Here is a 112,182-nt window from a genome sequence, read left to right as displayed (position 1 = left end):
TCAGTGCTCCTGTCTGGTGCCACCCGCCTCCCTCTCCTCCTCAAGTGCTTTCTCTTTGGTACTGCCAGGCGTATTTTATAGAAATTGCGGTTTAATTGCTGCATTTTAAAGCAATTGAAAGGACACTGGGGCGCCCCGCCGTGCAGACATGTCCTTTCAAAAGGGGATAACATGATGCTTGCTGTGACATCTTTGTCACGCGGATGGTGCGACCTTTTGAACCCTTTGTATGCGTTTTGTGCCCAACAAGAAATAAGTGAAAAAGTCCTTTGAGTACTTATAGCTCGTTGTGGCACGTTGTCGGGGGGGGGGGGGGGGGGGGCCTTCGATCACCCCCACCAGGCTCTCTCTCTGCCAGAGTCCAAGAAAAACTTTACAAAGTTTATCTTTTCTTAGTTTTATTTCTAGTTTTACTTACTTTTATTTTGAATTGGAATTTTAAGGTCCATTTGTGGGGGATTTTGTGCTTCATTGATTCATTGATTGATTGTTTTATTGATGATGATTGATTTGATTGGGCTTAAAAACACTACAAAATGGCTGAGGAAATTAATGTAAAAGGTTTCGTTTGCAGTTCCGTGCTGCAAAGTTGCACGATTTTACGCTTGCAACATTGCAGCCGAATAGTTCTTTGGCGGGGGCATTAAAAGCAAAATCGTTCGATGCAAATGCCAGCCATGGCGCCCCCTTTGCTGCCCCCTTTGCTGCCCCCATTGAATGGCAATTTTCCGTGCAGTTTCATTTGATTCTGCAACTGCCTCTCGAACTGTTTTTACGATGGGGCAGAAGGGGAGCTGAAACGTCCATAAAACTCAAACGAATGCACACAAATCGCAAATCATTTATCATAAAAGCGCATCATCGTTGCCATTTGCTCCATTTTGATCCGCACTCTTCGTGGCAGCCATAAAGGGAGCCCCCCTCCCCCCCCCCCATGCTGCAACTTACCTGCTAGATTGAAGGAGCGACGAGGCAAGGCCAGGCTGCAAGCTGCAAGAAAGAAGGAACAACACGGCAATGAGACACAAATTAAAAACGAGACACATTCGCTCTGATTATGGACAGACACAAGATTGCGGCAGGAGGAGAAAGCCGTCAGGCGACTGCCGAATTAATTACCAACTCAAAATGCCTGACACAAACCGAAAGTGGAAATTAATTATTTCCCTATTAGTTGAAGCATCGATTTTGCGGTTGCCACTGCCACTGCCGCCACCGTTGCATGCTGCCGGTCTCCACTCGATGACAGATTGGCAGTTATACATTCAGCCTAAATGCTGTATTGGTTAACGCCCGTTGAGAGCCTTGTCGGTTATGAACAGCACTCAATGGCCCCAGTCCCCCCCCAGTCTCCCAACTGCTTTCCCATTAATGGCAATAACCTGCAAAGCTGCTATGCAGATGATAGGCAAGTGAGGGGAAAAGCTCAGGCGTGGGCCCGATCACATTTCACTCTTCACATTTCACATTTCACTTCCTTCAAACAAACAGTAGGGATCGCATGGCACTTCCTTCTTCGAGCAGAGGGCCCCCAGAGCAGGCCGTCGAGAGGGGGGTTGGTCTCCCCATCGACTGGCCGAGTGTCAGTTGACTTAATTTACGATTTAATGCCGTAAAAAACAAATCGGTAAAGAGGCTAGATTTATATAAGATTAAGTAACTGGTAATTTGAGTGCGAGTTTAAGTGCAAGCAGCGGGGCACAGAGCCATTTCCCAGGCAATGAGTGCCACAAAAAACCGCGTGGAAATTTATCAAACCAGCCACTAATTTATATATATTTTCGATTTGAAAGAGAGAGGGACTTCCATCAATTAAAGACTTGGAAAGTGTTGATTGTTGAAGCGAAACCTCTTTCCAGGGGGGGGTGTGGGGGGAGGGTATTGGGGCAGTGAACGGAAACATTGCCAGGGAAAACTCTGTTGGCTGCCTCAAGTGGCAGCAGCATCGTTGGGGATCTATGCGGGCGGCTCTGCTGCCCCGAGGCACTGCAAATGTTGTTCAACAACAACCTGCAACAGCAGCAACAGTAGCAACAAGCTGCAACAAGCTGCAACAATCTGCTTTGCTGATTGACGTCGAATGTTGTGGTTTCGGTTAGGATATTTGGTACCAAAATACCATCAGCAATCCCTCACAATGAAGATGATGCTGGGTATGCCACCTCGATGAGATGAGGTGGCAGAGGTTTCTGGGTGTCCTGCAACTTAGTTTTGAGTTTGTTTCGCAGGGGGAACTTTCCTGTCGGCCTTCCTTCCAATGGATTAAAGGATGGGCCACAATTCAAATTTATTCTCCGAACTAATGAGTTCTCTGGGGTTCTGCCTGTGACAGAGTGTCGAGGCAAAGACATTTCAAATCAATCACTTTGATAAATATTTTTTAATGCAAAAAACTCTTGAATAAATCTACAAATAAAAACGCAAAAATCTTTATTTCGTTTGGACTTTTGAATACAAATATTTATAGCAAACAAAAATTAATTAATTAATAAAATGAACGAAAATTAAACTCAAATTCCGATTCCAGTTGATTGGCAATACCTTTTTCTGTTGTTAAGTTTTTTATTTTCTGTCCTGCACTTCTGCACTTCGTCCTGTGGGCCCAAGACCCGCGCTGCACACAAAAAGCGAAGCTGCTCACGCACTGCAAAGTCCACCACGGGGAAAGGTCAGTTTTTCCGCTTTTTGGATTCTCGGATTTGTCACACACTGTTTTGGGATCGATTTTTGGGCTTGCTGCCACTGATCGCACTGGCTGGAGGCTGGAGGCACGCGCGCGCAACTGAAACGCGAGCAAGGATAACGGCGGCAGCAGGAAGCCGGGCAGAGGCGAGAACTAACGGCAAACTAGGGGCAGACCCGTGTTGTGGCTGGACGACGACTAGAACCGCACGGAGACGCAGTCGGCTGGAGACTGAAGGAGCAGGCGGCAGAAGCAGCGCTGGCAGGCGTGAGGCACTTGCGGCACTTGCAGTCGGTTGCAGTAGATGCGCTTCTTGGGCGGAAGGCGAATGCGGATTGTGGCATACGGCTGCCACGGCCTAGAACGGAAGCGGCAGCGCCAGCGGCAGCGCCAGCAATAGTTGCACTCGACGCTGGCAGCGCTGCTGCCGCCGCTGCCACTGCAGTTGCACTCAAAGGCGGCTGGAGCCGAGTGTGCCGCTTGGTTCTGGCTCAAGAAGCCGAAGCTGCATCGGCCACCACCGCACGAAGCTGCAGAAGCCGAATCGACTTCGGCCTCGCCTGCAGTTAATGAGGCGAAAAGGAACACACAAAGCCCGAAAGCAGCCAGAGTAAAAAGAGAACGACAACAAGAGCACAAACAAAAGCCATTCTATGGCCAGAATGTTAGCAGCAGCTGTTAACTGCCGCTGCAGCAGATCATGTTAACAGTGAGTGGCGGAGGCAGGAAATGCACAGCGCCAGAGCCAAAGAGAAACACTCAAAGTGCGATAGAAACGGTGCATGAGAAAGGCAATTGAAAGTGAAATGCTATGGTGAGAGGCAATGCCAGATGGCTCTCTTGCGGTAGCCGCATGCTAGGCTCTAGTGAGTGAGAATTTAGAGCCGTTCAGCTGCCAATTTCAAGTTGTATTTAGATGGGGTAAGGCGCTCTCTTGAATGCAGGAGATCGAGTGGGAGACCCCACTCGACTCGACTTCCCTTTGTCTTTATTTCGTTTACCTTTTTCTGCAATATTTTGGTGTCATTGCAAGAGTCAACACATTTAACACGGTTTTAATAGTTTCCATTGTTTGCTTGTATCCAATATTGACCGATTCCGGCTGTAGATATGGCCGTATGTTGTTACCATATGTTGTTTACCTCGGCGAAGCAGCCACGACAAGGCACTCAAAGCCAGCTCTTATGAAACCACTCGCCACCGGCAAAGGCAAAGCTCTCCATTGAAAGCGCTCTCTTAGAGGGGAAATAGAGGCTATGTTAAGGGCTGCTCTCTGTTAAGAGCTGCTCTATGTTAAGCGCTGCTCTCTGTTAATAGCTGATGTCTGTTTAGCGCTGCTCTATGTTAAGAGCTGCTCTCTGTTAAGAGCTGCTCTCTGTATGAACTGCTCTCTGTTAAGAGCTGCTCTCTGTTAATAACTGCTCTCTGTTAAGAACTGCTCTCTGTTAAGAGCTGAGTGAAAATCGTTTGAGTCGTGAATAGCTGCCAGTGTTCCCAGTATTTCTTCTCATTTTTTTTTGCCTGGGGAAATAAAATGCCATTTTGAGTATTTCTGCCATTTGCCTTTTTACGCGAGTGGAAATTCTCTTCTCATTTATTATAAACATTGGCTATTTAACTAGACATCGCCTAATTAAGGGAATTTTCCCAAAGAAAAGCTTGCCTTTAGGTTAAACTTTTAAGGATTTTCTTCTTAATTGTATATCCTTTGAACTTTTTTGGCTTTTTAGGCTTATTTTCTTTGGCTTCTCATAGAAAAAACCAGATATGGTGAGAGGGGGAGGGGAGGTGGAAAGTATCTGCTGTTCGGTGAAGTTGAAAATAGTTTCCTTCCGCTGCGACCGCAGCATTTTCCACAGGCACTTGTTCATTTTCATTCTCATTTTCAGCTGCCACTGAATTTGCATAGCCATTTAAATATTAATTTCAAATTGTCTAAGGATTTCCACTCCCCCCCCTGAACCACCGAATAGGTCCGGTGTGTGGATGGGGCAACAAACAAATTAATGGTCCTGCAGCTCAACCGCATTTTGCGGTTGAGTCTCCACCTCTCCACCTCTCTCTCTCTCTCTCACTGTCTCTCCTTCTCTACACTGCTGTGGCTGCTTCTTGTTCTTCTGGTGTTGATAAGCAATTTGTTTCTGTGTAGAGCTGAAAAATGCAATGCTCTTAGCCCCCAACAAATATTCTTAATGAAGAGCGGCCACGTGGCTCACAAAACAACGGAAAAGATAATTGAGCGTCGTGTTTATTAACCCCTTGCTCTCAGGACCAAAAACCCCACTACACCTGCAGCTGCCTTAAGCCGCTCGGAAATTGTTGCATACCTCTGGGGGCGGCAATGGGGCAGCAGCACAGGCAATAGAAATAGATGCACTCGCACAGATGACAGAGGTGGCTGCAAAGGCAGTGCCACAGCCTTGACGGAGTGTCATTTCCACTTCTTTCCCTGTGGCACCCCCCGATGCTGGGGGCATTATAAATTTCAGTCAGGTTTCTAATAACTTTGAATTAATCATCTTTTCCGGTCTTGGCTTTGGCCCGGAGCGTGTCCCGCCGACACACGCACACACCGGCCCGGGGGGTGGGGAGGGGGGTATCCGTCTTTTAAAGTTTCGGCTCTCAGGCGAGGCGAAGGCGAAGGAAGGCCGGGTGGTAATCCGGCTTGTGCTGAGAATCTGCTGAAAATGTGACAAAAGCTGGCCAAGTATCGGTGGCTTCCTTCCGGTTGTCTCGTCGCCTCTTCTACATCCGGTGTCCATTTGATCACACACACACACACACACACACAGTGGCAGACAATGTTTGTTGGTTTATTTTGCTCTCTCGTTTGGCTGGTGTAAATTTCAGCAAATATTACGTACGAGTATTCCCGCAGACACCGGCATTCGACTCTTCAAATGAGATGCCTTTCGGCTCCCGTTTGTTTGCTTGTTCTTTGGCAAATTATTATTAAGTAAGCAGTCTAGACACACCGCTCCCGCTCCCCCTCCTCCTCTCCCCCTCGCCCCACAAAGTTAATACATTTTTGCGGGTTTTCGCGTTTTGATAACTCGAAACTTTGTCTGGCAGCCGGATGTGGCACACTTTATCATCACTACCACAGCTCGAAGTTATTCAGTTTTCGGTGGGGGGAAATAAATAATATTTCCCCGGGCTTTTTTTTTCCATTTCATTTAATTACGAAATTTGTCACAAATATTTGTTTGCCCCCTGCTTTGAGGGTAATTTATGATAATTTGTTAATTATTTATAGGTGAGAGCCATTTATTAGCTGTTCAAAGAGCAAACTTTTTCAGCTCTCAACTACGTGACGTGACAGCTGTAACCACAGGCCCATTAACAAGTTTTTTTTGGCCCCTTGGATCTGTGTTGGACCCCTTTCGGGGTCGCTTTAAAGCCATTGGTTATGCCAGGCACAAATGTTATTTCTGGGAATTTCGTTTAAATAAATGATGAGCGGAGGAGTCCCCAAGGAGATGGCAGACTCTGGGTGTCACGCGCCTAACAAATAAACTTTACTCAAGCAACAGCTCCGGCCACACCTCTACGCCTTTCCATCGGTAGGGAGTGCGGGGGGGAGGGGTTGCTCCTTTCCCCGCGGGAAACAATGTTCATTTTTCTCAATTCCGATACAACAATTTTTTGTCAAACAAAGACAAAAGTCTTGCCTGGGGGCTAATGGTGGAGAGGTGGCAGGGGAGGGGGAGGTAATCTATGAATAATAGAAAGCGTTTCTGCAAAATCAGCGAAAACATTTAATGGCATTAAAGTCGAGCGAGAAACGACAGATCGAATTGGTCTGAAGGAGCGAACAAGTGGAAAATTGCATTTCGGATTTTCCTCCCGTTGGCTGCTGCACGGGACAGGCCCCCAAGGACAGGCCCAACCCCAAACCCCAAACCCAAACCTGCTTGTCGGCGCTGTATTGATGCTCCTGCAATTACTTGGATCATCTGTGGAGCCCCAAGAAGTGGAGTCCAGCCAAATATAGCCCACACCCGATGATGGCCATTGTCTAAAAAAATGTTCGTCAGGAAGCCCTGGAGACCAGATGTGGCAGCAATGAAGCGTCAGCTTGTGGCTTGCCCTCACCTCCCCCTCTAGCCTCCTGCTGGCCGACTAATATGCAAATTACATAAGCAGAACGCGTATAATTTCGAATTAATTATGCCATAAATGAGTCTCTCTCCCTCTCTCTCTCTCTGTCTCTCTCTGTATGCGGCACACATTTCACTCGCATTCGCATCTAAATATTTGTATGGCCAGGATCCCCCACACCCCACGCCCCACGACCCACGCCCCACCCCTTGAAGCCACATTAAAGCCATGTCTTGGGAAAGGCGTCAGGTGTATTTTATTTTTATGGCAACTTTTGGCTCAACTCTTTTCCGTTTGGCTGGAATTTTTGCAAGAAATTCGCATCAGTTGCAGCTGCTTGCCACAGTGGCAGCCCTGAGGCCGGCAGGTGGCCAAAAATGGCTTTGGCTTTGGGGCTGGATTATGCCCGGGCTTTGTTCTAGCCGGCCCACAGTGCCGCTGCAAGACATTTGCAATGTAAAACTGGAAATTTCCCTGCAATTTCGCAAGTCCGCCTTGAATTTCTGTTTTATGCTTTTGTCTCGGCATTTATTCTACATTTTGCCCTGCCATATTTCGAACTAATGAGCTGCAATTTGTTGCAAATGGCAGCCGGGCACGAAGAGTGTGGCATGTGTCGCAGCGAACCCAAAAGGTGGACTCCAGCCCTAACCATTCATAAATCCTTGCAGTTCTGGAAGCCATCCATCTGTGATTCAAGCTGGAAATACTCTGAAAAGGAGGAGCCTTCACTGCCTTGTGTTGAAGACTCCTGGCCAAAAGACACACAACAAATTGAGGACAACATGAGTCACGGGGCGTAAGAAAGCCATCAGACTTGCGGCTCCTGCAGGGACTCGTGGACTCGGGTGCAGCCGAGCTGAAGGACATGCGGCGGCACTGACTGACGCTGATTGAAGTATGATGCGAAAAGTTCAGATAGCCCCTGGACGGAGGCGGTGGCGGTGGCACGACCAAAGTTTTTCTGCCAAATGAAAGGGCAGGAGACGAGTCGGAGAGCCACAGAGCCAGAGACTGTCCTGACCATATCCTGATCGATGCAGGCGCCAGTTTTTGGGCCCGTCGCCATTATTAGCCAACGGCTTTTTACCCATTTTCCTGTGTATGCGAGAGAGAGTGCTGTTTTTTCTCATGTCTTTTTTTTTGTTTTTTTTTTGGCAACGAAACTTGGTCCTGGCCAGAGAGAACCCGTTAACAGTTAAGTGGATAAGCCAATTTATGAGTTTCGAATTTAACTTTGTCACTTTTGCCACCACTGCCGTCGCTCTCCATCCCTTTTGGCTGTGGCCATCGTCACTTGGCCCATTTAAGTGGATTTGTTTTGCTTTATTGGTTTCGTTTCTCGTTCTCGTTCTCTCTTTCGCCTTTTCTGGCTCTCATTTGGACCGGCTCCTCCGGTGACCCCCCTGCGTTTCCTGGCAATGGGCGCTGAAATTTTGTAGGCTAAAAGTTTTTAATTTTTATATATTTTTTTACAACTTTTCAGCGGCCTGTGTTTGGACTTAATTTATCCTTTTAAGATTACACTGAACAGCAGGGATTGGGCTAGCTCTAATTTTATTGATACTCCATAAACTAGAACCCTGTAGTAGAAGGCAATCAAGGACTCAGGGAAATATTTATTGCACTCTTGAAGCAGATTTGCAATCATTAAAAATATGCCAACTAGAAACTTTTTCGGTGCTGTCCAATTAGGATTATGACAGAGACTTTTGCCACTTGCCAAAGGCCCCTTCCGATTGCCGATTACCGAGGGACCTGCGGCCGGAGAGGGAAAGACAGCTTATGGTCAAGTTGTGGCCTTCGAGTGGCCGTCAGTTTCCATGGCTTAAAGCGAGCCAAGGAGGTCGTTTGGTAGCGCCTCAGGGTCCGGGTCACGCGCGCCGCCACAAATCTAACCCGAAAATGGGTGGAACAGAGAGAGAGAGAGACCAGACCAGACCCCCGAATGAATGCAAGCTGATGATGATGCTGATGAGGACTGGGTATGACTCCGCTGTCTCCGCTCCATCCTGTTGATCGTCTGAGGCTGATTTGCATATTTCCCAATTTACAACAAAGAACTGCAACGTGTGGCACGCTGTTTACGTATGCGACACGAGCGACCGTCGAGCGACGACCTCTGGGCTGCCACTCCGACTCCGACTGCAGCCTGCGGTCACCATTCCGTATTCATAATCAGCCGGAGACGAAGCTCGAGATGGAGATGGAGATGCAGCGAGTGGCGACCGCCTAAAAGCAGGCAGCGGTTTGTGTCTTTCTTTCATTGGATTCCGTTTGGACTCTCTCTTTTGGGGGGCGGGAGGGGGGGTCTGTCCTGTCTGCCTTCCCTTCAATTCCCATTACTTTTGCTGACGAATTCCGCTTTGACCTGACCCTCTGCCCGGCTGGTTACGCTTTATTACTTTTCTGGCAGAGAGTTTCGGTCATTAGGTATGCATGTCGCGTCCCAATGCAGAGTCTTCACGAAAGGCATCCCCTGCACCGCAAACAGAGTGCAGGATAGTTCTCTTCGCCCAATTTCCACTGCATTTCTCTCCCATTTGCGGTCGCAGGGGCTTCCTTCCTGCCTGTCCGGTCTGGGCCTGGCCCCTGCTGGGCTTTAATAAGAAATGCCGTCTCAAGGAAATGGCCAAACACCTGCCCCATGGCTGGCCCCCAATGCAGTTCTCAGCATCAGAATGCAGCCAAAACCAGAGACAGGGACAGAGACAGAGACAGGAGCGAAGAGAGAAGAGAAGTGATAAAAATTAACGACTCCCATGGGAGAGCGCAGAGCATCGGTGAAAGCAAGTTTTTAAATTTTTAAACATTTAATTTTGAGCAAAGAATTTTATTTGATTTGAATATGCAAGACGGGTCCTGCCCTCCCGGAAAATTGAATCCGCACTCGAGAAACTATTTGCGGATGGTGGGGGGGGGGCGGCAAGACAAAAATAACTACATAAATAATTTATGCAATATCTGAGAATGTGCTCGCCGAAAAGCAGTGAGGGAGGGAGGGAGGGAGGTAGCCGGGAAAGCGGTATTTTCCTCTTTATTGGAGTTTCAGCTGAAACTGTAAATGCTGCAACATTTTGATTGCTTCCATCTCCCCTGGCCCTCAGAAAAGGACTAATGTATGTATATATGATCGATTCGGAGAGCAAAAAGAAAACGGTTTAATGGAACCTTTTGGCTTTCAATAATCTCAGACTGGCTGAAACTTCATTAAAATTGTTTACCCAATCATTAGCAAACATTTCTCGGACTTGGCAGCTTTCTTTGGCGTCTTTAATCCCTCGGGAACAGGACTAGAGCACGCTTCCGGTTAGTGTTTTCTGTTTGCCCCGGCGGAACTCTATTTATTTGCTTGCACTCACCCCCTCGGAATGTCCTGGTCGACTTGTCGAGTTTCTATCACACACATTTCGTTCACATTATTGTCGAATGTTTTAATTTACACGAGCCTGACTTTCAATTTTCGTAACTTTTGCGCGCATAACTGCAAGGCCCGACAGAGCTTACGGCCGAAAGCTTCCTCGAATGCATGGCAAGCGAAAGCTTTGGGCCGACTGCAGCTTTGCGGCGTTTTTTTTCGGGTTTCAATAAGAACAAAAAATTAATGAAATGCTAAATTTAATAGAAAATATTGATTGTTGTTCACTTCACCTGGCACGGGCCCATGAATTTAGAGGGAATCAAAACGGGGAAATGGCAACAGAAATCTTGGAATAAACCGAAACGTGGCAGCGGCCACAACAATAATATTGTGAGGCGGCACAACAAAATCGAAAATATGCCGCGGGCCGAGCAGCTGTTTCGCAACTGAAAGTCCAGCGCGTGGTGAGAGAGAGAGAGAGAGAGAGCGAGAGTGTGGGAAGGAAGACCAGCAGTCGAAGAGAGGGAGTGTGTGGGAAGGAAGACCAGCAGCGGAAGAGGGAGAGTGTTTGGGACGGAGGCACAGTAGCAGAAACGAGAGTGAGAGGGAAGGAAGCCGAGCAGCAGAAGAGAGCGAGTGTGTGGGAAGGCAGACCCGCAGCAGAAGCGGGAGAGTGTAGGAAGTATGCCCAGCAGCAGAAGCGGGAGAGTGTGCGGGAAGGAGGCTCAGTAGAAGAAGCGAGAGAGTGTGTGTGGGAAGGAGGCTCAGTAGAAGAAGAGGGAGAGTGTGCGGGAAGGAGGCTCAGTAGAAGAAGCGAGAGAGTGTGTAGGCAGAAGGCCCAGCAGCAGAAGAGAGAGAATGAGCTTTTTTTCGGCGCTTATGTTCGCTGCAGTTTGTTTGCCCTCGGAGAGCGGGTATGCGAGGCTAAGCAAAAAGCTAGAAATATATACGTAAATACATGGTATATGGAGATAATCAAATGGCATGAACCACGAGACGTTCATGCCCTATGATTATCTTTATTTCCTTTCACTTGAAAGCCCTTGAAATTAACCCGCTACCAATACACTTTACACAGTACCTGCTGGCAAGCAGGGTATCGACACGCCGACTCTCTCTCTCTCTCTGTTGAACTCCTCTTGCCCTTGTCGCTTGTTTGTTTGTCTTTGCTTTTTGCGACCTATGCTTTTTTAATTTAAATGTTAATCTGTTTGCGTTTTCATGCAGCAGCAGCAGCGTTCGCCTTCATTTCGTGGCATATTCTTCATAATTCCTGTGCCAGCTCTGGCGCTCTGCCATTTGCATATGAGTTTGCGGCAGACTGACGGCGAGAGCTTGAATGACGGAAGTGGTTAAAGTGCGCCATGCGATCCTGCCTCCTGGCAGTGCTCAAGCTCACTTAAGTTTTTATATCCCCACACACACACACACTCACAGACACACACACATGTCTCTGACGTCTCTTTATTGTGTATTTGTCTTGGCTGCCGCAAATAAAGACGGTCTAAATGCAAGACGTCGCAGCAGTGGGATTGGGACAAGAACTCGAAGAAGAAGCCAGTCGAAGAAGAGGCAAACAGTTGTACGTAGAGCAGACAGGGCCAAAAGGAGAGAGAGAGAATTCATTAAAAATTAATCCAACGAGTGCGAGGTATATTTGGTCCGTCCCATTCCCATTTCCATTCCCATCCCCATCCCCATCCCCGCATCGTCATCCCCATTCGATCCCAGTACCTGGTTCCTGGTTCCTGTTCCTGTTCCTTATTCCTGCTGTCTGCTATTCAATTACGTATGCCACGGCAGCCATGAAAATGACCTGCAGCGTCGTCGTGCCCCAGCCACACGCCTCAGCCCCATCCCCATCCCCGTCCCCCTTCCAACACAGCAGTAGTAAATTCTAACAGCACTTGGGGTTCGCCTTACCTTCCACCCGCCCTGGCTTCGCCGGTTGGGGCCCTCGCCTTGTCTTGGCCTGGCTAGAATGGCTGGCTGGCTGGCTGGCTGGTTGGTTGGTTGGTTGGTTGGCAGTTTTATGTGTTTTGTCTTCGCATGCCGCATAAACGGAATTATTTACAATTTATTTTTACCTGAGCTAAGACCCAAAGAAGTACAGACCGAAGGCAAGACCAAAGGCGGTGGCAAGTTCCAGTGGCAGTGGCAAGTGCTATGGCATTTGGTTGCCTTGCCGCTTGTTTGTTTTTGTGCTATTCAAAATGTCTTCATTGCCGGACAGAAGATGCCACCGGCCCCTTATGCTGATACAGGGGACTCGGAAAAGGGGCAACAGGACTCTGCTTGATTGCCTTTAATTTGAAGATGGAACTACTTTGGGCCTCGCCTTGGACTTTTAATTCTAGGAGCCATTTAAGTGGAAGGTATCGATACACTCTATAGGTTACTATCTTCCGTGCTCCAGAGCTTCGAGTGCCACAAGCACCTGCATAGATGTAAACAATTGGCCAATTAATCAATTGATTAGTCATTCCCAGCAAAAGCAAATCGTTTCGTTTGCTGCTCCACAACTGAAGGCCAAGCAATGCTAATCCAAATCCAAATCCAAATTCAATTGGAAGATGAAACCAAATTGACACACACAAGAGCCAAAAGCTAGACAAACACTTGGCACAAATTGGTGTTGGCTTAAATGCAGCTAAAGGATGCCTGAAGCACCGGGCGTAGTGCATTAACGCTCTGCCAGAGGATGCACCACTTGAGGAGCATCAGGCAGACTCTCGCACTCATCATCATCATCATCATCTTGCAGCACTCATAAGCACAAGCATGAACGATGATAAATCATTAGGGGCAACGTGTTGCGGCCAACTTGACTTGACAGTCACTGCAGTATACCGTTTTGTCTGCCACGACTCTGGTGAGGGCTGGCAGCCGACTGAGGGTGGCCGTGATGCTTGTGATGATGGAGAGTCCGTGATGTGGCCCTGCAGCACTTGTCTTCTTTACAACAGGCTCCCCTATCGCAATTATGCAACATTGAGGCAGTCAACAGAAGCCATTCGGACCATCAGCACCTCCCCCTTTGGGCCATTGTCATTCTCCTCCCATCACCGGCGATAATTATTAATGTGTGCCTCAAGCTGCAAAATAATGATAAACTGCCAAACAGATACTCAACGTATTTGTGCATGGGACGATTTATTGGCGCTACGTGTTGGACACCCACCACGCCCCCGCCCCCGTCCCGCCCCCCTGCTATGCCTATGGAAGGGTTTGGGACCTAAATGCATTTTAAGCGACTCTTCCGACCGCAATGCGACGCTCGTTGCAAAAATGCAAATAAGCCGCAAATACAAGTATTTTTCGCCTTCGAAACATTTGCATATTTTTCCCTCCATTACGTATACGCAGCGGTTCCACAAAAAGGGGGAAAACCTATTACCAAGGAGAATTTATTTTATTTCAAGACCAAAAACTCTGAAGAACAAGTCAAAAGTGCAAGGATTTGATGTGCCAGTTATCTGGGCAGATATCGCGGCTGGCTATAATCCATATGGAGACGTCGTTTGTTGGGCTGCCTGAACCTCAGAAACTGCCGGTTCCGGTGCCGGCGATTCGACCTCAACTGGTGTATCCGGCGATCCTCCTCTGCCCGCTCTCCAAGGCCTGTCCGCAGGCCCAGCTGGTCGATCTGTTCGGGCCTTGCGGGCCGCAGGGTCAACCACAACATACGAGCCGCCAGAAACATGCCACCGAGGACCATCCAGAGGCTCGAGCTCAGGCCCGGGCATGAAGATTTGCTAATATTCCTCGAATGGTATTCGTGGGGATTTATCGTCTTGTTCGAGGGGAACGGCGGTATCGTGAATTGCGAGCCATCGGCCATTGTCGTTTACTCTTGCCCTGAAAGACGACCAGAACTCAAAGCGATATTGTATGTGGACTTACTAGAGTTTTACTTAAGTATCGTTCGAAATATTTTCGTTGTGTGTTTGACGGGTAGCTCGTGGAGTCCTGGATCTCGGAGAGTAGTCAAGGCACTTACACTTCCCAAAGGGAAGTCCTGTGTCGTGCTGTTGGCCTCGTACATCTTGTTTTTTCCTTGCAGTTCCTCGGGCGCTCCTGTAATTAATCAGTCGACAAATGCAAATCGCTTCCCTCGACTTGACGTTCCATCGTTTGTAGCCTCGACTGTGTGTACATATGTCGTGCTGTTAACTGTGTTAACCGGAAACGGAAATGTAGCTTGCATAACAAATGAGACTGCTCCTTTCTGACAAGTCACCAAGGCCTTTTGTTCTCTTACTGTTCACCCCCCCCCCCCTCTTACGGTCTTTGGTCTTTGGTCTTTGGTCTTCGGTCTAAATTGTTTTTCCACATATACATAGCAGAGGGGCCCAGAGCTCGGGGGGCCCCCATTGTATGCTGATTGGCATCACGACTGGCGATGACAGGCCGCCTCCCAGTCGCTCCGAGTGATGCCTACTCAAGACACAGCCAGAGCTCGGCCGCCAAGTGGGGTGGCTTGAAAATTGCATTTCGTCTGTTCAAATTTATGAACATCCATTGCCATGCGTCAAATAAATGTCAAAAAGTATGCCCCAAAAGTGCTGCCATTACGCAAAAGATCCGCGAGCCCCATCCAACAATGAAAAAAATGTCCGCTGTTGTTTTTGTTTTTCTTTTCCCGTGTTAAACACAATTTTTTAATGAATTTTCACGCCACTGGAGTGTGAAATGCCGGAATCGCTGCAGCAGGGACTGACGAACGGCAGGGGATGGGGGATGGGGGATGGTGCACGCTGGATGCCTTTGACTACTTTTAAAATGCCATAAAACTAAAAAAAAGAAACAACAAAAATATATATATATGTATATTTTCAGGCGGCAGACAAAGTGAAAAAATTGTTTTTCGAAAGTTTGTGGCGGATGTTGGGCCAATTGTTGTTGTTTTTGACCATAATTCCTGAATGCCTGCGCCTGTCTGTCAGTGCCTGTTTCCCATTTTGTGTGAATTTACCCAAGCCCAAGACCATGATGATCTGCCCAGCCAAGGGCTCCATTGGCTGGCTCATTGATTTGGCGCCTCCACAGAAGAGAAAGTTGAATGCGAAAGGCACACAGGTATATATATATATCCCGATCTGCAAGGGTATCCAAAAGTTCCAGGCCTTTCTTTCGTGTTTTTCCATTTGGGTTTTTTTTGGTTTTCATTCGGATGCTTCAAGCGCAAGCGACAGATGATAATAAAAAATTGTATTACACAGAAGCTCATCCATTTGACTTAATGGCGGTTGGAATTTGGCAGGCTTTTAATGTGGCAGGCGGGGTGGCAGGGGCAGGAGGAGGTCATATATTCCCGGGGTATGGTGCGTTACTTCTGTTTGAGCTGTTGATTGTTTAATAATTTTCATTCCCTGGTTACTTTTCCGTCTGCTCTTCTCAAGTGGAAGTGCATGTAATTTTCATTTAATTGTTGTGCAGATTTTGGTAGGCCGCCGCCGCCGCCGCCGCCGCCGCACTGATTGCAACAGCCGACACTCAATAAATCAGCGAAATGTGCTGGCAAAATAATAATTAATGTGGCAGGGCGGGGAGTGATGCATGAAAATTCGTGAAAAATTGCCAGCGATCCGAAATGAGCAGCTCGAAAGGAGGCGGGCACGAGGGGCACTCTTAATATGCGGCACATGTAGAAAATGAGTCAAGTGCTGCCCCTCTGCCCAGGCAGCACCCGGCTTAATTTCTATGCCGTCTGTCTGTCTGTCTGTCTTTGGCCTGCCTCCTCTGCTCATCATCATTTGGCACGGCCGGCCGCATGTTCAATATGATTCGTGACATGTTAGGGAATTAGTAAAGGAGTCGTTCTTTTCCACCCGGCAAAGTCCGCCCGAAGTCCGACCACGTGCGCCACATGTTTGTCATGCCAAGTGGCGCCACGCGGGCTGTACTCATTAATGTGAGTTGCTTTAAGTTTTATTTATTTATTATTGGACCATTCCTCTTTCCGTGTTGGTTTTTCCCCTGGATTTGTGCCGGCTAATTGCTTTTTGTTTGCGCAGCCACTTCGGTTCGATTTTGTTTTTCTTCCGAGCCCCAACAATCGGCCAATTCGAGTAGTTTTCCCAACCAATTCCAGCTTCCACCTTGTGCAAATAGTTGACCAAAAATTGGATCTGCATGTGCCGTAAAACTTGCTCTTTGGCTCGTAATTGCTGCAATTTCTTGTCGCCTGGTCGTCTTCTTCAACATCAAGTAGCCGACGTGTTAGCCGGCTGGCTTTGAGAACTTGTCACAAGCAAAAATCCAGCCAGCGGGAGTGCTCTCTTGTTGCCGGTTGCCGTTTGAGCCGTGTCTGGTTGCCACATGGGTGTCTGGCTGCTATCGTGTTTGCCGGGGCTTCCAACTAGGCAACAGCGAGTGTGGCAAGCATATTTAGTTACATGCCTCAACATGCGGGTGTCGCCTCGGCTCAAACTTTTCCCCATGGCCGTATCTTACTCATGTCCCTGTCGTCCTCGTCCTCGTCCTCGTCCTCGTCTACATCTAATTTGTAAAATTATTCGCACGTACTTTCTTATTAGTTTGCTTTCGCATGTAAAATTTTCGGGGGAAACTTTTGGTAAGAAACAACCAGGATATACGTTGGAGACTGTTACCCACAGAAGCCGTATAAAAATGTAGCCGGAAAACTTCTACGAGGCAAAATCATGGCCAAGCCCTAAAGAATATTTCCAAGTTAAAGACCCAGTGCAAACCGCCAATCCACTCCAAACTGTGAACTGCAAAAAAAAAACCCCCCAAAGGACTTCAAACAACAGAATTTTCCATTTATCAAGCAGCGTACAGCAGCGACATTTGATCAAGATATTAGCAAAATGTTCAATTTATTTAGAAAAACCGCCGCGGCCCATGAAAAACAATGGGCGGTAGAAGGGGTGGTGGGGGGGAAAAACCTAAACCGAAAAATGCAAATCGAGCTCCGGGAATTAGTGACAGCCGAGCGGAAAGACCAACTCCCCATTTAGTTGCAGTTTTTCCTTTGGAGCCTTCCACCGTGTGACACTTGCAATTGACAGTCGCATCGAGGGGAGTGGAAGGGGGAGAGGGACTGGGTGGGGGGTTGTGGATTGTGTAAGTCAACTGCAGCCTTTCCTTTAGTTTCCTTTCGTTCTTTTGCGGCGACAATTTAAAACTGCGAAAGTTTTAAATGTTCGCCTCGTTCGTTCTTTTTATTTTCAAGTTTTTCCTTTTGTGGCGCTTTTCTTCCTTGCGGCAAAATGTCAAACTGCGGCCAAAGTTCGCGTGCAAAATGGCGTCCCAAGCGTGGGGGATGGGGGTGTGGGGGGCTCCCACGGTGCGGAACACGTGTGCAGTTTTCCAAAATATTTCTTTAAGTTTGCCCACATTTTCTGCGATTACTTTTAGCCAGTGATGGTAATTTTTTAAACTGATGTCTCAGACGGTTGAGGGGGAGGGGGAGAGGGGAGCTCTGGCCCCACTGTCGCTTCGCCGGGGCAGACAAGCAGCACTTACTTTTAATTAGCAAACAAAACGAAGGGAAAACCTAAAAGAAATGACGCCCGAAAGTATGTAAAACTTTGGTTATTGTCGCCAAATAAATTTCACCAATTCCATTGCCCGGGCGCGGGGCGGGGCGGGTGAACAGGTATGGGGGCGTGGTCGTTGCTGCACCTACAAATAAACAAAAGGGGACAAAAACAACAGGCGGCTAACAAAAAGTTTCAGCGACAGGAAAATTATGTGGCGTCAAATGTGGCGCGTCGGCCGTGGTGTGGGTGCTGCAGTGGCAAAGATGTGGGTGGCACCGACACACCCGCACAGTGCGGTTGCCGTCGGTGGAAATTTATGCTGCTGTGTGAAATTTTACGCGACAGGTGGAAAAATAAAAGCACCAGAAGCCGCAGAAAGCGAGAAACACTCGCAAAAAGCAGCCAACAAAAAGTTGCATGCAAATTTTCTAAATGGAAGAGGAAGTGCCGCCCCCTAACCCTTGCCCAGATAAATCCACTTAAATATTTAAGAGTAGGAAAACAAAAAAGTCCCTAAAGGCCAAGAAATAAAAACAAAGTTCCTCAGTTCACCCAGTCATCCCTTCATCCCTTCATCCCTTCATCCTTCTGTGCTTCCACTTGATTAGCAGCAGATCATCTTTGGGAGAGGGCGAGGGGGGGTGTGCTGGTTGGGTGTCCTTGTTAACACACTGTCCCGCCCATTAGCAAGGGTTCGTTCATCAATTAAAATAAATTTTCCATTTGGGGGCAGTGCTAAAACATAATTTTTAAAATGAAAATGTTCCTGTAAATAATGAGGGTGGCTGCTGCCGAGAGGTTGTTGAATGTAACTCTAGATTATGGCGTTTCAGCGGCACTGGCACTGGCACTGGTCTGCATCAATCAGTGAAAAGGTGGACCTAAACTCGAAAGATTGTCCTGAAACCTGACCCTCGGCAGAAGCTGTTCACCTTTAACCTGCACCTGCCGCAATTGACTACAGTGCTGCCTAGATAATTGCCACCGAATGAAGTTTGGGCGGCACCTAGCTCCGCCGGGGTCCGGGCGCCTCGCTTCTACGAAAACGTTTACCCAAAACCTAGCCCCAATAAGTGTGGGGCATATAAATTACGGGAATAAAAACTGAAATTGCTGCAAAAACAGAAATACACTTAAAATACATGGCTCGCATACACTCGCATGTCCATGTCCATGTATTCCCGTAAAAGTGTGAGTGAGTCGAAAGCAAAGCAAAAACGCAAAAACGCAAAAACGGAATATTTATGAACGCACCACGCGACGAGGCGAAAGCGAAAATGCGCCAAACGAGGTTGTGGGGGGGGACAGAGGTAGGGCAGGAGTCCAAGTCAGGGAATGGAACCAAGACCAACGAGCCAGCGAACCAACGAACCAGCGAACCAGCGAACCAAGTCCAAAGCCCAGTCCTGTCTGCCCCAAGCCCCCCCTCCGCCCCTCCGCCCCACCGCCAGCTTGTGTTTCGTGTTGGGCAATGTTTGCTGGCAGATAAAGCAAATGGCAAAAGTGTTTTCCATGCGCGATCGATAAGCACGGCGCCAGCAAGGCGGGACAAATTTTCATAGTTCAAGTGGCGCCTAGGCAGGCGCTCCAAGCCAGCCCCAAGCCCCACAGAGTGCTTTCCCACCGACCACCGCCAGAGCCGTCAAAGTGAAATGTGGCCAAAAGCACACACACACACACACACAGACGCACCGTGAGAGCTCGAGAGAGAGAGAGAGAGATATAAATGCGATAAAAATTATTGCGGAAGTGCGCAAGGCGAGGAAAAAGAGCAACAGGAGTGGGCTCTGACGCATACCCCATCATCAGCTGGGCGGCTAGGCTGAATCATCGCCGCCGAGCAGCCGAATACAAGAATTGATATCACGTGTCAGGCAAATGTCAATGTCAGTTCCCCTTCCTGGCCAAGGAACCGATTTCCGGGCGACATAAAAACCTCGTCTTGGTATTAGTCCGGACTCCTTGGATATGCTTTTACGATTTAGGCGTGTGTCTCGGCCCTTAGCCTTCTGGCCAAATTAGTTAGCAAAATTAACTTGTCTATTTGCTTGGATTGTCGTTTTATGCGAACAAGGATGAGTCATGGGCAAAACCGCTCCGTAATAAACGCATCACCGACTGAAATGAGCCCCGCCATTAATATCCATTCTATTGGGGTTTTTTCCCAATAAATGCATTGTGTTGAAACAATAAAACTATATGAAAACTAAGCAAACATTGATGCAGACCCACTCGAGGACAGAGATATATGTCCCGATTGCGGCAACTAACATTTGTCCAGGGCAAATATTTGCCCTGCCGTCTCGACACCAATGCCAGGGTATGAGGATTGGCGAGGGGGGGGGGGCCCAGGCCCAGGCCCAGTGCCTTGACCAGCGCGAACAATAAGCAATAAAATTATATGCCAAATTATGGTATACACAGTATATACAATCCACTCACACTCGCCATGCCATATAATTTTGAAATCAGTTAAGTGTTGGCTTTGTTCGGAAGGACATTCGGCGGCCCCCGTCCCCGTCCTCTGGACTGGCGTTTATTGTCGCGCCGTGTTGTGCTGCGAGTACATTAAATGCGCATCATAAATTTCATTACATTATTATGGCGTTGTTTGCGACAATGGACGACCGTCGTTCTGCAGGATTCGAGTACTTTATTGGATCGCCTCCGCTCCAGTCCGCTCCAGTCCGGGCACACTGCATAAATAAAACTATCCGAATCTATTGTCTATCCATCGGCCGACCGTCTGCCGCTCGACTGGCGCTTTATTAATGCACTAATTATGGGGCGTGGGCCCACGCCCATCGAATGCATTTTGTCATCGTAATTTATGAACTAGAAGACCCACTTCTTTCCCGAAAATTGCTCAAGGAAGACGGCAAACAAGGATATTTGGCGCACACGCCTTTATTTGTTCAGCAGTGGGTGGGGGCGTTATACAATGCCTTGCCAAAATTTAAACAAAGGAGAGGCGAGGCGAGGCGGCAGTCTTCGTTTGCTGAATTATGACAGAGTCGAGCGGTAGGGGGGGACACTGAAGGCCTGGCACTGGACAGCGACAAATGCCAATGACCTCAGGCCGGACAGCGACAGAGGGCCTCAGTAGGTCGCAGGGCTGATATTGAAGATGGTGGAGGGTCACACAAATGTTATACAACAGGGGGAAATGTACCCCAGGAGAAGAAAGGGTCACATTGAGAGCACAGAAAACACTTTCACGCTCAACCGGAAACCATAAGAAAAAAAATGGAAAATACTCTGCAAACTAGAGCATAAAACTTAATTTCCAACCAGAACATTGTTGCACTGCAGCTGCAGCTGTCCGTCCGACCGACCGCAGGAGAAACCCAATCAGGCTTACACGACAGGACGGACAGGACCCCACATGACAGGACCCGGTCCGAGCCAAGGAACAACAAAACAAACTGAAGGCGAAAGTAATTTGCCAGCAACTTTGGAGTGCTGCAAAAACGTGGCACCAGTATGGAAATAATTGAAAAATTTTCACTACATAGAAAATCGAATTATGGAGAAAGTGACGGTCGTTCGATGAGGGCAGCCCGGGATATATCAATTAGCAACAACACGAGCGAAAAGCTATTAAAAGCTTACTTAGCCAGGCCAAAAAAACACAGTATATATGGAAATATGGAAAAGTTGAGACAAACAACCCCAGAAACAGAACCAGGAGCAGCACAACAGGGGCAGCAGGAGGACAGGACATGGCGAACAGCAGTAGAATTAATTGCTTTATATGGCGTGATAATTTATTGAAGCCCCCGATGACCAACATGGGAGCAAAGTGTGCGCCCGTCCTCCCTGGTCTTCGCCCGACCCCGGCAGGGATAACACAAGTATTATGCCAGCAACAAGGCGGAAGGGTCAATCACATTAGAGCCCTGCCATGCGGCCATGCAAGGCGACTCGAGTCGAGTCGAGTCGAGTCCTGCCGAGGAGGGTTGTTGTTAGCCTGCATTCTGCAATCTGATTATGTGCCGAGGGTCGGGTAATACGTTTTTTCTCCAGCAATAAATATGCCAAAGGTATTATGTGTTGGTTATGATGCCTGTCCGATGGGGCAGGCAAAACCAATTAGGTTTTTATATAATTTAAGCTGCTGTTGTTTGCTGAATTGTTTGTTATTTCTACTTCTTAGCTGTGCTTTAATCTACTCTCATATAAAGGGTAGATTTGGGGATCAAAATACTGGCTCCAAGGCCACTCCTTGCCGCTACTCGGTAAGCCTCTTAAGCCTTTTCCAGTTTGATAATGATCTTTCTTGTAAATTTTCGTCTACAGGCTATCTCCCAATCGTTTCGCTGTGGAATCCTTCAGGCACTGCCGTAACCCCACTCACCGCAGGACTTCTGTGTGCTGGCCAGAGGTATGTGATGAATATAATCAGTGCATTCAATCGACTTAATTTCATTATGAATACCAAAACAGCTAAACGCTTGGCTTTATTTTCATGATTTCTGCTTGCTTTTTTTTTCGCTGAACGCATAAATATTCTTTCCAACTTGTCGGACAGGACAGGACAGGACACTCTCTGGGTCCTTGGTCTCCTGTGGCTGGTCTCTGGTCTCCTGTCGCTGGTCGCTGGTCCCAGCCGCCAGCAGCTGCTCGGATTGCACTCCCCGCGACTGCCTTGCTTGTTGGCTGCTCTGCTGTTGACAAACAAATATGAAACTAATCCTTGGTAATTAGTGCGCCAACTTTTGCTGCATTTTGAGCCAGGAAAGGACACGCGGACCCGCACTTGTGGTCCTCTGTCGTTGGCATACCCAGTCTTAGCCGTAGTCCCAGTCCCAGTCCCAGTCCCGGCTCTAGATCCTGTTTGCGGTCCTGCCACTGGAAGCTGGCAGACTCCTTATGCCTTGTGCCTTCCGCCTTCCGCCTTCTGCTTTTTGCGGTTCTCCCGGTCGCATATATATACGTATATATATATTTTTTGTGGCGGTGTCGTCGTTATTTTTATTGGAAAAGTTAAGCTTGTGTTTTGATAGGTTTCAGTCGTAAAGGGATTAATTAGTGCGGACTTCTCCACCGGCCCCGCCCAGCAGGCCGCCTCATGTGGCTCCTCTCCGGTGGCTGGCTTATGCATAATTAAAGTTAAGCTAACTTGCTCCAGAGTTTTGGCAAGGTTATTGCAGGCGAAAGAGCATAACGCATAACGATTCGTGTAAAAGTGAGGAGATATTGTTCGGCTAATGGGAATGCATCCAAGTGGAATGTACAGGGGAATTTGCATATACTCTCGTCCCCAGAACCCAGAACCTAGGATATTGCCTCAGGGCACTGTCCTTGGAACCACATAGAAGATGGAATCCTTTCGTAGCCTTCCAGCCCAATAAGTGCACTGCCTATACCCAAGTTTTCCCGCACTCAATTACTTATGGAATTCCCCAAATAACTCTTCAACTGGCGAGTTGAACTGTCTCTACACTTGAGTTTATTAATTTCATTTCTCCGAGTACGAGTACCAGACCAGTGAGAGACATTTCTCATCTGGAATTCCAATGGCGTAGAATTTTGCGCTGTTTTTGCCGCTCGTTTCTTATCTTTTTATTATGAACTGCAGCGACAATTTTGCTAGCCATGTCAGCGCATGATTTACGAGGCCGTGGCGTACAAATGAAAATTGTGCTAAAAACATAGCCACACAGGGAGCCCCCTCTGCCCTCTGGATAGGGGGTGGGGGGGAGGGACAGACAAACCTTTTTTGTGGCTGTGAAGTTTTGGCCACAAAACAGGAAGCGGAAATGAGTGCGCAGAAGGACGATGGCGACATGTGAAATGTGTTTGCCGCCAAAGGGACACAAAAAACGAGGATACCCCACCACACATGCAAAATAAACGGGTTCAAGTGGCGCTCGTAAAAACAAGGAGCAGCGGGAGCCAAAAGGATAACTGTTGAATTGTTGGCTCTAATAACAAGGCAGGAGACTTGCCATTCTGTCCGCCGAGCAACTTGTGGCCAGCTTAATAGCCGCTAACAACATGCCCCTGCCAGGTGCAAGGCCAGGGGAAGGACTCAGCAGGGAGGCAACAACCTAGTGCTCAAAGTTCTTCGAAAAGAGTTTCGTTTGGAACTTAAATCTAAGACTCATCTCTCTTGGGCTTGGCGAAATCTCAAGGGACTCATGAGGGGGGTGAAATAAATAAACGTTTCATTGCAAAATGCATAAAATATGAACAAGAAAATGCGATTAAATGGACCAGCGCCCACACACTCACGCCTACAGGGCCAACAAACCAATACAAACAGTGGCAACATGAAGGAAAGCCGGGCTCTAAGAGGCGACTCTCCGGACACCCTACCCATTGTGTATGGGAGACTCGCCATGGCCTCTGGAAAGGGCATACAGGAAAGGGCAGCGGCAGGACAATGCTGAACAACAGCAATTGTCGATGAAGGATCTGGGCCGCGTGCTGTGAAAACAATCCAATCAATTTATTAATTAAGCAAGCCACTCGGGCCGGGCCGGGCCGGGCAGGGCCGGGCAGGAGTGGTCCGGGATAGCCTGATATATGTACGATATACAGCCAGCCGATTGCCTCTCTGTCTGTCTGTCTGCCCCCCCACACTTTCCAATGGAGCGCGGCGTCTATTTGTCTAGCTTTGTGCAATGGATTTTTAATGTTTTTCCTTGGACGCGGACGCGGATGCGGATGCTCGGACCCTCCAGTGGGTGGACAATAATGTAACGCATTGTTAAGTCCGCTTGGCACTTTTCGCACGCCAGCTGTGTCCGGCCAACGGAAGGAACTTTAATGAGCCCCAAACTGCAATTACGCAAAACATTTGCCGCACTGCATGTGGCTGGATGCCTTGGTCGTCGTCTGGAATTATTTTAATTGCGTTTTGCTTTTTATTTTATTGCATGCGCGGCGCCCTAACGATTTCGTTATGCCTGAGAAAGGGCCAGCCAAATGGAACCAGCAGGAGCCCGAGCTGCAGCAAAAGTTCTATCTACCAAGGCACCTAAGGAAAAGCCCTGGCTGGGGCCTTTCCCTGGACTGAAAAGATCACTGATCTCTCGCTTTTATTTCGAAATATTCTTGCTACCCATCTCCAGAATACCCCCAAATAAAGGAGGGGTACAACTCCCACAATCCCTGACGAAAATCCTGACTCACCAACGAGTGCGTCTTGCTCTTGAGTGTCCTTTCCCCTTTGCTTGGCACTCAAATAGCCAGGGGGAGGGGAAACCCCTTCCATTTGAGACAGTTTTGCCAACGCATGCGCCTTGTTTGGGTACTTTTTTTATATTCGAGAAAAAGACTCACTCAATGTTTAGTTTTCTTCTATTTTTTTGGTAGTTTGTGGCTTGTAACCGCCCGAACGAGGGATGAACACACATAATCGTCGAAAGGGGTAGCAAGGGGCAACAAGGGGGCTCAATGGTTGGGGATAATTGGCCATAATCAAGCATCGGGATTATTCTGAACATAAATTGCCATAAACAGGGCCAACAAATCAGAGCCCAGCGACTGTTTGGCATTTTTAATTGTGATTGAGCTCGCGGCATAAATCAGGAAAATTGAATACAAAAAAAATGCCGGGCAATAAAATCTGGTAAATACAATAAATAATATGTGCAATTATATATATTTTTCTTGGCTGGCGACAATTTAATTACAATTGGCCCGCGGCTAATAGGGGGGGGGGGGGGGGGGGGGGGGGGGGTGGCAATGAGCAATTGCCAATGCCGACGCGGTGGCGCCACAAAATATGCTAATTTATATTTATATATGAATATGGGCTGCCCAGGAGGAGTAAATCCCATACCAGGCTCCTTCAGCTTCAACTGCAGCTCCAGACAGGAGCCCGAAACATTTTCGGCGGCGCGGCAGCCCCCCAGTGGCTGCGGTCATAAAATTTATTGTTGCCAAATGCATATTTGTCACATTTTGCAATGTGTTTGGCGGCCATAGAACAATTTATAAGCAACTGGGGACCCTGGCTAAAAGCTGCCCCTCCCCAACCCTCGCCCGGCCAGGGGAAATTCCGCCAAAAGTGTCAGACAGCAAAAGAGAGTTCCTTTTGGTTGTTGGTAGACCAAAAGCCGCTTTCAAATGGGATTGAAATTGTTGAAGAGCTCTCGAAACTTGTGGGGAAAATTCAGGAAAATTCAATAGAGAACTTAAGGATATCGCGTTTTCCAAGATAGAGGCCGCAGGAGCAGAGATATAGAGGTCTGCGACTCTCTCGGGGTTTAATTTAAGGTCTGAGTTTATTCTACCCAAATAGTAATCGATATGGAGGAGTACTCTAACCAATTTCCTTTACTACCAACATGATAATGGGCTAGCATTCCCAGGGAAACTTGGGGCTCGTTGCCCTGTGCCCCGTGCCCTCTGCCCTCTGCCCTCCAGCTGTCACAACATGCTCTGAGACACACTCTTCACACCTCAGAGACTCGTTGCTGGACTGGAATCCCCCAAATGCTCGCTAAACAAAAGAAATGAAGTCATTTGTAATTAATGAGGTTTGTCACCCCAATTTGCCGCAACTTTGGGCCACACAATACCCGGCCAAACCAAACAGAAGAAAGAAGAAAGGAAACATCAGTGGTGAGGAGAGTTCAACCTGGCAGCATATTGAAAATCACAGCCAGTGGGGCTGAGGCATCAAACACCAAACAACAAAAAAAGCGCACAGAAATGCCATCCACAAAACAATCTAATTATATCGTTAAGCACACCGAAATTGGCAGGGTGCAAAGCCACCCTTAGCGCAGGGTGTCGCAGCACCCCTCAGGTGTGGGCTTTGGGAGTCCTGTGCGTTGACACCTTGACAGACAGATAGACAGTCGGAAAGCCACATTCTTGACCCTGACAGACGGCGGGGAGGAGGACAGGCCGGCCCTGGATTCGCTTTTGGGTGACAGTTTCCGTATCCGTTTTGCTTGTTTAATTAAAATTATGTAAATAAATTTATTTAGCTGACATTGCCCCGTAATTAAGTGCAAGCAGGAGGGCCTGGAAGGACTATGTGCATCTGTTGCCTGTCGCCAAAGGCCACCTTGCCGGGCAAGTTATGCCTCCAGCTGGTCCAGCTGCTGTTGCTTCTCCTTAGTCTCTTTCTGATAGTATATATGCAAACAAATTAGCCTTGAAATGAGCAATTTGCAGGCCATGGTGGGGAACAGAGGTGGGGGATGCTGTCTCCGCCGTGAACAGCAGAAACAGAGCTGACAGCAGCTGTCAGTGGGGCGGCCAGCGAGCGAGCGAGCATTACGTATTCCATCCGGGTGAGAGAGGCGTGAAAAAGCAATTAAGTGTGAAGTCCTTAGGATCGCCCAAGAAAAGCGCGCAAAGTTTGTCTCTGTCTGGATATATAAATGGAACGTATTACCGATTCCTCAAAGTCATTGGAAATAAATGAAAAATGATCCCAAGCATGCTAATAGATACGGGATAATGGACCCTCTTGATGGGTCAAATATACGACCTCGACACTCGCCATCATAATCCAGCATTCAGACTAATGAAATGCCAAAAGGCAGACCCCCCGTTTCACATATGTCAGCGTCATGACACCTCCACTCCAGGACCTCGGAAAACTCCACACGTTCACGTACTCGATTGACGTCACCACAGTGAAGCCATGTTGACATCGACAGGGGAGAAATTGTTTTGATGAATGTGTCGATTTAATTGATGAATGAGTTTTTAAGCTGGCAAAAATCGAATGGAATCACGTGGAAAGGTGGGGGGCTGGGGACATGGCATGGTAATGGAATTGGAATTGGAATTGGTAAATGTGTTGGCACGACAGGTGAGGGGCTCAATTAATAGCGGCTCTTAAACAAACCGAAAACAGAGACCGGAAGAGCGCCCGAAAAGTATGCAATATAAATTTCGAAAAAACAGCAAAACTCAAAGCGCAACAATTGCAGACCACAAATATCAATAAAAAACCAATACAACATGGGGCTACAAATGTTGCGATTTGTTCAGACCCAAAGGCAAGGGGGGGGGGGGGGGGAGTCAGTCCCAGGCATGCAATAATATAAATTCCAGGCAACAGAGCCACAGAGCACAGACCTACCCTGCTTTAATCGAGGTAGTGGCACAAAAAACTCAAAAAAAAAAAAAGAAACGAAGAGCAAATAAAATCCAACATCAAACTATAAATAGACCCAGGCAGGCAGGCAGGCAGGCAGTCAGGCAGGCAGTCCTGTGCACTCTGCCCCATGTGTGTGCGTGTGTGTGTGTGTGTGTGTGTGCTGTTATTGGAGTGAATTTCCAGGAAAAGTCTTGTGGCTTAATCTACAACAGCATGCGGTTTGTTGGCTGCCTCAGGACCCGGGGCTCTGCGCCAGGAGCGGCGGCAATAAAAGGCTGAAGGCTGCAGGCTGAAAACAGAAAACAGAAATGGGAAGCCGCATTTCGGCGTCGGCTGAGGGAGCGGTTAAATATTTAAGACTTTCGGCCTGGAAAACTCCACCGATTCATTAGGGGGATACGCTTGCAGATACCTATGAGGATATTAAATGATACCCCGCTAGACGATCGCCAAAAGGGATTTAATTTTCTTTGAGATCTTCTAGCAATTGAAAAAAACAAAAGGGGGACACTAATTGGGGCTGTGGCCCGCGATGTGTGGGCTATCCTTCGGGGCACTACTTCAGTCTGACGGAATGCCGCCCACTTTTAAGCCCTTTGACTATCTCATATTTCCTGTGAACGTAAGTAGGCTTAAGTTAATTAGCAGGCTTAACTGCTCTTTGCCCTTTGCCCTCTGCCCTCTGCCCTCTGTTGCTGCTGCGTGTCCTTTTGGAATGTGGAATGCGAGACAACGTATTAAGCTTAATGTGCCGCGTGCGCATAAAACAAAATTTCAACTGCAATTAGTCGTGCAAGACTCTTTCCGTCCCCCCCCCCCCCCCCCCCTGCCCCTCTCCCTCTCCCTCTGATAAAAACCATAAAAATTTTTCCGCCAACATGGCAAATAATTTGGCTAACGACATTTTGTAACTAATGCCGGCCAACCGCAACAGCAACAGCAGCAACAGCAACAGCAGCAACAACAGCGATAACCATTAACACGCCCCCGCGTGGAAAATGCAGTGCCACAGTGGCAGCCAAAAGAAGAACAACAACAGAAGCTGGTCATTAAAAGTCCACCCATAACAGTTTATTGTAATGCGACCGCTCGTAGGCCAACTGGACAAGTGGCTAGCCCACCCCCCCCCCCCCCCCCCCCCCCAACATGTTCCTGCGCCCCGGCGTTGCCACTTAATTAGAAAAGTTTTGGCGCGCCACGAGACAAAAGCCATTGACAGCGACGAAAAGTTGGGTCCGCCCCCAAGGAGGTTAAGCCAACAGAGGAGGCACCTGCACCAGGGACTCTATTTGCGCTGTTTTTTTTTCCAATTAATTGCTTCTACGTGGGTGTGCGCATCGCGAATGTCAACAAAGGCCTCTGCACGGAGCTCGTTCGGCCTTGTGCCGCATGCCCCATGCCGCATGCCGCATGCCACTGGCGAATGCCTGCGGCATTGTCAGGCCTCCCGCTGGCAGTGCGCTGACACTAACATATGGGAAATAAAAAAACGAACGTGCAAGGAGAGACGGACAGACTCATCAATGCTTTCGATTGAAAACTTTTGCACGGCCCATGTGGCCGGGTAGGTTTTCCTCTCCATTTGTTTGCTCCCCCCCCCCCCCAGTAACGGGTGGAGAAATGGAGAATTGGAAATGCGAGTGGGGCAAACAATAAGCCGTTACAATGGGCCTCTTTCTATCTCCCTCCTATCCGTGTACCTCTCGATTTGGGGGCAGATGTTCGCCGCAGTTTGCACAGCTGCCTTCCGCCCCAATATCTATGCAAAATTTAGGCAATATGCCCCGGATATGGGGCAAGTAAATTCGGGTTTTCAATTATGAATCTGTTCTCATGTGGCACCCTTTATTGTTGGGCCACGTTTTCGTTCTTTCTCCGGAATATTCGGTGAATAGTTTGCTGCTTAATAAATGGGAAGTTTTTCCAATTCCAATTGCAAACAACATTGAAGGAGTTTCCAGTGCATATTAATGTTGAAATGGGCGTGTCGCCACCTCCTGGGCGATGATGAGAAAGAGTTGCTGCCAGCACGCGATATTCTTGCCAGCACGCGTCCATTTATCATTCGTTGACACTTGCGGATGGCAAGGCGATATCAACCAGAAAGAAGTCTATCCTCACACAATATGGCCACTCCCTCGCAGTGGGGACGGAGACGGAGACGGAGGCGGAGGCGGAGGCGCACTGTCAAAACAGGGACCATCTTTTTCAGTTCGTTTTTGCCATCGAAACCGCAAACAAGCGAATTAGCTGGTTTCCCAAGGTACCTGCCGTTGACAGGCGCCGGGACTGCGACAGGAAGAGGGACTGGAGCTGCCATTGGAGTTGTCAAAAGCAAAGCAAAAGTGGAACCCCAACCAATGGGCCGTCAAGGCGGGGGTGGCGGCATCTTCCAACATGCAAGTTGGCGGCAATTGAAAACTCATTGACAGTTGACAATGGAAAAAAAATAATAGAAAAACGAAAACGCCAGCAACTGGTTGGAGGACCGAGGAGCCAAAACTCAATTGCAGTTACATTTCAATGCAAATACCCTGTACTCGGTCGAGTGCCAGGATATACTACAGCCAGAGCTCTCTTTGAGGAACTCAATGTTAGATTGCTGGCCTAGAGGGTATCTGTGCAGCGTTCCTGTAAGCGGTGGCCCTCTCTTCGAGCCCTCTTCTAGCCTAGGTTGTTGCCTCTCTTATGCAGAACTTTGTTTTCCGGCTTGTCGTTGACAGGCAGCGTTTGTTCGGTTAGTGGTTGGCCCTGTTGTTGTTATTCATTCGGAGTTGTACTGGCATGCTGAGACGTTTTCTATTTGAAATTGTCAGCGGCAATTGATATGCATTGCTGCAGCTGAATGTCTCTTTGTTTTGTCTGCCGATTGCGGTTGGTTGCTGCTTCAGGAAATTGATTTCCACAATCATGGAGCGTTGCAGCACAGCCCCTGCACAGCCCCTGCACTGCACTGCATGTATTGGCACCGCAAATGAAGCGAGCAATTAAAACAACAACGATCAAGGGGCGGGATGGGGCGGAAGCTACCAATAAATTGCTGCACACTTGAACGCGCGCGCCTGCAAGTATGCAACGGAAAATGCATTTAATTTTCGGCGAGCTTTGAGATGGAATTCTTCCTTGTGATTTGATATTTAATGCACGTACTCAATGAAGAAATTCCAACAGCAGCGCATTAGTAGACAAGAAGCTTCAGCTGTTGGCAGAACCCAGCCGGACGGACAGACAGAGTGGACACGGGCGGACAGGGGTAGGTAGCGACGCCTGCCAATTGCTTTTCAACATATTTGATGCGACGACGACTTTCGACATTTTGCAACTTGGCCACGTACAGAAGTCGAAAAAAGGAAGATGGGAAAAACAAGCAGGAAACGGCAAAGACGGGCAATGGCGACTAGAAGATGCCCTCTGCCTGAGGACTGAGTCGAAAAGGTATATTTGAGAGTTGCCAAACCATTTACAGACCCCCACAAGCAGCTCCCTAGCCAATACACTTCCCCTGTACGGGGTGTCGGAAAACCCCTAAAAGCAAAGTGCAAAACCAACAACCAACTACTAACAGCCACTGCAGAAGCAACAACAACAGCTGCGACGCTGGTTAAGCATACAAACTGTATATAACGTATACGCCCTGTGTCTGCGAGGCTGGGGAGGGGAGGCGAAGTGAAGCATACGCCATGTTGACCCAACAACAAACATAAAATGTAATCGCAGCTAATAAGAAAACTAAGCAGATCCTGGCTGGTCACGATTTACGCTCGTTTCGCATTCGATTTGCGATGCGCCATTGGCAGAGCCACACGATGCACCACTGTCCACCCGGTGCACAGTGGAATCACAGCGGAGCCTTGGCCCAGGGTCTATGCCAGCCTCTAGAGGGCCGCTTGAAGGCAATTTCTAACCACTGTGCTGGCTCCTGGCCCTGCACCGCCATGTCAATGGACATTTAATGGCGCTCCCCATTATGCGCCGCATCAAATGTGCCAAATACGCTTCGCTGGCAATAAATGCTGCATGGCGAGGTTTCTCTTCGATGCAAGTCAACCCTCCCCCGTCTCCGACTCGTTGGGGGGCCCTCAGCTGGCCGTAGCCGTGGTCGTGGTCGTGGTCGTGGTCGCCGTCTTCGTTCCGGCCACGATTTGCAATTTTGTGTGCATCAGCCTTGCCACTGCGTCGCTCGTAATTTTTCGTGAATTTCTTCACGTACTTGCATTCCATCTTCATCGTACCCGCGTCCCCCTGTCCGTAGTCCTTCATCCTCCTGTCGCTCCTATATCTCCTGTCTGCTGGCTAGCACTGTGCCCCGGCTGCACTGGATTGTAATGGCATAACCTTTGAATAAAATTAGCATTATCAGAGCTCCATTTGGCGGCCATTCCGCTTCGTTTCTTTTCAGGTGTCTGTATATCGGTGCGCCGGGGGATCAATAAATATGCTCAATGACTTTTTGAGCGCCACATGATGCCGGCTGGCCATTAACATAACAGCTAAGGCCGTTAACGGGCACATGAAGGTCAATGGGAACTAGTCGCTCGGTAAAAAAAACAAGAGCAACCCAACCATAGAATCCCTAGCACTCTGGGCACACTTTTAAACTCTTTTTGAAGCACCTAAAGCCTCGAATCTCGGGGTAGAGTACCCCACACACACACTTGCCGCCATCAATTACCAATTTCCATGCAAACTCATGTACCCCGAAAAACTAATTGGTGGAAAATTAAGTTTTTGCACAGAAATGCTGCGCAAATTGAAATGCAATCGAGGCAAAGCGGATTACTGAAAAACTTTTATGATTGAATTCTGCTGCTGGTTGGCCAGCCCCACAGCCCCCCAGCCCCACAGCCCCAAACCGATTCCAGCTCTGGCAAAAAGCGCATCGAGAACTTAATTCGGAGCAGAGCCTAGTGTGCCCGTGTATGTGCCTGAGCACCATATGCGATTGGCAGAGCTTATGTCTGTGCTTGCCAAAAAAAACAAAGAAGGAGAACAGATGAGATGAGGGAGGGCCAAAATATGTGGCCCCAGCTCCAGTCGGCGTTACAACGATTTATATTTTGCTACTTTCGCTATAAAAAATAAATATGCAATAAAACAAAACGACAACGGGCCCCGCCGACATATGCATTATTGTCCTGCCGCCACTCGCTCACTCCATGGAAATATTTGCTAGAAAACGAAGACATAAACTTTCGGAATATATGGCGCATTTGGCAGGAACGAAGGCAGGCCCAGGCCCAGGCCCAGGCCCAGGCGAAGACGAAGACAATGGCATTCCTAAATGCCAGTAGCAGCCCGCAGAGTGCAGATCGGGACATGGTGGCAGGCAGTCGCAGAAACGAGCGGAACAACAGGGCGTATACGTATTGTTGTCCTAAATTGCGCTCTCAGCTGGCGCACGACTTGACTGCATCTTCCTTGCCATTTGGCATGCACCAGAAGACCTCGCCCAAGGGGCGGGCACGACGGCCGGGGGGAAGGGTTCGATGGGAAGGCCACTTTATGAAGCGCGCATATGTTGCACCCCTTTCAGAAAGCACCCCCCGAGGATGGGCTGATGGGGGTACTCTTATAATAAAAATGAAGGACTCTCCGTATTCCCCAGGCAAATCACTGCAGTCTCCGAGTCTGAGGCGAAGGCTATAAAGCAAATCGTTTGACATTTGTTTTGATTTTCCATGATTGTTAAAAATATCCGTAGCCCAGAGGGAGACCTGACATCAGACTTTTGGGATACACAAAAGACATGTACATATATGGGATCCTGATGGGGGGAAAGATATTAGCTGTCTGTGGAGAAGATATTGGAGAATTCGGGGTTCTCTATACTTCATTGAGCTCCACAACAAACCTTAGCAATTAACTCTTCCAAATTGCAGCACTTATGCATTCCATTAGCTTTCGCCACTAATTCCTTTAGGCACTTGAAATTCAATAACCATAATCCAACCAACGACAACCTTTCAACACTCCCCTTTTCGGTTCCGAAAACTTGTAACTACATTTATCATACGAGTAGCAGTGCGAGTCTATGAGAGCTGACCTGTCTGACCCTTTTAAGACACTCGGTTCAAGCTGGGGAAAGTTCCTTATCATAATTTAGAAGACAATTAGCCAGACACTGCCCTTACTGCGCTCTCCCTCGCCCCATTCCAGTATCGATGGCAGAAAACTTGGTCTGGTCTCCGGAGATGCTGCCAGAGTCACTTAAAGTTTACAGCCGCAAGGGCCAAAACAATGCCAGACAATAATTAGCCAAATTTATTGTAATTAGCCGCACACGCACGGCATCCACACACACTCGCATATGTGACCAGAGTCGAAGTAATTATTATCATTACAGAAGGAACCACGTGGGGCGAACCTTCTTCGGCCAGGGCGTGCCACATGTGTGCGTAGCGTAGCTGAGAACGCATTTAATTGCACAAAGCCTCTTTGCACTTAGAGAGTTTTTAAATAATTTAGTTGTGTCGCTGGCGAAAAGCTGTCCAGGAGCTGCCTCTGTCAAAGGCGTGCATGTGGCAAGAAAAGCCACGGCGGCAGGGCGGCAAGGACCGGGCCCTGGCACAGGACGTAATGCAGTCGAGTCACGTCACACAGCATGTCGCTAATTTTTCTACCTTTTTTTTCCCCCCACAAAGTTTTCCTTCACTGCAATGCGCTGGAAAAAAATGTTGCTTTCCTTTTGCTATTTTCGGGTGGAGCGGGGAGTACAGGGAGGGGGCTGCAGAGGAGCTGTTAATTCCTGTTAATACTGAGCCTGTGGCTTAAGCCATTTTAAAGGCCTTTCGATTCGAATTCCCTCTACCTTCTACCTTCGCTTTGTGCGCTTAAATTCTTAAAAAAGGCTTTTGTCAAAGTGGTGTACAGTCCCGCACTTCCGCCGCGCACGAGCATAACGGGAATGACTAAGAAGTGCAGCATACCGCACGGGGCACGTTTCCTTTCTGTAAACTTTATTATTTCGTGATAAAGTAAATAAACTTAGCCCCGATCTCTGCCTGTGCCACGGCTGGGAGTGCTTCAATGGGAACTCGGTGGCACCTTTCACATTGTTTGCCATTTGCGGTGGACGGCGGCAGCGAGGAGGTTCTGTCAGCCTCGACAGCCAGTCCAAATTGAAATTGGACATTAGACGTTTCCACACACACACACAGACACACAGAGAGACATACTGGTACATAAAAATGGCAGCTTCTGTCGTCGCCGCGACTGCTGACAACTTGCACAACATCCACAGAGCACACACACACAGCCATGCACACACACACACACACAACTGGCGAGGCACACACTCATTGTGAATGACAACGCCCCTGGTACGTGATTTCATTTCCGCTTCTGCCTTTTGTGCACTGCTCGTAACTTGAGTCCTCTGCCTCTCCTCCTACCTCTTACCCTCGGCTGGCACTTCCATCCCCTCGTTGCCCCACTGTTGCCCCTGCCTCCCGGCCCTGGCACCCCAAAATTAATATGCCAGTGCATAAAAAGACAATGCTGCGACTAAATGTGACTAACTGTAAGTGGCCTGTGCTATGGGCTGGCCATTGGAGCACTCTGTAAATCTGGCTCTGTTTGCCGGGGATGCGTGCTTGCCATGGCTCCGCCCAGCAGCGAGGGGAGATTCGAGACTTCTGAGCAATGAATCATTGCCCCTTGATAGCCCCTTCATAACCTGTTCCTATCAATCCATTTCCGACCAATATAATGTATTCCATCTACTGTTCTACTCGGTTTTACTCCAAAGATTTATTTCATTATAATATCATGCAAATAAATTCCAAAATTCTAAGCATTATTTATTGTTTAAGCCCCCAAAGAACACCCTGTATACACGTACATATGGAGGTGCGTGCAGATGCGTTTTCTTCCGACAGCCAAAGGTTAAATTCATTAGCAGAACTCGATAGATCTTTGCAGAGATGGTCAAACTTGTTTGCCACAAACTATCTCGAAACCTGACGGCATTCAACAATGTAAATTTAATTAATAAACAACAAGATACTCGGCATGGTATAGGGCATTTAACAAGAGCATCATAATTACAGAAAAGATGATTAACAAATGACAAAAACCCCCCAACCCCCGAAATCCACCTCCAAGAGAAGATTTCAAAGTCAGGGCCGAAAAGATGTGGTGAAAACCAGTTATGATAGTTTCTGGCCGTGTGTTCCCCCTGCCCTGGAGGAGACAATGGTTTAATTGCGATGCGCCTAATCATATCTGATCACGATGACAAAAAACCGGGCCAAGAAAAGACAATAACGGAAGCCATTTGCCATGCAAAAGAGCCAGCAAGAGATCTGGCATTTACATACACGAGAGATCAACAAATGCAGAAAAATAAACGATAAAAAATAAATAAATAGCAGCAAATTAACCAGCAAGTTTTTGTTTAATGTTTGACTTGGTTTGGGCCATGAATTTGGCTATTAACTTGTTTGCACTTGAGTAGGAATATGATTCATGGCTAGCTGGATGGAGTGTCCCTCGACACGTGTGGACGATAAAGCATACAATTCGCCAGATGTTGAAATATCGACCCACAGGAGCCGACAGGAGAGGATTAATGGAGGCCGAAATCCAGATAATGAGGAAATAATTCATACCCCGGCAGAGCAGAACAAATTTATAATTATAAATGAAATTTTATATGGAATTTTGGCTTCTAAGGTCCAAACAATCATCCCCTCTTGAGGTGTGGATGAAATTATTACTGTTTTCGGCGGCATCATTTATTTATGGAAACGTTATACCATATAAATAGGAAACCTTGAAATAGTCAAGCGAATAAATTTTTTTTTTAGGTTCAGACGTCAGAGCCAGACCCATTTATACGACCATAATCATAAGGAACTGGTTTTGGCGAAACTAATTGATGGCCAAGGGTTCGTTAGATCACAGAATTATGGGATTACCATAGACGGGAATAAATTAGTAAATATTGTGGGCGCCACGAAAGACAAAACCGTCTGCAAGAACAGCCAGGTGGGGAAGTCCAAGATGTTTGACAAAAAAGTTGAATACTTTGCGCTTGTTTTAGTGTAGAACAATGGCTTCTAACCTTTGGCAATAAAAGAGTCGTTAAAGTGCCATCATCCGACCAGTTTCGATCATCTGCATTCGTTTCAAGCGATCTTTTGCGAATTTCCGGCTACACCTGACGCATGTGCCAAAATATCTATCCATCTGCTCGGAATTATGCCGTTAGCATCAGATAAGTGCCTTGTTATGGAGACTCCGAATGACCAGACCCGGGAGCCATCGATCTTGCTATCAACTGGAACTCAACTCAGTCCACATGCCATATGCCGACGCGAGCCAATAAACCAATTAAACGCAAACATAACATCACCAGTTTATTCGTTTCGACGGCCCCCAAAGACAAACCAGAAAGAGACTGAAAGAAACGTATCTCCACCCATCATCCACATTGAATATTCATCTGAGTTTTTGGCCTGGCCAGAGCCGGCGATCTTCAGGTTTTGGCTCGAAGAACCCATGCCCCGAGAGCGGATCTGCCGATCGTATAAATAGCTTGCAGCGCCCTCCAGTCCGACAGAAGCGACCTAAAGCTTGTGTAGTAGACATCATGGTAAGCATTCGTCGCGATCGTCAAGGACCCTAAGGATTATTACTAACGCTCGCCATCCCCCCTCCACTCCGCTCCTTTCTGCAGAAATTCCTGGCTGTTTTCTTTGCCGTCGTGGCCTGCGCCTATGGCGATGTGTCCCATCTGGGCTACGACTACGCTCCCCCGGCGCCAGTGGCTCCCGTGCAGGTCTACCAGCCAGCACCTGCCCCGGTTTACCAGCCAGCTCCCGCTCCCGCTCCAGTCTACCAGCCAGCTCCAGCTCCTGCTCCAGTTTACCAGCCAGCTCCAGCTCCGGTCTACCAGCCAGCCCCAGCACCCATCCGCATCCCAGCTCCCGCCCCAGTGCAGAGCTACATTCCCCCTGCACCAATCTCGATCCCAGCTCCAGTTCAGATCCAGGCTCCCGTTGAGATCCAGGCTCCCGTTGAGATCCAGGCTCCAGTTGAGATCCAGGCTCCAGTTGAGATCCAGGCTCCCGCTCCAGTGAACACCTACATTCCTCCTGCAGCACCAGCACCCGCTCCGGTCTACCAGCCAGCCCCGGCTCCAGCACCCATCCGCATCCCAGCCCCGGCTCCAGCACCCATCCGCATCCCAGCTCCCGCTCCAGTTTACCAGCCAGCTCCCGCTCCGGTCTACCAGCCAGCCCCGGCCCCCGCACCCATCCGCATCCCAGCCCCCGCGCCAGTGCAGTCCTACATTCCCCCCGCACCCATCTCGATCCCAGCTCCCGCTCCCGTCTACCAGCCCACTAGCCAGCAGGTGCTCGAGGAGATCGAGCCCGTGTCTGCCGATGGCTACCGCTACAAGACCGTGCGCCGTCGCGTCTACCGTCACCGCTTCTAAGTGCTAGGTGGCAGCCCCAAGCCAAAGCCAAACCGAATCGAATCGGAGCGAACTGTTTCCTAACGAACCCCCCAGGGGGTTGCAATAAAAAATTCCTCCTTCAACTTGTTAAACAAAAAGAAACGAATCTTCAAATTGTTTTCCAATCATTGCAAATCACATGAGAAACAAAAAAGTTTCTCCTGTGGCCAGAACCGAACTGCAAAACTCTTAAAGTCCTGGACAGGCTCTGGCCGTTTGATTCGCAAATTTATGAAACCGAACGAGATGGCAGGACTCGGGAAATCAACTTGCCATCAGACAGATAGCTGTAGAGGGGGAGTCGGGGATAATAGGGAGTTGCAAGCAAGTTGTGGCAGCCTCCCCAAGGAATCGTCCATCCTACTGCCATGCTACTCGATGCCATGCACTCCACTACAGTCCTCTCCACTCCACTCCACATTTATCACGAAATTTATGGCCTGGAATGAGCTTTGATGATGTGGAAATTTTTTCTCGTTAGATTCAAAGTTTCAACGAAGCCACCAGCCACCCGCCACCCACAATCGATGAGGCCAAGACGAAGACGACGCAACTGGATACGTAGATGGAGTCGAGTGGATTGGCCTCATCAGAGCGGTGACCACTTGTGGCTGCTAACAAGGACCATAGCCACGAACAAGAACAAGGACATCGACAGGCGATAGACGATAGACGATGGAGGAAATTAACAAGGAAATGCAACGACAAACGTCTACGGACACCACACCACACCACACCACTCTCCGATATGATTACGAAAATGTCTGACTCTGGCAGCCCCCAATGGGGCCATGCCCATCCCCCTGCCTGTCTGGATGCCCGGACAGCCGCAAAGCCACATATTAAACTTGCCACGGCGCATACTAATTAAAAAGCGTGCAACAAAAGCAAACAACAAGGCTCCTAAAATTACGAGTAATTGCGTAATTAAAACGAAATAATTTTTCCACAGCCTATTCGGGGCCATGACCGCAAAGGATCGGTTGTCCCCGGTCCTGGCCCTGGTCCTGGTCCTGGTCCTGGCTTATATTGTTAATTGTATTTTGGTCAAATATTGGCAGCTCAATTAAATGAATTAAAATACATTTTTGCTTTGATACTGATGATTCCGCAATGCAAATATACATACATGCCTACAGCAAGCAAATTATTTGACAGGCAATTACAATTTACAAACGATCCAGGCCCAAACCCAATCGGTTGGGATTAGATTTATTCGATTTGGTTAATGAATTCTTCCCAATGCTGTAGTCAAAGAATGCAGATCTTTCAATTGGATATTAGGGTGTTATTATGGGAATTATTTTCCCTGGAATCCCTGTGCTCTCCGCTGTGGGCAATCCACTCACAGCCTGTCACTCGTCTAATCCCAGTCAGCGATTAGTGGGAACTGCAATATGGTCTGCATTGGCCAATTATCAGCCTCATTGCACACTCTGCTCCGCCAGGCAGAAGAGTGGGCGATTGAATTGAAAAAAAAAAGACCAGAGCACCGAACCAGGTTCGGCTGGGCCCGAACAATTGACAGTTGGTTGCATTTCCCACCGCACTTAATTAGCAGTTAATGACGCCTGATTAACACGCATTATGACTCCGCCCCAGCCCCACCCCCAGCCACGATCCAATCGAACGAAGGCGGGCGGCCCACCTGTCGGATGTGTAATCGATGCTTTAGGCGCTTGGATTACAAAATAATCACGAGGCAGACACCCCGGCAGCCAGCCTAAAAGTATGCACAAGGAAACGACCAGGCGGAAAAAGTGAAATTGCTGTGGCAAAAAATACAATAAATGGGGACCGTTTGTTGTGCTGTTTGGCTCTTAAGATGTTATTCGACTAGGCGATACCCTGCCTTGGACTTGTTTCAAATGTTGATGGGATAAAAATACACATCCACAGACCCAACAAAATCTTGCCCTCTGGGCCGGGTTTACTCTATAAATCTGATGTAAAAGCGTATGGGTCCACCAGGGGCCCTTCGGCGGCCGGCTTTCGGCTTTAAAGCGACTTTGCGAAACAGGCAGTGTCCGCATGGATATGGGGCATGGATCGGTGGAAAATTGACAGTATCAACGTAATTATATCGCCAGTTGGAAACCAAAAACAAAAAAACAACACGAAACGCGGGATGGCGGATGGGGGATGGGGGAAAAACGTAAAACCAAAGAGGGGTGGCAGTGGCAGCCTCTGAAATATGCAAACGTTGACTGGCTTCATTTATTTTTACTGTTACTGCATATTGGGCGACATCGAACGCCAGAGCGAGAGTGAGGGGGAGAGGGAGAGGAAGGAGCAGCCAGAGGCGCGAATATAATCGTTATCCTGGACAGGTGGGTCCGGGCCGACGCGTCGTCCTCGTCGTCGCTGGATGCCAGCAGTTGCACTTCATTTGCAGCATTAATTTGTCGCCCGTTGATTTATCTGGCGAAATGCATATACACTCGGATATATACCGATGCTGCGAATGAATTTATGAGCTGGGGCGAACGTGCACGCCCATCGAGCGTCGAAAAATGTCTGAAAATCGATTGTTAAGCGTTTGTCAGCCACAGCTTGAAGTTGGTCATGTCAAAGCACTCCCTGCCATGGGACTCTCGACACCACTCGACCCAAACAATCCAACAATCGTACAATGCTCCGGCTGTGACTGTGACTCTGGCTGTGGCTCGGGGGGTAGTTGAATGCATTTTGAATATTTATTAAATCACTTTTTGCACAAATAATGCAAAATAGTTATGCAAATGCGACGGTGCGAAATGGATCCGATCGAAGCGTGCGCCGCAAACCTGAACGAATATCTCCATCCAGAGATGCCGATGGAGCGCCCTAAGCTGGGTCAGCACCAAGCCTTGGCTGGAGGTCGTTGAACCTGAGCTTATCTTTGCCGATCAGAGAGGCCGTATGCTGGCTAATTGGTGAAAGGAGTTTGCCTAGAGTTTGAAGAAGAACTAAACTAGTTCCTCAATGAAAAATATAGAGAACAATAGACTGAAACAAATTGAAGTCTTGGCTTGAAGCCATTTCCATCAGTCAGTACTGGACAACAGGGGGGGGGATGTACATACATACATATATATGTATTCTTGTTGTGGCATGCAGTGGCATTTTCCAGTTATTTTCCGTTATTTCTATTCGCCCCCCGGATCTGCTCGGATGCATGTCAACTATTAACAGCCAAACAACTAAATTACGTATACGCAGCGTTGCATGTCCAAAATGGCTTTGCGGCTCCGTTTGGGCGTGTGTGTGTGTGTGTGTGTGTGTGTGTGTTTGTTTGCTCAAAAATACATTTGCAGTTTCAGTTTATTGGCGCTACGAAAATAATGGAATTGTCAAAATAAAAGAGGTTAAGTGCTTGTTTGCATAGCTTTTTGACATTTTGCGCCCCATCGCAAGAATTTTTGTTCATGGTTTTTGCCTTTGCGAAAACAGAAATTCAACCGAAATTAAATCACCGAACGTCGAGCGACGCCCAAGTGTCTCTAGTTGAACACCAGCCAGGCAGCACCCCAAAAAGTTGCACCATTAGCCAATTGTGTAATTAAAAGAGCGAACAGCGCAAGTGTTGTCCTTCACATGCACTCTGCAGTGCCTGGGAGCCTGTGCTACCACCCACTCGAAGTACGACCCCTCTGTGGCTCTCTTGGTGTCCCTGCCCCCTGCCCCTGCCCCCTGTATCCGTCTGGCAAATTTGTTTTCCGCGTCGTGACACATGGCGTCCGTCTAGCTGGCGTCATGTTCAACTTTTGACCCCATCGGAACGTGTGGCTCGTCCCCCACTGGGTGCCCATATAATTAAGCAATAGGCCGTGCTCTCGACCACCTAATCAAGCAGATTAATGACAGCCGCTTGGACATGCCATTCCGTGGGCAGTAGGCTGTTGTGCCAAAAGCGGCGAGTGGCTTCAAGTCGACCAGTTTTTCAGTTTGTTTTCGATTTTTGTTTATTTTTGCTTAATTTTTGTTAGTTCAATTCGATACACTGAGGCACAAATGTTTTATGCAAATGATATTTAAATTAAAGCAATGACAAAACCAACAAGTACAACCAGCGTTGGACCCGCTTGGGTTTCGGTTGGGTCTCAGAGACTTTGTTAGACGCTATAGCGGAAGAGCAGGGAGCATAATCAGAGATCTGGGCACTATACATATAGATAAGGTGCAAAGTACTGTAGATAGGGATTGAGTTGAAGACGTGAGAGGCACAAAACGATCTCATAGAGTAATTCCATCTATCTCCAATAGAAATCAGTGGAAATATATAGTCATATCGTTGGGAGCTTCAGTGCAACCCATCACGGATCGGGTAGGGTGCCGGGGTGCCGGGGTACCGGGTTACCTCTTTCAACCATTGTTGGGCCTTATAGTAGTGTTTGCTCGTAAAATTCTGGTTTCTGGCATATTAAGAGACCATGAGACCATCCGCACTTCTTCGGTCGTACTATCTTCACGTCTGGCTGTCGCTTCTGCACCGCGCCCAGTCGCCATATAAATAGAGCCCCATCGATCGCTCCAAGGCATACTAGTAGCGTCACCGTTCCAAGTAACACACCTCAAGATGGTGAGTAGAGAGGAGAGAGAGGCTGTCCAAGGCCAAGGGAATAGACCGTAACTTTTGTGATTTTTCCGTGCAGAAACTGCTCGCCGTCGTCCTCGCCGTCCTGGCTGTGGCCCATGCCGATGTCTCCCATCTGTCCGGCTACAACTACGCCCCCGTGAGCATCCCAGCTCCGGCCCCGGCCCCGGCCCCAGTCAAGGTTGCACCCGCCCCAGTGCCCGTGAGCTCCTACCTGCCCCCCGCACCGGCACCAGCCCCCATCCAGATTGAGGTGCCTGCCCCAGCCCCAGCACCCGCACCAGTGGCACCCGTGAAGGTTGCCCCCGCACCAGTCAACCAGTACATTCCCCCCGCACCACCAGCACCCGTCCAGATCGAGATCCCCGCCCCGGCGCCAGTCCCCGTGTCCCTGCCCGCTCCCGTCAACCAGTACATCCCCCCTGCACCCGTCCAGGCTGCCCCCGCCCCCGTTGCCGCTCCAGCCCCAGTCCTGGCTCCCCAGCCCGTTCTCGAGGAGATCGAGCCCATTGCCAACGATGGCTACCGCTACAAGACAGTCCGTCGTCGTGTGATCCGCCGTCGTTACTAGAGTGCAGCTCCATGACATGAATACTGAATAAAAGAAAAGAAATGAACGATATAAAAGATTTGACTATGGCATTGGCGGGGTACTGTGGGGAGTCCTCAAGATTTATGCTGCAAAAGTACACTGGAATTATGGAACTCGAATGGAGGATTCCTAGGCAAATAATAAGAATCTAAATCACGGTTTCAATATGGTTTACTAAAGTACAGGATTGTATTGAGGACAGTGTGGTGTAGTGGAGATTTGGTATCAGTTCGAGGGTCTAATTAGATGAATAAACATGAGATAGTTGCCGAATAGTTCTTAAACATCGGAATAGCTTACATCACAACGAGACACTGACCACATCATGGCCAGGAATAATATTCTGTGTCTGGCTCTCGAAAAATCAATATTCAGCAGACAAAATATGGTGATTTATAAGCCAGATGTTCCCCAAAGCTAGTCTGAGCTGGTCCAGGCAATTAATTAGGCCCCAAGACGCTGCCAAGATCAGCATAATATAATCTGAGCAAATTGAATTTAATTTTGGCCCAGACGCGAAACCACGCAACGCCTTAGGCTCTGGCCGAGCGGGCTTATAATTTGACGGGGAAGCGGAGACCAGAATAAAGCACAAGAGCAAAGCAGAGACAAACAAATACGGCGTGATAGTGCGTGTGACCCACGAACATTAATCAATTTGAAAAGATAGAAAACAAAACAAAACGAAACGAAAACTTATAGAAATAAAACCATTTTTCAGCATTCAAATGGAAATCATCTATTGGTTTGTTTGATCTAATTAAAGAAGATTTTTGTTGTCTTTTTGGATACAAAAAAAAACGAATAGAGCTGGCCAAAGTCAAAGCAATTTTGGAATGCATTGTCTTAGACCGAAAACTGAGACTGAAAATGAAACCGAAACCGAAACTGAAAACCGAAAACCGAAAACCCGTCAAACCACCTTGGCATTGGTGGTTTGTTGGTTATCTTCCGACTATGGCATCTGAGGGCAATGGTAACGAAGACGAAGACCAACGGCAAGACCAAGACCAAGACCCCCGTGTATTGTGAGGGCATCGTGCAATTAATTTTGCCGCGCTTGACCCGAAACGGCCAAAACAATGAGCTATAAAAACTGGCGACATGCATGTTGTCCGGCAGCACAAACCAACAATCTGTGATCCAAGCAGCAACAAGCCAAGTCCCCATCGAAGATGGTAGGTCCACCAGAAACCGCAGGACCGCAGCCAGGATCCTCTATACATCATCATTTTTGTGTCCTATTCTAGAAATTCCTGATCATTGCCGTTGCCTTTCTGGCCTGCGCCTACGCCGATGTCTCGGAGCTTGGTGCCTCTGGCTATGATTATCCTCAGCCAGCTCCTGTGAAGTCCTACGTCCCTCCTCCGCCACCACCGCCGCCGCCGGCACCCAAGAACACCTACATTCCACCCCCGGCGGCCCCGGCCAAGGCCTACATCCCTCCTCCACCACCACCGCCGCCACCAGCACCCAAGAACACCTACATTCCTCCCCCGGCAGCCCCAGCACCGGCGCCCGTCGAGTCCTACATTCCCCCCGCAGCCCCCGCACCCGCCTACATTCCCCCTGCCCCCGTCCAGGCCGAGGAGCCCATCCAGGAGTACGAGCAGCCCGCCCAGGACGGATACCGCTACAAGACCGTGCGCCGTCGCGTCTTCCGTCACCGCAACTAAGGCCCCAAAGAACCCAAGAACGCCCAATTGTTAAATAATGTCATAGGTCCTTTGCCGTGGAATCTGTTAATGTTTTCTGAGAAGATGGAGTGTAAATAAACGATGAAAAGCTAGAAGAAAATGGACTCTTGTGGGGGTACTTCCTGCATCAATCCATATCCATTCGTTGAGACAAGTAGGCGACGCCTGATACAGCACGACGTTCAGCTATGGAATACACATTGACTGACCCATCATAGGATGATCAGCAATCGCTCCCAATCCATTCCGATCAGCACAGTGCCAGCAGTAACCCAGTTGGCTATAGAATGTTTGACAGAGGACAGAGGAGATGACCGTCGCCAGAGGAGGACCTGCTGCGGCTGTTTGGAGTCTATATTCAACTGGATGCCGGTGATCTTCATAGTCGGCCTTATAGTCTATTCGTACTACGTATATGTGTGGCACTTGTGCCTGCAGAACATGAGGAATCACTCGGCTATCGTCCTGGGTGTGGTCCTCTTCTGGTATCACCTGCTGCTGCTGATGTTCCTCTGGAGCTACTGGAGCAGCATGTGGGCGAAGGTCATGCCGATTCCGGCTGAGTGGAGCATACCCGACGCGGACTGGACGCGTCTGATCAGGGCCAACGGCCTGGAGGAGAGGAGGCACATTCTGAGCCACGTAGCTCGCAGATTGCCCATCACGATGTGCGATCAGAACGGCGTCGTGCGATACTGTGGCCAGTGCCGGCTCATCAAGCCGGATCGGGCCCACCACTGCCGGATCTGTCAGCGCTGCATCCTCAAGATGGACCACCACTGTCCCTGGGTGAACAACTGCGTGCACTTCCACAACTACAAGTTCTTCCTGCTGTTCCTCATCTACGCCTCGCTCTACTGCCTGTACGTCCTAGTGACCCTGCTGCTCGAGCTCCACCATGCCTGGGGTTTTGACTTTGACAACGTGGACCTGAACTCGCTGCAGACCATGATCCCAATCGTCCTTGCCATGATTTTCACCGGCGCCACTATGATTATGCTGGGCCTCCACATCTACCTTTTGCTCTTGAACCGCACCACCATGGAGTCGGCTCATGCTCCTATGTTCTGCGTTGGTGGCCGCACCAGGAAGGCCTTCAACCTGGGCTGCTGCGCCAACCTGTGCGAGGTGTTCGGCGATAGATGGTACCTGTGGCCACTGCCCGTCTACAGCAGCCGCGGCGACGGCCTCACCTTTCCCCTACGGGAGGGCTCCATTAGTTCGGCCAGTTCTGCTGATTTCTAATACGAGTATCTGTATTAAAGCCAATGGTACAAAACAGCCGGGGAAGCTCCATCAATGTCTTAATTTACGATTCATTGGCAGCAAGTGCATCTGCCACCACACCAGCCCAGAGCAGAGCAGAGCAGTGCAGTCCCGCTGAGTGGCCACCATCGATAAATCCTCCTCCACACGCTCCGCATTCCTTTGGTGTACAATTTCCACACATTTCCACATTGCCACAGAGATCGCAGTCGTTTATAAAACGCTTAACATTCGTGACATATTTCGCATTTGGCTGCGCGTCGGGCACAGAAATTTATAGACTTTATCCATTAGGAAAACAATTACGAGTGCAAACAATGGCCAGCGTCCACTGTATCGGGCTCCGCTCCGCGGGATGGAAGGAAGGACTCCCTGGCCGGAGGCACAGCCAGAAGCATTGAGCATATGTTGAGATTGTCGCGCTGCCAGTTCATTGTCCTGCCGAAGGAGTCGAGTAGAGGGAGCAGAGAAAAAACTTTATATATTTTCTTATTATTCCGCCACAGAATATGCGGCGAGTGGTGGACACGCGATGGGGTGCTGGGGGAGGTGTCAGTGCTGGTGGCAGTGGCGTTGGCGTTGGCGTTGGCGACTTCTTGACTGCTGCAACACAAATCCAATTACCTTCAAAATAATAAACTTATGTACATACCAAAAAGGAAGGAATGCCATCCCCAATCCCAGCCCCTGCACGCACATTTTGCCTTATCAACTGTTGATAGACTCCATGGGGAATTTCCCGTATGCCACGACAAAGAAGATGCTGTCTGGGTGTCGGGCGGCATTTTCTTTCACATTTCTTCTATTTTTTTCTTGTTGTTCCTTTTTCTTCATCCCGACAGAAATAGAGAACAGAAAGCAGAGAGGACTATGGCCCCGCTGGCTGATTTCCACAGCTTGTTTGCAGCTCATTATTCGCCTTTTGGCCCGGTCCAGGTCCAGCTCCAGCTCCAGCTCCAGAGCGGGACACATACTTTTTGCCACTTGCATGTCATCAGCATAAAGTGAGTGCAAAATATGTGAACCCCACCCCAGCCCACCCCACACCCAGGAGGAGTCGAGGAGTCCTCGCCTCTGCTCGCCACTCCGAGGCACAACGGAAATTCGCTTTAGAGCGCAGAGTCAACATCAATTGGCCAAATGACTTGTAAGGGTAAAGGCAGCCAGTAGAGCGGTAGAGCGGTGGAGCGGAGTGCGGTTTATTGAATTCGCATATTTTCCCATTCTGCAATATGGGCAAACATTTTTCCATTTCGCCATCTTTTGTTTTCCGTGCCCCCCACCCCGTACCCCCCACCCCGCCTGCTGTTTGATTTTGTAATCGAGGATTTGTTTGCTTTGGCCCCAGTTGGAAAGCTCATTGAATGTTTCAGCAATTTTTGGCCAAGTCAAATTGGTCTAGTCGTTGGTTTGACCTTTTTACTGCCACCAGGGATGGGGCTCGTCGGAATGCCTGTGTGGCCAGGACATGTGTTTGGCCTTGGGCGGTTTGTTTAGGATTCTCTCTCTGTGTGTGTGTGTGTGTGTGTGTGTGTGAGTGTGAGTGGATTGGAGAGTGGGTTGAAGAGGGTTGGATGGCTGTGGAAACGACGACTTTGACATTGGAAATTGAACTTGGCCGATGGGAACCTGTTGATAAAGAGAAACTGCCTGCTATCGAGAGGGATTCTGCTCCACAAATATCCGCAAACTGTCACTTAACTCGGGATCTCGATTGTTTTATGGAAACTACGAGCATTAGCCATATTACACTCATAAATTTCACTTATTGTTACTTTATTTTCCTGTTCTATAAACTTTGATGGTTACCAAAGTAAATGCAAGACAACAAACATTTTTTCAATTACGAATTTTACTATCAAAGTGCGGATTGTGGATGGCATTCGAATCCGACACCCAAGTCAACGAACAATCTTAGGAAGAACCAACAAGAAGGGTCTCTGAATCAGAATCCCCCGGCGACTTAGGCGCGGTGGCGGAAGACGCGACGGCGCACGGTCTTGTAGCGGTATCCGTCCTGGGCGGGCTGCTCGATCTCCTCGATCACGGACTGCTCGGCCTGGACGGGTGCGGGTGGGATGTACTCGGGTGCTGGCGGTGCGGGGGGAATGTAGCTCTCAACGGGCGCCGGTGCTGGCGGTGCGGGGGGGATGTAGGTCTCCACTGGAGCGGGGGCGGGCAGCTCCGGCTGCTGGTAATCGTATCCGGACAGCTCCGAGACATCGGCAAAGGCGCAGGCCAGGAAGGCAACGGCGATGATCAGGAATTTCTGTGGTCCAACCAAAGAATTAGAACATATATCTATCTGAGTGGAGGGATCCTCGACCTACCATGATTGCTGGCTGTGTTTGTGCGACGATCAACGGAAGATGTGTGCTGTGGCATCGATGATCTCCCGCGGCTTTTATATGGCCGATCTCTGCGCCAGCGGCAACGGAAGCACCATTATCCATTAGCCGCAGATGACTTTGAACTTGATCTGCGATCGCTCTGTCAAAGATTGATGAATGCGTCCGTTGCCGGACAAGACTCACATGTGGTCGGTGCGAACCGGTTGGCCCAGCTTTTCTGATGCACAAACTGTGGATCGTGGACCGTGGGTTCAAAAATATGATCACGTTTCGGTCTGGCTTTTGTTCAACTAACGCATTGCCCGTGCCATTGTCTTCGAGTGGCCCATCGATGGTCTCTAGAGGTCATCGCATGCGCTTCCACTTGGTGTTTGAGTTTGAGCATGTTTTGGCTTCACAAAATTTGTATTTTGACATTTGGCTTTTGTTTCGACTCGACTGGAGTGGCGGGGTGCAGCCCTTTAATTGATTTGCTTGTTGAGCCCGGCCTTGGGGTCGGCCCCCGCGTGGGAGAGCCACGGCTCTGCTTGATTAAAACCAAATTTAATTTGCATCTCGGTTTTGTGGCTCTGTTTTCTGCCGTTTGTTTATTGCCGGTCCTAACCCCAGTTATTATACAACTCGAACGGGAACGCCAATTGGAGTTCTGGAGTTATTCCGCTGGGGAAAAAGGGTCGGTCGAAAGGGGAACGGGCACAGTGGGGCGAGTAATGAAGTTTCAGGGTATATTTCACTTCAATGCGTATCTTTCAAGAGCTGATTCTTTAAGATCTCTTCAGTTCTGTCAGTATCTGTAGTATCCTTGTCAGGGTTTTCCCCTGTTATTTCCCCCTTTTCAGAAAATTTATTTCCTGTGGCTACTGTTCCGCTTTCCTCCATTTCCTTAGCTGCTATTCCCATTTCGATCTGTCTGCCTTCCCCCAGCCATAGTTTCATTTCATTCCTGTCTTATTTTTATTTTCACAATTTTCATTTCATTTCTCTGTTTTCCACTGTCTTTCTTCCACTCCCGTTTCGCTTTTGCAGCTCTTGATAATATTGCAAATAATTTTCTTTTTTATGTTGATTATTTTTTGGACAGCCCCCCACCCCGCGCCCGCACTGCCTCGCGCGCAGACACCTGAGAAGTGAGAACTGAGAACTGAGCACTGGGGACTCTCCCTTTACGGCATTTTTATTAACTTCATTTTCATTTGGGCCGGTGCCTTCACGAGCTCATCATATTTTAATGTTGAAGGGATTCGGCGGCGGCGTCGTCTTCAGGCTTTTCTTTCCGACTTGTTCTATGTTTCAAATTATTCTCGAGAGATTTGCAGCTCGTGATTTTGGCGGGCACTTTTGTTGGAAGGAGTGGCAGCTGTGCCGCCCCCTTCAACGCGTCGGATTGGCCTGAAAAAGTATCCACCCGAATGGCAGCTGTTGTTGAGACATTCCGCGACTGATTGCAATTGCAGCTTCGGCTTTTAATTACCGCGCTTAAGCCCGTATTAACTCTGGCCTAAGCCTTTTTTAATTTGCCCCATTCCCAGCGCCCGGTCCTGAGGGCTGTCGTAATTGAATTAGGAACCAGGAGACAATGCAGCGTCGCTGAACCTTTCACGCTGTTATCCTTGATAATTAATTTAGACGCCATTGTCCAGTGCAGTCCCCAACTCCAGGCGTTCGCAAATCCTTTGCTATTTCACGTCACGTGCCACATTCTTCTCGTTTTGCTGTGTTTTTTTTTTTTCTTCCATAAATTGCCCTGCCCCACAAAGTTGTCCAACGGAATACCCCTCCCGAACTACCGAAAAAGGAGGAAAAGGAAACTCCAATTTTTATGGAGAAAAAATGAAGCGGCAGTCCTGACAACGCACGTCCATCCAAAGAGGACTAGGACCGAGGTCCACAGGCCAGGGGCCAGGGGCCAGGGGCCAGGTCATGTGGCTTGCATATGGAACTACAATAGACAGGTACAAGATGCACACGTAGCACGCGCCGCTGGAGTCGCAAGAAACGAAATATGGAATCACCTTTTGCGAGAATCGAGCATGCAGCTTACTCGCTCTCTGACAGAGTGGGGCACAGTGGCAGGCAGCAACAGCACCGACCATAATTAAATGTCAAAAATGACGCTACGTGCGGAGCAAGCAAATCAGCCTGGCTCAGAGCACCGACCGACGAGTGTCGGGGCAAAAGTTCAGCCCATGAGAAGTTCTTTCCCCTCAAAACCGAACAAGAGTTTATGCAACATTATCACCGAGTGTTTAAAGAAATCGCTCCATAAAGTCATCCTAAGAGTCTTTACAAAATCATTCCATACTTTTGGGGATTTTTCTCTTGTGTCCAGGCATTCAGACCACGAATCTTAAGGTCCACGGTTCAAATCCCGCGTGGATCAACATAAATGAAAAGTATTTCCTCTTTTTTTCCGTGTATTTAACAATGTCCTGACTTTTTCGCAACTTTTCTTGATATCAATTTATAATTTCTATTATCAAAAAAATCCCATTTGTAATCGCTTAATTTAGGGCCACAAACTTTTGCACAAAACAGAATAAAAAATAACCAAAAACTCTGCGAAAAAAAAACCAGCACTAAAAGTAATTTGCCCTTCCCCAGAGCAAAACTCTCGGAAAAGTGGCAGGAACTATTTAAAGTTTCCCTTTGGCTGCTTTCCGTCCAATATGTATCGTACTTTTTATTGCCATTCTCTATTATTTGCTGCCCCTCCCCTTGTGTTGTTGCATATGCATATTATGCCCCGGAGGCACAGGAGTACATCCCATCCCGCAGCACCGTACCTCCCAGACACAACAGCCACGACTCTGGGACTCTGGGGAGGAGAGGATGGTTATGAAAAAGTACTTAACGTGCAGTGCACAAAACTTATGTGCCAAGAGATTTTATTTTTTTCTTATACTGCTCGGGAAAAGTTGCAACGACATGCCAATTTTTCAAAAGCATGGGCATGGGGATCGGGCAAAGGTACTCCGAGGGAGATACAGGGTGGTTCTTGGCAAGCTTATAAAATATTGCCAATAACGGCGCGGATGTTGTGTCGCGCATTGAGTTCCCAAAATAAGAAGTGCGCACAAAGAAAAGCGCATTTTTCTCCATCAAACTTTTAATGCACTTTTGAGCATTTTCCAACCCTCAACTCAGAATCTAAAGAGTTGGGTGGAAACTATGAGTAAGATTTAATTTGTCAAATGTATTGTTAAAAAAGGTACACCACTCAGAATTCGTTCTATCCGTTTTACCGAGCGATCATCGAAGCTCTGCGCCCCGAACGACACGGACACCGAAGTGCCGCACCAGAAAGGGCGCTGGGCAAAACCTCACGCTGCCGAATAGGACGATTTAACTCATCAACGCGGGTGTGTTTGGCTTTCAATTTGTGCGAAAGTAAGTGAAGACTGACTACAGAAATGATCCTGTGAAGTATAGTCTTAACTTTTACAGCCACGACCTGTGGATCTTCACCCGCCGCGAGCTAGAACCAGTTGGGAATTACAACAGCGCGAACGACGAAAAAGCAACTGATACGTGGGAATTATTCTGCCTATGGAAATATGGTTGCTATGGGGTGGGATTACTTTTTTCCGACTTGTGTGTCCTAAGATTCTTCTTCAATGCCGATCGCCGATCGCCGATCGGATCGCTACGTAGCTGTTGAAAAAGATAGAAAATCTGGAAAATTTACAAAAAAGCAATTCACTTGGCAGCGGTGGGATTCGAACCCACGCCTCCGAGGAGACTGGTGCCTTAAACCAGCGCCTTAGACCGCTCGGCCACGCTACCATATTCTGCTGCGTTGTCAAATGCGTGCTAAGAACTTGCGGCGCTGGTTCGTCGAGTAGATGTGAGTTCTTGCTTAGAAACAGATACTTTTGTATCTCCGTTGTGCAACTATTTTTACGAGCGCCGCGAGGCAGCAGCAGCGGCAGTGGCAGTGGCAACACCTTGATTTTATTTTTCCACCCACACCGTGACGCATATAAATGCGCTCATTTGGGAAAAAAGAAAATGTCAATCAATCGAAATCAATTTCTGGGGTAAGCCTTCTGCTCTTGCCTTCTCTGGCTGCTGCATTAAAATGTTTATTATATTTTGCAAAACTGTCAGCATTTTTGCTTAGACAGCGGCGTCAGCTTAGAAATGCGTTTAAAATTCAAATGAAAATGCGAATTTATGCGTGACAGGCGGTTGGACCCCCATTTCCTCCACACATGCAACCGCAGCAACAATTTGCCGACGGACGCCCTGCTGCTGCAAGCCATAAACTGAAGCCGGAGCCGGAGCCGGAGCTGGCACAGGCACTGGCACTGGCGCAGGAGCAGGAGTTGGGTATCTAGAAAAAGGAGAAGACTCCGACGGTACAAAACATCCGCAATGAAATTAGAAAATTGCAATAAAAATCTTTGCACGGTACGACAGGGAAAACAAAAACAAAGTCTGCGGTTGGCCAAAGGGTGCTCCAAGGACTGGGAAGCCAGTCGGCAACAACAGAGCAGCATTTGCGGTTTCATTAAAATGCCACCGAAAGGGAGCAAAAAGTCAGACGCCGCGTCAGCATAGAAAATATTTGCCACACGTGAATTTATACAAATTTAAGGCGCTTCCTCGGCTCGCTCGGCCTGAAAATACGAGTAATTGTAAAATTGTTCAATCTCCATGCCAGACCGTAGCAGGTAAAAAGCAAAAAATCACGTACAGCCCAGGCGGGCCCTGACAACACCAGGTGCAAACGCTAATGGAGTTAATTGTGGGCATTATCAGGAATGCTGGGAATGGGACTATGTCTGGCATGGCCATGTCCGAATCAAATTAAACTTCAAACAATTGACAAATTGAAATACCAAGGACTGCTGTTGAACAATAGGCACATTCCAAGTGGCTTGGGTCCGAGGTAAAATGTCCACTCAATATGCCAGCCAGCAATGAGGGAAAATCTTAATGAATGGCTCGACAAATAGTTCTGTCGACACCACAAAACTGCAAAATACCTTCGAAAAACTATGCAAGGGATGCATTTAAGCATAGGGAACATTGAGATATAAAGTCTCACGCCAAGGTTTTAATTAAACCCAACAGTCAGAACCGAACAAAACTCTGTTTCTGTTAACAGCCATTTGGCGGCTATTTAGGAAATGGTAGCGTGGCCGAGCGGTCTAAGGCGCTGGTTTAAGGCACCAGTCTCCTCGGAGGCGTGGGTTCGAATCCCACCGCTGCCAAGTGAATTGATTTTTTGTAAATTTTCCAGATTTTCTATCTTTTTCAACAGCTACGTAGCGATCCGATCGGTGATCGGCATTGAAGAAGAATCTTAGAACACACAAGTCCGAAAAAAGTGATCCCACCCCATAGCAACCATATTCCCATATGCGCAGTAATCCCCACGTATCAGTTGCTTTTTCGTTGATTACGCTGTTGTAATTCCCAACTGGTTCTAGCTCGCGGCGGGTGAAGATCCACAGGTCGTGGCTGTAAAAGTTAAGACTATACTTCACAGGATCATTTCTGTAGTCAGTCTTCACTTACTTTCGCACAAATTGAAAGCCAAACACACCCGCGTTGATGAGTTAAATCGTCCTATTCGGCAGCGTGAGGTTTTGCCCAGCGCCCTTTCTGGTGCGGCACTTCGGTGTCCGTGTCGTTCGGGGCGCAGAGCTTCGATGATCGCTCGGTAAAACGGATAGAACGAATTCTGAGTGGTGTACCCTTTTTAACAATAAATTTGAAAAGCTTGTAATAAGCGCAGCCCAGCCAAGGGAGAAATAGTAGTGGAATTGTTACATCGGCCTTAACCGGCAGGTTTTTCCCGTTCCCGGTGTTATTGTTGTTCTACTTTGTGAAGCAATTAAAACAACCCTTGAGCCCTCGAGCGGCAAAGCGCTCTCTGCGCTGTTTGTTGCCAGTTGAAGTGTTTTCGTTGCACGTTGACAGCCACCGTCGTCGTCGTCAGAGCGTTAATGGGTGGTCCATATTTTACACCATCTATCTATCTGCATTATAAAACATTTTAGTGAGAAGCAGATTTTGGTTTTTTGCGGCACCTCTCTCGAGGCCGCTTCGTGCTCAAGACGACGAAAAAATACTGAAAATGTAGTAATAAAATGTTTGCTAATGGGCGGAGCAAGTGGAGTGCTTCCACTAATTACTTAACGCTGCATATGAATGACCCTTGAGCGAGGGCGTGATTTTTGGCTTAATTCAGAGTTGGAACCATCTCAATTAGTAGATGATGACTACTTGGAAATGCTTTGAAAGAGGAGAGTAATGCCCGTTAAGAACCATTTAGCATGTTCGTAGTTGGGAAAGTGGGTTCCACCAGCATCCATATTTGAGAAACTTGAATGCTTCACGCAAGAACAATTAAGTGGTGCCGTGCCTAGTTTTGTCCACCTGTCCCACGTGGGCTGAGTCGGCGGCGCTTCCTCATGCTTCCGACTATCTGTAGTCAAACACGACAAAACACAACACAACACGTAGTGGAAATTTATTTCAGCAATGCAAAGCAAATACTAGAGTAACAGCCATGGTACAGTACGTTTCATAGGAGCCCCAGAACGAAACGCAACTTTAGATCGACTATGGGTTTTCTCTTTCGCAGAATATACCTTTGCCACGCACTGTATTTCCTCTCAGTCCTCCTACAATACTCGTATTTTTTGAGTGCTTACATAAAAATACATTTGAAATGCGGTTAAGGGAGGACGGAGGAAGGGTGGAGACAGCAGTTTCACCTAGGGGCCAAAAACTGACATCATCATCATCATGTGGGCCAATCGATGATGATGATGATGCTGATGCCAATGCGGCTGATGCTGTAATTGATGTCTTTGCGACATGTTCTCCCAAAGTGTTTACGTTGAGAATTACCCATGTGTCTGTGTGAGCAACAGAGAGATGGAGGTGGAGATGGAGAGGGGATGGGGGCGCAGAACACGCCCACAGCTAGTTGACAGCCTGCCGTTTACGTGCACTTAATGAAATGTGCCCCAAAATGGAAGCACGTACCGGGCATCTATTTAATGAGCCCTGCAAGAGGTTTTCCCCGGGAATGGGTCCTCAAATGGAGGAAACGGCAGGCGGAGGGCCTCCACCCCGAAATGGGCTGGGAAGTGCTCATGAAATTTTTAAATGTCGCAGCTGAAATTCAATTTAATTTGTTGCCAGCTCGCTCGTTGGCATCGGTAGCTGACTGCAGGGCTGCATTATTCAATGGCACTCACACGTAAGCGGCTCAAAGACCCGCATGCTAAGCCTCCTCTGCCTAGCCCCAAACTCCTTTTGCGGCTGGGAGTAACCGCAGTTTAAAATTCATGTGAGCTTTTCAACAATTTCCACCCCCACCCCCACCCCTCCACACCACACCACACACAGACAGTCTCATGGAGAGCACAACAAAATGCGATTAAATGTGTGGAAAATTCTCGACTCCTGCTCTTATTCCTGTTTGTTGCTGCTGCCGTGCTGTGGTCCGCAAGGATAAGCCACAACGGGTTAAAGGCAACGTCTTGTTTGCACATGTGTTGCTGGGGGCTGCCCCACGCCCCACGCCCCAGACCCATTCGGAAGTCATGGAAAGGAGCCCCGGGATGCCGAAGGTGCAAAAATGCGTTAAACATAACATGCTAATTCCTGACGCTTGCAGCTTCAATCTTTCACCTGGCCAGGGGCATTCACACCCTGCCACACATATCCAGACCCACTCACCCTCCGACATGCTGCTGCTCCTTTGGAGCGTCTCCATCTGCTTGTAATATGAGCGTATTGTGTGCCATTTGCTGGCGAAGTTGTTGTACCCTTGGAGTGTAGAGTATTATCATTTTGTACCACAAGTTTGAATTGCTTCCGCACGGAGCTGTAATAACCTACCATGCCATAAAAACGCCATTGGTCTGGTCGGCAAGGGTATTCGACTTTCGACTGACTTTCTTTGCGCTCTTCAGCCATTTTCTCCCACTTGCTTTTGTGTTAGGTGATTTTTTGTTTTTCTGGCAAAAGTTTTGTGGCTGCCGACATGCGTCTGAGGTGAGGACAGGAACGAATCGAGATACTTTTTTTTTCTAGCTAGGACTTGGTTAAAGTCGAGAGAAATTTGCATAAAGGGACCCAGAAAGAAATCCCAAGAACTGAACGATTTCAAAGCAAGTTCCACTGGTTCCGCGTTCGCCCAGCCCTGACACAGAGAAAGAGAGAGAGAGAGAGAAAGCTTTGGCAAGCTTTTCCGCTCTCCCATATGTGCCATCAGCTGGCTCCAGATCAGTTTTTATTTTGGCAGCATGGAGAACGCCAAGAACGGCCCCCCCAAGACCTTAAAATACAAGCCGCTTGTTCGCATTGGGATTGCCGTCCTGGTGCTGCACACCGTCTGCTGGTTGGGATGGAATGCGGTGAATCCTGGAGCAGAGTCCAGCAATGCGGCGGCCACAGCCAATGCCCATCATGAACGCTTGCGGGCGGCCATCGAACAGAAGTGACCCGCCTGTGACGTAATGGCCAACAAGTTTTGATAAATGTGAATTGATATGTGACTATAACAGTAAACAAGAAGTACAATTAACCGAAAAATGGAACAGAAATGAATTTGTGTGGAAAGAACATAGAGAGAGAGAGAGAGGGAGAGATCAACAAAGTGCAAGAAGCTTTTCCGCTCTCGATCTCTACGAAATGCTTGCTTAAAGCTTTCGAATACAAAAGCAAAACAAAGCTTTGGCTTCAAAGCCAACTCTGTGTGTTTTCTAAACTCGGTTTAGTTCTGCAGCTCTGGAGTTCGAGACCAGTATTCATTCTTCTTACAACAAGGGTTCTGACACTTCGAAATGCTTTCGAAATTACTTCTGATCTTTGGATTTCTGCTGATGAGCTGGCAGTGGGCGCAAACCATGCCCAGTCACAGCCGCTTGGCTACAACCGAGCAACCAGCCCAAAACGTCCAGAACTTCTCAGGGTTTATCTTGCAGAGCATCTTTGACCTGCCGCCCAACTGCAAGCCCGGCGAGGTGGCCACTGGGCCCCATCACAGGTGTCGCCACCAGGCCTAAGGACTGGACAATACTTTTAACGTATCGTATGAGTCTCCTACCTCTGTGGAATGTACGCGAGATGGAGACGTGTTATAAGCTCTGCTTTATAAATAAATATTCATAAATATATATTCATAAATAAACGAGTGCGCATAAATATTACAACTTCGAGTCGCTATTGAACTGAATATAGCTGTGTCGTAAAAACTAGCAATAATTTGATAAATGCACTTGACAGTAATAAAGATAGACTCTTGCCGCTCTATCATTTCTATATAAAATTCCTATAATGCAATAAAGTACTGAAATTATGTAAGAGAAATGTGTTCCCATCAATTTCCAATGAAAATTGCGATCAGATCTTAAACCTACATCAATGTTTCACCTTTAAAACTCAGGGAAGCTGGTGATAAACCCTTTTGTTTAGGTCGAAAATGCTGTCTTTTCTGAGCCCACAAACATCTGTGGAAAATCAAAGTGCCGTCTGCTAGGGTATAAAGCGAAGAGAATAGAGAACATGAAAAGGTGTTTTTCGATCTAGATTGATCTCGTGTAAAGCTTATTCATGCTCATCTTGAGGAAAGCTTCACAGACTTAGAGGCTGATTAGGTGCTGTTTTTAAACTCGGTTTAGTACCGCAGATTTCAACCCGGAGGAAGGTAATACTCGCGTTCCATAGCTCGCTGTCATTTAAAAATGCTATCAAGATTACTGCTGATCTTTGGGCTGCTGATGCTGAGCTGGCAGTGGTGCCATACCATGCCGAGGCACGAGCAAACCACACACAAGGCCGTCCCCGAGCATACCACGGCCAGGCACATCCACCAGCATACCACGGCTAAGCACCTCCACCAGCATACCACGGCTAAGCACCTCCACGAGCATACCACGGCCAAGAACATCCACGAGCATACTACACGCAAAACCATCCTCGGACGTCTTACGCAGAAATCGAGCCACGGACAAACAACGACCACACCCAGCAGCGTGCAGATTACGCCCTCACCTATCATCGAGCAAACTCCGGGAAACTTTTCGGGCATTAGTGGAGTGAGCCTGTTCGACCTGCCGCCCAACTGCAAGCCCGGCTATGTGGCCACAGGCCCTAATCAGCGATGTCGCCTCGAGGTTTGACGGAATGCAAAAATAATGTGCCTTAAACTTTGTTTTTTCCTGGGTTTTAAAAATATACTATATTCAAGTTTTAATCCACAAATTATTGAGTGTGAGTGGGAGCTGCCCGCCGTTCAGGCTGGCTTCCTGCATCGCCCTACAAAGATGTAATAACCTTTCGGACATCTGGCCGCGGCAGCGCTGACTGTGCAGAGAAGCCACAGGAATACCACCGAAATCAGCAGGAATTTCCCACTGACCAGCTTCATCTTTGGCCGAATCCGGTGAATGCTAGCTGCTCATATGAGGCGTAGTTTCTGTTGAATAGACGACCTGAGGGTGCACCTCTTATCTGGAGTACATCACTTAGCGGACAGCAGATAGCGAGCAGCGGACAGCGGAAAGCGAAGACTTGTGTGCAATCTTCGGGGGGAATTATGACACTGGTCGCCAACGTGCCTTCACTCGAATGTGTTCCCCGTTAAATTGACGACGGTATTGATATTGCTTTTTTTTTTGTATCGTTTCCATTGAGTTCCAGGTATTGGTAATCGATTACATTGCTAATCTTATGACGCATTTGGTGTGTGGTTGGCTAAGCGCGAATTTCCAGAAGCGCTTCAAATTTCGATGTTTTCCTCTCCGATTAGATAGCAATCTTATCGTGGGTATGACATATCGCGTGTACTCTCATTTTCTCTCTCTCCAATTTCGATTACTCAGAATAAAGCCAATTTTATTGTTATAAAAGACAACTGTATGATGCATTTATGAAAATAGATGTTGACATACAAAACGACCAGTCATGATAGCACCCATGTTGCCGTTGCCGTTGCCCTAGGCCGCTTTGCGACAACGTCCCGCCATGAGAACGGTTCCGTCCGTGCAAATGGGATCCGTATTGAAGAGATTGCGCTGGTTAACGGATGACGGTACGGCATCCTCGGTCTCCGACTTGGGATCCCTGTGGCCTCCGCCTTGATTCAGGCTGGGCGACAGGAAGTCGTGGGTGTTGAAAATATCCTTCAAAGCATCGCCATCATCTCCTGGTCTCGGCTGGATGGTGCTGCCCCCTTGCCCGGGCTGCTCTTGACCTTGACCTGGTCGGGGCTGTACCGTGTTGGGTGTCTGGAAGTGAAACTGGGAAAAATCCTCGCCGTCAGTGCCTGGACGAGGCTGGATGGGATTTGAAGCGCCTCCTGGCTGCTGGAAACCCGGCTGCTGACCCTGTCCTGGACGAGGCTGGATAGGATTCCCTCCACTTCCTGGCTGCGGCTTCTGAAAGCCCTCATCTTGATCTGGATGAGAATTTCCAGGACTGTCTGGTTGTTTTGCTACCGGCTGACGGAATCCTCCTTCACCTGGCCGCTGGAATCCTCCTCGACCTTGACCTGGCTCCTGAAAACCTCCCTGGCCTTGTCCTGGCTGCTGGAAACCACCTTCACCTGGCTGCTGGAATCCTCCTTGACCTTGTCCTGGCGGCTGGAATCCTCCTTGACCTTGACCTGGCGGCTGGAATCCTCCTTGACCTTGTCCTGGCTGCTGGAATCCACCTTGACCTTGTCCTGGCCGCTGGAATCCTCCTTGACCTTGACCTGGCTGCTGTAATCCTCCTTGACCTTGTCCTGGCTGCTGGAATCCTCCTTGACCTTGACCTGGCTGCTGTAATCCTCCTTGACCTTGTCCTGGCTGCTGGAAACCTCCTTCACCTGGCTGCTGGAAACCTCCTTCACCTGGCCGCTGGAATCCTCCTTGACCTTGTCCTGGCTGGTATCCTCCTGGCTGTTGGAATCCATTTTGTCCTCTGTGGAAATCTCCACCAGAATGTCGGCCTCCCTGTCCGGGGTGGGGACGGAAGCCCCCAGGCTGCTGTCCGCGGAAGGGACTGCCAGGCTGTTGGTTATAGGGATCGTAGTGGGGCGATGGTTGTGGGGACCTCCCACCAAACCCGGGCTGCTGTGGAGGACCATATCCGCCAGAGAATCCCGGGCCAGATCCATGGCCTCGCCTATGACTGTGATGCTGATGCCTGGAAAACACGTCAGAATTTAGACTAGGATCAGAGTGGGAGTGGAGACCTACCTTGAGGACTGTCCGTAGCCGCCCTCGCCGCTGCGCGAGCTCTCCACGTAGTAGGGATTCTGGGGACGGGCGGTGGCCAACTGCGCACATAGCGCGATGAGCCCCAGACCCAGACACAGGCCCAGCGATAAGAGTTTGGAAAACATTCTCGAAACACACCCGTACCCTCCTTCTGTGCGGAACACTCTAGTGAGACTGATGATCTCTTTCCGAGACTCGAAGATTAGTGAAGCTGGAATAAATATTTTTGTATAGATCGCCGCTCGCACGACTGATAAGCGGCAGAAGGCTGCCAACCCCGAGTTCATGACATCAGATAGGGAATTAATCGATGGAGATAGAGCGAGAGAGAGAGAGAGAGAGAGAGGAAGAAAGAGGGAGAGAAGTCGGGCCTCAGAGCTGGTTTGAGTCATGCCAGGGGGATGTGGCATTTCAAACAATGTAATTACCTTCACACAATCTAAGGTTTCCCTCGCATAGTTTCTCCCCATTAAAGCTAACGTGACCGGCATCCAGTGGGATTTTCCAGGTAGTTTTTGGAATCGCCTAAAAAAACAGTTGCCAAATCAGCGAAAACTCATCGCTCAAAACTCAGACAAAGCTGCGAAATAATGCTATTCATATATCACTTTATTGACTAACATCGGTCTTAGAGACTACACAATGGAAGACGACACCCTGGAGACTTTGTTGTGACCGGCTTTAGGCCGACTTTCGACAGCGATTCGCCCGCAGCTCAAAGCCCGATTTACAACGCGGCAGAGTTTCCACCAGAATCCGATTGACTATGATGGGGATAATGGTCGTGGCAGTGGCATTGAGGGAATCTTCGGACCGATCCGTGGTCTGCTCTGTGGAATCGTTGGGTGTCGGTGTGGAGGCTGTGGGAGGTTTGGCTGTTGTCACTATCCAAGCAGGCACCTTTGCGGCTCCGGAATCGTCGTTGTCACTCGGAAACACAATCGAATCATTGATGCAGGGACGCGTTCTGGCCTCTGTGCAGACCCACAACACCACCAGAGGCAGCAGACACCAGAGCCACTGGGGAGATCTGTTTGCAGTTTTCATCGTTTTGTATTCTGTATAGAGGATAGCGGAGAGCGGATAGCGTTTGGTCGCTTCAACGGAGCTTTCGAGACTGAACGGAGTGTGGAATCTGTTCCATGATGATCATCTTCCCACGGAAACAGCTATAGATATATCATGGCGATAAGAATGGACACAATGAAATCGGAGTTGGTTGCGAGAGCGAGAGAGCGAGAGAGATGAAGATCAACACTGAGAGAAGGGAAGCTTTACTCTCAGAGAAAAAGGTAAACAAAGCAACAAAGCTTCCAGCAAATACAGTGGGTCACGAACATGTTTTTACCAGCGAAAACAATTAACTGAAAGCATTGTGAGTGGAAAGTATCTTAATAATTTATTATTCCAATATTTAGCTTACTAAGTATTGCCATCGGAGTTTTTGGGTGTTTATAATGCAATAATACTTTTTTACCTTAGAATTTGGCATTAGATTTCATAATATCTTTATTTAGAAGCAACTTTCTGTTCATATTCCACACAAATACTCGATTTTAGGCACTCTTGCGGCAGTGGTCGTTGCTCAGGGTGAATCCCTCCGGACAGATGCGTACGCTTTCGAGGGTAATCCTTGGTCCAATAAAGACACTGCCCTTGGGCGTCATTGTCAATACGGTTCGATTTCCGTCGATCTTTTTATCGGTCTCGAACGCTATCATCTTATCCTCACTCCTGGAAAGAGTTGCATTCTCGGATACTGGAGGGGTTTCTGCTGTAGCATTCTTGGAAACAGGAATCATTGCACTTTTAATATCGCTACGGACTGGCTCCTCTGCCGGTAGCCCTACCCGGCTTTTGAATTCATTTCCGGGTTGCACTTGATTCGATTTAGTTGCATTTCGAATTTCATTCAGATTCATCACTGGCCCTAGATCCCAAGGCTTGGGGCTGGTCTCCGCTGCATCTGATCCGCGTTCAGTGGGAAACACCACGCGATCGCTGGGCACTCGGGCCGCCTCACTCGGATCCAGCGCCAGCCACAACAAGACAAACAACAACAGCGTCATGGGAAACCTCTTCCGTATAATTGCCATCGTTAAAAAGTTTGCCTCGCTTGCCAAATCCCAGCAAACACGTTCACGCTAGCCAGTTTCGCACTCGAGACTGAGTCTCCCCCAAGTCTCCCTCCCAGAGAGAAGCCAGACTCAGTCCCCAGTCCCCAGTCCCACTCGCAGTCCCAGAGAGCTTTGTTTGCTTGTAAGTTCTACTTCTGGCAAGCACAGCTGCTGGCAAGAGTGTATTTGGCGATAAGGTGAACATGGAAACTAAGTAAATAAAACTCTTGCATAATTGAAATGTATAATAATGAGCGCGACAGGGAGAGCAGTCTCGAATCGGTCGATTAACCGCGAGCTCGGAACTGCACTCAAAAAGCGAATGCGAATAAATATCAAGGCTTCAGGTAAACACAGCGGCAGTCGCGATGAGATAATGGAACCAGTCGATCTGCTGTGATTATCGATGGATACATAGGTAAGAGCGAAGGAACTCGGAAGTCAACTTGTCAACTTGCAAAGAATATCAATAACTTGGTTATACTTTGTGGGTTTCTGTACACATATGTATATTACAGATGTGATATCGAGCTAAGGCCTCTTCCAACACACTACCAGCTATGATTGGATGGCCTCGTTAGAGGCTTTGGGTATGGTACTCCCCGGTTCGACATATTGCATGTATCTCATCCCCTAAGTGGCTTTTTATGAAGTAACCTGAACCTGGCTAATAAATGTCACCAATTTGGGGCCAATAATTTTGACAATTCTATTGTCAACCACCAAAACCTCACGAGGAGCACCTCCCCCGCCCCCATAAGCAGCATCATCATCATCATCATCACACCGAACGGGACGAGGGCCGGGGCCGGCATAATTTTCGCGAAGTAAAAGGAGAGGCAAACGAAAATTGAAACATAAAAATGTCATTTGTTGTGTGGGACTGAAAGTGTGTGGGGGCGGGTTGGGGGCAACCTTGGGTTAAATACTGGAAACCTTTTTCTTTCCGTGTAGTATATAAAAAAACATTAAAATAATGCCTCTTCGTGCCTCAGACAGCTGGGGCAGGGCTCAGGCTGGTAGAGTCATTTATTTACGACAAAACCTTTGCCCCTCCCCCTCCCCCGGACAAGAGGCGAATGCAATATTTATGCTAAACAAGTGAGGGGAGATTTTGGGCGGCAAGGTAGGGGGGAAAACTCCCTAATTGAAGATGCTCCTGGCAAAAGGACAACCGTCTGGCCGCGCTGTGTTAATCAGTGCAAGTTTCGAAAAGTAATCAGCAAATATTTGCACACTTTTTGTTGCGATTTTCTCAAGCATTTTCTTCATTTTCATAAAAGCATAAAACCCGGAAAAGCAGCGGTCTGATGGCTGATGTCTGCTCATTGTTTGCTTATTATTTCACTTATTTTTCTTGGCAGTCGAAGAAATGTTCATTGAAATCTATCAAAGCAGTTCCGATCTATGCGCTTTCGGGGCAACCTTCGAATGGAACGGTTTCATCATCATCTCAAGAGCCCTCGTACCCACCCACCTGCCCGATGAGCCACTAACTGCTTTCACAATTGTCTTGGCCGCGTAGGCATAATGGTCAGCTGCTTCCATTGATTTCGCCTCAGTTAAACCTAGACCCTCGCCGAGACCAATTCGTGGCCATCAATCGCAATGGGATCGTATAACATTGTCAGCGGTCTGGCCCTGCTGCTCCTGCTGCTTCTGGCCAACAATCGACTGCTGACCACTGCGACCACAGACAGCGAAGTCGTCGAGGCCCAAGCGATTGACTTCAATGCAACCCAACTCAATGAAGGGCTCCCCATTGAGCAGCCAGAACATAGTCCAAATGGAACGATGCAGGTGCAGCCGTACAACATCCTGGAGGCAAACTGTCCGCACGGCTATGTCCTGGCCAATAAACATTGCCATAAGCGTGTCAAGTGAATGAACATGTGAATAAATTGTAAAGATATGAGGAGTAGTAGAGAATTGTGTAGTTTTATAGAGAAATTTAAATTCGGACAGAAGTGAACTCTCTCCCCAAGCCAGTCCCAGTGAAACTTTCGGCTAAAAGTGGCAAAAGTCTTGTCCGTAACCTTACCTACGGGTATTCCCTGAATAGCCATCTGGATAAACGTAAAAGGCAGGACCTTCGGCTGCCGTCTGCCCCAACTCTGCCTCTATCGACTCTGCCAATATGTTGCGGTGTGCCACAAGTCTAACCTGTGTCCCCATTTAACATTACCCCAGAGAGGCGCATGCTCTCGGCCAACCGCATACATAATTTCCAGCGGTCACCGCCAGGTGGGGTGGGGCATTGGAGCCGCATCCCGCCCACCACCGCACCCTCTGACTGATATGCAGCCCAAGGGCTGTCATTAGTTAGAGGTCCATTAACAAAAATGCAACCGAACTGGGGGCTAGACACATGTCAATAGAGCTGGAGCTGGAGCTGGTGCAGACGTGCCCAGGGCCGATGTCATTTACAGGTAACAGGTGCAGGGACCCGAAAGGAGGGGGCTCCTCTGTGGGGCTGGTGGCGGCGGTGTATTAATTCGTGATGGTGCCACAAAATATGGCTTCACTTAGGCGAGAATAGCAGACACCGCAAGGGGTAGGGCCCTGAATGAGTTAATTAGACGCCTCACGGCCGGAAACATAATTTAGAGTCATTTATCAGCGATGTCCGTGGTCGGCGCCATGACATCACATGGAAATTGCCTCAGAGATCATGTGTGGGATGTGCTCTGTGTCTCTGTGTACCCCTCCAGACCCCACCAGGACATGGCCGCTTCATTATTTTGTGCTCTTTATTGGGCGGAAGGATTGCTTCCCTACAGCTGCTGCCCTGAAGGATTCCCCAGCCAGGGATAGACAGCCGGGCACTTGTCGCAGACATTCATGTAGCGCTCCTCGCCGGTGGACACCTTCTGGACGTGGCACTGGACCGCATGGCAGGCGGCCTCTGGCATGGCGGGGCAGCCTTTGAAAGGGGCTCCGAGCACGGGTTTCTTCACGTACTCCAGCATGCGCGAAATGCCAGTCAGATAGACGTCCGGATAGGTGTTCAAATGGTGAATAAATCTTTAAAACGGAGGCGGATATTTAAAAGGGATATTCCTAAAAGGATTCGCACGCCATAACGTACTTCTTGAAGGCGGCAAAGTAGTTGCGGCCGCGAGCGAACCAAGCCGCATGGAGGTACATTCCGAAGGGGGCACGGTTTCCCTCGTAGTGGCGGTTGAAGTTCTCCAGCATCCAGGCGAAGAGAGCTTCCACATTGTCCTCGGGCGGATAGACGCAGGCATCGATCATCGAGCAGCTGTAGCCCTCGGTATCGGTCCAGGTCACCATGGGATTGATCCAGAATCCGGGAATCGAAGCATCCGGACAGGGGCCAATCTGACAGTCCTGCTTGGAAAGATAGTCAAGGGTATAGGGCCACATGGCCGGGTCCTTGAACTGCTGCGTCGGCCAGGAGCTGTCGTAGCTCAGGCCCAGGCGCTTGGCAGCCGCGAAGGTGTTGTTGCCGGAAATCTGAAGGAAGGGCAGACGCATGCCCTGCACACTCTTGGGGTCCACCTTGGCGAAGGACTCCAGCATCTTCAGCTGGTCGCCGAACTCCTGCTCAATGGTGGCCACATCCGCAGCCCGCCAGTAGTCCGTTCCGTCGCCGTGGGTGACCGAGTGCAGGGCGATCTCGTGACCAGCGCGATACAGAGCGTTCACGCGGACATAGTCCGTGTACTCGTGCGACAGGAAGAAGGTGCCGGTGGCCACACAGCCATCGGGATTGGTCAGCTCGCTGAAGAGCAGCTCGTATTGGGCGTAGTTAACCGCATTCACGGCATCGTCGAAGGTGATCGTCACAAACTGCGCGAATAGTTAGAGAAGAGTCACCAAAAACCTTGGATGTTGGCTGGAGGGGTTACCTGGGGGATCTCACTCTCTTTGCCTTGGAACTTGGAGCGCGGCAGGACCGTGTCCGAGCAGCGGCATTCGGGCAGCTTGCAGTTGGCGGCCTTGCAGCTCTCCGCCATGGGCAGGACGAGCTCCTTCGGCTGATCGGCGGGGGCCTTCTGCTTGTTCTTCAGCTTCTTGGCCTTGGACTTGCCGGACTGCTTCTGGGCAGCGCCGAGCAGGACCGCGCACAGCAGCACGCTGAGTATGAGGAGAGTAGAACACTTCATGCTGGGAAAGCCACCTTAATTCTCCGCCTGTGGGGCTCTTCGACGTTCTTATAACCTTGATAGGAGATGCGTGATGCTATCTTATCGCTTGACTGGGGCTCCAAATATGATTTGCTTGTTCGACACAGAGGAAGTGGGGGTGTGGTTTTCCCCTGGGTGGGGTTTCATTGCGTGTGGAGAAGACTGACCTTGGCGCTCTGCCATTCTCATCCGCAGAGAACTTCAACTTTTGACCCCACTCTTGAGGCAAACAGACAATCACAAGAGCCATAGAACTTTCAATTAAAGACAGAACAACAGGAGCTAGAATCGAAGTGGAAAAGTTTGCCTCATTAGCATAACCAAGGAACTTAACAGCTGAGATTCCGTACCGGCAGTACCGGCAGTACCGGCAGTACCGTCGACACCGTCAAGTGGAAAACTTTTCACACTTGTCGAGATCCCTATCGATGGGTCTGGCTGCACGGCACAGCCAGAGCCACAGCAGCCCCCAAATTATGACAGCCCAAGCAAATGCACTTCAGATCGTAAACAAGTGCTTCAAAGTTTCCACAAGCGACAGGAATCGCATCCCTGCCCCCGAAAACAAGGCCCCCGCAAGAATCAGCGCCAGACAGAGTCGTCGCCAGGGAAGGGGTCGGCAGCCAATCGCAGTTTTGGGGAAAAAGTCAATACGGGTATTCAAAGGAACAAAAAGGATAAATTGAGGGAAAATCCTGCGAGTCGTAGTCCGTTGCAGCGTGGCTGATTCCACGGCCAACTTCCGCCATCTGAGGCGCGTGCCCGCCTCCGATGCGATTCGGTCACGTTTCGGGGCGTTGCCAGTTGCCAGGGCCTTGGGTAGGTGCCAGGAATGTGGCTCAGAGAGAGAGCCACACGGCCAGCCAGCCAACCAACGAGAGTCCACATCCGAGTCCTCTCGGCTACGGGTGGGCGGCAGTGGGGTGGTGGTGAGCCCCTAGCTTCGGCTCTGTTGTAGGGGCAATGCAACATGTTTGAGTGAGTTCGATGCGGCTCTTGCGTCATCCTGCTCGGTGGAAGACAACTCCTAATAAAGATGGAATGTCCGGATGGATAGTGCGAAGGAGGTTCATTGAAACCTGATTGACAGCATGAAGGATGTCCTGGAGAGACCTTGGTCATACACCTTCTCCTCATTAACAGCCCCCGGACTCATCGATGAGGCGTCAGGGCGTGAATTCAAAGGCAACACACACGCTTCCTAATCAGAGATATACTTTTCGAATCCCAGCCCCCGTCCACTCCAACCCCGCCCCTTCCTGGCTGAGGCTCACGTGGCGGCAACTGCTTTAAAATGCAAATTTTCCTCTGCTAATAAAAGTGCTACTCATATGCGTGGAAGATTTCCCAAGTGCACGGCGGCCAAAGGGAAGCCCATCACGCACGTCCGACTCGGAAAAACTACTCGGGGTGGGTCTTGTCTGGGGGTTTCGTCGGGGGTTTGCCAATTTTCGCGATAATCACACAACTAATTTGCATAGAACACCGAGACCACCAGCAAATCTAGGCTAATCAAATCAGCCAAAACGAACAAACTCAATTTGCGGGTGCAAATACTTGTACTTCTGCATATATATTCGAATACCCTATTTGATTGCTTTCTTGGCAGAGGGTTGATTGAATGTGCGATTGGTTTGGCACCTTCAAGCCCTCCTTTCCGTCCTTCTTTCTTTAACCAAACTACAGGGGTTTCCAACCGCCATCGAAGAGCATTCAGTCGTCGTCTGACACATTCCATTTGGTCCCTCGGGTGCCCCAGAGATTCCTAGGCACATAATAAGACTCGCCTTCATTTGTTATTGCTTTGATGGGACTATGCAAATCTCGGCTTATGAAATTCTGTGTCTACTTACCCTGGCATTAGATTTCACAAACATTTCAGCAGCACATTTGGTTGCGGCAAAGCCAACCAGACCTGAAAAAAGTCAACAGTAAAATAAATTAGAAAAACAAAATTCGAAATTTGCCAAAAAAAATGTCACGGCGACCTGGCGAGCCCGTCGAGGATGTTGAAGCTGTTGTGCCTCTGGAAGCGGTGGGATCTTCAGCGACTGCTGCCAATGTCGAGACCTGGAACCCGGAGAAGGCTTGTAAGTTTTGCAGGGACCTGCAGGACAACGAGGTGCAGACCTTGCACTACCTGGGCCTGCCGTACGTGGTCCTGGCCCGGCGACCCCGGCTCCGGGTAAAGGTGCCCCTGTCCACCATCAACTACGAGATCGGCCAGTGGGTGGGCATTGCCATGCAGCTGCTCTTCACCTGCCCGTCCAACTATCCCATGCAGCGGCCCCTCGTGGAGATCGTGGAGAAGCGCAACGTGTCGATCGCGCTGGAATGGGCGCTGCACGAGGAGATTGTCCAGAGTCTGGATCAGCATATAGGCCTGCAGATGATAGCACCGGTGACCATACGCCTGCAGACTCTGCTCAACAGCCAGCGATTGGGACAGCCAGCCACGATGCCCTAAATCTAAAGTCCTTCTGTTCGCGTGCAACGTGCAACATGCCAGCTCCAGTACGAGGCAAACACACACGGCTATCCAAATGCGGCTTATTGAAACTAGAAAAGACCAGATCTACACACTATACACACATATGGCAAAATATATAAATATAAGTGGGATTTTTGTGCTAGTGCCATGGACGGTGGTATCGGTGGATCCCCGGCCAAAGGACACGCCCGGCTTGGCCAGTAGATCTGTGTGGCTATAGATTATAGATATATGAACTTGGTACTGGCTCTCTCTCCCACATCCTTTCTGGGCGTCCTGCAATTACGTGCACAAACATATTTGTACTCCCGCTGGCGCAGAATGGCACGAAAAATAAAAGGAGCCTTCGCACCTCACGCAGCAATACGTGACTTTTGGCCTTGACTGACGGATGGCACTCCTGAAGTGCCCCGAAATTCGGTGCGTGTGTGTGTGTGTGTGCAACACTTGGCCGAATGTTAACACGTGCCCCAGTCACAGCCAGGAGAGGAATCATTAATTGGGCAGTCAGGCAGGAGGCGTCTGCGATGCATTAACTTATCTTTTATGCGCGTGCCAAAGCACTCGCCATCGCTCGCAGGTCCATTTGCTGGGATACCGGCTTTGGCATGTTCACATATCCTTCCTGCGGAGCAGTGCAAATGAAATTTGTTGCCCAAAAAAAAAAATAGTGCACGTTGCAACACATCGAACAGCCAGCCAGAGGACGGGAGGAGTGGCTGGGGGAGGGGCGGGGGAAGCTAGTCAGACTCCTTGGGGCGTTTCCTGTTGATCCTTAAGCATATAAGAACGTCCTGCCATGCCATGCCGGATGTCTCTGGGTAATTTAGATAGCTGCAGCGGCGCTCCGTTGCTCCAACTTGCATAATGTCACTTTCAAAGTGTCGCAGTTCAAAGGACATGCACTCACAGGACCCCACAGAACAGGCGGCAGACATGTTAAAGCTGTGCGATAAGCATAGGGATTCTTATGAAATTCCTAATTTCAGGCCAAAGCTGAGAAGGGTGTCTGAGTCCTCCTCCTCCTTTCGATAGTCTCTTCTGCTTTTTTTCTGTTTTTTCGGGTGGGGTAAGCAAACTTTAAGTCCACATCCCTTTTTAATGTGACTGTGTATGCCCGAAGGATTTGTGCGTAATGAAAAACTGTCACGCCACAGGACCACGTCGAAGGACGACAACGACAACGACGACGACGACGGCGACAACCAGGATGAGCCTAAGCCATCGCAGGTACGAGCGGGTATATGGCAGAAATTGAAAAGCGCTATCCGGTAGCCGGTAGAGGGGAGCCAGAGCCCAAGGAGCATTAAAATGGCAAATTTGTGTGCACTGTCAATGGCAGGACGCACAGATAGGACACAGTCAGGGCAGGGCATGCAGGACATTTATGGGCGACAGACAGCAACGACAAGGACATAAAAGCGGCGTCGCCTGCGTGATAAGCGCATAAATCAGCCATGGAACAAGTCCCAAATCATACACCCATAACCCCTATACCGTTGGTAAAGGCTTTAAAGCTGGATATCCTGGCAAGCCCCACCCCATAACGGTCGATATGTTCCCCTTTCCTGGACGGGGGCGTTTATTCATTTCTCAATTAATTGTTGCTCATTTCGGAACAGGATGGCCAAGGGTCAAGGAACTGCTGGCCGCCATAAATCCCCGTGTTTTGCAGGGCAAAACAGCAGACGCGAATTGAATTCCTGATATGGCAGAACCTCGGCAGAGGTCGAATGACTGTCCTTCAGCGTCCCCCTCCCCCTCTTGTCTGGAGCTCATTGCTTATGCTCGAACACGAAACAAATTCAAATTACAAATTATGTTTTCGTCATTGGTGCGCTTTACGAGGAAACCCATCCCCATCCCCATCCCCATCCCCAAATCCCGAATGACATTTTCTGGGGCAGGGAATGGATGGAAAGTACATGTTAATGCTGATCCCCGTTGTGGCCAGTGTCCGCGCGGTGTCAACTATTTAGTTTCCGGTTTTAAGTTCCAGCCATAAACCCGGAATTATGTGTCCGCTTTTATGGCTTCTAGCGGCGTCCTTCTCCGTCTCCGTCTCCATCTCCGACTGCGACCCTGGACCGGGCTTCATTGTTTCTTAATAATCCAGAGAGAGAGAGAGAGAGAGAGAGAGAGCGAACCGAGTCCTCCGAGTGCACACGTCTTCACATTAACAATGTTTATGGGGCCCAGACAGTGTTTCCAAGTCGAGAAGTAGTCCAGGGGACCGCCTAGTTGCATGCCACACATATTTCCGTTGCGTTGCAGTCATAAATGCGCTTAATTGGCAATTTTTGTGTAAGCGTGTTGAAATTTTATACCCCGCCACCAGCCTTCGGCGCACTCGCCCCATTCGACCCACCAAAACGTTGCAGTCATAAATAGAAGATATGTTCCAGAAGTGTGAGGTCTGTGTTTATGCCCCTGCGACAGAGTGGAGTCCAGCCCCTGCTTTTATGGGTCATGCATGAATTTGCCGGGATTTATATGTGGTCTACATGACCTGGATTCTGATACGGCCGTCCAATGGGCTAATCAAATGATATTCGGTAGCCACAGCGAATGAATTGGTCCAACCACAAATGAACATAATTTTATTTGCTTAATCTACAATTTTACTCACACCATAATTTAGTTTGGGGCTTGCCATAGAGAGTCGTTAGAGCACATCTGTGGGCAGGGCAGGTGGGAGAGAGAGAGAGAACACACTATAGAACACTCAATTCACATGGAATTTAGAGGGACTTTGGGGGATTTAGCAGGGTGGGGGGGGGGTAGCCTTACCCAGCTCTTCGGCAGCCATGGTCGCTTCCATTTTCCGCTTCAGCTTCCTGACCATCTGGTCCATCATGTCCTTGGCCCTGGTAACAATCGAAAGGATAAACTGGGTGCCTCGATTCAGCCGCCTTATGCGACGGAACTCCTCCTGCATTTTGATCTCGAACATATCGGGGAAATTCATCTTCGCCTTGAGAGTTATTTTGGGCAACAGATGGGGATACATATCGGTGTAGGTGAAGATCAACTTGCATCCAATGCGAGGATCTTTAGTGGCCACCTGGTCGTAGTTGGAGGAGCACACGGTGACCTCCAGCTTGAGGGTGGGCTGGCTCTGAAGCACCACAGTGCGAAAGCCGAGCAAGCCGATGGCATGAAATTCCGAGTTGCGGATCGACTCGATTAGCACCTCAATGGACTCTGAATTCATGGTTTGAAATACCAACTGGAGAGAGAACTGAATAAACTGAACTGAATAAGACCTTTAGCCACGCTCTGACAGCTAGAACAAAAGCCATTTGATAGGGCTCCCACGACAATGCTTCTCCGGCACTCGTTGGCGTTGGCCATGTTCCGGCTGGCACTGATCTTTGGGCTGTATCTTCCCCTATATTCCCCTATCTCTGGCAGTTCCATCTGCGGCAGGAACGAGGTGCAGGTAGCCTGTGGCAATCCCTGCCCCAAGTCCTGTTATCCCCAACGTTGTGTGGACGTCTTGTGCTATGGCCGTTGCAACTGCATCGGTGGATACAGACGGGTTAACAAGTACCAGGGGCCCTGTGTCCTTCCCAGCGAGTGTGGAAGGTATCCCATGTGGGAGATACACAAGCAAACGACCAACAAAGGAAGGAGCAAACGTATTCAGTTCCAGCACCAACCAATTAACACACAGCGCCAGCAGAGACATCTCAAAGACCGAAGAAATAAGACTACAAAAATAAATCCAAGATCAGTTAAGGAGCCAGGCAACTATGCGGATCTGTGGACGACTCCAAGGGATACTATGGCTTACGATTACTTCGATCTCAAGCACAAATTCGTCTTTGAAGAAATGACAACAAGGAAGCGTTCCAAGCCCTCAACAACATCGAAGCCAGCCACGACTGAGAGCCCCTTTATGGATCTGTGGGCGACTCCAAGGGATGCGGAGGCCTATCATCTCTTCGATCACAAGCCTCCATGGGACTTTGGTGATATGACGACTAAAAGGCATGCCAAACCCCTAACAACACCGAAGCCAGCCACGACTGAGAGCCCCTTTATCCAAGAACATATTCAACGATAAGACAATACCTGCATGAGGCTACCGGAGCTACATAAACAAATAGAAACTATAATGAAATATGAAAATCCATGGACTCTTAAGGACTTTAAACTACCATCGGTTGTACATAAAATCAATCTTCAAAAACATCTCTAAGAAATCCGCATAGAGGCGTATGTTCTGGCCTTTTTGTACTCGGTTTTCGGATAGTCAGTAGAGGACTTAGAGGGTTTTCCTGAGGGTAAGGGGCCATACTGCATTGCTTGCTCGTTAATTCTTTGGCTTTGAGTTTCTCGAAGAACTCCATTCATAGGCTGACTGGAAGTGTAAATTGAAGATATCCTGGATGCGACAACAAGCAAAACAATGCGGCAAAAGGCACGCATTCCGTTAGTCTTAGCCGCCTCAGGACCCCCAGACCTTTGCCCTTCCATATTCTATTAAAATTGCCTGTCATTGCCGTTGCTGGCATCGTTATTGTCCGCCCTTGGCCTGGCTGGTTCCTGTTTGGGCCCTGCCATGGCCCTTTCTGCCTCCATTTTTGGGATGTCTGCCATCCCGGCTTAGTCCCTTGGACGACTGCGACGTTGTCTTCTGGCAGAACCATTATTCTTCCACAACGTGCATTATATTATCCTTTGGCTGGAAGGCATTTGTATGCTGGTCCAGGGCGCGAATTGCATTTGGGATTGGTTGGGCTTCGGGTGGGTTTCGGGTGGCTATAGGAATGGCCTTTCAGCTGTCGTCACTGCAATTTGTATTGCCGCCGTTGTCGGCGGCGGTGGCAGTGGCGGTGGCGGTGGCGGTGGCGGCTACGACGGTGGCGTCTGTAACTTGTTTTTTATTGGTTTTCTCGTTTTAAATTTCAATTTGGCGCCTGGCCCCCTGTAAGCAAGATGTATGTACAAGACGCCAGCACCGGCCTCCGCCCAGGAGTCATTCCCCATCCCCCTCCCCACCCCCACTCCCCGATTTTGCCGCACTGCAGAACATATGTTGACAGCGTCAGGTGCGCCAACGAGGGGCGATTTATATGCGTCAGCGTGCCAGGTTGACAGTTTCAAGGTGCCGGGAGTTTCTGCTGCTGTCTTGACTGCTAACTGAACTGTCATTCAGATGGGAGCTGCTGCTGCTGCTGCCACCCAACCCCCTTTCAATGTTATTATGCCATTAGGGGTTACAGGTTATAAGGGGGAGGGCCGGGGGTTAGCACATTTTACATCGCATTTAACCCAAAACATGCCACTTAACAGAGAGCATTTATCAATGGGCTCTGCCTCGCGCACTCAGACACATACACATACACAGGCGTGAGAGGGGGAGGAAGAGAGGAAGAGCATTTCCCTAACCCTACGTGATTCGCACCCCTCGCATTATCAGCCATCAGGCATCATCATCCCATACGTGTTAACCTCTCCACTCGCCCACCCACACTCCACTTTCGTTCCCTTATGACACTGCATTCTGTGTGCGATTATCAAGCGTTGCCGTTGCCGTTTCCGTTTCCGTTGCTCGGCTCGTTTTGTGGCTTACGGCCATGCCCCAAAAATTACATGCCTTTGTTTTTTATCTAACGCCAGGCGGCATTATGCCTAACCCGGGGTCTTAAGGGTCTGCTCTTACTCACTGCCACTCTATGGCTGCGTCCGTGTCTGTGAAACGTGTCCCGAGTCCGGGTCTGATTCCGATAGTCCTGGTCCTGGGCGTGGGCCTGGCCGTGGGCGTGGGCGTAATTCGATCTATTATCAGTTGTCATCGTCGGCAAATTCACACATTCGCATAGGCATTTGTCGTTTTGCTTGATTTGTGCCACAAAATGGCCACAGTGGTAGCCGATCAGAGCAATCCTGGCGCCAAATTTCATTGAAAGCCTTTTGCGACTCTCACAAATTGAAATGGTTAAGCTGTTGTTGTTGAAACATTGCTGTTTCGTGGTGAAATTAGTATGGGGCTGCTATATCATTTCAGGGATCATCTGGCTCGAGTCCCTAGCTCTCGCCTGGATATCCTTCTTGCAGATCCGTAAGCACTGCTCCTGATTTTTGTTAGTTCCACAGCTACTGCTGTTGTTGTTCCCCCAGAATACAGTGGCCTCTACGCTCTAGTGACCTTTCTGCATTTCACGAAGCTCTTCAACTCCATCATCTTGTTATATGGGCTCCTTAATGTGAGGATCCTTACGTCTAACACTTTTGGCCTTGTTGGTACTCCTTCCCTGCTCTTCACCAGGAAAAACGTGCACTCGTGGCCATCTTCCTCATGACGATTTGTGTGTGTTTAACAATTTTTCTTGTCCACTGTGTGATTTTCGCCACCATGACCCCCCCGATTGAGGGCTTGGAGACCGGCCATTACATTGCTATGCCCGTATACTTTGGTAAGAGATCACACGACTATCACATGACTATACATATCCTCGAATCTGATTACCCTCTTAGTTATATACGCCTACTTCTTGTGGGTGATATACTCGTACTACATTTATACCCGGGATCCACCGCCTCACGTGAGTTCCACATCCATTGAGTTTGCCGAAGTGGTTGATGCTCGATAATCGCTAAGGTGATAATGATACGAATAAAGTGCGTCTGTCTTCCCATAGTCCCAACCTTTTTTCTAGCCTTTGGCTCCACTGTGCCACAGCGCAGCATACAATACTTGTCCTTACCGTTACCGTCCCCAAAGAGAGCACATTGTTTCACGTACCATTTCGCAGCTGAAGTTTGAACTTTTTCAAGCACTGAGCAACCGAAAAGAAGTAAACGAATTCGCAAATCCGTTGAGGAGCCCTGCAGATGCTGGATGGATAGGAATAGGGATAGGAATGGCGATGGCGATGGAGATGTGTGAGATGTGTGCCCGATGCGTGCCTAAGTGTTGCATTTACATGCGATGGCAATACAATTTGGATGTGCTGTTGGGTGAATGGAGATGGGGGTGTGTGGGGGGGGCACAACAACTGGCATTGAGGCGTGAATTGGATACGCACAAACCCAATGGAGCAGCAGGATGGCAGGATGGGAAGATTGGAAGATGAGAAGATGAGGAGGACTCAGATGAGCCCTGTCTGTGTGTGGGGCATATTAAGCAAGAATTAGCAACAGTTGTACCAGTGTCTCTCTGTGTGTGTGTGTGTGTGTGTGTGTGAGTTCCATTTCCGAATATGTCAAGTTAATTTAATGTTGCATGAACAGTGCCTGACGGTGGCGGTGGCGGTAGGGGTTGGACTATCTCATGGTGCCAGCTGCCCGGCCATCATGTGTTGCCAGCCTACGTGCAATAATTTGTGCAATTACTTGGCAAATTTGTGCCGTCCTCGTTGTGGAGGGATGTGCCACTACCACACTTCCACTCTGCCACTCTGCCACTCTCCTCCCGCTGCGACGTGCCTCGGAACCAACGGGGAAAAAAATGCAAATAAATTATGCCTCAAGGCATTTTACAATTCTATTCTTTTTATTTTTTTTTTCCTCCCAATTTTGTGTGTGTGTTTGTGCCTTGTCTTTGCTTATTTTTTTCCCTTATTTTTTGTCGAGTTCGAAATTATGCATTTAGTTGGGAAAAACATGTGGAGCATGTGGAACAAACTACGTGAGGGGCATAGCTAAAACGAGGGAATCGCCCGACAGCCAATGGCCCAGAAATATTGAAATATTTACTCACCATAGGGAGCCCCCACCCACTCCGCCGCCCACTCTGCCAGCTATGGGTCTGGTCTTTCCTCTTCGAAGCTGTGCAATTTTTCAGAGCAGCGCTTTTTGGCTCATAAAAATGTCAAATCGTTTACATACACGTCACTTCTGTGACAACTACTTGACAGACATTAATACACTTAAGCTGCCTGGCAAGAACACGGCATTATCCTTTAGCCAGAGTCCCTGTAGAGCGCAAACGACGGCGATGGCGGCATGCCAGCATAAATGACATAATATAATAAAGCAACAGCGAAAGGCAGGCGTAGCGAAGGGGAGGAAGCCTTCAAGCCGTGGATGCGGATGTGGAAGGAGCAGTGGAAAAAGTGGAAAAGAACAACAAAAATTTGCTTAGACAGCAAATCATGACGAGATAGACTCTCCTGCCACCCACTCCCCCACTCCCCACTCCCACTCTGCTCTGCCTCTTTGTTTGCCACTCGCTCTCTCTCCTGCTCTCCTGCTCTCCCGCTTTCATGGTCGCGGCTATCTGTCCTGAGAGCGATCTCTGGGAGTGCCTAACCTTGTGATATTTTGGCTTACACTCCCACTCTTCTTCACCACTGCCTTGGCTTCATTACTCTTCTGTGTGGCCCCCATCCTGGGCTCCCTCGCCCTCTCCCTCTTCCTCTCCGCAGCACATGTCAAGAGAGTCGCGTGTTTTTTGTCGTTGCCCTCGGAACAAATTGCTTTTGTGCAAATTTTGTCACATCTCAAGCACAAACACATGGGGCTAGACTCCCCCTGCCCCTGGCCCAACGCCACACCACCCCACTACTTCTTAGCTTCATTAGTGGATTTTTGTTGCTGCACTTTGCCTTTGAGCTTTTCCGGAGAAGGCTGGGAACTGCACTATGGAAACATCTTCCACATACAAAAATATGAATTTTATTTTGGCAATCATCTGACCGGATAATCAGTGACCGGCCTGAAACAGTTTATGATTGGTTTTTGATGGAAACCGACTTACAGTGGTTGGAAACGAGCGAATCGGTGGATATATAAATTTCCCCTTTCATGCGAAATAAAAAAGTTTCTTAATATAATTTGAAGACTCTCTAAAATTCCTTTAAAGATATTTTTCTAGAGCATACTCTTAGGAGGGCATTAAATTAATTTCATGATTGCCAAAAAACATATTAAACTTTACAAAATCCCAATATTTTCCAAAGATACCTTATATATTTGCATATCAAATATATCTCTGACATTTCTGTTAGCTTTTCCGACGTTTGTATAGGAACAATCCGGAATGCATGTGCTGGGAGTGGAACGAGCCAGCTTACTCAATTTTCCAGCAATATGATGTTGCTTTTTCAGCACACACTTTGCACCATCTTGAGCAGCTCATAGTCGGATCCTGGACTATGGTTCATTAGATTCCCCCCAGCCATGACTTGACATGTACGAGCTTGCATGGATGGGGCCGTCATAAATTCCAAATAAATAGATTTGTCAACCATTTTTCGGTGGCTGCCACACACACACACACACACACACTTTGTACCGCATGGACTTCCTTGTGTGTGGTTTTGTGGCGAAAAAGATGAAAAGCTATTTACATTCTGCTGCAAGGACGACGACACGACAAGGGACTGGGGTTCTGATGGGGCCTGGGAGTGGCCACTGCAAAGGCAATTTATCATGAATATTTGTCAAGGAACTGCAGCAAACACTTATTTTATGCTCGGACAAACAACGCAAGACACACGGCACCACAAAAGAAGGAGTCTATTGGCTACGAAATAACTTAGTTTTATTCCTATACACGTTTATCTATGGTCTAGAGTTGTGAGTGGATGGGGAATAGGATTCAGGATTGAGGATTCAGGATTCAGGATTCAGGATGATCTCTACAAGTACTGCCATATCAGCCAGATGGCCAGACCGACTCCCAGCACCAGATCCATGGGCAGGCTGAAGGTGTTCCGTTGCGCGTGCTCGTTGCGGGCAATTTCGATGATCTTGTGGGTGGCGTGCAGCCACTGCTTCACCACAGACGCCTCGGCGGCCACAAAGGAGTACTCCTCCCGCTTGCCACTGCCACTGGCACCGCTGCCCGGCTTGTCCTTGTCCTGCTGCTTGACCAGCAGATTGATGATCTTGTTGGCATTGGACGCGGTCAGCTCCAGCGGTCGCTGCAGCTCCACGTGCTCCCAGTGGTAGTGCTGGCGGTAGGCGAGTCGCTTCTTGCGCACCTCGGTGCACACCAGGCACCGGTCGAAGAGGAAGATCTTGGCGCGGTATTTCTTGCGCGTGGGAAAGTGCTGGGCATCGAACTCTGTGGCACGTCGGAAGTTTCCCAGTTGCAGGAGATCCAGGTATGAAACGATAGATAAACGTTAGAGATGAAGACCAATTGAATCCATGGAATCCATTAGTTACCTCATTCAGCTCATCTATGTTGGGTATCTCCTCGGCCTGATTGACCACATCCAGAGCACGTCGCATACGCGTCTCCAATTTGCAAACGGCGGTCAGCACGGGCTTGCAGCTGATTCCACTCTTGTAGAATTCCTGCCACAGAAGAAGATCCATTATTATATGATCTGGATAAAGAATTCCAGTCTCTTACCGATATGAATTGCTGCAACAGCAATGGATATCTGGTCAGTCTTTGTATGGGCTGCACAAGGAAGCTATCGATGCCCAGCTTGTCTTTTATCGTGGTTTGATAGGCCTAGAGAGCAATCAGATACTAGAAATAGTAATCAGTGGATTTAATCTGTACCGAAGGCTTACCTGCAGCCATTCGCGATGATCCTGACGCAGCTGCATGGAAGACTTCTTGCCCATGGTGAAGCTCACGTAGCAGTAGAAGTTGTTTTTCTGGAAGAATTCATCAGAACAGAATGGTTTACAAAAGCGAAGCCAACTTAAACTAAGGTAATCCCCACCTTGGCCGTACCAGCCCCACCAGATCGTTTTTAAGAATGTGTTTACTGAGCTTTGGCCGGCCATGCGCTGCCATTTCGCTTGAGGCTCGGGTTTCTCTATAGATATGTATATGTATATGCCCTACACATATGTATGTATGTATGTATGTACTTCCCTGCCTGCTGGCTAAATCATAATTTTTTGAGCATTTAAGTCACGTAACCCGAGACCCCTAGAAGAGGAGGGGGGGGCTGGGGAAACCCGTGGCAAAGCTAGAGCCAAAATTTGGCATTCCTGTCGGTATCTCGGACCAATGCCATGCAAATGCTGTGGCCCAAACCGAAGCCAGCAAGCAAACTGCAAACTGCAAAGAAAATTGGTTGGCCAACGATTTCCTTTCCATTTTAATTTCATTAGCCTCGCCCTCCCTACCAGTCCGAATCAGAGCTGTGATTCCAGAGCTCAGATGATGTGGTGGTAATCACCCCTCCGTCCCTCAGGAGTGGGGCTCTGTTTTGAATGTCTAATGCGGCTGGCTTAGTCGGACAAATTGTCTGGCGGCGCAAGGTGACAATTTATTTTTGCATTTGACTAAATTTTCTTTGCATGAACAATCTCCCCTTCGTTGGGTGGATGCATTCCCCTCGAGCACAGTCATTTGTCTCGTGAATATACAATATCTGCACTATAAATAGATTGTACTAACGCTAATAAAGCTGACACAAATGCTAAGCGATTTGATGAGCAGATGGCAGAAGACCCACAATGTGCTCTCGTGTGGCACACATCAGCAAATGTTGATCTCAAAATCGATTGCATCAGAGTCAGGCCAGACCCCTCAAATCGGTTCGAGAGCAATCAGAATGTTGTAAAACATTTAATTGATTTTGAGTTGGTGGTGGATTCGATTCGATTTTGTTCGATTTGAGGGTGAGAGAAATCGCTCAGATCGACACGCTTGTCACTTGGTGCTCTGTTCTGACCATTTAAAGCCGATTAATAAATGAAGGCCAAGCTATTTACGGAGAGATCTCCGGCATCCTCTGGCATCAGTGGGACTCGTGTCCAAATATCGAGTCAACAGGTCTGGCCGGACAAGGCCTCTTCAGCCACACAATCAAATCGGGTCAGAACTAATCGATCCGGCAATTATACATATGTGAAAAGCCTCATTAATTTGCTCGAGGGGGAATTTCTGGTTTTCACAAATGAAATTTTATATTTATCAACAAGCTCTTTCGCGTCTTCTTTTGTTTATCCAATATGCTGCCAAGACAAGCAGGAAGCGGGAAGCGGAGAGCGGAGAGCGAGAGGAAGGGGCAACATTTAGAAAATATGTATGCACAATATTATACCGAGTATAAACAAAATTTTGGTACATTTTTATTATATATTTAGCAACGATTTCGTTGCCTCTTGTCCTGTGACTCAGAAACGTTTGGCAAGAGAGGCACGAAGAACACAGAGTGGAGTGCAAAGGGGGCTCTTCCTTAGCATAAATCAGCTCCCAGGGGCTTAGCATGTCTGTTCGGCATTAAGCCAAATCCTCGGGGAGCTTGTCGTGGCTCAAAGAATGTTACCTGCTTTGGGAGCAGATTTTCAGTTGCTTTTTCTCAGCTCTTTTTTTTTTGGGGCTTCTCGGAACTTGCAGATGACATAAGAGAATTGCGTCCGAATTGCCATGTATTCCAGCAGACAATTTCAATTTAAATTGATCGCTTGAGTTGTCAACACTTAACTCGGCCTCGCCGCCACATGGCCGCCAGGCCATAGAACATGTAGAAATCTTTCCAAAAAAAACCACAGAAATACGCCTAACGAGATCTACAGAAGTGTAGCTCAGGTTCAATTGCGATTTCTTGAGCTATATCTCGACATTTTCATACTCTCGCATAAAGCCCCATAAGTAACGATATATATACTATATATATTCTCTATCAGTGTCAACAAGCTATAGATAACTGAGCTATATAACTTATAGAAGGGACAACGATTCTGCAAGAGTATCTAAAGCTTCGCCACGTGCATATGTATGTATGTATGTGTTCCGCCCAAGCCCCAGACAGACGCTAAAAAGCTGTGTAGTTGCCTCTCTTTCGATCACTTTGACTGCGAACCGATGACGTCAGCTGCCGGCGAACCGAGCGACGGGAAAAAAGTTTTGTGTTTTTAAACAATTTCCAACTGATTTTCGTTAACGACAATGTTCTTGGGTTCTATTTGGCTTTATCATTACCATGTTCCTGCGATTACTTCAATCTTATCAGGGGACTTCACTAAGCCCACCCATTCGTCATTCAGTAAATAATTATACTTAAGTGTTTCTTTTGTGTTTTTTTCATTAATTCACTTTTAACCACGACCACGGCATACGAATGAGCTGGGCCCTCCGACAACTTCGTGACACACTATTCTTGACGCCGGAGGTGTCAATCAAAAGCCCTATTAACGAATAAAATAACTCAAATATTTCGTTAATTGAAATTGTCAGAGAGTTTATGCAACCGCAATTTGCATAACCCACAACTAAACGGCCGCTGAACGCTGCTTAATATGCATTAATTCACGAGTTTCTCTCTAAAAATACAATGTGCAAAAAATAACTTGGTATATGGCACTCATATGTAGAACCGAGAAACCGTCACTCAGCGGCATGGCAATCGCAGGTGTCGCCACCAAAGAGCACCAACAAAATAAACATTAATACATTTTGTCTTGAATAAATATTTGAAATTGAGTTTTTAGCTTTCGAGAGCCTACGGAAAACAAAAGAATTTTTGATCGATTGCCCGAATCGGGGTGTCGGAACCTGTCCAACGGCTACTTGGCAAGCGACACGAGTCTAATGGTTAATGGACCCAGCCCAACCCACGCAGGGGAGTGCCGTGCCCGTGGCCGTGCCTCTTCTTAGTTCCTACTCACCTCAAAGTGCCCGGCAAACTCATCAAAGAGACCCTTCAGATCGCGCTGATTGCGCAACATCAGCGGTAGAATCTCCCTCTCGTGTAGCTCCAAGATCTCGGAGACGTTGCCCAGGAGTAGCTGCTGGCGCTGCTCGCCGCGGAGGCCTTCGGGCAGGTCCTCGACGGTCGCCAGGTGTCCATAGTTGGCCAGACCCTTCTTCAGATTGTTCACATAGTTGACCTCCGTCTGGATGAGCTCGTCGATGATGAAGCTGATCTTCCGCGAGGCGTAGATTTCGGTTTGATCGCAGGGAAACAGATTCTCCAGCGACAGTGTGTCCTCGTCCTCGTGGCTGCTCGGAGTGGATGGGCGAATTATTTATAGGCGACTGTGAGCGGAAGTGGGAGTGGCAGTGGGAGTGGGTTGGATCCGGGGTGGGGGTTGTGGTTGTACTTACTACTCATCGCCCAGAGTCTCGAAACTGAGCGTGTGTGAGAGGAAACCATTGTGTGTTCGGTATGTTGGAGATGAGTTGGCGGCTGCCGTGGTCGCTGTCGTTGCTGAGGTGTAGATGGAGCTCAATGAGATGCCACTGCAACAGAAATGGAAGCACAAGAACAGGAAGCCGTGAATGGGGGAACACTCAAATGGGGACTGATAATGAATCGTAGATAAGCTAGGGGAACCTTCTTCCACACACCCATATCCTCCATAAAGATATAAAGTTCAATCTTAAAACAACATCCCTCGTTAATTATAGAATTCTTTATTGATTGCTATGTGGAGTATCCGATTCAAATGAACGTTTATCATGCAAGTCATGTCTGGATCAACAATGAACAATGATTACCATGAAATGCTTTAAAACAAAACCCGAAAGTCATAAATCCCAATAACGCATACGTTATCTTATCACGTAAGCACAAAGTCGTAGTGGGACACATGCCAAAGGTCAAACATATACATCAGATGTAGGGACAGTCGAAACGAACGAACAACTGTCTGATGAAGAGGTGTGGTACCGAAAGAGACCATAAGCTTTGACCTACCTATCACTATCCAGCAGACTTGTTTGCTTCTCCAGCTTGCCATTTTTGTTGGGTTTGGGTGGAGTCGTCAATATCGAACTAACGGGTGAACTGGGCGCCTCTTCAGTCCGACATTCCTTCGCCACGGCTGTGTCAACCACATCGATTGTCTTGCCACTCGTATTATCGTCCAGTATGTGCAAATAGACATTCAACACTTGCACTATCACAATCGCGAGGAATGTCAGGGCAACGGATATCACATCGAACCAGTTGAACAACTCCATACTGAGGATTTTAGGCACTGTTCTTTATGGGCTTTCGCTTCGAAGGAATCGAGTTCGATGCATTTCGATAAGAAAACGCGAAAAACACTAGTCCGATTCCGATTCCGATTCTGTAGTCGCCGTGTCCAGTCCGTTCCGAATCACACGAGAAAATCAAATGTGGCGAGCTAAGCGCTCGTCAAGCTGGCTGGCAAAAGCTTCGGCCGAAAGCTCACTCTCCATCGACTGATCGTTCTCTTTCTTTGTGGTTCTCTTTTGCACGCGAATTTGTTTGTAAACATCGAAAGCCATTCGAAACTGTGAAAAGTGCTTCGGCGGCCAACAATGGATGGAAATAAATCAGGGTCTGCAACACTTTTGCTTTCATCATGGATTTATGACCGCCCCAATAATGCGATTTGATCCACTGCCATTCGATATTTGCATACCAATTAGGGAGCTTTGGTTAATGGCCCCGTAATAACTGTAATTACTGCCACCAGCCATACCGTACCATGTCATACCATATAATCATAAAGTTTGATTCCCCCTTGAACTTTGTTGGCTGGTCTGCGATGTGATATGCAGAGAGTGAGAGAGCGAACTGGTTGGGTTTTGGTGACATTCCAAGTGGGTCCATAAATCAAAGCTCGAATAGTTTTCGGACCTATCTCAAAGGTTTAGGAGCTTTTCCCTTCTATACTTCGCATTCCTCTCTGGCACTGACCGTTTCCCATCATATCATCATCATCGTGATCCCGTGAGAGTTTTGTGGCGATGATCTCACAAAGATCATTCGGAAACGACTATTATATTGCCGTCACTGATGTCGTTTTGCATTTGCGAATTTCACAAATCAACTTGTTCACGTTATATTGTTTTTATTGTTTATTAGCCACAATTGATTTTTTAGACAATACGCGAGACAGACACACTCCCCTACTCTACCCATCCAATTAAAATCAAAAGAATTCCGTGATGAGGCAACAGCAAAAAAAAAGCGAGGAATTTTATAAATAAACGGCGAACATTTCAGGGAGATTTTGATGAGCAGCAATCCCCATGCCCAATGATGAAGATCGCCCCGGGGCAAACAATACTAATAATTGTTTATAATTCTTATTTTATTTATATACGCCATTTGTTTATTTATATACATTTTCGTAGTGATGTCACAAGGCGGTGCAAGTGCCAGCCAGAAACAAGTTGTTGGCCGTGTGGCGTGGCGTATCATTAACAATCTTGTTAAGAGCGATGTGCCAGTTGGACGGTGGAGGGGTGGAGGGGTGGAGGGGTAGTGCCAACAGCTGTCCCACGTCTGACTCTCATGACAAAGCCAATGGCGTGCGACCAACCGACCTTCCATGATGGATTCGTTTGTTTCGACGACTCTGAGGCGTGTGATTCTGCTCTGCGAAAGTGGAAGGAAGCTGCTGATATTTTTGTAAAATATTGTGTAAATTATTTTCCCCCAATTAAGAGCAATGTACCTGATCAAGAGTCAGACAGATAATCGGTCGGAAGAGTGTCTTTGAAGTTGTTTCTAGTTAGCGATTAGCGACATCTACAATATCACAATTTTGTTCTTTCAGTTCCACTTTATTGATACAATTTTCCACTATAGCTTGACTAAAACATAATTCATAGTCGATATTCACATAAAATAATCAAATCTTAATTATTTAGGCACCAGAGAACAACGACAACAAACTGACAGTCGCCTTGCGACATCAATAGTATTACGAATTTAATTAAACTACTAAACTTAGAACAAAATATTTGGTGATTTAGCTTTCAACTTGAAATGTTTTTTGTTTCGGTTTTCCATTTGTGTTTTCCATTTGGCTTGCAACAAAAACGAACACGAATTTGAAAGAACATTCAATGATAACTTGGCTTGGCTGATTGCCCAGTGGGCCCCTGCCCGCGGCAGGTCCGGACTGGAAGGTGCTCTCTACCGAGCACCGATCTATAACTGCCGGTCTCCCATAACCCGATATTGCTCCGATCGGTTTGCTAAGTGCCATATCCCGCAGTGGCTTTGGGGCGTTGTCTACGAGTTGGCATACCAAGTGCTGCGATTGCTGGCCGTCTCCTCGTCCGGCTTGGGCATTATCCATATGTTGCCGATGCCGCTGTCGGTGCTGAAGCGGTTGGAGTCGCGGTAGAGCGAGAAACTGGGCGGCTTCCGATGCAGGTGATCGTTCTCGCGGCCGTATAGCTCATGCAGCTTCTGGCGCTCCTCGTTGGCGTAGTTGTTGATCATGTCCCGTATGAGGTCCAGCCAGTGCGAGATCTGGGCCGGATCCGCGGTGAATTCGCACTCCTGCTGCTTGCGGCGCTCGTAATAGAGCGTGAACGACTTGGTCTTGGCCGAGATGCCAATGTGCTCGCAGGGATAGCGGCCGTGGAAGAGCAGCTGCTTGCCCTTGATCTCCGTGTAGATGATGCACTTGTCGAATATGAAGACCTTGGCCCGGTAGCTGCGCTTCTGTTTGCAATCGAAGATCTGGAACTCGTTCACCTTGCGAAACTTGCCCTGGTAGAAGACATTGAACTGCAATCAAAGAGCGGCAATTAGATATGATTTGATGGGGCCAGCGGAACGGGAGAGCACGACCCTCACCTCGTGGCAGCCCACAATGTCGTTAATGATCTCCGACTCGTTTGTGGTGGTCAGCAGGGTGCGCAGTCGCTTCTCCAGGCGACAGCAGGACTCAATGAGCGGCTTCATCACAATGTCGCGGTTCTTGAAGAAGGTCTAAAAGAGGGATTCAACGATATATCTAGTTCACGGAGTGACGCGACGAATTCCACTCACATTGATGAACTGCGTCAAGAGGAGGGGATAGCGGGCCATACGCTGGATGGGCTGCACCAGGAAGCTATTGATGCCCAGCTTATCGTCGCGTTCCAGGCGTATGTTCTGCAGAAGCAAAGAACGGGGGGATACGGTAATTAGGTAAGACGAACTCACGAAAGTAATGGTCAACTTACGGTGAAATAGTTTTTGTAGAGATCACAGAGTTTCAATGAATTCTGCTTGTTCATGGTGAAGATGACGTACCCATAGAAGCAGTTTTGCTAAACAAAATACAGGAAAACGTTAGAGTTCGGTGATTGAGAGATCTGTGGCCAAAACCTACATCCAGTAGCTGCAGGAATTCGTCGAACAACCGCTTCAGATCACGTTTGTTGCGCTGCAGCATCGGCAAGAACTCATCGCGATGGAACTCCGCAATCTGTTCGATATTGCCGAAGAGATCGTACTTCTTGCCACGGAGACCCTGCGGCAGATCTTTGCGCTGAAAGATGTTGCCATAGTTCTCGATGCCCGTGTACAGATTGTTCACATAAGCCTCCTCCGTCTTGACCAGCTCCTCCAGAATGGGATGCACGCACTTGTCGCTCTTATCCCGCAGCTCGATTTCCACTTCCTCCTCCCTGAAAGACATGAATGAAAGCTGTATAAAGAACAGATCGCGGGAGAGGCTCGCGATCAATACTCACTCGTCCTTGGGCTGATAGAGCGAGTGAAATTTGCCAACGAGATGCTGATTTGTTGTCCCAATGATTTCAGTCTTTCGTCTCGGCGTGGAGCGATAGTTTCTGTGGAGAATTGTGTGTCTTGAGTGCTCGTTATCTACCATGTACATATGTTTATCAGCCAAAAACAACAACGGCAGAGTGTGGTAGCTACGCAGATAAACCCCCCAAAGCTTCTATGTGAGTCACCGGCAGAGGGACTACTGATAAGCGCCCCGTGGCCACCCACCCTTATGCAACTGAAGAAGCGAATGATAGTACGCGAACATATTTACATGAGGCATGACTCAGACTGGGATCTAGTCGGACTTATAAATATGCCGCAGGATCGTCTTTTTAGAGTCAAAGATTTCCAGAGCGCTTTCGAGTGCCTGCCAAATGGCCGTAACGCAGTACAGCATGAAGTCCAGCTGCATGATGAGGAACCAGGAGAGCATGATGAGCATGAACATGGCCAGGGCAGTCACTATGAAGCCCGTCAGCTAGAACACATGAAAAACTTTCGAAAGCTGGCAAATAGGCTCAAGACGACTGTTTCGATGGTAAGTACTGACCCCCTCCGCACAGCTCTCCATCACCGGCATCGAGATTGAGGACGCCCTTTGCCATTGATAAAACGAATCACTTGTCAGTCTCTTCGGCGTGGGTTCCATATCCTCTGTGGACGTAGAATCGGCCATAGTCACATTGCTCTTCTGAGAAGTTCTCACAAGCGAATTTCTCTGACTGCTTGTCAGCTCCTTCTCGCTCCTTCTCCGCTCGTACACATCTTCCTTTAGAAGCACCTCATTCGCGTTCTCGTCCTCGTCCTCGTCGTCCGCATCCTCGTCCGCGTCCTCGTCGGCGTCGGCGTTGGGATAGGTGGTTTTCGCCAAGGGTACTGACTCATCCGCCTTCTCCTTCAGCTCCTCTTCTTTCGTTTTGTGCTTTCTTCTCGATGGGAATGGATCGTCCCTGGTCCCCGTTGCCATGGACACGTTCCTCCTCAACGTCTGTTGATCCTGCTCTACTTTCTGCACCTCCTCTACCATTATCGAAGTCTCTTTTCCATCCTCCGTCACATGCTGCCCCTCGGTGGGGTCGGGTTCGCTTCGTGCCGGCTCCTGTGGCGCCTCCTCCTTCTTTGGACCATTCATGTTCTAGGTGCAGCTGCTTTGGGCCAACCGATTCCCAAAGATACATTTTACAAATTTTGACACATTTCCCAAAAGTAAATACCCTCTGGAATGACTTCTCGGCCACAGCAAGCTGCTAGGCCAGTTGGCAGCACCCCTTTTGCGGGCATTTCCAGCTAGCGGCAAACCGGTTAGCGAAAAGTGCTCCAAAACTTAATTAACACTTTGCCAATTAAGCCTCGTCGGCGATGCACGAATGCATTGAATGCCTGCGGTTATATGGCTAAACTCGCATAATTGGATTCTGACACCAAAAAGGAAGCTCAACGACCGCGAAATCTACTTAATCAACACTGTGGAAGGCTGCCCTGCCCAGATGGCCCTCGGTGTCTGGCAGGGCCAAGGAAACATAGAAAACTCTCTCTGGTGCAACTATCTCTGTCCCCCTCATGTTCTGTTTATCACTCACCTTGGAAAGTCCTGATCATTGCGCATTTGCAGCGGCAATGTGTGGCTCGCCGCTGGTTGATCGACGCTGATCGAACGCTGCACCTGCTGGCTACTCGACTCATCTTCGGGATCTACGGCATGGCTGGGCAAGACCTCGGAGGCGCTCTCGGCGAGTACGTACTCCCTGGTTGCATGTGGATCCGTTTCAAAGTCCGATATCTGGTCCACTTCGTCCTCGGAACGCACCTCGCTAATGCTGCTATTCGTGGTGCCGGGAGTGCTGGGTATGGAGCTGCTCCGACTGCCGGCCAGACCAGGAAGGCGGATGCGTCGCGGTGGTGTGGCCGGGGGCGTCCTATGCTCCCCCGCATGGTCCTCGAATGACGGACGGCGGCGATTCTCGAGCAACTTCAGGCTATGTCTCTCCTGGCGCAGGTATCCAATGGTCGTCTTCAGCGTCTCGAAGCGCTGCACCTTTTGCCGGACATCGAGCCACGCGGGATCTGGCGTTGTGGGTGTCATGGGTGTCTGGGGCGCGCTCTCGCCCTCCACCTCTACCTCGGGCTCGCGCAATTTGAGCAGTGAGCGACGCTGGAACGCACTCTCCGTATCGGAGTTGACCGAGTAGGAGAGCTGGAATGAGCTGGAGCTGCTGCTCACGGCACTGTCGCGTTGTCTGGCACCGTCGGCGTCCATGTTGGTACTGGGGTGGCGCTCCTGCTCCGCCGCCTGCTGGCTGATGCGGCGACGAGAGTTGCGCTTGTTGAAGTTTCGGTTGCTGAGATTGCGCTCGCGACGGAACGGCAGCGGACTGAGATCGGGGTCGGCCATTTTTGGTTTCTTTCGTTGCCTGGTTGGTGCGGGAGAGGGCGCGGGCGCGGCAGTGGGTCTCTGATAAGACTTATCGTAATTGCTTTATTTCTTTATGTCCGTACGTACTCTCTTTACTTGTCCGTTACTCTCTTAGCTGGAATTATCACAATTTAATAGCCTTGGGGGGGTTTTTTTTGGTGAGTAAATTTGAATTCGCCCGCTACTCTCCAGCGGAATTCAGCATTTATTACGGGCTATTTACTTTTGTTTTTTGTCATCGTTTCCACCGCAACGACAGTGTACATATAGTTGTATATATTTTTTATCTTATTTTGTCTTTTTTCTTGTTTTTTTTTCGTGCTGAAATACGTATTCGTATCTCTCCTGTGTGTCTGTTTCGCGATTTTGCCTTTGCCTTTGCCTTTGCTTTTGATTCTTATTTCGTTGCTTTATTGCGCTGCAAAAGGGAAATGAAAGTCGTAATTAAAGCCATTTATCGCTCAATTATTTTAAATAAATAACAAATTTGAGTCTAGAGAAGAACTCGCAATTAGACATGTACATGTACTTGGGGGGAAACTGAACAGTCACTCGAGGGCTGTACGTGAGCGCATCAAGAATGAGAAGGGAAGGGATTAACGAGGCGTTAAGCAGACGATCGACACTTCGCTGACTTATCGATTAGTGTTGCACAACGTGTAAATTATCCTGTGCATTCAAACGTAAAAAATGTCATTCGTCATTCTGAAGGAAGGGGAACTTTTGGTACCAGCCTCAAAGCAAATCATTTCAGACCTATGATTATCATTTCTTTCCCACAAGGCATTCAGGAAGCGTATACACCCTATGATTATACAAAAAACTGTACAAAAAAGAGCTGTCCCGCTGAATCCAAACGATAATCGCCTTTAAGCATGTGCATATGTATAGGTTTGCTCAAAGTTTAACTATAAGATACAAGCGATTTACTTATATCTATATTTAGATGACAAATGACGTCAAGTTGTCGGAGGTTCGTGGCAGAGACGGACAGACAGATCGGCAGAGCGACAGTGGGAAAGAGAAAGACAGGTAGACCGCTATATGCATAGTCGTAGTCTCGTAGTCACACATTCTGTTGGCTGGTAGTTAATTATGTGTGACGCTGACTTTGTTGCTTTATTGCTATGGAATGGCAAAAACAAGTACAAAGCGACTGAAACCGCAATTGAGGCACGACAAAAAGCAAATGAAGAGCGAACGGGCTGATACGAGCGTATAGGAGGAAGTACGGCGTTCCCTTCCCTTCCACAAAAGAAAGTCACTAAAATGCCATCTTTCAATTCCGGAATCGACTCGGATTTGAATGGGCTCCACATTGGCCCTTTTCTCCCCATCAATGTTGCCTGGGAATTGTCAGTTCTACCCACCTATTCCCATTCCATTCGTACAACTCGCAGTGAATAGACAGACTAGTTTTACCATAGTTTTTCTCGATATTTTTGAACAAAAATTTTGGTATCGAGTAAATAATTTTCTGTATGTCATAATGGAGGACAAAAAGATAGAAAACATTTTCGCCTTACTCAAAGCTCTAGGCAGGCCTGGCTCCTGTAACAAAATTACCCTCGCCTTCGCCAAGAACGAGAACCTGACAATCAACCAATTACCCCAAGTGCGTAGCCTCGTCGACCTTCGCCCTGGCTTGACCCAGAGTGACCAACACGGACTCGTCACCGAACTGCCTAAAAGATTATTCTCTGATGATGATAAATTAAAATGAGGTATTGACGCCACCCAATCACACTCTTGAACTTGAGTTCTCTTCCGCTACTAGCCGGACCTTTCGGCTTCCACCCTTTTGGGACAAACAAAATTATTGCAATTTATTGTAATCGTGTCCAGCATTAAATATAACATTCAGCCGTGATTGAGGCCCACACTCATACATACATATATGTATATCATTTATGACCCATTTTGATAAACAGATAGTGACAGTCGGCGCATCAGTGTCCTATCGCTCCTTGCCAACAATCTAATCGGAGGGAAAATAGTTATCTAGAGGTTATACCATGGCGATCTCTCGCTTAATTGAACCGCTTCCAGGTGCCAGAGTAGTGGCAGAGAGAGTGTTCCCCTCAGGTAATACATCTTCCACCTGTTGCCCAATGGCCGAGACTATTCTTATCTTCACTTACTCACTCTAAAGGTCTCTACTTTATAGAACTGGATACGTAGTTTGATAGGACTAGGTCAAAGTCGGTTAAAGAGTTATTTCCCATTCATAATCGGTTCACTTTTTTCTTTATGCAGTCGAGGGGATTTTTCAACACTTATTTATAGATCTCTTAACTGGTTATAGCCGCCTAATTGGGCATTTAGTGTCGTCGCATGCAAGTTCCATTGTGTTCTGAGTCTGACTACCCAGCGGCCGCAACTGATTGGAAAGGTGTATAGGATTGCTGATTATTTGGGCAACTGGAATAAACTGGTAGGTAGCTTGAGGCTTAGCACTTATCAATGTACCCGATTTGAAGAACATTTCTACAGTTAATTGACTATATAATGATTTATTGAACAAAGGTTTATTGGATTGCTTTGAGTGCAAGGTGGTCGAGTAGCCTTTTCTCTATACGTCTGCGTACCTCTACCTCTATCTCGTTTTGCCCAATCTCTGAATACTCGTAAGTTTTAGAACTATTTCCAGGAATATCCGGTGCTCTTCTTGATAATCGTAAATGGTGGGATATCTAAATGATTCTTATCAATTGAAAAGATATGGAAATGTAGAGTACGAGTAAAGAAACCTTGAATGGAGCTGCAATTTAATGATGGGCTTTCGCCCACCATTACTCGTACATTTCTCTCTGCCAACCAAACGACGAGAGCAAATGTTCTCCAGGTGTTTTTTTGTGCGATCACTGCTGTTTAGTCAGCCGATAACAATGATACAAATAATGAACAAAAAGCAAACACGATAATAGCTAAAAGTGGGAAAAACTCGCTACTGATACGGAATGGCACGGGAGAATATACATACAGAGAAAAACACAAATAAACGTATTTCAAATTATATACTCGTATGTATGTACTCGTACAAGTTTTGTAGAAATATGCGAAACAAATGGGTAATATCGAAAAATGGAGAGCTCTTCCACTATAATTTGTATACCAGTTTGATTTTCATATTTTGCACATTTCATAATTTGTGGGCACGTGTTAATGAGACAGTTTTTGTAAGCGCGTGTATGGCTCCCGTATTTCGATAGCGTTGTTCGAGTCTCAGATCCGCATTTTCGTATTCGCATTCAATCGTTTTTGACACTTACATGATGAGGGGCTCCAAGCGGTTATGGTCGGTTTATGGCTTGTATGTATGGGGAGCTATCGGATACTTTGTGTTAGTTTAAGGTCACGGGTTCGGCGAAGCAGACGCGGCGTATACGCAATATTTACAATGGCGCTGCTCTGACACGCTCGACTGGTAACAGTTCTTGACGCGGTTGACAGACAGAGACAGAGACGGCGACGATCTCTGACGCAGCGATAAACGATGAACGGTAAACGCAAAAAAGACAAACGACAGACAGGGGAACGTTCGCTCACCTGTGCATTTGATTTCGCACTGTGGAGTGGCCGCGTCGCCGACATTCGCAGTGCAGCAGAGCAGCGTGTGCGAGCGGCGGCACTGACTCTCTTTTGATCGGCGTCGGCTGCTCTCTCTGCCAGTTGGCACGGTCTCGCTCCCCCACTCTCTCTCTTTCTGTCTGTATCTCTCTCTGTTTTAACTGTTTGCTTTTGCGAGTTAGTTATAATAATTTGTATGGCTCGCTTTTTATTATTATTTAGATTGCGATTGCAGCCCAGACTCTGTGCTCTCTCGCTCCCTCTCGTGGGGCCTAGCGGTCTTTCCGTTCATTCTGTGTCGCATTTTCCACAGCAAACTATTGTGATAAAATGTGAGTTTGTTCCACTGCCTGGCCCGACTGCAGCACGCTTTTCTGTTGTTGCTGCATTTGTGCAATGTCAGTGCTGTGGAGGCGGCACAAATTCCAAATTAGTCTATGCCAAGCAGCTCTCCAAAGTCCCCGCGGGCCGCAGGGGATTGGAAAGAAGGGATTTGCGCCTGTGGAGACATCTCCTATAGCCCGTTGTTGCAATTATTTCACAGGAAAAGTATGAATCAAACCCTAACAACTCCCACTGACTGAAGCGTAATGATAGTTTCACGCAGATACTTTTACAAGATCGAAATGGAATCAGACAGGAAGAGCTATCTCCTGATAACGAAATAGTTTATAACTTTATAGAATCGACCCGGAAACGTTTTCACTGCGCTGTAAAATACGAGGCATACCAATAAAATAATTCACGATCAAATAGAACATATGCTTGGCCGTTAAGTCTCGCCAACTTTCTTCTTAATTTCTCACTCGACTGTGCGCTCGCACCTCTTTCAACGTGTTTGAAATTTCTGCCTTATCGGAAATGATTGTCGTATCTTATCGGGCCGGGTTTTCACGCTGCTCTCAGGTTCCCCAATCGAAAACGCCAACACACGGCGCAGTATACAGTCTCAGTCGCACTAAAGTCGCACCAATTGGCCATTTGTCATGGAGTTCAGCTCGATTTGAGCCCTGTCTACGCTTTCTGGGGGGTTCTTTGTTGGTCTTTTGGTTCAGTTTTCAGAGACTACTATTTTCTGCTTATCTTTGCACATTTTCGAACGTACTTCAACGAAAAGTTCCCAAATAAAAGTCAGTCCGCCCCGACACTGCCTTGGTTGGGGGGAGTCCCACGCGATTGCACACACTTAAATATTTTCGGGTAGAACTCAAAGTATAACCCAAATATACATATATATGTATGAGAGACACCTAGGAGATTATTTTGGCCATATATAATAAATATGAGCTGGTAGTCAAATACTGTTAACCCTCTACCAAATGGCATTCCTTGTGTATTGATCATTTAATATTAGGTGATGGTTTTACTGGTGATGTTTTTTATGGATAATCATTTTTGGATCAACAAAACGTTCTAAATTCTGGGCAAAAATTCTACACCATTTTTCGTTTGGATTATATTATGATAAAAAAGTTAGTGTACCTTGCTGCAGTAGGTAGAACAGTTGGTACTGCCATAGGAACGGTATTCGCTTGCATTGCTCAGTAATTTAATCCATTTGATTCGATATATTTGGCACCCGGAAAGTGCTCAAGATCTTACGGCACAATTGAATCCATTCGGTCGTCTTTTTTTATGAAACCGGTCATGGCTGGCGTATCACCCACACGTTGACAGCGAACAAGAACCTGCTACTTGTATGCGCAGTGGCGCTCCATTATGTCATAGTTGGAACTTACTTTCTTACATTACATGTTTCATACATTTCAGCTTGTGTCAGGGTGAAAATTTTAATAAACAATACTAAAGTCGATATTTTCGAATATTAATACTCGATCACTTTGATATTGTTCGATATTATGTTATCGTTTCGGCTGTGTCTTCTAATGTTATCGATCTCATCTCATCTCTATAGGCGCGAAGTTCAAATGTGCACCCAATTTTGCTTTCTGTGCTAATTGTAGACAGATTTGTAAGAGCCATGTGGCTTCCATGTCTTCCTGTGCTCCGAAAAATATCCTTGATCTTTGGAAAAGGACTCTAACATTCTTAGCCATACATATTTAGTTTTCTGGGCTGTTTTCGAGCCAAAAAATTTTAATTTGCAAAGAAGGTAACTTTGACTCATTTGCAGGGCGCCCTTACGGTTCTATTTCTCCCACAGCAGCACACAGAGCAGATCGGCTGACAAGAATCGAACCAGAAGCCTCCCACATAATCAGGCGCCTGAGAGCCACTCGAATTTCCCCGCCTTACGGTCGCCGTCGTCGGAAAACCAACATTCGATTCGCGACAATCAGTGACTGGCTGTAGCACCCAGCAACTAGTAACCAGCACCCCACGCTGGCGTTTCGAATTTCCTGATGGATCAGATTGCTTCGATTTCTCATTAAATGTTTATATTAATAAAAAGCTGGCGCAGCTTTCCTACTGTGGAAACTTCTGCAACAATAAGTGTGAGGGATCGCATGTGCGTGAGTGTGGGACATCCTGTTGAATTTCCTTGTTTTCCTAGAGTTTGGTTTGATCCAAAATCCCAGCATATAAAAAACCTCAAGATCAAGAGACAGAATGGAAGGCACCAAACTAAGTGAACTTCTTAGAGAATACCTATACTAAAAATTTTCAGTGAAATACAAATAGGGAATCTATTTTTAGCTAATATTCATAATTGGCTCATAATAGAAGCCCACAAAGTGATTCGTTTTTTTAGACAGTCAGCTAAAGCTGGGTCCCGAAAAGACCCCCAAAACGGAAGAAAGAGAGCAGATAGCCTACGTGCGAGGAGAAAGATGTGGATCACATTTGTACTTTATTATTTCTCAAAAGCTGTGCGCTATTTGTTTATTGTTTAATTTTCGTTGTTTAAACTATTGTCCAAACCGTAACCTAAGCAAACTTCATCCACTAAAAGCCCAAATCAATATTTGCCTCCTTTTTCGGCTACTATTCATAATTGGTTCATAATTGAAGGCCAACAAAAAGTTAAGATGGTCCAAGAAACACAGCTTACATAAGAAGAAAGAGCCCAGAACAGAAGAGCGAAAGAATGGAGAGAGAACAATCTAAGTGAACTTTTGAGAGTCGCCTGAATTGAATGCCAAATCGGGGGCTGTCTTCCCAGCTGTATAATCTAGAAAAACAAGAGGACGGTAGATACAATGCTAAACTGAACAACTAGTTAATATGTTAACTAATTCCGCAAGAACATTGCATTTCAACGCCCTCGCAAAGTGTCACGCGGAGGAGATTTTGTACTCTCCCGAGCTCTTTTTCTCGTCCACGCCCTTACACACTATTACTATTACCTGCAAGAACGATCTCTCTCTCTCTCTCTGTCTCTTCTGAACCGGCCGGCTTACACACACACACGAACACCTGAAATAAGCCTCTCTCCACACAGCCCCATAGCAGGCGAAAGAATGAGCGAACACCAAAACAGGCGACAGAATGATCGGATCCCAAAGCTGGAACAGTGGAAGAGAGCGCAAAGCGGACGCCAAAGCTTGCGACAGAATGCTCGCCCCTACAGTGGGGAGAGAGAGCGACAAAAAGAAGCAGAGAGGCGTGTATATAAAAGCAGCGCTGCCACCCACTGGCCCTCAGTTGCGTGCAATCGTTGCAGTTGATCGATCGGTTCAGTGTCTTGGCATCCCAGTGAGAGAGGGAGATAGCGAGCGTGTGAGAGCGAGAGCGAGAGAGCAAGAGCAAGTCCGCCACCGAACCCCAGCCCAATTTCCAAATAGCCAGCCAGCCCCAGAACGGCAGACCAGTGCCAGAAGTTTTTGACTGCATCTTGAGGTAAGGATTCCAAAGAGTGTGTTGGCCCAGGAGGTCAGTTTTCGGGCACTCCGAATGCGCGAAGTGATGTAATTTACGCACAATCGAAAAAGGTTTACCCTTGCCAAAAATTGGAAAACATTTTCCGAACTCCGCCGAATCGGAAATCGGAAAGCCGAAACGTGTTCGTGTTGGATCGGTTCTAAATATAGGATATGCCATCGCGTATATTCTTTTTGGCTCCGATTGATTGATTTGTGGGTCAATCGATTCGAAGTCGAATCAGTTTTGAACTCGTTTCGCACCCTCACAGTCCTCGCCGGCCACTCGACTCGAATCATTCGCAAGCAAATATGTGAAGGACAACGACGTGTGTGGACCGACAGATCGACTAGAGCCAGAACCCTCTTCGAACTGCATAATAAAGCATATTATAGAATCGAAACGACCGAGTGTTGTCCCCCGTCGACTGTGGAGTGCGTGAACGAATTTCGAAGCGTGAGGTACTCGAATCGGAGCAATCTGAACCATAGTGAACCCCAGATCCCATTCTATTCCACTCGATTCATTCAATCACCATCTGGCTTATCGGAGTGCACCCTTATATAACCCCAAATTGATACCTTGCCGAGCCAAAAAAAAAAGCAGAACTCTAAACAATATTTCCGAAATACTTAAACAGATAATTGAATGTGACGACCATCCGTTATCGCCAATCTATGAATACTATATATGTATACGTTTTGGGTCCCAGACTTGTACATGCCAGTGATAAGGTGCTCTCTAATCTCTAATCGGTCTCCCAATGAATTGTCCATCTGGACAGCCGGATTTTAGTCAGCACGTGACGTATTTCGTTTAGGTTTTCAGGTCCTTGACCCATTAAGTTCCGAAAGATGGCGTTTCCCATGAATTGGATAATCCCTGAATCAATTTCTTGTCCACTCTCTTTTCATTTTGTGACCTTTTCCCACGAATTGCGTCGATTTTGTTGCCAAAGTGACAGATGAAAGAGCCAAAATAGATCAGAAAATCGAAATTTAATTAAATCATGACACCGAAACACTTTCATCTGCTTTCTACCCTCCCCCTGATAGACGGCGACTAAATTAAATTCAATTAGAGCCGCCATGGCAACAAGTGTGAAAGAGCCAGCGAGACAGACCAGACTGACGGATCAAGCGAGAGGGGGACGGACGCAGATAACGCCGAAAAGTCAATTCGATTGTTGCAATTTGAGACACAGAGAATCGAAAATTGCAGCGGAAGAGGGCGGCCAATCGGGCATTCATTACTGAGAGGGGCGCACGGTAGGGGGCAGGAAACTTGGTGACTGACTGGGCACCCTGCCAAAATCTGCCAACGAAGCATGGCAAAGGCAGAGAGATCTGGTACTTTTTGGGGGACTTTAAACCGAATCAATCGAAAACTGGTTTACGTTCCACATGGCATCCACAGGAGGATGCCATTCTATCCCATCCCATCCCATCCTCAAGACTGCCCACGTTTGATTATTTATTTATCCGACACATGAACAAAAAAACTGTCGACTAAAATATAAAAAGGGGGCGTCTTCCTCTTCCGAAGCCAGCAACGTTCTTCCAGCAGCGCCAACGCCCCAAAAGATTTTGAGCTTGCCTCAACAATTTGTGGCGTGAGGAGCATCGGGCTGGGGTGCCAGTCTCTTTGATGTGCGTGGGTGTGTTGGTGCCTGCCATGTCTGTGGGACAATCAATGCATTTCCGCTCGCTCGTCTATAGGGAAATACTTGATACACATACATATCTGTCTATACTCGTATTCTTTTTGCCGTATTATGGTAATTATATTTTCTGACAATTGTTGCCATGAGCGAGCTTTCTTGATTTATTGCAGTGGTCTTGAGAAAGAGCCATATATAGAGGAGGCAAGTACCCAGCTTACGTTCCTCAAAAACAGACCATAAGAATTTTATTTTAAAAAAATACTCGCAGTAGTAAAGTTACCCCCAGGTAGGGGTATTTACCCAGCGCAAAATCTTATTCTGCTCATATTCTTTATCTGTCTAAACAGCATCGTATAACTTTACAATCACTTGCTTCCCTTATCACTCACGCATTTCTGACCCACTTCAACGTCAGCAGCAGCACAAACATTTATCAGGTAGTATTCCCCTTATCTACCGATTAGGATTCTCCACAAACACATTTGTGAGAAAAACAAAGTTGCAGATAGTAGAAATTTCAATTCAAAAATATTTCACAATATAGTGAAACTGAAGTCGGATCATTTGTTGTTTTGTTGCAGGAAATTGCATTGAGTTAGCGCAGAAATGGCCGACGAAGCACAAGCACCACCTGCTGAGGGCGCCCCACCAGCTGAGGCCGCCCCACCAGCTGAAGGCGAGGCCCCACCAGCTGCCGAAGGCGATGCCCCACCACCGGCCGAGGGCGAGGCGGCACCAGCCGAACCCGCTGAGCCCATCAAGCACAGCTATACTCTGTTCTACTTCAATGTGAAGGCCCTTGCAGAACCACTCCGCTATCTGTTCGCCTATGGCGCCATGGAGTACGAGGATGTGCGCGTCACCCGCGACGAGTGGCCAGCCCTGAAGCCGAGTAAGTATTTGATGGTTTGAAAGGAGTGATCCTTAATCTAAACTACTCTAATCCGCTATGCTCTATTCCCAGCTATGCCCATGGGACAGATGCCCGTGCTGGAGGTGGATGGAAAGCGTGTGCACCAGAGCATCTCGATGGCCCGCTTTTTGGCCAAGACCGTTGGCCTGTGCGGCGCCACTCCGTGGGAGGATCTGCAGATCGACATTGTTGTTGACACCATCAACGACTTCCGTCTAAGTAGCGAGCAATGTGTGCCCCAGTTTCATGTTCAGTGTCCTTGATTAACTCTTGAATTTTTAATGTATAGAAATTGCAGTCGTCTCGTACGAGCCGGAGGACGAGATCAAGGAGAAGAAGCTGGTCACGCTGAATGCCGAGGTCATTCCATTCTATCTGGAGAAGTTGGAGCAGACCGTCAAGGACAACGACGGCCACTTGGCCTTGGCCAAGGTTCGTAGCAATTCGAAGTACATGTCCATATATCCCATTTGATATGATGTCCATTGTTTAGTTGACTTGGGCCGATGTCTACTTTGCCGGCATCACCGACTACATGAACTACATGGTGAAGCGCGATCTGCTGGAGCCGTATCCGGCTCTGCGTGGCGTGGTCGATGCCATCAATGCCTTGGAGCCTATCAAGGCCTGGATTGAGAAGCGTCCCGTCACCGAGGTCTAAGCGGCCCAACCCAACGAAGTTCGGAGGAAGGAAAAACATTGCACAATAACACACCATACACACACTTTTGCACACATTTTGTTCCTTTTGGCTTGGGATCTAATGGGATCCGCGGAGCTGGCGGTACTTCACACGGGGTTACGTTCGAGACTATAGATTCGTTGACCCGTAGTTCTTTTAGCACATGGCACTACGGATAATTCGTATTTGCTTAATTTTTTCTGTTATAATTCTCTTTGCATGACGCTATATCTATATCTAATTGGATCCGCTCTCGGATCGACTTTCGTTCGCTTAACCATAATGAAAATGATAATATTTATTGCACAGTCTATAATATTTTTGCCTACTTCTAGTACACACTCTATGCGCATCCATACAAACGCCTACTCTAAGTCTATTTCTAAAATCTATATCGTGAACTAATCTTTTAGACTTATTCTATTCTATTGTATTCTATAAAACCGCGAAGAGCTCAAGGCCAATTGAAAAATATTTAACCAGCTACAGCGAAAGCTGAGCAATTACAATTGCACGTCGATTGTTACATTCACTTTAAAATTTTGGTTTCGTACACACATCTCACTTTTAGTCAGCCCCCAGGAATTTTCTTCGTCTTGATCCTGTAAAGATCCCTCTATGAAATCGTTAAAAGACTCAAACAAATAGAACCGGATACTCTCAAAATTATTTATCAAGTCCAACAATTTGAAAAGATTAGATCGTAAAAAGACACCCAACTGTCACAATTTTTTTTACACACCGAATGCACACGCACTCTTGCAATTTTGTAATTGTAATATTAAATATTTTCACCAAACACCTAAATAAACAAAACACCAAAAAAAAAAGGAATGAGCACTTTGAAAGCACGAGATCTCGTTTTATTCCATTGTGAAGGAGTGTCTTTTGTGGGAATTTCATTTGCAATGGCCTAATAAATAAACAAAGAATAGGTCTATCATATAAAGTAACTCGATTTCCTTTACACAAAGTGCATACTGCATAACAAGCGGCTAAAAAATATATTTCAAGTAAACCTAAATACTACATAAATGCATAATTGGTTAGTGGGTTACAGGAGTTTCAAAGGATAGGATATACAGGTATTACTCGTGCTTCCAGTGGGGTGCACGCTTCTCTATGAAGCTAGCGATGCCTTCCTGGCAGTCGCTCAATTGCAGGTTCTCTTCCATTTTCTGGCCAGCAGCCGGATATGCCTCGTTCAAGGGCATGGCCAGCTGCTTGTAGTAGAACTCTTTGCCGAGGCTAATGACGGCTCGGCTTTTCGCATTGATGGCACAGGTTATCTCATCGATCTCTCGGTCCAGATCCTCCGCCTGGACCACCCTGGACACCATGCCGGAAATGAACGCCTCTTCTCCGGTAACGGGCAAGCCAGTCATCAGCATGTACGCAGACTTGGGACGCGACATCACACGGGCAATGGCCACACCAGGAGTCGAGCAGAAGACGCCCACGCCAGCTCTGCAAAGATGCAATGATTACATGGACGTTGAATAGCTTAATCGCTTACCCCGGCGTGGAGAATTTGCTGGTCTTGGAGCAGACTACAATGTCGCACGAGACTGCAAGCTGACAGCCAGCTGCAGCCGCATAACCATTCACCTTGCCTATCACCGGCACCGGAAGCAGCTGTATGTCTCGTATGATGTCGGTGAGCTTCTGGAAGACACTCCTCTGAATATCCGGATTGCCGTGCAGTTCCTTGAGATTGTGGCCAGCGGACCAGATTTTGCCATTTGCCGAGAGCACGACACAGCGCAGTTTCACATCATCCTTGTCCTTTACTAGGGCATTCTGTAGGGCACACATCATGTCCATCGAGAGGGAGTTCAATGTGCGAGGATAATTCAGTGTTATCTCTCGCACTCCGTTCGCTTCCTTGACCAAAACCAGCTCTGGAGCTTGGCTTTGGCTGCTGGCAAGACGAAAGACCTGTCCATATGCACCTGTTGCATATCTGACGGTTTTAACTTGTAATTTACGAAACATTTGGATTTGACTTCAGTTGCCAAACAGATGACCGCTATACATATACTTTTCGTCAGGTGGCACTGTTGATAATTACGTCTCTGTGTAGTTCCCATGTAGCAAGTGGATATGCTCTCAAGTACCTCGCGGGCTTGGCGAGGTGGAAACAATAACTGTTCAGTTAAAAAAAGAAAACTGTTTTGTTTTAAAAATACATATATTAATTTATTACCTGTTTCTTTTCTACTTCGCCCCAAACGTAAACATTAAAGCCTATTTCGCGAGCGAACAAAATAAGGCATGAACAAAGTAAAGCACAGACGTTAAAAGTTGTATCAATTTCAGAAGAAGAGAATTTAGAGCCATTTCCCAGACCACATCCAATTCAAATTCGTGATCAGCATCGAATTCCAGATCTCAATTTTTTCAAAAATGACGGAAAAATGTCATATCAAAAAGTGGATACGGAGGTTTTTCACACTGGCGCTTTTAATAACTTTTTTTGCTTAAGCCCTAATTTAAAAACAATGCAATAAAAGGTAGTACTTAAAATTATTCAGTCTTGTAGAAAATGTATTTATCAATCGCTCAAAAACGAGGAATATGTAAAATAGAACTTGAATCGGCAGTTTATTTTTTAAATGAGACGGTATATTTTGGTATTTTTTTGAATCGGGTAGAATCTGTAATAACCGGTTCACAGCACTGAGTCCCATTCCATACACACATACCCTGGGGGAAATGGATGTTATATAATTGAGAATATGTTTGTCATCCCAGGCAAAAACAATTTATTTTCAATATATTTTAATATTATTCGATATTAATTATAATATTATTTTCAATATTTCAACGATATTTTAAAGCTTATTGTCTTCTTGCAGAGACCAAGAAAAGGTATCAGGATCGAAATCATATACATGAATATGTCTAAAAAATGTCAATTTGAGAAAAGGTCTTTATTAGTTACGTTTTATCTTCATATCAATATTTATACTTTCATAAAAATTTAACAAAATAGGGTATACAAAGGCCTATACTACGGCTTACACGCAATATAGCGACTCTTTTTTTGTTGAACTGTTTCGTTTAAACCTTTTTTACAACAAATACAATAAAAGCAAGGATTAAAAACTATTCAATCTTGTAGAAAATTTATTCATCAATGGGATAAAACTATGTGGGCATTGCTGAGAGATTTAGTTAGTCAGCATTATTCAATGGAATATCAAAATTGAGCAATTTCCTATTTCGTTTGTTTTGATTGACCTATTTCGCTACTTGTTTTTTGTTTGACTTATTTCGCTAAAACGTCTTTTTACGCAAAATGCAATAAAAGCAAGTATTAAGAATACACCAGTTAAATAGAAAATTGATTCATCAATCGTATAAAACTATGTGGGCATGGCTAAATGTTCTATATAGCTAGTAATATTCGACGAATTATCAAAAACGAGAAATATGCATATCAGAACTTGACTTCGTCAGTATATTTACGGTATATTTTTAAAACGAGACGGTATATTTTTGAGGGTCTTATCCATAAGCGGCGGTCACACTGCACTGCTAGCGTGTGTTGCTTCTTTGGTTGAAAAATATAATTAAAAATTTATTCTAACTACTGGGATATTCTACAAAACGAGGTGAGTTAGGGTCCAGCTTAGCGGCTAAGTTTTTAGCCGGAAGAAGTGTTTTCAATAAAATATTCATCCGAATTCGGGAAAAAAATGCGGCTTGAAAGAGCGCGTCATGTTCTGAAATCGAGTGAAATGCGTTAGAATGTAGTCGAATTTGCAGTGGTTTGAAAAATCTAATAATATTCCAAGTTAGTAACTAATTTTCTTTAATACATTTTCCCAGCGCTAGACCCAAGCAGCACCAAACACCAACACCAGCACATACACTCAGTATCGCGCGGCAGCGGTGGCGGCATCAAAAATAAAATACCGAAGAAACACAAAAAAGAAAAATTTGCAAGGTGTGTGTGTGAGTGTTTGTGTGACGTCGAGGACCGTGTCTTGCCTTGGTGCGTGCGCTCTAGTAGGGACACACACAGAACACCGACGCCTGTGCGAGTATTAGTGTATCCTTTGGCATTTCTGAGAGCTTGGTTGGAGTGACACGAGCGCGAGCTGAGCGAAAAGTGTACGCTTCTACCAAAAAATAATAAACAAGTTCAGCGTAAAGCGGCGTGAAACCCCAGCAGGAAACCCCAATAGCCAAGCCGCACTCTGCAATGGAGAAGAGAATAGAGTTGGAGCGGCGAGCACGGAAGGCGAACCAGGTGAGTTTAGTTATATGCTTGCAGCCGAAAACCGCGCAAAAATCCTTTACATTATGTGATTACACAAAAATTTTCATTCAAATTCCCTTTTCCGTGTCCGTCTCTGTGATTGTGTTTGTCCTATGTGTATGTGTGTATGGCAGCAGTGCAGCAGCAGCGGGGCAGTTACAGCAACTACGCCATCATGTAAATCTAGTTTCAATTTGTGTCGATGTCGCCCGTCTCGACGCCATATAAAAAAGATTGCTGGAAGAAGAAGCAGCAGCAGAAGCGACATCCATCGTCAACAACGAGCAGGCGAACGAAAAAATTGATCGCCATAAGCAAATTCTACACACATGAGATTGTCGTGTGGTGTGTGTACGTACGTATGTAGGTACTTATGTATGTGATGCCGGACAGTGTTGCCATGTGCGCGCAATTTTGCGCCTTTGCTTTTGTTCAAAACTGCACCTTTCCTTTACAATTACCAATTATTTCGTGTAATAGGAAAACCTAGAGAGCATGTGTGCATGTGTGTCTACATCTACTCTATGTTTATGTGTGTATGTATATGTATGTATGTATGCAAATCAGTGCCGCCGATCGTGTGTGCACCTGAAGTTCGGTAGTCTAGACAGCTGGCAATGCTGCTACTGCTGCTTGTTGTTGCTCTGTCTGTGGCTTTTCGTGTTGTTGCTATTGTTCTGCCGGCCTTCAATTGTGACAAACACTTCAACAGGAGAGTGTGTTTGTGTGTGTGTACGTGTGCTGCATGTTGTAATTTCAGGTTATTTGATACCAAAATGTATCTATAACAACATTATAGCGCGCATCATCCATACGCAAGAATCAACCACGCACACACACGTACACAAATACGCACAAAAGACACACAATCCCGACATACATAAGTACATGCACACGCCAAGAAACGTATGCACAAAATAATCGACACATCTAGCATTGGACATGGATGGCAGGGAGGCATACACATATTGACTGCGCAGTCATAATACTTTTATGCTCGACGCCGCCTCCACCTTCTTTTGTCCACTTTACAAATCCGGCTGTCGCCGCTCTCTATTCCTTGTTTACACCTGCATACCGCATAGCTTTCTCTCGCTCGGGCCATCAGCACAAGAAAGACAAAGTCTGGTCTGTCCGTTTGACTTTTTGCTGCTCATTAATAAACATGCGCTCTGGCAAGCCTACTCAATAAGTGGACAGCCCTCCCACAACCACCCACACTGCAGCCCAGTGGCTACCACCACGAACATCATGAAAAAAAGCAGCAGCGACGCATACGCACACACATGCAATCTGAAGCAAAATTAAGGCTTGAAGCGAGGGAGGGGGAGATGTCATTTAGCTACATAACTGCTTCGCCGGCAGAAGGAAAGAGATAGACCTCTGTGTTGTTGTTGCAAGCGATACTTGTGTAATCTAAATTGAACGGATCAGCCTCAAATACTCTCACGTACACAGATGCAATGCGTATTCTTTGCTTATCTATCAGAGCCATAGGGCAGGAATAACTAAACGCTTACAGAGGCGCAACAACTACATACTACGTCACTGTCAAACATGTTGTGGCTGCTATTGCCTTCTCGTACCCCAGCCTCCCCTACATTTAAATCCATTTGTTTGTCATGATATCAGCATTTTGTTTGCTCTTTGCGCATTCTGCTTGGCGGCGTGTACGCTCGCACTCACACACTCGCACGTACAGACATACACACACACACACGCATGCAAGATATGTTACATAAACGCGCGTTGCCACTTTTCTGCCTCTGGGTTGTGGCCCTGATGCGCAATTTGTGGCAAAATGTTTCACGCAGCACTCCCAAATGTTTACCAAATCTTTTGGCAGTAACGCCATTTAGTGCATTATGCTAATGACGGCAGATTTACATTAAAAAAAAAAAAACTGCGTTTGATCGATTTTTGCGTATGTATTGCTCTTCATTTTTTTTCTTCCTGCGTTTGCACACGTTCACACAGACATGGCGGCGCTACTGAAATGTAGAGGTGCCGCTGGTTGATTATCGATATACTCTCTATCGATACTAGGGATGCAATTCATTCGAATCGATGAAAATGAAAATTTTGATGTTTCTCCCGAGGAAACGTCAAAACAAGTTTTGTAAAAATCAATTTCGAATTTTCGAATCCAACCATAGTTTTTTGTATTATGCTTATTTCGTTAGCCAATGAGCGATTCAGGATTTAAATAGTCGTGTAATCTATGTATATTGCACTATCGATAGACAAATATGAAATTCGTTTCTTTCTAATTGTTATTTGTACCTTTTTTTTCCGGGACCGACCACAGATCCAAGAGCTGAACCTGGATAACTGCCGTAGTACAAGCATTGTTGGCCTTACAGATGAGTACACCGCCTTAGAATCACTGAGTTTGATCAACGTGGGCCTCACCACACTGAAAGGTTTCCCCAAATTGCCCAATCTGAAGAAGCTGGAGCTGTCCGACAATAGGATTTCGAGCGGCCTCAACTATCTGACCACCAGCCCCAAACTTCAGTATCTGAATTTGTCTGGGAATAAAATAAAGGACCTAGAAACACTGAAGCCTTTGGAGGAGTTCAAAAGTCTAGCTGTACTGGATCTGTTTAATAACGATGCCACTCAAGTGGATAACTATCGTGAGAAGATATTCAAGATGTTGCCATCGTTAAACTTTTTGGATGGGTTAGTATCGGATTGGCCAGTCTCCTTTTTGCAAAGATATTTAATTAACCAACTTCAATACTTTAATTCCAGCTTTGATTGTAATGACGAGGAGGCGCAGTCGGAGGGAGACGACGATGAAGAGGTCAACGGGAACGATTCTGAGGAAGAAGGTATGTATATAGCTATGTAGATAAAGAAGTGGGGAGATTACAGACCTATCATCAAGATTTGTCATATATATTTGTTTGCATTGTCCGACTTCAGTTAGTTATCGCTAAATTATTATGATACAAAATGGTGCTTAGTCTCGAAATCGGTTCTTCCATCTGTATTCACAAAACGCATCTCAACCTCAGCTTCTGTCGCCTTTCAGATAAGCGCAATGCATTCTGTTTGAATGGGTTAGAAATCGATTTAGACGAGCTCGAGGAGCTGGAGCAGCGCGTAAAGGCGAAAAAGAGTTTGCAGGAAAAACCACCTGCGCCCTCAGAGGACACTGAAGTAGACGAATTAGATGAATATTTAAAAGAATTGCAGCTGAGAGAATCGAAAGCAGCAACAGACCGACAATCTGTGATAGAGGCAGACCCTGCAACAATTCAACGACCAAATAGAAACCCAAACATAAATTTCGCAATCCTACTCTATTGGTTTTTAGCAATTTTAAATCTGGCCAATGCAACATATTGTAAGCATTGTCTCCCTATATTTATTTTCAATTACAATTCTCCTTGTATTGCTTATTGCATTGCAGTTTCCGGGGATGATGACGAAGAGGATGGAGACAGCGATGACAGTGATGAGGATGGCGACAATGGCGAGGTCTCCCTGTCGGAGGTGTATAATGATGATTTGGAGGAGGACAATTCCGACTGGGAGGAGGGGGAGGGTGGAGGCGACGACGATGAGGAGGACTCTGATATTGATGACGCCGATGGTGAAGCAAATGAGTCGAGCGCTTCACTGAATGCCTCCAAGAAGGAACCCGAGAAGACGGGTGAGTGAATTGCTGCAAAGCCTTTAGCACCAAACTGGTTCTTTATCCTTAAATTCTGAATTTTACAGATGAGTCGCAAGCCAGGGGCAAAAAGAGAAAGCACGATGGCTAAGCTCTTGATCTATCGCTGTATCGTCTTTGTACGTTTTAAATTTAAATACACCGACACTGACATATACACACGGCAACACACATCATGTTTTGATAGAAAAAAGATGACTAAAAACCATTAGGAACCCACATTTGTTTCTTTAAAATGTAAGCTAACTAGATCGAAAACAGACACAGAAGAATAAGAAAATGGAGAACGTACTAATCAAAACAAAAATACAAAACAAAATAAGAAATATGTTTAAGCGAACACTAAGAAGTGAGGAAAAGAAACCAACAAACACACACACATTACATTACTATAGCCTCATCCGAAGCCAGGATCCAACTCCAATTAAGTAAAATTTGTCAATATGGAAAATTGCTTGAAAAAGTTGTAAAATTGCTTAGCATTAAGTTACAAAATCTATAACTATGAACTATGTACAATTTGTCGGATCGAGTCGATCCTCTCCCATCTAGCGTTTCAACAAACAACACAAAACAAAGCCAATTGCTTGTATCATCAGAAAAAAAATTACGTTCTTTTTTTAAACTTTCAACTTTTTCAATGTTTTGCTGTCTACACAATTACTGCTAAGAACTTTTAACTAACTCTTAAGTCATTCCTTCTTTGAATGTAGATAAGTTAAGCGAAATCTACTTTCCCCTCCCGATTCGCGGGTAAACGAACGCAAGTCCGGCCCACAGTTTACAGCATTTTCATTGTTATCCATCTCTCTAGCCTTACCTTACCCTCTATATGTATCCATTATTATATATCTCTCTATTCACTTCACCCCCGCCCCACATACTGTTAAGTAAAACGAAATGTTTTTCACTGATTGAGGCACATCAAACTACATAAACGCATGTGTTTTAGGACGGAATTTTCTTTTAATAAACAAGTACGAGTATGCAACAATTACAATTAACGAAGGGCCCACATTTATTTAGCCATAATCCATTCGAAATGTACATACATTTCTCAGATGTGTTTTGTACAATCCCCCGCCCCCATTGAAATTGAAATACATAAACTAAAGAATTTTAATCCGCATTTTTTTTATTTCGATTGTTAGTGGTTTAATTACTAACTATACAGAATATACTCTTAGGTGTGCCAGTTCATACACAGAACGTGAGCCCATGGGGACAAGATTCCTGTTGCGCGAGGCTGTGGCCTTTGGCATGGACCTTTGGGTCCGGCCACTGCCATGGCCCTCATTGCGTCCCACGCTGTTTTCTTCTTTCCCGTCCGCTTGCCGTCGGTACAAGGGATGTGCTCTTGGTTGGACTGTGCAGCCACTGGTTGTCCTGCTGCGGGTCATAGCCATTTTCGATTCACGCCCACGGGAAATAATGTCAGCAACCCATGTCCCACTCGTACGCCGCCGAATCAAACGCTGCGAGACGCGTAAGTTAATCAGTATACATAATTGTGGATAATATTAAAATATATCTTCCTTCACAGAGAACTTACGAGTATGTACCCTACGCTTTGCCACAAATCGAGCCGTATTCGATTTCCCCCTACCAGATGGAGTCCTATCCAATCATTACCGAGGCGTATTCGAGACAGACCGAGGCCCATACCAGCAGGACAGAAGCGCACCCCTTGCAAGATCCGAACCCAACAAGCCATCGTCATCCTTCGATCTGGCCATCGATAACAAGGACTTTGAATATGGAAACCAAGGGAGGGGGTAGATAGATATAGTTGTTAGGTTTAAGGATATACGTATATATATATTTAGATAGTATATGCAAATGTTTTCCACTTATTTATTTCTTTATACTAAGCTAAGTATCGATGAATAAAACTATTGAAAAATCATCCTTGTATGGGGGAGAAAACTAAATATTTTTGATGGGGGAAAGTGTCCTTGATCCTTGATAAGGACTCCATTAAATCAGGGACATTTTTCCGATCACAGGAAGCAGTCGCACGCCTATATCGGCCCACAAATAGCCTAGAAAACTAAATGTGTAATGTTGGGGTTGCTGGAGTCCTTACCGAAGGATCAAGGAGATTTGTTTAATCCCTGCGGGCAATAGCATGCAAATGTCTATAGCAAATATCCTTGACCCTTAGTCCTTGATACGGAATGCATTAGATCAAGAAAGCAATTTCAATCACAGGAAGCCGTCGCACGTTCCGATCGGACTAGAAATTGTGGAGAGAGAGAATTTCTAAGAAAATAAATTCTAAAAAACCCAACGACCTTCTGCTGATTTCTGTTCGCCTGGTATCCCAGATTTTAAATTCTCGTTTTCAACCATTTTAAGCAGCCAAAGAAAATATGAAAAAACTGAAAAATAAATTTAAGAGAAATTAAAAAAAACTAGCGACTTTCTGCTGATTTCTGTTCGCCTGGTAACCCAGGTTTGAGATTCCCGTTTTTGGCTATTTGAGCGGTCACAAATTGAAACAAAAAATACAACAAAAAACATTCTTTTACAACAACTTTTGTTGTTTTCTTTGTTATTTGTGGTCCGATCTAGACGTGCGTACTCGGAATAGCTTCCTTGAACTAATTCATTCCTTATCAAGGACCAAGGATCAAGTATATTTGCTACAGACATATATATTTTGTTTTCTCGCTTATTTGTGAGCCGATCTAGGCGTGCCACGGCCCGCTGGGATCAGACAAATCTCCTTGATCCTTCGGTAAGGACTCCAGCAACCCCAACATTACACATTTTCTAGGCTATTTGTGGGCCGATATAGGCGTGCGACGGCTTCCTTTGATCGGAAAAATGTCCCTGATTCAATGGAGTCCTTATCAAGGATCAAGGACATTTTGCCCAATCAATGTGGGCGTGCCACGTTGTTTTGTAATCGGAATAGTTTCCCCGGTAGAGGATACAGCAAGGATGGTTTTCTAATAATTTTATTTATCATAACTTAGCTTAACATAAATAAATAAACAAGTGGAAAATATCTTATCTGTTATATAAATGAATAGACGCGTATGTATATCCTTAAACCTAACAACGATATCTATATAGATTGGTTTCCCTTGGTTTCGAAGGATCGAAGGATGACGATGGCTTGTTGGGTTCCGATCT

At 47.4% G+C, this 112,182-nt stretch overlaps 18 protein-coding genes, 1 long non-coding RNA gene and 4 other non-coding genes across 27 annotated transcripts; 12 read left to right on the top strand and 11 right to left on the bottom strand.

The window, feature by feature from the left end:
• The first annotated feature begins 28,302 nt into the window (after positions 1-28,302).
• LOC6592860 (skin secretory protein xP2) lies at positions 28,303-38,169 on the top strand. Its single transcript, XM_026985641.1, has 2 exons — positions 28,303-28,350; positions 37,408-38,169. The coding sequence occupies exons 1-2, from the start codon at positions 28,303-28,305 to the stop codon at positions 38,167-38,169; spliced, it is 810 nt and encodes a 269-aa protein (XP_026841442.1).
• A 4,575-nt stretch (positions 38,170-42,744) lies between these two features.
• On the top strand, positions 42,745-43,337 carry LOC6592861 (skin secretory protein xP2). Its single transcript, XM_002017527.2, has 2 exons — positions 42,745-42,751; positions 42,825-43,337. The coding sequence occupies exons 1-2, from the start codon at positions 42,749-42,751 to the stop codon at positions 43,335-43,337; spliced, it is 516 nt and encodes a 171-aa protein (XP_002017563.1). The 5' UTR covers positions 42,745-42,748.
• A 994-nt stretch (positions 43,338-44,331) lies between these two features.
• Positions 44,332-45,034, top strand: LOC6592862 (leucine-rich repeat extensin-like protein 2). Its single transcript, XM_026985640.1, has 2 exons — positions 44,332-44,397; positions 44,609-45,034. The coding sequence occupies exons 1-2, from the start codon at positions 44,332-44,334 to the stop codon at positions 45,032-45,034; spliced, it is 492 nt and encodes a 163-aa protein (XP_026841441.1).
• Positions 45,035-45,274: 240 nt separating this feature from the next.
• LOC6592302 (palmitoyltransferase ZDHHC15B) lies at positions 45,275-46,300 on the top strand. The gene has a single exon (XM_002017529.1). The coding sequence runs from the start codon at positions 45,275-45,277 to the stop codon at positions 46,298-46,300; it is 1,026 nt and encodes a 341-aa protein (XP_002017565.1).
• Positions 46,301-48,284: 1,984 nt separating this feature from the next.
• LOC6592303 (protein TonB) lies at positions 48,285-48,713 on the bottom strand. The gene is made up of 2 exons (XM_002017530.2): positions 48,652-48,713; positions 48,285-48,590 (listed from the first exon to the last, which is right to left on the bottom strand). The coding sequence occupies exons 1-2, from the start codon at positions 48,652-48,654 to the stop codon at positions 48,285-48,287; spliced, it is 309 nt and encodes a 102-aa protein (XP_002017566.1). The 5' UTR covers positions 48,655-48,713.
• Positions 48,714-51,884: 3,171 nt separating this feature from the next.
• Positions 51,885-52,105, bottom strand: LOC6592304. Its single transcript, XR_047955.2, has one exon. It is a non-coding gene; the product is annotated as a small nucleolar RNA U3 (small nucleolar RNA).
• Positions 52,106-52,373: 268 nt separating this feature from the next.
• Trnal-aag lies at positions 52,374-52,455 on the bottom strand. Its single transcript has one exon. It is a non-coding gene; the product is annotated as a tRNA-Leu (tRNA).
• A 1,351-nt stretch (positions 52,456-53,806) lies between these two features.
• Trnal-aag lies at positions 53,807-53,888 on the top strand. Its single transcript has one exon. It is a non-coding gene; the product is annotated as a tRNA-Leu (tRNA).
• Positions 53,889-54,149: 261 nt separating this feature from the next.
• Positions 54,150-54,370, top strand: LOC6592307. The gene has a single exon (XR_047956.2). It is a non-coding gene; the product is annotated as a small nucleolar RNA U3 (small nucleolar RNA).
• A 2,557-nt stretch (positions 54,371-56,927) lies between these two features.
• LOC6592308 lies at positions 56,928-57,231 on the top strand. Its single transcript, XM_002017531.2, has one exon. The coding sequence runs from the start codon at positions 56,943-56,945 to the stop codon at positions 57,138-57,140; it is 198 nt and encodes a 65-aa protein (XP_002017567.1). The 5' UTR covers positions 56,928-56,942; the 3' UTR covers positions 57,141-57,231.
• A 78-nt stretch (positions 57,232-57,309) lies between these two features.
• Positions 57,310-57,874, top strand: LOC6592309. The gene has a single exon (XM_002017532.2). The coding sequence runs from the start codon at positions 57,483-57,485 to the stop codon at positions 57,702-57,704; it is 222 nt and encodes a 73-aa protein (XP_002017568.1). The 5' UTR covers positions 57,310-57,482; the 3' UTR covers positions 57,705-57,874.
• A 1,634-nt stretch (positions 57,875-59,508) lies between these two features.
• LOC6592311 (glutenin, high molecular weight subunit DX5) lies at positions 59,509-61,052 on the bottom strand. The gene is made up of 2 exons (XM_002017534.2): positions 60,882-61,052; positions 59,509-60,828 (listed from the first exon to the last, which is right to left on the bottom strand). The coding sequence occupies exons 1-2, from the start codon at positions 61,025-61,027 to the stop codon at positions 59,637-59,639; spliced, it is 1,338 nt and encodes a 445-aa protein (XP_002017570.1). The 5' UTR covers positions 61,028-61,052; the 3' UTR covers positions 59,509-59,636.
• Positions 61,053-61,490: 438 nt separating this feature from the next.
• LOC6592312 lies at positions 61,491-62,010 on the bottom strand. The gene has a single exon (XM_002017535.2). The coding sequence runs from the start codon at positions 61,947-61,949 to the stop codon at positions 61,584-61,586; it is 366 nt and encodes a 121-aa protein (XP_002017571.1). The 5' UTR covers positions 61,950-62,010; the 3' UTR covers positions 61,491-61,583.
• Positions 62,011-62,380: 370 nt separating this feature from the next.
• On the bottom strand, positions 62,381-63,051 carry LOC6592313. Its single transcript, XM_002017536.2, has one exon. The coding sequence runs from the start codon at positions 62,996-62,998 to the stop codon at positions 62,459-62,461; it is 540 nt and encodes a 179-aa protein (XP_002017572.1). The 5' UTR covers positions 62,999-63,051; the 3' UTR covers positions 62,381-62,458.
• Positions 63,052-65,793: 2,742 nt separating this feature from the next.
• Positions 65,794-67,149, bottom strand: LOC6592315. The gene is made up of 3 exons (XM_002017538.1): positions 66,892-67,149; positions 66,108-66,832; positions 65,794-66,043 (listed from the first exon to the last, which is right to left on the bottom strand). The coding sequence occupies exons 1-3, from the start codon at positions 67,147-67,149 to the stop codon at positions 65,794-65,796; spliced, it is 1,233 nt and encodes a 410-aa protein (XP_002017574.1).
• A 1,951-nt stretch (positions 67,150-69,100) lies between these two features.
• LOC6592316 lies at positions 69,101-70,005 on the top strand. The gene has a single exon (XM_002017539.2). It carries the CDS (start codon positions 69,146-69,148, stop codon positions 69,635-69,637), a length of 492 nt encoding a protein of 163 aa, XP_002017575.1. The 5' UTR covers positions 69,101-69,145; the 3' UTR covers positions 69,638-70,005.
• A 2,225-nt stretch (positions 70,006-72,230) lies between these two features.
• LOC6592391 lies at positions 72,231-72,890 on the bottom strand. The gene is made up of 2 exons (XM_026986421.1): positions 72,452-72,890; positions 72,231-72,337 (listed from the first exon to the last, which is right to left on the bottom strand). Exons 1-2 carry the CDS (start codon positions 72,873-72,875, stop codon positions 72,327-72,329), a joined length of 435 nt encoding a protein of 144 aa, XP_026842222.1. The 5' UTR covers positions 72,876-72,890; the 3' UTR covers positions 72,231-72,326.
• A 2,775-nt stretch (positions 72,891-75,665) lies between these two features.
• Positions 75,666-76,300, top strand: LOC113565201. The gene is made up of 4 exons (XR_003408519.1): positions 75,666-75,731; positions 75,791-75,876; positions 75,939-76,086; positions 76,148-76,300. It is a non-coding gene; the product is annotated as an uncharacterized LOC113565201 (long non-coding RNA).
• Positions 76,301-79,135: 2,835 nt separating this feature from the next.
• LOC6592393 (kalirin) lies at positions 79,136-84,620 on the bottom strand. Of its 2 annotated transcripts, XM_002017542.2 has the most exons (7): positions 84,232-84,620; positions 83,640-83,774; positions 83,201-83,534; positions 80,144-80,230; positions 79,977-80,081; positions 79,787-79,918; positions 79,136-79,722 (listed from the first exon to the last, which is right to left on the bottom strand). In XM_002017542.2, exons 1-7 carry the CDS (start codon positions 84,495-84,497, stop codon positions 79,255-79,257), a joined length of 1,527 nt encoding a protein of 508 aa, XP_002017578.1. In that variant the 5' UTR covers positions 84,498-84,620; the 3' UTR covers positions 79,136-79,254. The 2 variants fall into 2 exon arrangements, with proteins under 2 accessions (XP_002017578.1, XP_026842220.1); XM_026986419.1 differs by lacking the exon at positions 83,640-83,774.
• A 1,444-nt stretch (positions 84,621-86,064) lies between these two features.
• Positions 86,065-93,975, bottom strand: LOC6592394 (triple functional domain protein). Of its 2 annotated transcripts, XM_002017543.2 has the most exons (8): positions 93,712-93,975; positions 89,607-90,857; positions 87,987-88,085; positions 87,623-87,920; positions 87,474-87,560; positions 87,298-87,402; positions 87,103-87,237; positions 86,065-87,033 (listed from the first exon to the last, which is right to left on the bottom strand). In XM_002017543.2, exons 2-8 carry the CDS (start codon positions 90,416-90,418, stop codon positions 86,530-86,532), a joined length of 2,040 nt encoding a protein of 679 aa, XP_002017579.2. In that variant the 5' UTR covers positions 90,419-90,857; positions 93,712-93,975; the 3' UTR covers positions 86,065-86,529. The 2 variants fall into 2 exon arrangements, with proteins under 2 accessions (XP_002017579.2, XP_026841616.1); XM_026985815.1 differs by lacking the exons at positions 89,607-90,857; positions 93,712-93,975 and adding an exon at positions 88,298-88,459.
• Positions 93,976-97,644: 3,669 nt separating this feature from the next.
• LOC6592395 (glutathione S-transferase S1) lies at positions 97,645-101,758 on the top strand. Of its 2 annotated transcripts, none has more exons than XM_002017544.2 (5): positions 97,645-97,810; positions 100,076-100,386; positions 100,459-100,626; positions 100,697-100,839; positions 100,901-101,758. In XM_002017544.2, the coding sequence occupies exons 2-5, from the start codon at positions 100,101-100,103 to the stop codon at positions 101,066-101,068; spliced, it is 765 nt and encodes a 254-aa protein (XP_002017580.1). In that variant the 5' UTR covers positions 97,645-97,810; positions 100,076-100,100; the 3' UTR covers positions 101,069-101,758. The 2 variants fall into 2 exon arrangements, with proteins under 2 accessions (XP_002017580.1, XP_026840935.1); XM_026985134.1 differs by lacking the exon at positions 97,645-97,810 and adding an exon at positions 98,133-98,292.
• Positions 101,759-102,052: 294 nt separating this feature from the next.
• Positions 102,053-103,099, bottom strand: LOC6592396 (enoyl-CoA hydratase domain-containing protein 3, mitochondrial). Its single transcript, XM_002017545.2, has 2 exons — positions 102,606-103,099; positions 102,053-102,556 (listed from the first exon to the last, which is right to left on the bottom strand). Exons 1-2 carry the CDS (start codon positions 103,082-103,084, stop codon positions 102,178-102,180), a joined length of 858 nt encoding a protein of 285 aa, XP_002017581.2. The 5' UTR covers positions 103,085-103,099; the 3' UTR covers positions 102,053-102,177.
• Positions 103,100-105,010: 1,911 nt separating this feature from the next.
• On the top strand, positions 105,011-110,045 carry LOC6592397 (acidic leucine-rich nuclear phosphoprotein 32 family member A). Of its 2 annotated transcripts, XM_026985742.1 has the most exons (6): positions 105,011-105,347; positions 107,665-108,041; positions 108,114-108,193; positions 108,397-108,711; positions 108,778-109,020; positions 109,089-110,045. In XM_026985742.1, exons 1-6 carry the CDS (start codon positions 105,300-105,302, stop codon positions 109,130-109,132), a joined length of 1,107 nt encoding a protein of 368 aa, XP_026841543.1. In that variant the 5' UTR covers positions 105,011-105,299; the 3' UTR covers positions 109,133-110,045. The 2 variants fall into 2 exon arrangements, with proteins under 2 accessions (XP_026841543.1, XP_002017582.1); XM_002017546.2 differs by lacking the exon at positions 108,397-108,711.
• The last annotated feature ends 2,137 nt before the right edge of the window (positions 110,046-112,182 follow it).

Source organism: Drosophila persimilis, unplaced genomic scaffold, assembly GCF_003286085.1.
Source record: "Drosophila persimilis strain 14011-0111.01,24,50 unplaced genomic scaffold, DperRS2 tig00000002-arrow-pilon, whole genome shotgun sequence".
Taxonomy (NCBI): Eukaryota; Metazoa; Arthropoda; class Insecta; order Diptera; family Drosophilidae; genus Drosophila; species Drosophila persimilis.
The sequence above is the reverse complement of the archived record's forward strand: the minus strand, read 5'-3'. Positions and strand labels throughout refer to the sequence as shown.

Bases quoted from the DNA above. Each gene is read 5' to 3' on its own strand.
- LOC6592860 (XM_026985641.1), top strand. From the start codon at position 28,303: ATGCCGCCCACTTTTAAGCCCTTTGACTATCTCATATTTCCTGTGAAC. The intron at 28,351-37,407 runs GTAAGTAGGCTT...TCCTTTCTGCAG, and splicing joins ATCTCATATTTCCTGTGAAC to AAATTCCTGGCTGTTTTCTT.
- LOC6592862 (XM_026985640.1), top strand. From the start codon at position 44,332: ATGGTAACGAAGACGAAGACCAACGGCAAGACCAAGACCAAGACCCCC. The intron at 44,398-44,608 runs GTGCAATTAATT...GTCCTATTCTAG, and splicing joins CCGTGTATTGTGAGGGCATC to AAATTCCTGATCATTGCCGT.
- LOC6592302 (XM_002017529.1), top strand. From the start codon at position 45,275: ATGATCAGCAATCGCTCCCAATCCATTCCGATCAGCACAGTGCCAGCA.
- LOC6592308 (XM_002017531.2), top strand. From the start codon at position 56,943: ATGGAGAACGCCAAGAACGGCCCCCCCAAGACCTTAAAATACAAGCCG.
- LOC6592309 (XM_002017532.2), top strand. From the start codon at position 57,483: ATGCTTTCGAAATTACTTCTGATCTTTGGATTTCTGCTGATGAGCTGG.
- LOC6592311 (XM_002017534.2), bottom strand. From the start codon at position 61,027: ATGTTTTCCAAACTCTTATCGCTGGGCCTGTGTCTGGGTCTGGGGCTC. The intron at 60,829-60,881 runs GTAGGTCTCCAC...CGTGTTTTCCAG, and splicing joins GGCTACGGACAGTCCTCAAG to GCATCAGCATCACAGTCATA.
- LOC6592312 (XM_002017535.2), bottom strand. From the start codon at position 61,949: ATGAAAACTGCAAACAGATCTCCCCAGTGGCTCTGGTGTCTGCTGCCT.
- LOC6592313 (XM_002017536.2), bottom strand. From the start codon at position 62,998: ATGGCAATTATACGGAAGAGGTTTCCCATGACGCTGTTGTTGTTTGTC.
- LOC6592315 (XM_002017538.1), bottom strand. From the start codon at position 67,149: ATGAAGTGTTCTACTCTCCTCATACTCAGCGTGCTGCTGTGCGCGGTC. The intron at 66,833-66,891 runs GTAACCCCTCCA...CTATTCGCGCAG, and splicing joins AAGAGAGTGAGATCCCCCAG to TTTGTGACGATCACCTTCGA. The intron at 66,044-66,107 runs GTACGTTATGGC...TCCGTTTTAAAG, and splicing joins TACTTTGCCGCCTTCAAGAA to ATTTATTCACCATTTGAACA.
- LOC6592316 (XM_002017539.2), top strand. From the start codon at position 69,146: ATGTCACGGCGACCTGGCGAGCCCGTCGAGGATGTTGAAGCTGTTGTG.
- LOC6592391 (XM_026986421.1), bottom strand. From the start codon at position 72,875: ATGAATTCAGAGTCCATTGAGGTGCTAATCGAGTCGATCCGCAACTCG.
- LOC6592393 (XM_002017542.2), bottom strand. From the start codon at position 84,497: ATGGAGTTGTTCAACTGGTTCGATGTGATATCCGTTGCCCTGACATTC. The intron at 83,535-83,639 runs GTAAGTACAACC...CACTCCGAGCAG, and splicing joins GAGACTCTGGGCGATGAGTA to CCACGAGGACGAGGACACAC. The intron at 80,231-83,200 runs GTGAGTAGGAAC...GAATTCTTCCAG, and splicing joins AGTTTGCCGGGCACTTTGAG to AAAAACAACTTCTACTGCTA.
- LOC6592394 (XM_002017543.2), bottom strand. From the start codon at position 90,418: ATGGCCGACCCCGATCTCAGTCCGCTGCCGTTCCGTCGCGAGCGCAAT. The intron at 87,921-87,986 runs GTGAGTATTGAT...CATGTCTTTCAG, and splicing joins CTCTATCAGCCCAAGGACGA to GGAGGAGGAAGTGGAAATCG. The intron at 87,034-87,102 runs GTGAGGGTCGTG...CTTTGATTGCAG, and splicing joins ACATTGTGGGCTGCCACGAG to TTCAATGTCTTCTACCAGGG.
- LOC6592395 (XM_002017544.2), top strand. From the start codon at position 100,101: ATGGCCGACGAAGCACAAGCACCACCTGCTGAGGGCGCCCCACCAGCT. The intron at 100,387-100,458 runs GTAAGTATTTGA...CTCTATTCCCAG, and splicing joins GTGGCCAGCCCTGAAGCCGA to CTATGCCCATGGGACAGATG. The intron at 100,627-100,696 runs GTAGCGAGCAAT...TTTAATGTATAG, and splicing joins CATCAACGACTTCCGTCTAA to AAATTGCAGTCGTCTCGTAC.
- LOC6592396 (XM_002017545.2), bottom strand. From the start codon at position 103,084: ATGTTTCGTAAATTACAAGTTAAAACCGTCAGATATGCAACAGGTGCA. The intron at 102,557-102,605 runs GTAAGCGATTAA...GCATCTTTGCAG, and splicing joins AGCAAATTCTCCACGCCGGG to AGCTGGCGTGGGCGTCTTCT.
- LOC6592397 (XM_026985742.1), top strand. From the start codon at position 105,300: ATGGAGAAGAGAATAGAGTTGGAGCGGCGAGCACGGAAGGCGAACCAG. The intron at 108,712-108,777 runs GTAAGCATTGTC...ATTGCATTGCAG, and splicing joins TCTGGCCAATGCAACATATT to TTTCCGGGGATGATGACGAA. The intron at 109,021-109,088 runs GTGAGTGAATTG...TGAATTTTACAG, and splicing joins GAAGGAACCCGAGAAGACGG to ATGAGTCGCAAGCCAGGGGC.